This window comes from Myiozetetes cayanensis, unplaced genomic scaffold (assembly GCF_022539395.1).
Source record: "Myiozetetes cayanensis isolate MyiCay16 unplaced genomic scaffold, myiCay2020 scf3, whole genome shotgun sequence".
NCBI classification, from domain to species: domain Eukaryota; kingdom Metazoa; phylum Chordata; class Aves; order Passeriformes; family Tyrannidae; genus Myiozetetes; species Myiozetetes cayanensis.
The window spans coordinates 17,633,944-17,778,122 of NW_026087521.1; positions in this window are offsets into that span (position 1 = coordinate 17,633,944).

Consider the following 144,179-nt stretch of genomic DNA (forward strand, 5'->3'; position numbering starts at 1 on the left):
GGAAACCTGGACCAAATACTACTCCAGGGTGATGTCACTCGTCCTTTCTACAGAGGATGTATAAGAGTATATGACATGACATATAACTGTAGGCAAATACAGGAAGGAGAATTTTTTACAGTGCTGACACCGCTAAGGAATCTTTCGCAAATAAACTAAAGAAATTTATCAAATACAGCTTTATAATGAAAAGAAATAAGTGATTGAAGAACACAGACAATGCTCTTCTAAACTAGGTGGCTGAGCTCTAAATTCTTTTATGGACCTTCCTAGGTATCTTTTTTCCTCCACTAACAATAGAGGAGTCTAACTCAGTCTAACTCACTCTTTCCTTTAACTATTAAGGATCTCTATCAGCCCTGCTACCAAGAGGGCTTCCCTATATTTTAGTCTTACAAACAAGTCATTAATCAGCAGATAAATATTTATTTTACTTGTCTAAGGAATGAGTACTTTCTTCTTCCTTATTAATGCCAAGCTCCACAAAAACTCCACAGTTTGTTAGCTGTCACAGGAGATCATTCTCCTCTTTGCTATTATTTTTAATTAGTAAGATTATATATATATATCACTTATCTCCCAGTATGCATTATTTTTGAAACCTTCTTGTTATTGCTATTATTATCATTAACGTCATATATGAAGAAAGTAAATAGCTCTACCAAACAACAACAGAAATAAGAAATGAGACTTTAGTATCACACAAGGAAAACAAACCAACTAAAAGCAGAATTCCTTTGTCTGTATTGCCATTAGGTTCCTGTTTGGATAGTTGCAAACTCCTATTTTGGAATTTACTTTATTACAGTCATCAAGGCGCAATAAGCGGAACATAAATAGAGAGGTTGCCAGTGTCGACACAGAATAGAGAGAATGCCTTTGATTTAGCAGTAGTTCAATAACTGAAACCAAATCCATACATTTTTTAATAGTTGGATCCCCAGAAGACTTTCTAAACAGACAGTAAAGAGACAGAGATATATATTCCTATATAACAGTATATTTTGTTTCTCACGTTGAACTGCGATGCTGTTTACATGTATTGTGCAAAGACCAAAGAAAACAAAATGGTACAGAAAAAAACAAAGACAGAAAAGATCTCACACAAAAAAATTCCTCTTGGTGCAGTAACCAATAAACATTATAGATATGCATTTTTTCCTGATAATGAGCCCACTGCAAATATGAAAACAGTACATGAGCATGAGAAAACTTTTTTTAGCAAAGGAACAAAGAAAACTTTTGAAATTCACATCTCATCTTGTTTAGAAGTTCAAATATTAATATTTTTACTAGAACCTTTTCCTATCTTCCTACTGAAAGACAGTTTATTTCCCTTCCCCCCCACCCAGGCCCCAAGGGTCTGGGTTTTTTTGAGCTTAAATAAAGATCTACAAGAAGTCAAAATAATCACATCCAGGAAAATATGTTGTTATTATGCTAACTTATGGGTTTTTTATGTTCTTCATGTTCCCTTTTTGCAGTATCTTTAATTTCTGTTTGCCTACTGTTTAAGACCTTAGATCTCTTCAGACTTGCATAACTGTACGTAGCATTTACTCTATGCATAAAAAAAACCAGTCACTGCATCTTCTGTGTAGAACAAGAAAAAAAAAAAAAGTAATGTCTTTAAAAAAGGTCATCATAAGCTCAGAAAGTTCTCCAGACAGGTGAGGTGAGTCACCTGCTGGACATATAGCTCCTCATTTATTATGAACTGACATCAGGCTTACTAGCTCACTGATGTAAGTACAAGTAACTTATATTTAAGACTAACTTTCAACCAACATTCATTGATATCAAGACCTCTCTTCCAATTTACCATGTAGGTAAATGAGCAGGAAAGCCTACCACTAGGTGAGAAATACCGTAGCCTATGAAATAAAAAAGGGATGAGCATAGTCATAGGAAACCAAGGAAAAGTATTTGCAAACAATTTGTTCTACCTACCACTTTCAGAAATGGCAAATACAAATAAACTGAAAAAAAAACAGAGCAAGATGGTGTTCTTGGAAAAGGAGTATTTTAATTACATAATAACTATATAATTATTCTTCAGGTAATCATCATGTCAACACTGAAGAATACTATGGAATGGAAGAGATCTACATGATAAAAAGAAAAAGAAAAGGGGGAAAAATCATCCAGAATGCATGCAGCTTTGAAATCTACACAACTTCATAAAAGTTCCCTTATCACCCGTAATATATCATAAACAGCCAGTGAAATTGACTCATGCAGGACATTGCACAGATGTCCAATATAGTAGAAACCCATTAATTTTCTAGGATTTCTCTGAAGATGTGTTCTAATGTCCATGGTGCTATCCACTCTTGTTAGATCTTTACTGTACTTGTGGTACTTTGCAGTCAGGTGTACTGAGAACTGTTGATTGATGTAACAGAATAGACATCTGTGTTTATACTGTTCATCTATAAACTAATTAGGTAGATTAGAATTTCTGCCTTCACTACTACTCTGCCTTGCTGCTCTCAAACATCTCAGGTTGCACCTCCTACTGACAAACCAGTAGATATGACTCCCAGTACGTTTAGAATGCTATTCAGGATTTTTTTTTTTTTTTTTTTTCCACTTCTGCAATATGTTTGTATTCACCATTGAAAGCAACTATTGGAAAAAGTTAATCACCTTTACATGCTTTCACCATATAGATCAAACCAAAAATTCCTTATTACTCTAGCAAACCATCCTGCTTTTTATTGGTGCTGAAAAATTTCTGGTTTTGCTATTTCCTCAATAGTACTGTAAGCACATTTAAAACAACTGGAACTGAAGACTGGATACTCTGTCCCAGAGAGCTTGTGAAATTATCATGAGATACATGAAAACTTGTGCTTATTTCTCTTTTTGTCTCTTTCTTTTCTTTCTTTTTTTTTTTTTTTTTTTTTTTCATTACGCACCTGATCCCTAATGACAAATTTTTGATTTTCTGTCTTGGGATTCCTCTGAGCGGATGCTTGGCCTTTGTTAGGAGGCATCTATGTGGACTGAAATATTTCCATTTTAAAGTTGTGACATTTTTATCATCAGAAATAATTCTCCACAGTTCATCAAGCTAATTAAAATACTTTTTCAGGGTCCAAAGAAGGAATTGGAAATATGTCCATCCAAGAAACATCCATATTATTGTTGCAATATTTCTCTTATATCATTTTAATAGCCGTGCTACCCACATAGAGGAACAAGCTATTCAGTTAAATATTTTCTGAATTTGTCTACTGGATATAAAACTTGATGTTATGTGCTGTATAAACATATATATACGTGCATATATATATATATAATTATGAGATGGAATTAAAAACTCTGTGCTTCATTTCTGAAGACACAGACATGAACCCTCATGAGTTCATAAATTTGTCGAGTGCATAATGATCAAGGGCCCCATTACCTGGCCTCTTGTGCAAACAGTTCACTGGAGTTTCTCTGGGTTTAAAGCAAAGCTCTTCTAAGCCCATGAATCCCTGTTGAAACCATCTGATTGCAGAAGACACGAACAGACACTTCTCAGGCTGGAGTTTATATTTTCTTATATTTCTTACACTTATTACTTAGAAATAATATCAAAATATGCTTTGATAAAAACGTGAGTTTTGTCCTTGCTTTCTTTTAGGTTGCTGCTTTTATTCCAGTACATAATTTTATCTATTGAGAATTCCTGCAGTGTTTACAATAATTGTCACACAGATCCAGAGGATGTTTCACCCTGTCTCTCCTTGAACATAGTTCTCATTTTGGGCTCTAATATGCTATCATAAAAATTGGGGAAAAACTATTTCTGTTCACTGACTTTGAAGGTAATTAGAATTCTATTCTACTCTGTTCTATTCTATTCTAATCAACTCTTTTAACTTAGAACAGCCTCAAGAAAAATCTGTTTGGTCCAATATATCTGTCTGATCTGAAAATCATCTATACAATATGAAGCCAATTTGTCTTCAACTCACTAAAGAGGTACAGACTGTGCCTTCTGCAATCTTTATCCTTTCTTCTCTCAGAAAAAAATAACAATAACAAAAATCATAATAACAAAATTAAAATAAAAATTGAGGTCTCCATTTCAAATTTTGAACAATATTTAATTCTCTAGTCAACACAGAAGTCCCACTTGACATTTTCATCTGTTATTTGTGAAACGGACATTACTTTATCCTTTACAGAGTGAGAACATAATGTTTCATAAAAGAAAGGGACATTTAACCAAATTTACACTTCTCTACAAAATCAACACACTTTCCACCAACTTGAGTTTAAATAAATGCATTTTGTTTTTAAAACTTTTTGTAAACTTTTTTAAAATCCAAATCACAATTGATTGCCATATAAGGTTTGTTTATTAATTATTTTTTTCTCTCAACTTTTAATTAGCAAATTAGTTACTCTAGATATTGAGAAAAGACAAGATGGTTCATCATATTAATTTTCCTATGCTGGTAAATTTATGAATTCCATCTAACAGCCCATGAATTGCTATGAATTAGTCTAAGGGACCAAGCCAACAGAAGAGGAAGCTTTTCACTTACAAAAACAGAGTAAAGTACAAGAAACTATACTGAAAAGATTTAAGTTGTTATTAATTCATTAACTTCATCAGAATTGTTCATTTTTTAAATGATAGGAGCTTAAGAGGATTTTCACTGCTTTGACACTGAAAAATGTTGATCTTTGAAGGCTTTTGAGTAAGATTTTTCTTCTTAATGAAATTTCGTTTTAGGATCCAAGCAGAAGAAACTAAACTCTAATAATTCTTCAACAGTTAGCTAGAAGCTGTCTGGATTTTGTCCTTGGACAACCTGCTATGGGTGACACTGCTAGAGCAGGGGGATTGAAACAGATAATTTCTAAAGGTCTCTTCCAACCTCAGTCATTCTGTGATTCTGTGAAATTTTGTGTGGTGATGTATGCACATGCATACACACACACACAAAGAATATATTAGAAAACTGCATAATTAAAAAAAATTATTAGATGACTAATAAATGAAAAAGTAGAGAAGTAAGTTGAAGAGGATGGGGAAATAGTGGAAGCTCAGACCATCTGTATGTGCAAAGTTAAAATATTATTAGATCAGAAAGAAATTGCTATAAAACTAACAACTTTATTTTGAAAACAGCCTTGTATAAAAATATTTACAATGTCAGGTTAATGTTTCAATAGAAAACAAAGATAAAATTTATGTTTACACCTTAAAATTCAGAAAGCATCTCTTGTATTATGTATAAGAGTTTAATCACAAATGCACAGTACACACCCAAGTTTCCTGGGATCTATATAATGGCATTGGAGCTTGGGTTTTTGTTTGGAGATATTAAGCTAGTGAGAAAAAGAAGAGGATAACTAGAAAAACTGTGTAAGATTAACCTCAATCCACCATCACTGTCATGAGGAAAGGGAGGAGAACTGAAGGTAGAAGTGAAAAATGTAAGACTATCAATACTAGAAAATTTTCTATCTCCTGTTCTCCAAAGGCCATTTATAAAGAAAAAGTTTCATTAATAGTTGGTGTAATTTCCTGGCTATTTCATGCTTTCTAATAGTTTCTCTATAGGCAATAGCTTTATCATTTATATTGTTGAGAAACAATCTAGAAAAGCTGCACTGGAAAGAAGTAAAATGCACTGGGGTATTCTAATGCTGGCTCTCAGTAGAGCATTAACAGCCGTAATAAGAAAAATATTAAACAATGCAGGTGCTTGGAGTTTTTTCTATCTTTTGTTAAAGTGATTTTTAAAGATCATAATTTTTTGGGAAAGAAGTCTGAGAAGCTATCAGAATAATTTCATAATATACACTTTATGAGATTGAACACAGGTTAATCTAGTATAGAAAAATTCTCTCCCACATGTTCATAAACCTGTCATTTTCGTATGTTCACCATTGATTGTGTTGGTATTGCTTTGTACTTCTTCAGTACCTATCACTGTTGGATTTCAAAACACTTTGTGAGCATTAATGAAAGAATAAAAGGATGATACGTAAGTCGTTTCAAATTATATTTTCTTTCATGTTACCATCTGTACCTGCTCAGAGAAAGTACATCCCCCACTTTGTTGCTTTCCAAAACAGATTTTTGGTAATAGTACTTCTAGTATCATGTTAATTATTGTTTTAATTTTGCTTAATGCTTCTATGATTCCATTGAACAATTTAGAAGACTTAAATGGTGCTTTTCTCAGGAAAGTGGTGTGCCTAATTTGGAACTTTAAAGAAGTAATATCTTCTTGTTTTGGGCTTATATAAATCTCAGATTCCTTCTGGTTTCAACAGTGTGATATAATCTTCTATCAGAGAGAAGACAAAGACACACACACACAGATAACCATATGAAGAGAAAGTTATTGCAGAACCATTTACAGCCACCCATTTTCAGCAGAAGTCTCACTGGATATAAAAGAGGATATAAAGAATTAATAGTTCTGGATCTGATGAGGTTTTGATTCATGTCTTCCATGATACAATAAAAGGACATAAACAACTTTTTCTATAAAATTATCCTTAGGATTTGCTCTTTGCCTATTTTATTCAGACACATCTCTATTAAAACATTCATTTGAGCAGTGACAAGGGACTTCCCACATCCAAGGTGCTATGATGGCTAATGTATTAGACTGAATATTAAAGGAAATAAAAAGCACTGTATTCATGCCTACAGGGAAAAAAGTCGTGATTTCTATTACACTTGTGTCTGAAAATATTTTGGTTCATGTTTAGAAAGTACAGGCCAAAGTTTCAGCGTATTCACTGAAAATGATGCAAATGTGCTGAGCTCAGTGGGGTGGCACAGCCTTACTGTGAGCAAAATTAGGTTTTGTGGCTACTGTGTCTCATAAAAGACAAAATATACAATTCATAACAAAGCGCTATTGCACTTGGTTGACAATGTCTAAGTTACAAGAATTAAGATTAGGATCTTTAAAACCCCAAAGGCAATGAACTTTCAGTGTAATTTGTTTGTTTCCATTTGGTTTGGTGGTACCTTCTTTGCTTGCATATTTGATTATCTAATTCAAAATAAAAGAGAAGCAGACACACCTATCTGACTTCTGACTCCTATTTATATGTTTAGGATGATAGCATTTGAAAATGTAGTTAACAGCCTATCAGTAAACACCAAGATTACTTTGACAGCTTCTGCTCAACAATAAACATTGCAATATTGAAAAATCAGTTCTGAACACAATATTAAGATGGTAAAAGAAGAGTGATACTGGTATGTGAGGGGTATTTTGTTATTACCCCTCACCCAAACAACCAAATTTGTACATAATCATAGAATCATACAATATCCGGGGTTGGAAGGGACCCACAGAGATCATTGAGTCCAGCTCCTGGCCCTGCACAGGCCCAAAAATCACACCATGTGCCTGAAAGCATTGTTCAATTGCTTGTTGAACTCCAGCAGCCTTCGTGCTGTGACCACTTTCTTAATATTCAAGATAAACCTCCCTGATACAGCTTCATAATGCAATATAAAACCCAACAAACCCAATGTTACACAAGTTGTAAAAATTGGTAGTGGCAGCTTGGAGTTACTTTGGCTGCAAAAAGTTAATTTACAAATATTCATCAAGTGAATTAGATAGTTGACTTGCTTTAATAATTAATAAGTTCTGTTTTCCACTCTCTGTAATGCATTTGATTTCTTTAAATGCCCTTGTAAAAATTTTAACTTAGAAACTCTTTCACCTTATTATATCTCCTGTTAAAATCATTATTTCCTTCTTTTCCCTCTGCCCTTTTGTTTCTTATTGACTTTATGTTACATTTAAAACAAATATTTTGCATTCAATCTCTAAAACAAACTGAGTTGGGACATTTGCATTGTGTCTCCACTTGAAAACAACACAGGTTTGAAAAAGACAACTTGTACTCAGGAAATTTTGAACTAAATGCCTAGGTACAGGAATTAAATGTGTGCTCATTAAATTAAGTAAAGCTAACTTCACAGAATTACAGAATGATTGAGGCTGGAAGGGACCAAGGATGATAATCTAGTATCAAACTGTGGAAAGTATTGCTCAGAAAGGTTGTAGAATCTCCACTGTTTGAGGTATTTGAAACCCAACTGGACAAAGTCCAGAGGAACCTCACCTATACTGGTCCTGCCTTGACCAGCCAGTTTAACCAGGTGACCTGGCCATCTGGAAGTTACTCCCAGCTTATATTATTTCAAGACTCTATGTTCAACCAGCAGCTATTTCAGCATCCATGGACTTTTCAGTCCCTAAATTTAAATATAATTCTTTCAATTCAGTTTGACTATTACACTTTAAAATTTTTTCCTAAGATGGACCAGTTTTAAAGAGTGTGTATGCTTTAGAATGGCTAAATAATTGCAGTGTGAAAATTATTACAGCATTTTTGGTGCTTCCCCTAATTATCACTTCTGGACTATATTCGTAAAAAATGACTCTCATATATTATTAATATAACTCCTCTAATTGCATTCATACATAAGTAATTATAAATGTTAACTTTATTCATTAAATTGAAAAGGTTGAGAGAATTGCTGACATTCAAAGAAGTTTCACAATACTATTTCAGCCTCAGTTTAGGTAAAGACTGTAAATAAAAATCTACAAAAATTACTGGTGTTTAATTGCAATGTTTATTTCTTGAGATACCTTCAGCATAAAATATGTATAAAGCTTTCTGGTTTTATTAGGAAATCTTCTCTTAGAAAACTCCTTACTGCATTTCTGGAATGTTGATAGGTATTCCTTTTATGGGCTGACAATTTTTATATTTTATGGCAACATTTTTTTCTACTGATTAATTACATACAGTCTTAGAAATCAGAGTCACAAAATCAGAGGCTTAAATTGAAGAAGAAAAAAAAAATTATAGTCAAGGACAAAGATAAAGGCAGCATAGGACCATTACAGTTCTCTAGACTCATCCATAAAGACAAGGAAAATAATCTCAGCTAGAGCTGTGACTCAGAAACTGTTTAATACAGAATTAATTTACTTGGGTTTTGTTCAAAGGTGCAAACAAAGAAGAAATCTACTTAGTCCAGTAGACTTCTTCTTTTTTCAATGGCAGAGGAGATGGTTATATAAACCATTCTTTGTTGTCCTTTCATCTCTGACGACATCAGCAAGAGCTGTCAAGAATCCATCATTTTTGACTGGTTCTGTCCATTCCCTTTAAACTGGTGTATGCCATAAAACTTCTGTTTCCCTCTTCCAGGAGAAGGAAGGAGGATTTATTTAAAAAACAAAAACAAAAACAAAAAAAAGGATGTGGGTATTGGTGTGAAAACTGGGTTACAGAATAGAGCCCTGCAAGACAAGTTTAGAGCAAACAAGAACAAGACCCACTCCCATGCAAAGTTTGACTTTAGCTTCCTAGAATATACACTGGCCTACTGTTTAAATCCTATTTCTAGCATAGCCTTCCCTTTCCTAACATGCTCAGTGAATGCTCTAATGCTCTAATGTTTTCAACTTGATGTTTTCCACAGACTGTGGAACTTGCTCTGCTGGTGCCATCAAACAAAATTTTACTCCCTCTGTTGGGAAGAAAGGGTTAAAAGCAGAAGAATGGCAAGGAGGATGGTAAATTCGCTCAAGTGACCTTGTATCTGGGATTGCCAAGTCCTGGAGAATAGCAGAGTGGGAAATCCCATACATTATGCCTACTGCTGCTTATCTTCTGTCTGTTTTGAGAAGTAGCATCTCTGTGTAGAGATAACAACCTAGGTGTTTGTAGAGACTTGGAGGCACTCTCGCAGACGTGCTTGAGGTCCCCGTTTTGGACAGAGAGAATCAAAGCCCAGAGATCATAAAAAGCACAGGGGAGGTCACAGCATGGTGGTAAATTATGTGTGAGCAGGGCCTTGATAAACTGGTGCAGAGAGCAGGTCCACAGCTCTGTCAGGGTGGACTGAGCCTAAGGGTATCTGTGTTCCCACCTGTGTGTCTCTGCCCAGGTGTTGCTTTGGGAACCTCTGGTTACCAAAGTAATGAAATAAATCTGACATCATCTTTGCATCTCAGCCACAGTTTTGTGGTTGGCCTGCCTGCCTGTGTGGACTCACATCCCCTCCAAATATTCTGATTCTTACTTCTACTATTCACAGACCTAATTCAGCAAAGGACCTCCATTTTATTGTACACTTTAGGACATATTTAAATTTAAGAATACTAAATACTTATAGCCTAAAATGGTACTTTAACTAAATACCTGCTAACCTCTTTTGCTGAGCATCTGTCTGAGACTGAAGTTTTGTCAGGGAAAATCTTCCCTGAACTTCAGAAGAGTTTCACTGTGTTTAAAATGAAATTAGTATTTGACTTTGATGAAAGACTGCAAAGATGTTGGAGAAATAAATGAAATGTCTGACTCCAAAAAAGTCAGAGAAATAAATATATAATGGATGAAATTCTGGCTTCATTGAAGTCAAAGACAAAATTGCTGTAGAATGCAATAGAGTAAGGATTTCATGTCACATCTTTAGACTCACTGTCCTGGACGGAACATAAGGCATCTGACTCCTCTCTTCTCCCTTGTGTTGAATGCTACTTTATAAATAGACCAGATGAAGTCAATAGCACCATTTGAAGAATGGCATCAGTCAGCATGAATAAAGGTAATCGAAATGCAGCTATTTTTACTAATGACCATGTTTTTAACTGCCAGATACAGAGACAGGAAAATTACAGCAAATAGAGGATATTTTTGCAAGTGGAAATACTCCTTTTTTAAAATCCATTTTTGATGAAACTAACTAAAAATAGACAAATTAATATTTTTTCACCTTGCAAAACTATAAAAAAAAGATATAATATTTTTCTCCACTTCACAAAGAAACTATTATAAAAAACTCAATTATATAAAACTATTATAATTATTACATAAATCATATACATCACAGAATATCTGTAGTTTGAATGGACTCATAAGGTATATCAATTCCAACTCCCAGCCCTGTACAGGACCCTCCCCAAGAGTCATACCATGTGCCTATCACCCAAACGCTTCTTGAACCCTGTCAGGCTTGGTGCTGTGACCACTTCCCTGGAGAGCCTGTTCCAGTGCCCAACCACCCTCTGGGAGAAGAATCTTTTTCTAATATCCAACCTAAACCTCCCCTGACACAACTTCAGGCACAACTTGGGTCCTGTCACTGGTCACCACAGAGAAGAGATCAGTGACTGTCCCTCCTCTTCCCCTCTTGAGGAAGTTGTGATGAGTTTTGATGAAAACTGTGATGAGGAATCCCTTCAGTCTCCTCTTCTTCAGGTTGAACAGACCAAGTGACCTCAGCAACTCATCATATGGCTTCCCCTCAAAGCCCTTCGTAATTTTGTTGCCCTGCTTATACATATGAAATATGACATATTTTATATATACATATATGTGATATGAAACTATTATATAAACTATTAAGAAACAAAATTGAAACAACCCTATTATATAAAAAACAAGGGACGTGTAGGGTCCTGCACCTGTGGAGCATTAACCCCAAGTATCAGTACAGGTTGGGGGCTGACCTACTAGAGAGCAGTTCTGTGGAGAAGAACCTGTGAGTTGTGGTGTATGACAAGTTGGCCATGAGATGGTTGTGTGCCCCTGAAGCACATTTCAGCAATGTTAGATACACTTAGAAAATATACTTGTGTATGCAATATCTCATAAAAAAGAAATGTACTGTGAGTACAAGAGTCCATTTTGACAACACTGAATCTACTCAGCTGTTAGTAGGTTCCATGGCCTCCAACATTTTGTGCAATGTTTTATACAATCCATTCTAATTGAATTTAAGCTATATCCATAATATTGTTGTTGACTTGAAATGGGCATCTGTCATCATTATCTGAATGATGGGGCAGAGTTCCCTCAATGAGTGTACTGGTGATGCAAAACTGGGACTGGCTGATATGCCAAAGGGTCACGCTGCTACCCAGAGACACCTCAACAAGTTGGAGAAATGAGTGACAGGAACCTCACAAAATTCAACAAGTGCAAAGTTCTGCAACTGGGAAGGAACATGCCATGAATCAGTACAAAAGTACAAACTGGGGGTCATCTGGCTGGAAAGAAGTTTTGCAGAGAAGGTCCAGTAGTGTTCAAAAACTATCAGACGCTGTGCCAGATAGCTTGCTGTAGATGCCGTAGCTTGAGCAGGGACATTTGAGCAGATTACCTCCTGAGGCCCCTTCCAAACACAATCATTCTGGGATTCTATGATTCTGTGATACCTCTTCTGAAAACATACAAAAATAGTATTTATATCCCTTACATATTACATTACATATTATATAGCACATACTATAATACCTTGAACATTCCATAAGATTTATTATGCCTATTATTTTATTTATATACTATTACAATTATCATATATTATTATCTTGTTGCAGGAATTAAAATCTTTATCAGTTCTTTGTTGGTTTTGTTCCTGTTCTGCAAAGTCTGTACCACATTTTCTTCGACAAAAAAATGCATACATGCCAAAGCTAATTTTTTCCCCTAAATTCACACAGCAACAAAGAAACAAACTGGTGATTTTGATCTGAGGGTTAAAAAAAAGAGGAAAAGCTTTAAAAGAACCACAGATAGGAGTCAAAGAGAGTAATGAAGATAACAGAAACAAAGAAAATGCTTTGCTATCTTCTTTAAGAGTTCTAAAATTGAAAGTGAGTTGCAAAGAGTAGGAACAATATTCCCGTCATAGTACTCCATTAAAGTCTTATGAGTTATTTTCTGTTAATACTCAAGCATTTTAGTCAGCATTGTGAAAAATAAAAGAGACATTTCCTTAATGAGAAACCTGTGTACTGTTATGTAAGGAAGAATATTAACAGAATGTGAAAATATCAAGTGAAAAATAAAAATAAAACTCTCTATAATTTTATTTTCAGTAGAAAATAAAATAAAGTGAACTGTCAAAATTGCATAGCACTAATAATCTACTTTAACTGCATGAGTGTATACAGGTATAACACAGATATGCAACATCTTACTAGAAGCCTCAGCACAAAACCGGTTAGGGTTTAACTCATCTCACTGCAATTGTCAACAGTATAGAAATCCCAGGTTTAGGATACTATTTGACTCACCTATTTATTTATTTATTTAAAATTATTAATTAAAATATCCCTATTTTTAAGGTTATTCATTGGACCTATATTTTGAACATTTACCTTACAAGATGAATCACCATCATTTATAAGGTACTTTCTGGAGCTACCAGAAAAAAAAAGCCAGTGCTGCTTGTATTAAGTGTTTGGCAGAGAGTGTAACAAAAGAAAAAAAAAGAAATGGAATAGGCTTTCCTGTCCAACTTCACTTCTGTTTTCTGCCTCAACTTTTATCACATTTGTAGTCCATGGCTTTTGCCTCCCAGCTTCTTGGACTGTGGTGGAGTTGCACTTTCCATAGCCTGAATATGTTTCTGAGGAAGACATAATGAGTTAAAACAGTTGATATTATTTTTAAGAACTGATAGGTATTCAGTAGCTTGTTTGGAAAACAAAGCAATGTTCCACATCTATTTCCGATGTTAGAAATGATAGTGGTATCAGCCTGAAATAGGAATAACTCTGAGAGAACATAATGAAGCAAGATGCTAGTTATTTGTTGCTTGTTTCTTTGTTTTTCATTAAGAAACTTTGTATTCACATCTTTTTTCACTTCTAGAAAAGTTCTGTGTTCTGCCTCCAAGGGTATGCTTTGAAATAGTAAAACGTGGTAAAAAAAATATCCCTCTGCCTGTCCTTCAAGTGATACGGTCCACAGATCTGTTACAATGAATACTTCAGCTTGCTTGCAGACTTTGGGCAGAACTAGAACTGCCAATCACCTGTCACAAAATATTTTCTAAAGCACAGAATAATTCATATCTACTTTCCTAAATTACAGAGGTTGTTTTAGTATATGCTGTGAAAAACTGCTTCTACTGTAAAGCATGGTAACTTCCACCTAAATATGTTCATAAATATAAATATTTCAATAATATTTTCTAACTTTATCTTGAATTAACTATTTATATGGAGAATATAGTGTATCTATAGTTATTCTTACTTAAAAAGAAAAAAACCTTAAAAATTAAAAAAGAACACACCTATATTACCCTGTACTTTCTTATAAAATTCACAGACACACTGCAGTGGAATTTTTATGACAATGATGTCATACCTTTACGTGGACTACTAATGTTTAAATATAGGCATCTAAATGCCTTAGGTAACATAAATCTCTTTTCTACTTTCTCATGAGCACTAATGCTCATGGAAGAATTCTGTTAAAAGGACAATAAACAGAATAGGTTAAGATCAGAAGATCAATATACACATACTGCTGAATTAATAGATATTTGCTAGCTCTCAAAAGAGGGCACATAATTACTCTTCTTTAAAGAATGACTTTAAAGTTCAATTGAAGGAGAAACTAAATGTGCTTATGTAATCAATGCTTTAATACTTGCTGAGGACTGCTTGCCTAAATTAAAAGTACAATATCAGATCTCACTAAAAAAGATTTCCAAGTCTCAATTTAAATAAACAGACAAAAGTTTCATCTATACTGGCGCACAGAGTGAATAAGATGCCATTCTGCATTCCTAAAACCATCTGGCACAGTATGACTCATGCTCCTGCAGCCAAATTCTCTTACCTCACTGAGACATGCCTGTATAGCACATTCAACCTACCTAGTAGGAATGATCTTTGATCTGCACTAAATTCCAAACTTCTCCTGTGGGATTTTTTGGGACATAACTGGTTGGTCAAGGTCAAACTAATAGCAGAGACCAAGCTAAGAATTAAACAGTGTGAACAATCCATACCAGCACTTCTTGTTTAGCTTAAAGTTAAAGGTATAAATGTTCACATACAAGTCTATTAGGATGCCTGTCATAGATAAGTACACAAATATATTTTGTAGAGATTTCATAAGGTGACTGCCCAAGGACATACTCCTTAAGCTTAGAGGTTTGAAAAGTACATGTTCCAAAAATACATATGTTTGTGAAGATTGTGCATAACTTCTTTCCTTTACTAGGCTGCACACTTTATCTCAAAGAGACAAGATTTTTGCTTTGACACTTCTGTGTTATCATAATGATGTCCTTCTGGAGAAACTTGAGTTCATTTCTTTACTAATTTAACAAGGTTATGCTTCAGCCAGTGGAATATGTCCTTATTGACTTAGCTTTTGGGATCATCAAAGGCAAGAAGTACCTCATACACTCATAAAGGAATAGTATAACCCTTTTGAGCTGCTTGGACATATAAAGCTGTAATGTTGCATGAATAAAGCTTGAAAAAAGTAGCATTTAGTGTTAGAAAGACAGGCAGTAAGAGTCTGACTTTCTATTCCAATCTTTTATATTGTCCAGCTGCTCTGGTACAGTCTGATGTTTCCCTGAAGGATAAACAAATCTTTTATAGACAGTGTTGTGTCTTAATGAAATTGGGAGGTAAAATATTGTACCTCCACAGTCTGGTTCTAGGTTCATGTTTCCTGAACCTGTGCTGGACCTCACTGGGAAGCGTATGCAGAGGAGATAACATCTGTAAGTATCTCTAACCATTGGAATCTCAGAGTAGCAAACTGAGACTTTTTAAAATACACACTAAACATATCTGAAAGGGAACAGAGAATTCTAACAGACAAATTCTGTAAAAGCAAAGAATGTGGTCCAAAAAGGAAAGGAATCGTGATAAAGAAGAAATCTACAAAGTACTTTACTCTATCACCATTGTTCTTTACTCTTTTTGCTCCAAAATCACATAATTCTCAAATATGACTTCTATATATTCAATCCCAACCTAATATCATCACATAACAAAAAAAAACCACAAAAGTTCTGGAATCTATATGTACATTTAGTTGACATCACCAACACACCTACAGGAATGAGGGTCTGCAGGAACTGTCTATCTGAGACTGTTTTCATTAACCACGCCCCCTAGGCAAACTGCCTGTATTGGCTGACAAAGTACAGACCTTCCTCTCCAGTACTCTTTGGAGATGCAATCATGGATCATGGAACAGCCACTCTCCAACTTCTCTAAATAATTTTCCCACAGCCACTAACCATGGTAGTTGGAAGATCAAAAGAATATGATATTTTTAAGTGGTTCTATTTAGGAGTTACAGACACTTACAGAATTCAGGGAAGATGTTTTTTTCCCTCAAAATGTATTATTTATTTTACCAGGAAGTGCACAGTAGTCAAAAACTTCTTTAAAATAACAGGGAACAGATCTAGGAGACATCAGCAGGGATACAAGGTACACCATTTTCTACAGTTGGTTTACAGTAAGATTGCTACATTCACTGCACTGACTAGTTTAGATGTCCTTCTGGGTTCCTCACTTCATGTGTAGCCAAGAAGACATATATCACACCTGTGAATGAATGTGAAGGAAAACCTGATTTAGCTTTATTCTTAAAGTACTGCAACTTGCTTTTTAGAGCTTGCATCATCCTACAGTGACTGATCATAGTCTTCTCTGCCTCTCTTTACTACTGAACTTTCTACATACACACATTCCACAGATTCCTTCTTAGTAGTTCTTGCCAATACAACTGTTTACAGGAGTAGCTGTTGTGATTTTTACTTATCATGTTTGTGTCTGGGTGCTGTAGGAATCTCTTTTGAGCTCCAGACTTACCCTTCCTGCCATATTTCTGTATCTGTTTTTGATCCGATAGTCCACATTTCAGCACAACAATATCAGAATAATATTAAGGGAGATTACTTAAAAAAATAATACTGCCAGTATATTTTCAGTTGTTTATTTGAATCCAAAGTATTCTCTGAAGTTTTACTTTCTTACAGTTTAGGACTTAGAACTATCTAATTCTTTGCCTTTGCAAAATTATTTTGTTTTCAGTTCTTATCAGAAAGTCAATGACCTTTTAAAAGAAAATAACATTTTACAGAATTATGGGAGTGCTGAAAGACCCGTAACAACAGCATTGTAACTGTGAACTGTAATTATTGGTAATTTCTACTGCTATGTGTAAACTTGTCTGCTCATATGATACAGCAAAACCTAGAGAAATAGCCTTAATATGCATGGATTCATTGAATAACTTCTACTTTTCTTTGGATCAGTAAGAAAAGGGTTTCTTGGTTTGTTGTGGGTTTTTTTGTTTTAAAAAACCCAACAAAAACAAACAAACAAAACCCCCCAAAACAAACAAAAACAACAACATTAAAACAAACCAAAACAAACAAAAACAAAACAGTCAAGTAAAATTTAACACTAAGAAGTGGCACTTTCTTACAAGATGCCAGAGTATCTTGTGCAACAGTGTTTCTTTTAAAAAGAGGCTTTTATATCAAGATTATCTTTAAAATGTGTCAGAAAGTATGTATCCATTAAAGTTATGTAGATATTTCACCTTCTTTCCACAGTGTTTCCTGATGGCTTGGCTCTAACTGCTACTTCTCCAGCCTGGCAAGGTTAGTCAGGTCTGAAGTTGGTATAAATGAAATAAGGAGCTTCATTCCACTGCTGAGAAAAACACTGATCTGATTGAAAACCTGTTCCACCATCCCTTCTTGTAAGGAAGATAAGAAAAGTAAAGCTAATGTAAAGAGTTGGCTAATATAATCTGGTAAAGAATATTATTATTTCTAGAAGAGAGAAGAACAAGGAAAGAAGAACTCCTTGAAGCTCTTCCCTTCCCCCTCCCATTTTTCTATATCTTTCTCTTGATCTTCATCCTTTTTTCTTCTTTTAAACCAGACTAGGACTGTATTTCCCTCTCCTCTGTTGCCACCTAGAGGAGAGCAGAGTGAAGAACCAGTGCCGAAACATGCATGAAAATATACCAGGACAGGGTTCGAAAGGGCTGGAACTGACAGGAGTTGGGTGGACCCAGCTGACTGGAAGCCGGCTAATATTTTCCCGATTTTCAAGAATAGCAAGAAGGAGGACCCTGGAAAACACAGGCCTGTCAGTCTCACTTCCATTCCTAGTGAAGTTATGGAAAAGATTATTCTGGGAAATATTGAAAAACAGCTGAAAGACAACGCAATCATTCATCACAGCCAGCACAGCTTCATGGGAGGTGCTTATCAAACCCAATTTCTTTTTATGACAAGGTAACCCACCTAAGCTGATCAAGGGAAGCCAGTTGATGTAATCTTTCTGGGTTTCAGTAAAGCTTTCAATGCTGTCTCTCATAGTATCCTTCTAGACAAAATGTCCAGTACACAGTTGGATAAACATATCATGTGGTGTGTGAGTAATTTGGTCAAGCACAGAGGGTAATAGTGAATGGGGTAACATCAGACTGGGGATCTGTGACTAGTGCTCCATTCTGTGCCCTATGATTTTCAACATCTTCATAAATGACTTGAACACATGACAAGGAGGGATACTAAGCAAGTTTGCAGACAACACAAAACTATGAGGAGCTGTTGACTGCCTGGAAGGCAGGGAGGCCCTGCAGAGAAACCTAGACAAATTAGAGGACTGGGCAATGACCAACCGTATGAAGTTCAACAAGAGAAAGTGCCAGATTCTGCACCTGGGATGGGGCATCCTTGGAGGTAGGTACAGACTGAGGAAAGAGATGCTGGAATGCAGTGCCATGGAAGGCGACCTGGGGTTGCTGGTAGATGGCAAGTTGAATATGACTCAGGAGTGTCCTGGCAGCCAGAAGGGCAAAACATGTCCCAGGGGGAGAATCAGGTAAAGCATCACCAGCTGGTCGAGGGAGGGGATTGTCCTGTTGTGCTCTGCACTGGAGTGGCCTCACCTTGAATACTGTGCGCAGTTTTGGGCACTGCAATATAAGAAAGATATTAAGCTCTTAGAGAGTATCCAAAGGAGAGCAATGAGGGTGGTGAAGGGCTTTGAGTGAAAGCCATATGAGGAGCAGCTGAGGTCGCTTGGTCTGTTCAGCCTGGAGAAGTGGAGACTGAGGGGAGATGTCAACACAGTTTTCATCAAAACTCATCACAACTTCCCCATGAGAAGAAGAGGAGGGACAGTCACTGATCTCTTCTCTACAGTGACCAGTGACAGGACCCAAGTTGTGCCTGAAGTTGTGTCAGGGGAGGTTTAGGTTGAATATTAGAAAAAGATTCTTCCCCCAGAGGGTGACTGAGCACTGCAACAGGCTCCCCAGGGAAGTGATCACAACACCAAGCCTGACAGGGTTCAAGAAGTATTTGGATAATACTCTCATGCAGATGGCATGACTTTTGGGGAGAGTCCTGTGCAGGGCTAGGAGTTGGACTTGATGAACCTTGTGGGTTCATTCAAACTCTGCATATTCTGTGATTCTGTGAAGGACTGTGGGAGTACATGCAGTGGTGGACACACAAATGGGAAATAGCCCATGTAGTAGAAGCTCTGCCTGTAGAAATTCTACTAAAAGTCCAGGCAAGAAGAGGTCAAATACTAATTCTTCACCTGTTCATTAATAATGATATTGTTCCTGAGAAAAGTGTAAAGAGAAAAGTGTAAAGAGAGAAGTCCTAGAAAACTAGTGATCTGTGTTACAGTTTAATACTACTGAATGAGGAAGTTAATTTATAATGAAAAAGAGTCAAGACAACGAAGTCAGGAATCATATCAGAAACAACCATATCCAGTTTATATAGCAGTTGAAAAAGAAATCTTCCTTATTAATCAGTTTCCTACCACAAGACAATTTAAAATACCTTACAAATTGGAAGTATAAGAAAGCCTTCAACTTCTGTCCAGATTTCAAAGGCAGAAAAATCAATGAATGTAGATAGCAACAAGAGTTGGTAAGACGCTTTTACAATACCAAAAATGTTAGAAACAACAACAACAAAAAGAATATTGAACAACTGTGGAAATGTTGCTTTCTGCCCAATGTATACTAGAAATATCTCATGCTGTCAATGTGTGAAGCTGAAGTACGTGCTCATATATAAATTCAAAAAAACACAATGTGTTGCAATCACTGATTTGAATATTGAAAAATAAACTTCTGTTTGATTTCACATCTCAACACTTTCCAGTTTTGTAATGGTAGAGAAAGTTTTGATGTATCTACTCTTATTGTTGCTGATGATGTAATTTCAATTTTTGTGATTTACTGGAATATGATTGTAAACTGTAAGTTTTAAAATTCAAATATTCTTTACTTCCACAAATATTTTTAAAATGGATTTGCTACTTTCAAGTCCAATTTATACTCATAATTTAATCTTTCATTTAAAACAAAGTAAGTTTAAGTAAATTTAATATTCTTTAAAGATTTTGGATATGCCTTTCAGATTAAAAAAGAACATTAATTACTGTAGAAACAAACTTTTCTGTTTCTTATAGGAAATATAATATTGATTTCTTGGAGACAAAAAAGTAGCTTGAAAAGTCCAGAAAACAAAAGTGTAGAAGTCAGTCAGATATGTGTCCTTTCTGCACCATGTCTTCCCTTATCTATATATTCATAGAGAATCACAGAATCAAATAAGTTGGAAAAGACCTCTGAGATCATCAAATCCAACCCATGACCCAACAGCACCCTGTAAACTAGACCACAGTGCGAAGTGCCACATCCAGCCTCTTCCTAAATACCTCCAGGGACTGTGACTCCACCACCTCCCTGGGCAGCCCATTCCAATGTCCGATTACTCTCTGTGTAAAGAATTTCTTCCTGATGTCTAACCTAAACCTCCTTTGGCACAGCTTAAGACTTTGCCCTCTTGTTCTACTGCTGGCTGCCTGGGAGAAGAAACTGACTCCCGCCTCACTCCAACCTCCTTTCAGGTAGTTGTAGACAGTGATGAGGTCTCTCTCCCCTGAGCCTCCTCTTCTCCAGGCTAAACAGCCCTAGCTCCCTCAGCCTTTCCTCATAAGGCTTGTGCTCAAGTCCTTTCACCATCCTGGTTGCCTTCTTTGGGCACTCTCCAGCACCTCAATATCCTTCCTGAACCAAGGGGCCCAGAACTGGACACAGTACTCCAGGTGTGGCCTCACCAGCGCTGAGTACAGGGGGAAAAAAATCACTTCCCTGCTCCTGCTGGCCACACTATTTCTGATACCAGCCAGAATGCCACTGGTCCTCTTGGCCACCTGGGCACACTGCTGGCTCATGTTCAGCTTCCAGTCAATCAGAACTCCCAGGCCCCTTTCCGCCTGGCTGCTCTCCAGTCACTCTGTGCCCAGCCTGTAGCACTGCAGGGGTTGTTGTGGCCAAAGTGCCAGAGCCGGCACTTAGTGTTGTTAAACATCATACCACTGGATTCAGCCCATTTATGCAACCTGTCCAGGTTCCTCTGCAGTGCTCTCCTACCCTCCAGCAGACTGACATACCTCTCCAACTTTGTTGTCATCTACAAACTTGCTGATGGGGAACTCAATCCCCCTTGTCCAGATCAACAATAAAGATATTAAACAGGTCTGGGCCCAACACTGATCCCTGGGGGACATCACTGGTGACCAGCTGCCAGCTGGATGCAGCCTCATTCACCAGCACTCTCTGGGCCCGGTCCTCCAGCCAGTTCCAAACCCCGTACAGAGTGCCCCTGTCCAAGCCGTGGGCTGCCAGCTTTTCCAGGAGACAGTGTCAAAGGCTTTGCTGAAGTCCAGATAGACACATCCACAGCCTTCCCCTCATCCACCAGGCAGGTCACCTGATCATAAAAGGAGATCAGGTTGGTCAGACAGGACCTGCCCTTCCTAAACCCATGCTGACTGGGTCTGATCCCTTGTTCATCCTGTAGGTGTTGTGTGATTAGGGTGATCTGCTCCATAACCTTGCCAGGCACTGAGGTCAGGCTGACAGGCCTGTTAGTTTCCTGAGTCTTCCTTCTGGCCCTTCTTGTGAATGGGCATCACATCAGCTTGCTTCCAATCATCCAGGACTTCTCCGGTGAGTCAGGACTAGTGATAAATGATAGAGAGCAGCTTGGTAAGCTCTTCTACCAGTTCCCTCATCACCCTAGGATGAAACCCATCTGGTCCCATAGACTTGTGAGGACCCAAGTGGGTCAGCAGGTCCCTAACTTTTTCCTCCTGGATAACAGGGGGCATATTTGTCTTCCCATTGCTGTCTATCAGCCTGGGAAGCCAGTTGTCCTGAGGACAACCTGTCTTACTACTGAAAACTGAGGCAAAGAAGGTGTTGAGTATCTCAGCCTTACCTACGTCTTTGGTTACTATGGTTCCCTCTGTGTTGAACAAAGAATGGGGGTTTTCCTTGCCCCTCCTTTTGCAATTGATGTATTTATATATGTATTTTGCTAGTGATGTATTTATAAAAACACTTTCTGTTGTCCTTAACCGAAGTGGTCAGATTAAGTTCAAAACACGCTTTTGCCTCTACTTTTCTTTCTACATGACCTAACTGCATTCCTAAACATTTAATGAGTTGCCTCCCCTTTTTTCCAAAGGTGATAAACTTTCTTTTTTTCCCAAATTTCCTGCAAAATCTCCCTGTTCAGCTAGGCTGGCTGTCTTCCCCACTGACTCGCCTTTCGGCACACTGGGAGAGCCTGCTCCCCCGCCTTCAAGATTTCTTTCTTGAAGTATGTCCATCCTTCCTGGACCCCTTTGTTTTTAAGGGCTGTTTCCCAAGGTATTCTCTGAACCAGCCTCCCTAATAGGCCAAAATCTGCCCTCTGAAGTCCAGGGTCGTGCTTTTGTTGACACCCTTCCTTACTTCACTGAGTATTAAAAACTCTTATCATTTCATGGTCACTGTGCCCCAGATGGCCTCCGACCACCACATCTATCTCCCACTAGCCTCTATCTCTTTGTAAACTGCAGGTCTAATGGGGCCCCACCCCTGGTAGGTTCATTTATCAGCTACAACAGGAAATTATCCTCCATATCTTCTAGGAATCTCCTAGACTGCCTCTTCTCTGCTGTGTTGAGTTCCCAATGGATATCTGCCAGGTTAAAGTCACCCACAAGAGAAGAAGGGAATCACTGACTACAACTACCCTTCGTTTCTTTGTTAATAGCTGCAGCTGTGATCCATCTGATCGATGGGGTGAAACCGGGAGACCGCCCAGATAAATCTTTTTCTTGAGTGTCATCTGCCTGACTCTCTGGGTCCAGGGCCTCATAGATATTCTTTAAGGACACCTGAGGAGGTAATGGGGATCCAGAGGGGATCCTTTTACCTCTTCAATCAGGGACCTGTTTCCATTCCCCCCATCTACTTGGTCTGTTCCATCTGCCTGATGGCAACAGGGGCAGGGCTTCTCTGACTCTTGCTGCACTTGTTTTGAGGTTGAGAGGGTATGACTCCACCAGTTTATTTCCTTTTCACTTTCTGTAACACTCCTTAGCCTCTCCACTTTTTCCTTAAGCTCTGCCACTAAACAGGGCAAATCATTCACCTGATCGCACCATATGCAGGTGTCTCTGGCACTGTCCTCTGATACTAACACCAGGCTCCAACGCTTCCTATAGCCTGGACAGCTGCATCCTTCCTGGGGGCTTCTGTTTGGGTTAGAACACTCCTGCTGGCAGCAGCAGCAATGGCTTTCGATCATTTGAAAACCATTACTGGATCTAGTTGAGTTGGAGAGAAAAAAAAAATTAAAACCAAAACCAAAACACGCCCAGCAAACAAAACCACGCACACCTCCCAAACAACGCACCAGGAAGAGCACAGCAGAGTGGCTGTGCCCTTCCTGCTTGCCCTGCCTGTTCGAACTACCCTGCCGTGCCCTCACCGACATGCCCCACCCCTGTTTGCCCACTCCTGCTCTGCTCCCTAGAGATTCTTTAAATCACCTGCAAATGGGTCTGGCAACATCCTTGCTCACCTGGTTGGCCCCCAAGAGTAGCCAAGCAATCCCAAGAGCCTAATTCAAAACTTACTGCAGTCAGTAGAAAACCTTCACTGCCCTTGAAAATATCCTCAAATAACAGAATTTGGATACCTAAACAAGGATTTCTAAGCTTTTGTGTATGGAATTAACTACCTATCAGGAAAAAAATAAAATTAAAAAAAAAAAAAAAAAAAGGAGGAAAAACCTTTTGCAAAGTAATCTATATTTAATAAAAGTGTGTTGTGCCTTTTGGAGGTGTCAAGCACTTAAAATTCAAATGTCTGACAGGAGTGTTAATGGGTTGAATGCCATCAGATTTGCAGTTTATGGCAGAGAAGCAAGTTTGACTTCTTTTTTTAAACAAATTGATATTTAACCTTTACAGCTATTCAAGGCCTCCTATTGCTGACAGTTGCACTTGTTCCACGTTTCCTGAATTTTAAGCAAGTCAGTAATACTTCAGGTTTTATCGCAGCTATTTACTAGAGTGCAAACAGTGACCTCCACATGACAGCAGCAGAAAGATGCCTTTTTGAGCCATTGATGCTATATTGCACACACTGTGCACAGCTCCTTAAAAGTACTTTAGCAGTTCAATATCTCACATTTTCTATGCTTTTTCTTCAGTGGAATTATCAGACTCAGATCAGAAGCTCAAGCTCCCTATGAGATTCAGATGTTTAATACAAGATTTGTAAATGACTGATAGTTTATGTATATTATCAAGGAAAAATAAAAATAATAATAATAATAAAAAAGGTTCAGTTTATGGAACAACCAAGATGATTGGTGCTTAAACTTAAGTAGGGTTGCCTTTGTTCCAATAACTCAGATAACTCTAAGCAAGCTACAACTTTTGCACAACATAATGTAATACATGCCACCTTGTTCCTGCATTTGTGAAGAAATGGTTTTAGGCTTGTTAGACCTTCCTCAGATGAAGCTTCTTTCTGAAATAACCTTCTGAAAGGTCAAGTTATGTTTTAGAATGGAAGCTACTAAGTTGATGAAAGGAACCTTATGTAGTTGTGTCTGATAATGAGAAGGGATAGTATTCAATGGTCTAATATCTATCTTATTTAGTCCAAATTAAGACTTTTGGTTTTGGGAGGTTCTGTGGAAATATTTTAAATAAGCCTGAAAATTCCTTAGAATTAGGACCTGCTAGCATGATAGAAGAATAAGAATCCTCTTCCTGTTTGAGCTTTCTATTTGAACAGAAGTTCTGGTGTGTGCTTTGCCTAAATACACCACTTGAAACTTACCTTCTGACTGGATTGTAGCAACTAAACAGTAGTATGAATATATAACTTGTGATAGATTATTTCATAAGAGTACTTGATAAACTGATTCTGCAAATGAACAAATGACCAATTTCTGTATCTACTAAAAGAGACAGTTCTCTGAAGAGTTACTTGTGGCTTCTACATGCTGAACAAGGGATTATCCATGGCTAATAGTACATACATGGTGAAAAAGTATATTTCCAGCTATGCTTAAGGCTTAGAAGTCTTTATTATTTTTTTCAGTTGTGAATAACTTTGCAAGCTGATGGAAAGGACAGCTATCCTAAATAAATGAACTTGCCTCAGACATTTTTATAAGTGATACCTAGCCAAGTACGATCTGAAGTCCTTTCCCAAAAGTAAGGACTTAACTAAACTTAGTCCATCCGTCACTACTGCAGAGCTACTCCTGTTTTGAACAGTTGAATAGTTGAAACACTTGCCCAGGAAACAGGAGATGTGTTCAGTTTCCTTTTCAGCTTCATCTCCTACTTCACAAGGTCATGTTCACTCTGGTGGATTATAGAACAAAACAGACTGAAAAAGGAAAAGAGAAAATGGAATGCTCCCCTTATGTTAGCTCACTGTGCAGGCAGAAATGCAGGATTTATAAGGATAAGAGAAGATCAAATAGATGGAAGACTCAACATTTGGGGGTTATAGTTTTGAAACCTGTCAGGGTGAACATTGGTATCTCTTATTAAATGAGGGCTTTAATAACCAGGCTGATATATAAAATCTATGCGTGACCCTTGTCGAACATTATTCATTGCTACTAATATGAGAAGACTTCTACAACCTGGGATATAACTAGAATTAAACCTAAGTGGCTCTATGGAGTTTTAGTTCATGATGGAAATCACAAATCACTTCTACTATATGCAAGTGAGCCTAAGCATTAGATTAACCATATTGAAAAGATCCTTTTTTTTTTTTTTTTTTCCAAACAGCTGGGTAAATTAACTGGCCTATTACTAAAGCACCATCTCCACATCAAAGGTGGCCACCAGTTCTTAAGGAAAGATAGGTGGTTGCTAAAATGCACACACTTTGTAGTTTTGTCTATTGCTTTCAATTCTGTATTCAAAGGGCAGCAGCATTTTGAATGCCAATGCAGATTGATGTCATCACTAACAGGATAAGCATTTTGAGTGGCACTCAGTGAATGATTGACATTGGGTACACAGCAAGTTCTTATTCTGTCAGAATCTGGCATGTTTCTAGGTGTCAAAGTTAATCCACTGCCAGCTATTTGACAGGATTGTACTTAGTGCCGGATGCCAATCTCCAAAATGTTCATGATTAAGGCTGCATACAAATGCTACTTATTCAATTGAATAAACAACAGTTCCACTAATACAAGAAAAGGTGGACTCTCCATACAAATATGTCATTTCCACACAGGGTAGTAAATTATGGGATAGCATGGGATACCAAGGTGTTTGTGCTGAGTATGTTAATTGGCAATCGCCTTTTCAGGGTTGACAGTGGTCAACCTACCTACCAGGGGTGTAATGTCACCAAAAAAGCTCTTCAAACATTGCATCAGTAACTGCCCTGGCAGTACAAAAGGCTATACAATGTTGAATTCTCAACATTTTAGTCAGGAGACAGAAGGTTAGGACCCTAGAAATTCTCTCTGGGATTTGTAGTGCTCCCAGGAGTTCTACAGCTGAAATCTGATCTTCCAACTAGCTCTTGGGCACATGCAGTGTAAGAAGCCTTCTGAAGAGATGCAGGGAAAGATAAAGATGGCATCCTGCCTTCCCTTCTGGGGGTTCAGGTTGCCTGGATCTATGCATTGTCCTGCACAAATATTTCTTTCATACTTCCATAGTATGCCTACAGCTGGCATGAATAAAACAAGCCAGTGTAAGCAGAGCAGAGCTGCAAGTTAAAAAAAGTATGAAATACTTATAACCTGGTTTCTATATAAGCACACAGTGCTTATTTATGGTAACTGAAGTAGAAATTTTTGTCAATTATTTCCAAGATAGGAAAAAAGAGAAGTCAAACTACAACCGACATAAGGAGACCAGCTGAAAAAATGGGAACATAAAAGGACAAGAAAGAAAGCATTGGGGCATAAAACAATCATCAGAGAGGAGGAAGTGAAAAGGATGAGGGGATGAAAGAAAAGACAGTGATGATACAAATGGAAACTTCTAACAGTGCAGATGGCACTTTGTAGCCAGACAATTTTTTACCTTACAAACAGATATTTTATATATTCCTTTTACCTCAATCCATGGAAAAATAAATATTTCGTTACTCTTTGGCTTATTTCCTCGTAAAGTAGTGCAATCACATTTGTCACAGTTTATTGGTTGTAGTACTTCCTAACCTTAGTACCAGAAGTGAGGTAAAATCGCAGGGGTAAAGGTGTAGATCTGTTTATTGATGGTCTCCAGTGGCAGCTATAATTTTACCCTTTAGAAAGCTACACTTGATCTTCTTAGTCACTAGACACAGTCATTTTTTATCTATTCTGGTCAGAAATAGCATAGCAAAGTGTTGAAAAATCACATCCAGAACATATCCATTGATTACCACTGTTTGCTTTTTTTTCTTTCTTTTGTTTGTTCCTTCTCTGGGTGATTTTTCACTTGTAAAATACATCTTAAAAATGTAGTATAATTTCCTGGAGGAAAAGTGTGAGTTTTAAGGTCAGGTTAGTCAAATATTTTATATACATATCAACAGCCCAAGTACTGTGCTGAACAGAAGTCTTTTTGATATATGTATATTTAATATACTAACCAGTGCAAAAGGGAATAGACTATATATATATATATATATATACGCAGCCAAAAATGTATTGTTGATGTTTCAACAGCATAACAGTGAAAATTAACTTAGAAAATTCTCACTAAAATACAGCCAAAATCATTATACATAAACTTCCTGGTACCTCTGCATTTTAATTAGTGTTGTTTCTACTTTCCTAATGTCCCTCCAGATTGATAGTCTCCATCTTCCTGAAGAACAAGAAGCGATGGTTACCATAAGCCATCAACATGCTGAACACTTCAGTGTAAGGAGTTTTATGTTTGGAGTGGGAGCTAGTTCCTCCTAGTCTGGAGTTGTTTGTGTTTATTTTTATAATTTCTCTACTAGTTGATCCCCTCTGGTTGCTTGCAGCTAAGTGCAAGCTGATCCCACAGCCAGGCTCAGAGACCCCATGGGCTCTTTCTTCTTAGCAGCAACTGAGAAACTGTGTTCCAAGCCTCTCCCGCAGAATCACTGGAAGAGCTCAAGGTCAGGCAGGGGAGGCCTGAGGTAGGAACTGAGTCCAGCTCAGCTCAGCTCAGCTCAGCTCAGCTCAGCTTAGCTCCAGCCAAGTGATCCCTCAGCACAGGGCTTTCTTCGGTTTTTCTAGAGAGACGATTTGTTGTGTTTCATGACACTGATGGATTTGTCCTTTCCCCTGCCTGACAGGTGTGATTGCAGCAGGTCAGCATGAGGCTGTACACTGACTGGCAATAGGTGTGTGCATACCCACACACACGTGCTTAATGCACAAGGCATACACACATTGGCCACACAGCTCAATACAGAGCATTGTCTTTTCAAGCACTCACATAATGACGCACACATGAAGTACTCACACACATGAAGAAATCTTTATACATAGGAGAAAGTCTTCCATTTCCATCCAATATAATTCCTAACTTCCTTTAGGAAATTACTCGGTTCATTTCACAATGCATTCTGCAGAGAGTTCCTTTAGTTGATCCACCTTGGTGTGAAACCTTAAAAGTAGTCATTTTAGGTGCGTTTCCTTTTCACTTATCAGTGATAACCAGGGTTTGGCCAACTGTTGTACTACCTTTAATTCTTACTGCTTGTTGTATTTACTGCAACTATATTTTAATCAGATAATCTAACACTTGCAATGGCAAAATCATATTTATTGAGCTACTGCAGAAACTAGAATCACAAACTGAAGTATGGGATATTTAATTTAGATGTAAGAAGAAAAATTAAAAAAATAGTGTGAGAATGTTCAAACCCAGTTGACCAGAGAGGTTGTGGAGTCTCTCACCTTGGAAATATGAAAAATCTGATTGGGCACTATACTGAGGAACCTGCTGTAGAGAACACCACTTGGAACACAGAGATTGGACCGGATGAGCACTGATGGCCCCCTCTGACAGCAACCACTGTGTAAGAATGGAGAAATGCCATAAGGAATTGAAAATTTAAAATCTGTGCCCACCTTTTCACCTGAAGGAAGACATTGATATCACCATTGAATCTTCTGCTACTAGGAAATTAGTCTTGAAATTTAAATTAATAATGCCTTGTTTCTTTGATCATTCTTTCTGCAAGACTGTATTCCTTTGTATTTTCTACAGATCTGATTCTCCTTCAGATTTTGATGAGCATGTGGCTCCTTTATGACATCACGTTTGTATTTTTAATTTTCTTTACTTTCTTACACAGTCAGAGGATCCATTTATCATCTGTTGCTTTAGAAAAAAAGTATGTGGATCTCAGAGATTTGACTCATTCCATCTCGAAGAAACATCCTCTGTATTTAAAGCAAAGAACCGCTGTATTCAGCACATTCATTAAATACAACAAAGAAACAATCCCTCTTCTGAGAGCTTACTGCTTAGCTGGACAGCTGAGTGATATTGACAAGAAGCATAACTAACAGATGTGCCAGAAAAGGTTACATAACGTTGCACACTCTGTGTTTTTTACTAAACATACCCAAACTTACCTGAGGACAGTTGTAATGATGGGGAGGATTTTTTCTGCTAGGAAAGATGCTTTATAGGCCATGTGAGGTCTTTAATTTAGAAGTCATCAAGAGGTCAGGCTGAGGCAATTTGACTTGTCCCACTTCTTAGAAGACTTTCTTTCTAAATAAAGGTTTGTTGAAGTATGTCTTGTTTGAAAGGGTGACCAGAGCATGACAATTTCTGTGCATGTCAGAGTGACCATAGCTGAGAAGGTTCATTATAGAAATATTTTAGATACTACTGAAGAAAAAGGTTCTGTTACTTGCATTAAATTAATGGACAAACCTCCCTGAAAGGAAATTCTGGTAAATCTTAGATTTTAAGGGAAATTAAATCACTTAAGAAGACACTAAAACTTCTATATTATTCAAGTGTTTACTCAGCTGAGTATATCTTTCTCATTTATAAATTAATTGTCTTTGGGCCAAGCAATAAGATTACCATAGCTAAGTGACTGGAGAGATGGAGGAACTGCTTCTTTTTTTTTTTTTTTTTGTATGCAAAGATGAATTGGTAACAAACCTGAACCTTTAAAGAGGTTCAGATCAAAGTTTTGATCTAAGGGATCTAGATAATGTAGCTAGAACTAAATATATCCTTAAAGGCTGCCAGCTTACTTAGGTTACTTAGTTGTTGAATCCACTTGTACTCAAGTCACTATCACTCCCTGAGGTCCAAACAGTTTTATGTTGGAAGACTTGGATATCTACCACATATAAAACTACTCTTAAAAGAAATTGTATTCAATGGTGACTATGTGTGGAACTTCTTATGCCTTTTTCTGATGAAAATTAAAATTAAAAAGCTATTTATTTTGTCTAATTTTTTTTGCTGTAAGCTTCTTCTTCTTCAGCCCTTGCTACTGTCCCAAATCTAAGAAAATTATAAATGGTACAGGTAATGCTTGATATTATTAGTTGTTTTGTTTTCTTTTCTTTTTTTTTTTTTAATTCTCCTGCTCTGTTTTCCAAGTGTTTTCCCACTTTTCACTCCTACATATACTCCTTCAAGAACAACGAATTTCTGACAAACAAACATTTTCTGAGGTACCTAGCTTTTATTATACAATCCAAGAATCGAAGCACTAATCTATCTTGTATGAATCAGACATACTATGAAATAAAGTCTTAAGGAAATTCTTCCTCATTTTATTTTGGTGTCCTGAAGTCATCCAGTGTTGGAATGAAATGCACAGACTTTATGATGTGAATCTATTCACTGGTAAACTTGCCTTACTCCCACACTGTGGTAAGAACAGGAGGAAAGGGAAATGAAATAAAGAGGGAGTACACTGTAGTTTGGTTATTCTTGGTAGTGTCTTATCAGAAACAGTAATATCGATTTTTGCTGTTAAAGCTTTGTTCAGAAGCAAGATAAGCTCCCAAAGAATATGGAAATAGGCGAGGTACACTAATAAGGTGAAGTAAGATGTGAATATTTCATGAAACCAAGAGTGAAAAGTGGAATTGCTGAGTGTTGCTTTCTTTCCCGCACTAAAGCTTCAAGGACTCTGCATAAGAAAAGAGACTTGCTCTCCTCATGAATCCTTTTCGTAGACAATTCAACCTTGCCAGAAGCAAAAGCAAGAAGACTTGTGTTAAAGGCTTCACTTCAAAGAACTCTGACATCTCCTCTCTGAAGTTATGCATTTCCTGAACTTAATGCAGACTTCTTAATCCCATCTTCTAACTCTGCCCCCATCTTCCAAAAGGATTAAGTCTTTCTTTGCACCTTTTTTTTTTGAGGAAAGAAACAGGAAAAAACAAAACAAACAAAAAAACCCAACAAAAACAAACAAACAAACAAGTAAAAAAACCTACTATGTAGGATGGGACAAGAGGCAGAGAAATAAAGTTCATTGTCAGCACTAACATATCCTCACTGCTGGACAAAAGAAAGCATGAAATAGATGGCAATAGCACAGTAAAGTGTAGAAGACTATTATCATCAACACTGCATAGGAAAGAAAAGAAAATTAGTTACAGAATCATAGAACAAGTTAGGTTGGAAGACACCTCTGGAGGTCACCTGATCTAACTCCCCACTTAGAGCAGGACTAGCCTGAAAAAAAAAAACAAAAAAACACACACACAAAAAACAACTTCAAAATAATTTTTTTCAGGGCCTTGTTCATTTAAATTTTGACTTTCTTTGTTACTTGAGATTTTTTAGCCCCTTTTGGAAATTTCTCTACGGTGTTTGATGACCTCACAGAAAATTTTGTCTTCCTACTGTCTAATTCAAATTTCCTGTCCAGAAACTGGTGTCTATTACCTTTAACCTTTTCACTGTTCATCTCCAGGAAGACTCTGGTTTCATATTCTTTATAATTTTCAATTAGGAAATCGAAGGAGTGATGAAAAGCATATAGCTTTACCTTCTCCAGACTGAGCAAACTTTCCAAACTTCCTTTTATGTGTGCTCCAACCCCCTAAACATCTCAGTGACCTTTTGCTGGACTTGCTTCAATATGCAAACTCCCTTCATGTACTGCAGAGCCTAAAATTATGTACATTCTCCAGACGCAATCTCAGAAGTGCCAAATTGAAATAAATACTTTGAGAGAAATCCTTCAAAGTCTTGGCTACGATCTTAGCAATGCAACCCTGTATGTGTTTTCTTCTCATCTCTCCAAAGACAAACCATTGACTCAACCTCATGTAACATTTTTTTTAATTACTTGCAAATGTGTTTCAACCAGTAACAAAACATAATAAAACTATGAAATTTAAAATCTGTGATATTCCTCTTTTCTTCCCATTCCAAAAAAGATTTGCAAAATAAATGTCTGTGAATTTTTAGAAACCTCAAACATAATACAGTATAGGGGAAATAAAACACATCTGTGGGGTTTTTTTTAAATTTGTTTACAAAGTGACAAATATGTTAGGAAAGGCTTGTCTTCTCCTTTTCAGATTTGTTCAAATTCAAGAAAAAAAATCTTTTATGCAAAAAACCCTCCAGTCTTCATATCGAATACACTTTCTGAGGTATTCTTCCGAGTGTTAGCTAAAGTATATAACATTAAAACACTTAGATGAAGATTAATACACTTTAACCTTTAAACAGCATTATGGGATTTTGATCAAGTTACCTCTCTAACAGCTAACATCCATTTTTTAATTTGTTGTTTGAAATTAAACTTTCAGTTTAAATTCACTAGGAAAAAAAAGAATTAATAGAATCAAAACCTTTTAGCATCACTTTTTACTTATCTTTAGCATTATATTAATAGGTATGTAAATTTCTAACTAGCAATTCTTTAATGCTGGCAAGTGACAGAAATGATTTGGCCTTGTTCTGTTTGGGATTTTTATGCTGTTTGTTTGAAAGTTTGAAAAGGTGCCGATGAAAACTGTAGGCCAAGTTATTTGCATGGCTAATAAGTTTAAATTTGAAGCTTGAACATTGACATATGATCATTTTGAAATATCTATCATGTATGTAATGGTAAATGTCAAGCAGTACTTATTAAGAAAGGATAGTTCTCCTGAGAATTGTTATGAATTTGAGAAGGAAAAACCAAAATAAAATATAGCAGATGTGTCAGCAATGAAAAATAGCCTGTTTCTGAAGATACATGTGAAAAAAGGCCACATTTTCCATTTTTTTACTACGTTCTCTAGGAGAGACATTTAAATTTCTTCCAGTTGCTATGTGAATTTATTGACAGTCACATTTTATGTATAAAATGAAACTTCACATAGTTTATAAATAATTAATACATGAATAAAACATTGATAATAAACATTTATTCGGTCCATATTTTTAATAGTCTGACAAGAAAATAGGTGCTCATTATATGTTTATAATAATGCAACTTTGACATTATAAATAAACCTATGCTACTTCTGTGTGTAACACTTTTTTGCTTCTATTAATAAATAGAATGCACAACAAAATAATGTCTAATTATATGTACTATAGATGAATTTCAGTGTTTTCAAGATTAATATTCCACTGTGTGAGGTATTGCACAAACCCAAGCAGACATCCATTCTCCACCTAGGCTGTTGTTATTTTTTCTCACCATTTTTAATATCTATTTATTGTTCCTGAGAAGTCGCCTAATGAAATCCAATGTTTATTAAATCCATTAAACTTCAGAAGCACTATAAAGCTTTACATAAACCTTTGCAAGAAAGGTGTATAAAATGAGACTGAACAGAAGCACAAGCTAAGTGTTGATATGATTGGAAGTGTGTGACCTTAGAGCAGATACTAGAATTCCCCAACTGTTGTGTTATGCTCAGTACCACTCAGATTCTGGTATAATGATGGTATTTAGATTCCTGTATTGTGTTTTCATGGCGAGGTTTTGACAGTGGGTCAGCTATAGGAGTGGTTTCTGTGAGAAGCTACTAGAAGCTTCCCACATGTCCGATGGAGCCAATGCCAGCCAGCTCAAAGATGGACCCATTGCTGGCCAAGGCTGAAACAATCAGCAGTGGTGGTAGTGCCTCTGGGATAATGTAGTTAAGGTAGGGAGGGCATAACAACTTCATCCAGGGAGAGAAGTGAGAATATGGCAGAGAAACAGCCCTGCTGGCATCCATGTCAGTGAAGAAGTAGGGGAAGGAGGTGCTTCAGGCACTAGAGCAGAGATTTCCCTGCAGCCCATGACAAAGACCGTGGTGAGGCAACTGTGGCCCTGCAGCCCATGGAGGTCCACAGCAGAGCAGAGATCCACCTGATAAAGCATTTCTGGTAGGCACCTGGCACCCAGACAAGGTCAACCCAGTGCCTATTAGCTAAGTCAGATAGGTTTTGAATCCTACAGAATTATTTGTACCAATAAGCCCACTTATGAGATATTCAAAGTTACTGTAGTGGGTGCAAACTTTATATAAAAAGATCTTAATATCACTTTAAGTCCAAAGACATGGTGAAGAGAATGAGAGAACTCACATTTGAGTTGATAGTAGTTGATCACACTAACTTCAGAGGAATAAAATTGATGAATAAAAGGTATAACTCCTTTTAAGAAAGGTGAAAAATCCCTCCAAAACATAGGTAATTTCCAACTGATTATTCAGGATCTTACAATTAAGCAACAGTGGATGTTAATCATTGCTGTAATTGTGGTGTTAAATGAGATTGTTATTGTAATTGGATGGGTACCACCATCCCTGGACAGCGCCTGGGATAGACAAGGGATGAGTCCTAATCTAGTGCATTTTACTTTGAAAGAAATGGAGAAAATTCTTGAAAGTTATTTTGTAAACACAAATTACTGATTTTGTCTTGTGGCAATTAGAAAGAAAAAGGATGAACATTAAAAATTTACAACATGTTGAAAAGACATGTCAAGGATCACCCTTTACCTGATGTATTGCCTGCATCTCAAGACAGTCTTAGGAACCACATGGTATTTATTTATCATGAGGTATAAGTTCCTCCCAGATTGAAACTCCCCTGTTTCCTTAATCCAGACATTCCCTCATGATGATAACTGGACTATGAGAAGGACCCAAAGAGATAGCTAAGCACCTTGAATCTTTCAGTCAGACAAGGTTTTAGTAAACAGCAGGCAAGAAGGGTAGCTTGTAAAATAGTTTGACCTTAGTTTATATTGGCTCGGAGAGAAGGTGGTTGGAAACAAAATATCAGAGCAATTATACATTCTTTGAAACAGAAATTGAGATGCATAAAATTGCCGTAATTATCTTCACTGACTCAACTTATTTTCATTTCATTACTTTTTACTGTTTATTGTACAAGTTCAAATGTGTCATGGCATTATCACTAACTGAATATTGTTGAGGTTAGATGACAGTAATTTATTCTTTTTTTTAATCTTACTTTTTATGGTCAGTTATTAAAGGTACCTCTCTCTCAAAGAATGTATAAATGATTTGCAATCAAAGAACTTATTATAAAAGAAGAAACAAAATTAAAAAAATTAAAATAGAATTATCTCCATCAATTTCTGATTTCAAAGCAGCAATAGACATAAACATACAGTACACATACACACTTGCTTACTATTCAGAGTCCAGTTCTATTCTTACTGTAAAATCTCTTATGCTTCCCTTGCAAAAAAAAAAAAAATCACCAAAATAATGCAAACAGAAATCAGATCATTATGCTTTAAAATACAAAGGACTTGTTATATCTCATAACCCATATAAAAGATTCACTTTATTCTTCAAAATGTATTATTCTTCCTTTACTTGCTGCATATTATCTCATAAATGATTTTTTTATGAAAGAGACAGGTAGAAGGGTGATCATGAAAGGTGAGGAAGGGGGGAATTGGTCATATGAAAGCAAAATGTTAACTCTTTTCTTACATAACAGAAGGGACAAAAAACCCTAATAAAAATACAACAAAACCCCCAACATATCCCAAAACCCAAGCAAACAAACCCTATCAGACACCAAAGAGATAATCTCAGCGGTTACCCTTAGGGTTATTATTTACTGTCTTTTTGTAGTATTCACTTTACTGAAGTGCACTTTTTAAATTACTTTTTAAATTTGTAATGAAAACCTTTGAAATGCTACTTTGGGGGACATTAGCTGCCATTTTGTATCTGGGAAATGCATGACTTAGTCTTTTTTATTTGTGTAAATAAGGTATTCTCATACCATTGGCTTCCAAGTGGTGAATATGTTCTTACCAGTTTTGAGGTTGCATATGCCTTTGTTACTGTGATCTGACAGTAATGAGAAGTTGTTATTTATAAAGGCAATTAGAAATGAACAAGAGACCTATTCAGCTGCAATGTTGCGTTGAGTAAATTACTCAACATCAGTTGGCCTAACAGGAACACAAATCTGTAAGACATTTGCACATAATGTTTTTATTTCTTGACCCCATAAATACAATTTGAATGCTGTTTTATCAGCCTTACAGGTCTAATGATTAGAAGACATTTAGTTGTAGAAATGTGGACTATTGCTATGGAGGGATTCACGTAAACAAATAGGATATATGTATAAAACCATCCTAAACTTGTATTATGGTTGAAGAACACAGTCCCTCCTAAATCGTGATTTATTTAATGGATAAAAGTAGACAATCAAAATTTACCAGATGAACTAAATACTCAAGTGTTTGCATTTTCCTACTGACTACAAATTGAATCTAGATGCCTTAACTCAGACACAGATGTTGGTGACATCTCAAGTAGCTTAGCAGGATCTGTACTTACTTTTCTAAGATAAATTCCTCTTTCTATTACTGAAAATTAGGGATCTGCATCTATCCCTAGAGAATCCTGTTGTAAATTAATTGTTTTAAAGATTCTTGTCTGTAGAGTAACTGTGATTAGCCACATTCCCTTGTTGTACTGATTTCAGTACTTTGCCACATTTGTGGACAAATAATTCTTGCCTGTGGCCAAAAGAAGCCAGACCCATATTCCCTACGGCAGCACTTTGGATGAATAACAACTCAGTGCAAATGCACTGTCTAACCTGGGGCATCTAACATCATCACTCTGAACGGCTCCCTGCAACATCCTATCCCTCTTCCTGGAGCAAACATGGAGTTGGGACTCCTGAACACAGGCACTCTTAAGACCGATGTGAGAAGTTTAAAGTGAATCTGAAGTAGAAGTGAGTCTCACCCGATGTGAAGAGTAATTAATTACCTCTTTGGCAATTCATGGAATATACATCCTTAGGAATCAAGTTCAATTAATTAAATACAAAAAAGCTATATCTTAAAGCAGTTTCAGATAGGTCTGTACAATCTAGTTAAGCATTTTAATTTTTTATGTAAGTATTCCAGACATTCAGTCGTTAATATACAGTTTCAGACATTTGATACCTGTTTTAGAGATGGTGAGGGAGAGTGGTGTATAGATAATATATTTGGACTTACTTGTATGTTATAAAAAAAAAAAAATATCACAAAAGGGGCAAATCCAGCACATTCATTTTTAGGAAAAGGCCATTAACCAACACATAGCCTTGAAGTCTGATAACAGGGACCTGAGAATCAGCAAGTGCCAGTTGAGTAACCTTGGATATACTTCAGTCCTTTGTCAAGCACAACAATTTTTGCCCTGCAATACTCTGGTAACCTCATTACTTATTAAAGTTTTGTACCTAACATTTATCCTGACTCAGTTTGGGGAAGGGGAAGAGGAAGGGGAAGAGGAAAAGGAAGGGAAAGAGGAAGGGGAAAGGGAAGAGGAAGGGGAAGGGCAAAGGGAAAAGAAGAGAAAAGAGAGAAGAGGAGGGGAGGGGAAAGGAGGGGAGGGACATTATCATGAAATACAAAAATTTAATTATTGTAGAAACAAGGAAGAGGAGAATCAGATCAAATCAGTAAATTCATATGTAAAAGGAAGTTTACTTTAGAAATTAAGTATATTTAAGTAAAATACAATTTTTAATTATCAAAAAACTTGTTATACATATTGTTAAACAGACATTTTGTCATTTGTTTAGTACAGAGTGGGATATCATTTGTACAACATAAACAGAAACATGCACTGACATTTCACCAAACTGAACTATGTCGTGTGCTATATGGCATAGCTTTCTCCAAATGTCATCTATTTTTCTCTTCCAATACACTCCCTTAAACATACTATAAAAATACATTTGACTGTACTTTCTAATTTTTGTTTTTAGGACAGTATAGATAACAGCTTAATGAAATACATTTTTAAGAGTAATTAGGAATTTCTATTCTAACTGCTTAGATGTTTTTGCTTTTTACTAAACTAATTTAGAGCTATGGAGAAAAAATAAATCAAGAGTTTCAAAAGATAGGAGTAAGTTAAGGCAATCATGAACTTCTCTGATAAAGAAAGAAAATATGATTTTATGATAAAAAGCAAGGAAAATTAATCAAAACCTGGAAATGTTTTCCATCATATTTTCCAGCATAGGTTAAAGATTAATCTCTGTATAATACAATCCTGTACAATACAACAGTGGATTATGCACACTATACACTAACGACTGCCTTCAAAAAATATATATAAGTGGGAAAAAATGAATTTTACGACTGTCATGTCTGCAGGTGACTTCAATTCTGAAAACAGAATGAAAACTGTTACATTAGTAGATTATTCTATGACAAGATGAGGCATTTCATAGTCCTTTCTTAAAAATTTAGTGCTCAAAAAAAGAATTATTTCCAGAAATAACTATGTAACTAAATTGTCGTTGAATTAATTCATTAATTAGCCAAATGCGATTGTCTTGGTTAGTTGCCATGTAGGGATACCTTCCCATCAAACTCTTCCCACTCTCTGAAAGCAAGAAAAGGAATAATGGTTCAAAAAAAAAAAAAAAAAAGGAAATTATATTACACTGGGATTTTATCTGGTGAGTCCTAAAGCTGACTTCATTTCTGATACTACTACCACTACCAGACGTAGTAGTAGTAGTAGTAGTAGTAGTGGTGGTGGTGGTGGTGGTGATATTTTCACTCATGATTAAAAAAATGGAAAACTGTAGAATAGTAATACAAATACAACTAGTTCTAATGGAAATCACATTAAATTTTATAGAAGTATGAAATAATTCACTTGATGACACAGTGCCCTCAGTCTTCTGCTCCGACAATAAACACAGTTTTGAAAATTTTTCTCTCTGTGCAGCAGTACTTTATTTCTACTTTCTCTGCATTCTTTGTGAGAATAATCCATAATGTGTAACCCTTAAGTGATCTTCTGTAGGAGAACATTTGCTAAAAATTTTTTATTCTCCGTAACATGTTTGAAATGGAAAACCAACTTTAAACATAGTCTTTCTGAGTAACTACAACTTTCGGTCTCACAAACAACAGTGCTAAAATGCTATTTACTATTAAAAAGAAATGTCACATTGCTGGATAACTACTAATATTGTAATAAGAAGGGGGTGGGGAAAAAAAAGGAGGTACCATTGGCATGGGAAAATGTTGTATCTTTAGGTATGATTTTCCATCTAGTTTGGCCTTCACACACAGCCAACCATTTTATATAAAATTTGCATGTACTGCATGGCAATATAAAACGAAAGATCAAAGAATGACCAACTAATGCATTTTAAACGAGGTTTGTGCAAGAAATGTTGTGGAACAGCACCATCTACAGGTGTGTTACCATAAATCTAGTGTTCTTAGGTGTAGTGACAGTGCATTAATGTTGTCTGTCCTTTTTGAGCAAACATTTAGTTTGAAAGAACTCTTTTGTCCTGTGGGAGTCTTTTTGTTTTTAAGAACTGAACACACCTCTCTGTTTAATTACATGTCTTATATAATTATGTCATATGCCATTACCCACTCTAAACCTTTTCTCTCATTTTTATTTTTGTAAAGTGTCATACGAGGTTCTGAGACAAATCAGAAAACAAAAAGGAAAAGTCAATATGATGCTGTGTAACGTGCTCAGGAATTTCATTAAACTGCTTTATAATGTATCAATCAAAAGTATCACTGCTGCTTAAAAGAAAATAAGGTCATGATACTTCCATCAGAAAGCTGGATATTCCTTAAGACCATATTTTTGCTTCACTTTCTTCAACTTTCACATCCTCCAACTCATTCTAGGTGTCTGGAGTTGAAAAACTATGCACTTTTAAAAAATTACCAAAATGTGGAAAATTTTGGAGATAAAGGGATTGGAAAGTGTGCTATCCATTTGTGTGAAAATTTATTTTTATTTACATTTTTGAGAAACTCTGAAAACTAATTTGGTCCAAGATAATACATTTAGCAGTAATAAACCCTGAATACTCACAGAGATATTCGAAGGATGGGAATAATCATTTCTTTAATTCTTATAGTGCAGAGTATCCCATGACAATCCAAAGCCATTCAGAAAAAAATACAGTGATATCCCCAGATCCTTGATTTGTGTACTTATACATAGATTCAAAGCTGTAACTACTTAATTTATATATTTATGTCACAGAATATTTTTCTGACTATTCTTTATTAAATTTCTGTTTAAAAAAAAAAAAAAAAAAAAAAAGGAAAGAAAAAAAAAAAGAAAGGGAAAACTTCCTACCTAGTTACTCTAGATTATGTGTCACAGTGTTTAGAAACAGAACTCTTTTCCAACATGTTTGTCTAAGACTTCTAGGAAGAAAAAAGCTATTCCATGAACCGGTGTAAGGAAACATACTGCTGGGGCATTTTTCAGGGGAGTTGGTTTTCTTTCTGGAAAATATTAACCCATTAAAATGAAAACCATGGCTATAAATACATTGGGTGGGAGATGGTTCAACTGGGGAAGCTCATTACTGATGTCATCTCTAATACGTATTGCTGTAGTTCTGAAGCATAAAATGTCTCTTTCTTCCTCTGTCAGCGTTCTATTTCTCCAGCTGTCTCCTCTCCATTTCTGCCTCTTAATCACTTTGTTGGTAGGATTTCCTATGATCTACTATTCTACCCACCACCTCTTGTAATATTTAAAATAAAACCCTCACACCAAAACCCCAAAATGTCTCATTTCAAAAACAGAAGCAGGTAGGTAGACAGACAAAAAGGGAAAGAGAATAATAACCTGGTCGTTTGGGCATTCTGTAATTATTCAAAAAGAAATGGTTCCAAAAAGTGAAGGAAAGAGGAAATTCAGGTTCTCTCAATTCAATAAATTCAAGTCTCTTCCATGACTAATTCAGCAAAGGAATGTGAAAATTTTGCTCAATATCCTGTGTGTATGTAGAGCTGATCAGTTCTAAGGTGTCCATGTGCAACGTGCAACACTTGAAATCAGGAAGAAGATTCATGGGAAGGGCAAAACCTCTTCCCTCTCAGCTCTGCTGAGAAAACATTCAATTTTTATTTTATTAGGGTTTTTTGTTAAGACTACAAAAACATGGTCAATATGATCAGTTTAGTTTCAGGGTTTTGAAATTCAAGTAACTATAAAACTTGAAAGTAGTTTGCAATTTTTTCGAGCTATTACATTATTGTAGATCGTGTCCCCACCCACCATTTTTTTCCCTGATTGTTCACCTTTTCTCCTACATGAAGCTATTTGTCTGAAAATATAAATCCAAAGTTTGTCTGAAAATATAAATCCAGGTGCTTTCAGCGGCCCCTGGTAGAGACTTTAAAAATACTTCTCAGTTGTTTGTTAAGATGAGAAGTAATTTGAATAAAACAGGTAATTTCAGAAATATTCTTTTGCATAATACACTTTAATTCTTACTTTCAAAATGAGAATGCAATCTTGAGGTGTATTTTATTAAAAAACAATGTGAGGTACTACAAATAACCCAGACTTGTAGAGAGAAAATAGACAAAAATTATTTCAGGAATAACCTGAAATCACAGCTTAGGGATTTATTTTAAATCATCTTTTTTTTCTGATTTAAAGAATATTAGCAAATTTCAATACTTTTCAATTTTTAATTTAATTCATTTTTTAATTCAATGTTTATATTTTTAATTTTAAAACCATCCTTTAGTAACAGGCATTATTTGTTTAGCATTTGTTTGGTTGCTTATAACTTCTTTTTAATAATCACTCTGGTTTCAAAGCAGGAAAAACATTTACAATAGAATGCATCACTTAATAGCAGAACATTTACTGTATGCAAGATTGCTTGTATATCTGGCAGACTTGATAGACTGCTTAATAGTCTGGATGCACTGAATTTTCTATGTGTCTTGAAGTCAGAGGCAGAATAGAGGTAACCAGTTGGGCCTGGAATGTCTGTGCTGTACCAGACTTACTTAAGACCCACTGTCACATGAGTATTTCTTTCCACAAATTTAAATTAGAAATGTGGGACCTGAAACTATACATTTTCCACTGCATATAATGCAGTCACAATCCCTTGCCTTCACAGGTTTTCTGTTGGTTGGGGAGGGAGGGTAATGCATTTGTGTCCCTCACCACTAGTTGTCAGAAGCCAGGATAAATCCTTATGTACAAGTGTTCCACCACTCCCTTGACCTGTTTTCTGTCTCACTGAACCCACAGAAAGCAGAAGATAGAAGGACAAAGCACAGAGTTTAAGTCATGAGAGTTAGTGGCTGTCAAAGTGCATGTAAATCATTATTCTCAGTGTGGAAGGAGTATTTGATTTATATGTTTAGTTTTGATTATTATATTGAAACAGAGTGGAGGAGATTAGGATGGTAAAAGAGATAAGGTAATGGTACCAACAAAGAAATTAAAACAGGAATGGAGGAGACACTGAGGGAAGCAGAAGGATGATGGAGAAAAAGAGGACATGTTATGGTTCATAACTACAGCAGTGTATCAGAGATTGTATCAGTGATGAGTTTGCAACACCTTGCTGAAGCAACTAAATTGTCGGTTAAAATATAAATTAGAAATTATTCTTGCAGACATGTTTATCACATCATGAATCTCCAGGAAACAACTTTATGAGGTCTTCCCCTCCACTGACATCTAATGAAATTATTTGTATCAATCCTCATGCAGCATTGCACCAGTATCTTCACAAATTTGCGTGTTCACTGCTTGACTAGTTTGACACTTTAACATGACTCTCTGGTTTAGATGACAGAGCTTCGATAATTTTATAGCCATAATTAAATCAAAACAATTTTGCTCTAAGCCTGACAAGAGAAAATGTCAACAGTTTAGTTAAAATTATTGGAATAAGGGCTAGAGAAAAGTATTTAATTGTTTGAAGATTAAAAATGAAAAAGTATATTGAGGAAGGATGGAAAGACCGTGAAGAAAGATAAGAATATCATACACATATCTGTGTGTATAGATAAAAACCAGAAAATGTCCTCTGCAAAAATTCACGTGTATAGACATGCTAACACACATGTATTTTCGTATACATATCAGTGGTTTCTTTCATACCTTACCCCCTTGGCAAAATTCCTGTTATAAAAACATTCTTCTAGATAAGAATATGGGTGTAGACACTGAATGGATCAAATACACCAGGCTGTCTGGAAGAGCATCTGCCCCAAAATTGGTTGCATTAAAGACAAAGTTGACCATCAATTCGATTAAGCAGTTATCAGCAGATGTTCAAGAGACTCTGTGACAAAAAAATGGTCACCTGGGAAAGAAGTATAGGAGAAGCATAAAGATCTGTCACAGGGAGAGAAACAGGGTAGGCAAGGCATGGGGGTGCTCCCATCTCTGTGCAGGCTGGGCAGTGTTGTCCTTCCCTGGGATTCCCTGGAGTGCTGTCCTTGCCCGCAGGAATGAGGTGGTGGGCGTGGGTACCCCAGAGCTGTAGTCCCCTGCATCTCCCACATGGGAAGCAAAGGGGCACCCACATGGCTTGGAGGGGATGGGGAGACTGCAGCCTATGCGGCCAGAAAGAGCAAGGAGGGGAGGAGGTGTGTGATTAGAGATACCAGAAGTTAGTTAAATAAGGATATTTTTAAAAAATTAAAATTTTTAACATTTTTAACTGTCTAGTGTTGTAGTTCATCCATTGATATATATTGTGATTGTATAGGTCAGTGATTGGCCATTACAGAGATATCACTTTGATCCTGACTTAGTTTAAACTACATGGAATGGACAAGGCAAAACTACTGGATTGGCAAGCCTTCAAAAAAAACCCCAAATCAAAAAAAGAATCCAGTACTCAACTGTAAATTTCATCTCTGTGGCACTCTTTAGGAAAGATATTAAACCTAGAAAATTATTATATACAATAGAAAAGTCAAGGTGACTGTAGCATTATCACTGTCAGAAAGCTACTTGTTTGTGATGGAAAGTCAGGTTTTAAATCTGAATCGTAGGTTGCTTCCTTTTTTACTACAACTAGTCCTACAGGTAATCCTGCATGCAACCTGTACAGACTGTGCACCTGGATGTGCTACGAAGAGGAATGTGCTTCCAGTGATAATGGTAGAATGATACTCGTTAATGAACATCAAGGACAAGATTATAAACAGTCTCAGTTTAATGAGTACTCTTGAAACTCACAGTCTCTGACACTTGTCTTTTACATAAAAAATCAGTTTTAAAGTTGTGTGTGCTAAACACTGAAAAATATGCTATACCCAGAATTTCTTTCTTTGGGAGAATGCACTTGAGGCAACATCTCTCAATACAGTTATGTATAGGGAAAATTTACAACTTTCACAAATAAGTAAACTCTGCATAAAATATGGTTAGAACCACTTTGACATTGGCACTAAGCCATTTTAATTTTCTATAGAGAACTTTATTCATTTGCAGAATCAAATTTATAATTAAACATTATTTTCAATAAATTACTAGTACAGTTTAATATTTTTATTACCTTTCAACTGGGAAACTAATGTTGTAATATATCTGACTATAAGCAAAACTAGAACAGATGATAATCTTATGTTTTCATAAGATTCCAAATCCATTTCCAGAGCTTTCAACTAATCAGATTTGGAAACAGGCCGATGAAGAAAAATCTAAAAAGCAGATTTGGTGCACTTTTTATATGTGAGAAAAATTCTTGCCCTGTCTGGTCTAGACAACTGAAGTGCTATAATCCACTGGAAATTCAGTGGATGAACAATCCAGATGAACATTCATAAACCAGAATGTAATTTAGTCATTTCACTGTGCCTAATTGCTAGGGAATGCTTCCCTTGACATCAGAGAATTTTCATTAAGCCTGTAAAATCTGTTTTAAAGTTTTTAGTTCTTCCTGGTTTCTTTGCAAATAGACCTGGATTTCTGAGGGTTCTCTGGCATTAAGAACCATTCTATGTCTTCCACTCTATATTTTTATGCAATTTTCAGGATAGCTGAAGAGGCTGTTACAATCTTTGTTTTCTATTTAAATATGCATGTCTGTGTGTGAATCTATGTATAGGTTTATGTATTTTTGTTTTATAAAATAACTCTTACAATTGTGACAATTATATCTGGTATTATCAGAAGATAATTACTGAATTCAGTTGCAGCTAATTATTTTTAATATAATATTTCCTACTCAATTATCTAACCATTATATTTCCTTGAGTATTTAATGCTTACCTAAGCTATTATATTTTTTTCTCCTGCTTTGTTTTGATTCACTGTAAGGTTTTTGTTTCCCTTTTATAGACGAACCTAGGTTTTGGCCTTACAATACTAAAGGCAATGTGAGTATTGACACTAACTTAAGTGTATGACTGATGCCCAGAATCACAGAATCACAGAATGGTTTGGATTGGAAGAGACCTTAAAGATCACCTAATTCCAAACTCCTGACATGGGCAGGGACACCAGACCAGGTTGCTCAAAGCCCCGTCGAACCTGGCCTTGAACACTTCCAGGGATGGGGCAGATGCAACTTCTATGGGGCAACCTGTTCTAGTACCTCACTACCCTCACAGCAAATTTCTGTCTCATATCTAACCTAATCTAATCTAATCTAATCTAATCTAATCTAATCTAATCTAATCATCCAGTTTGAAGACATTCCCTCTTGTCCTGGCACTACATGCCCTCTTCATCCTTCTTGTACTTACTCTTCTAACTTATTCTGGAAGGCTGCTCTAAAGTCTCCCCTGAGCCTTCTCTGCTCCAGGTTGAGCAATCCAAATTCCCTCAGCTTTTCCTCACAGGAGAGGGCTCCAGTCTCTGATCGTCTTCCTGGCCCTCCTCTGGACTGTCTCTGTTTTACTGACTTGGAACAAAAAAGATGTTAAATATTATTGTGCTTTAATAGCAGTAAATACATTTTAAGAATAACCACATTAAAAGCGTACTTTTCTATTCACAGTGGAAAACAGAAGCCTGTTGGAAAACATGACTACCTCATGTAGTAATAAGACAGTTACTGGGTTGTGGTTTTTTGTTTGGGTTTGGTTTTTTGGTTGGTTGTTTGGGTTCTGTTTGGGGTTTTTTTTGGGGGGGTTATTTGTTTGGTTGGTTTTAGTGGTTTTTTTTGGTTGGTTGACTGGCTGGGTTTTTTTGTTTGTTTTTGGTTTTGGTTTGTTTTGGGTTTTTTGTGTGTTGTTTTGCTGGTTTGCTGGTTTGTTTGATTGTTTTAATGTCTTGCAGTGGTGAATGTGAACCAGGAAAGCATCCTTTATCAAATGAGTTTCTTCTGACTACTTTGATCTGGACTCAAAAGCTTACTTCCTTTCAAAGGTGCCTCTCTCCTATGTTTCATCAGTTGATTCTGCTATAAGACAGCTCTTAAAAATCTCTATCCAGTGGTCTTTGCATTTAGGTCTCTGCCTTTTTGTTTTTGTCAGATCAGCATTGTTGTTTCATAGAAGGATTTAATTTTCTCCTAACATGTCCCTTCTTTTCTTGCTCAGGTTTTCTCTTTTTCCTGAGGTTCTTTTAGCATGCATCACATATAAAAAGGAAATATTTAGTAGTAAATTTCTGTATATTAATTAAAATGCTTTTAATAGATTGGTTTTTTTCTCAGTAGAGGCCTTGTTTCTCTCATTAATAGGCTATGAGTAGCTGACATGTGGCTGGCTGGGGAAAAACAGCTCATCAGAGAGCTATGTACAGCTACTTTAAATTTGGAAAGCAAGATGTGTTTTCACCTGGCCCGATAGGATGCTATGGAAGGTTGTTTTGTAGTAGCCTGTATAAGACAGACCACACTGTGAAGTTCTAAGCAAGTACTGGTACTCTTCTGCACTGGTCCTCAGAAGGGAGTGACAAACTTAAGGCTGATATTCTTGCAAAGGTGGCAAACGAGAAACAACTCTGTTTTTCAACAATTATTTTCACGTGACCATAGAGATGGTACATCTCTAGTACTGAAAACTGTAAATGGAGAACCATTGAAAGATGGAAGTGAAAGAGCCTCATTGCTGGGAAACCCACAGTCATGTCATTGGAGTACTAGAGGGACCAAAGAGTGACAAAGTAGTGGCTGCTTATAGTGTACCAGATTTTAGTCACTGAAGCACTTTACTTTGGATTCACAGGAAAATGAGAGAACACAGCAAGGAGAGAGTGTCAAGGAAGCAGAAAGCCTTAACTACTGCCTTATTTCCTATCCTGTGCTACTACAGCCTTCTCCAATGCACACAATTAGCATATGGGTTATTTTATGGAAGCTTATATACACAGCTGTGCATAACTCACACAAAAGTGTGGCAGATTGTATTTGCTATCAAACCAGCCAGCAATCAAATTTCAGAGGGATTGCCTAAAAATGTTCAGGCAGAGAGAGTGAATATGTTAGCACATCACATCCACTGGGAGTATATTTTTAATATGCCTTGCCTTGAGGCTTATAGGTACATTTTCCAAGAAAGACTTTTTTATTTCTCTCAATTATTTTGAAATTGTATTATAAATAAGTGGGTTTGTTTGTATTATAAATAAGTGGGTTTTTTAGGCAAAAAGTGCCATCAGCAGTAGTGACAGTGTGTTTTTAAGTGTATGTTAAAAGAAAACCAAAATAGAATAAAAACATAAAGTGCTGTTACAGTTAAAAACACCCCATTATTCAGTTTAAGGCAACACGAAAAGTGTTCTAGACTTCTACACACATCTTATTAAGGAGACACGTCTTTAGCAGTATATCTCTTCATAGCAAAATGTTCCCACAATTTGGCTTAATTGGAAAGGCCTATTGATTTACTCCAAGCTGAACTGAGACTAGTAGTTTGATTTAAGTTAGGTACTAATAAATTTCTTCCTTTTTTTTCTGTTTTGTTTTTAATCAAAGTCAGAGATAACTGTAACCCATTATTCAACATGTACTATACACTCAGGTATGGTCAAAATATGCTTAAGGCTTAAAATTTCCTGTAAGTGGAGCAAAACACAAGAACAATGTATCCCATGTTTAAGATGAAGTAGTGAGTTTTTGCTTAAAACTATAGGCAAAGAGCCAATGTTGATTCAGTCAGATTTATCAGCCCTTCGTGCAGACAGGTCTGCTGGATCAGTCATACAGAGCAGCAGGGAATTATACTTTGTGAGTTACCTAACTTGGACTTCATGGTTTAATGAGCTCATATTGATGCAAACAGCAATTTTTATTTACACAATGCTTACAAAGATTCAACTGTATTTTTAGAGAATTTCACTGCAACATGCAGTGTATTGAGCATCTCCAAGGGTATTTATCTAACTTGTCATCTTTGAGGCCAAGTTGCAACAGAAAGCAGGTCTTGGGGAAGCATATCAATGACACTGCCTTATTTATTGTTTCCATAAGAACTTTTGTACAGTTCTTTAAAAGATGTAAAGCCTCTTGAATGAGATGCTTAAGATTTCCATCTCTGTTTCAATTACTTTAGGCCAAGGAACTTTTAGGCCAATTTATATCTGAGAGGTGATGTATGAGTAGTTGGTTATCAGAGTGTAGTGAACAGAAAATAGTAAGATATGACCAAAATTATCCTCCTGGAAGACTCTGTCATGTATTTGTGACTTACAGCATGAACTGGAAAGTCTGATTAAGAATCAAGTTTCAGGCTGAAAGTCAAGAAACACAAGGCAGTACATACCAAGTAAATCTTTTACTGGTGCTACCCAAGCTGAGTACTGGCAGGCAGCTAAACCCTTGGTTTGGGATAAGTCTTGTGGTCTTCACCTGTGCTTTTATTTGCACAGCTTCTAATCCAGTACTATCACAAAATATATTTCAGAGATGTTTAGGGCTTTAATAACTCCTATACCTAGTGTCGGGGTTTTGACTCTGTCCGGATTTTAAACACTGAAAACATTTTCCCCCCTCCTCCCCCCTCTGCCCTTCTAAGAGTTGTGGGGAAAAAACCAGTCAGAGAATTCCTGAATAGAGATAAGAACTTAGAGATTCACTTATTAATTAATTCTCACAGGCAAACAGACTCAAAGTGAATAGAACTTAAATTTATTGCTAACAAACTTAAACTAAAAACTAAATTATTGCTAATAGAATAAGAACTAAAAAGAGTAAAAGAATAAAACTGTTTTAAAATGCAGCACCTTCCTTCCACTTCCCCCCTTCCCTCAGACGCTCAGGGAGGTGAGAAAAGGCGGAAAGTCACAGCCAGCAGCTGCTTCTTAAAGCAGCCAGTTAAAATCCATCTCTTAGATAGGAACTCTTTCCAATTCACTGTCCTGGGGGGTCACTTTTCCATCAGGTGCAGAGGTCTCTCTCGCTGCACTGTGATGGTCTTCTCTATGGGCTGCAAGGGGACATCTTGCTTTAACACAGTCTTCACCATGGTTACGGGGGTTAATAGCTTTGAGTCCTTCTCCTGTTTCCTGTGGGGCCCCTTCCCACAGGAGATAGTCCTTGATAGACCTCTCCAGTGGGAGTCCATCTCTCAGACAGAAGTTCTTTCATAATCTGCTATCCCTTGGGTCTGCTGTCCCTTGGCTCACAAATGAGTTACACTAGTGTGGATTCCTCCACAGGGCAGCAAGTCCTACCTGGGACAACTTACTCCAGCATAGGTTTCTCTCTCCATGCGCTACGGGTCTCCAACAAGACTCTGTTTCATCTTAGACCTCCCATGGGGTCACATCTTCTTCATGCACTCCTCTGCTCTGGCGTGGGCTCCTTCATGAGCTGCAGAGGGGGTTCTCTGCACCCCAACAGTCTTCCACAGGCAGCAGGGGTCTCAGCTTTCAGTCTTCCCCCTGCTGGAGGGGGAGAGGGAGGTCTCTGGGCCTCTTCCTCCCCCCTCCTGCTACACTGACCTTGGAGTTTACATTGCTGTCTCATGTTCTCCTCTGCTCTCCTCCGAGCTGGAATTTCTTCTATGACACATATCAGCCAGGCAGTTTCTTTCTAGAGTTTTTTTTCTCCACTCTGTTACATGTCTCGGCCAGCGGGACTTCAGTGCCACATCTGCCCCCGGCCCAGGGCTGGGGGGAGGAGGGAGGCCTGGCCCACACCTGGGGCCTGCTGCCTCCCCCTACATTAGTTCCTAATTTCTTCTGCACCACAAACCTTCTCTTCCTCTGTTCTTAAACATGTTATCACAGAAGCAAATATCATTGGCTAGTAGTAGGAAGTCCATCCTGGAGCTGTCTGTCATTGGCTTTTTCATAGAATAGCAAAAGCTTCTAGTAGCTTCTAATTGAAATCATCTCTATGGCCCCCTATTACCAAAAGTTCAGCCATGTGAACCCATGACACCTAATAAGGACAAATATGTCTCTCCATGCCACACTCTCAGTCATTAAAATTAAGAATATTTTTTCTCTACTTCAGAAAACTTGAAAATAATTTGTGACAGGCTGAGATTCACTGATTCAGCCAAGTTGAGAGTCCAGGATTCTAACTGTATTTTGCTTAATGATGCATTATCTACAGGCTTTAGTTTCCTCTTGTGATTAGTTTTACTGTAGCCGTATTTATACTTTGGCATACAGACTGCCTTAGAGGATTCTTGCCATCTGTTGGTTTATTCACATGTGGAACTCTGCTTTGAATTGTATTTCATAATATTATAATACCCAAATGTGTATATTCTAAGCATATCATAGAAGTTGGATACATATATGAAAAAAATTGGTTTCATTTTATATATATATGCATTCACATTTCATTTATATATATGTGTGCATATAATATACATTTATATATATATAACAATATATGTATATATACATATATATACATATATATGTATATATATACATATATATAACAATATATGTATATATATATAACAGTATATGTATAAATGAAGTTGATTTTACATATAAAAGTTTTCTATTTACTCTGAGTCCAATTGATTTATTACCTACTAAAAATTACTTAATCCTGGGAGTAGTTGACACTTAGAGGAAGAGATAAGACTCTTTGATCCTAAATATCTTCTGTTTTGAGTCTCCATTTATGCTATTGTGGTCTATGAATATAATTTATATAAGATAATATAGTCATCACTACATTAAAAATGGTATGGTTAATGTAGGTACAAATACATTCCTTAGGTGTGAAATTACTGTGTTTCCCAATAAAAAGAAATCTTACTATGTGAGCTTCTGGCTTTATTTACTCAACTCTGGGCTCACTACTGCACCTGTTTCCAAGGTGCAGTATGTCTGTAAGCATTTGAAAAAGTTTGTCACTGACATCAGGTTTTTCCACTGTTAATGGACAAATGTTTTTGTGAAGCTCTTGCCTGACTATTATGCTCAAAGCATCCTTCAGATCTCTGGACTTTGGTCTGGGACTGAATATGAGCATATTTTTCCTAATTTCCTCAATTGCAGCTTTCCAGTAGGTTGTTCACTTGATGGGACCTGCCTTTCTTTATGCATATCCTTCCTCCAACAAAACAAAATCCAGACCATAGATTTTATCTACTTTTTAAAACTCATCCCACATCTCATTCAGGTAAATATCTAAATTTAAAATCATATTTATGTATGCAACTTTGTACTAAAAAGAAAAATTTTCTCCAAAGTGTGCAGACAGGGCAATAGAAACAAAAAGAATCTTCAGAAACAGAAAAATTAGATATTCTTACTGTCCTGGTTCAAACATCCTGTTCATTCTAAAAAGAAACCTTACACTCAGATTCAGATCTTCAGTGCTATTTAGGTATTTAAATTGCATTAATTTTCATGTAGTTGGAAACTACACCAAAAAGAAGTTTGAGTATTGTAACTGTTTTTAGACATTCTGGACTCTTTTAGGACATTATGAAAATTTAGTCATGCAGGCTTTTTGAGATCTGTGCAATATTTACAGACGTTTGTGTTCTGTGCCTAACCCTAAACACTGGAATTCTACGTAACATGTAACAATGACTCTACTGGTCTGAACAATCCAGCTTATGTCCAGAAGACAGAGCTGCTGGTGCCAGACTCAAATTCATAAGACATTCTCACAGAATTTCACTCCCTTGAATAAATTGACTTACTTTAGCTCTTTTAACTCAGGGATATCTGCACAGGACTTTGTCCTTCAGTGTAGACACTCCATCATTATTAATGTTAGGCATCTAGGCATTATTGGTTTGAACCTCGTCCACTGTCTCCCACATGGCATACCTTCTAACATAGGCTTTACTAGATACTTCCCAAGAAAAAACTCAGAGCAGCTCAGGAGTTTCAGGAGACATGTCTGCATGCTCCAAATCCTGCCTCCTGTCCCTAGCCTAGTCCCATGGCAGTGCTTGAGCAAATGTTGTGATTCTGCAGTCTGTTATTTTATTATTCCTCATCAGACAATACCCTCTTACAATTTGTCAGATGCCCTTTACACCACAATTTGAAAGCCCAGATGTGGTAATTATCTCATTATCTTGCTTGTATTATGAAGAGATATAGATTCTTAAAGAACTTTAGCAAAAGGTGAAAAAGCCTAAGCTGGAAAGACTTGATCACAATGAGGACCAGGAAAGACTGACACAGTAGTTGTGTACCATGTATGATGTAGATAACCAGGTAGGAAACCAGAGAAAAAGGAGAAGCTCCTAATCACAAGAATGTTCCTGTATATTTACAGGCAGACATGAGGTTGGCTTGGCATTGAGTTCATGTGCTATGCTTGCAGGACTGAAGAGGCTTATGCAGAAATAATCCCAGAAAAATAGAAACACACTGATGAGCAAAATTGTTTGGTATGGGAAACAAAGAAGGTTTTCCAAGCTAATTTCTTGAGGGTTGATAATTTGAGGAGAGGTTGAGAATCTGTTACATTATGTCAGTTATAATTTACAAAGGAAACTGTGTTGCTAGGGAGGACTTTTTAAGTCATTCCTCTTTCAATTTAGAGAAACTATGAGGAGAAAACTACTGTCTGCTGCAGAAATAATCCCTAAAATTAAAACGGTCTCTAGCCCAAATAAAAAACAATCCCTGAGAATAAGATTTAAAAAACATATTTGAAACAGAAATCAAACTATATTTACAAAATTCAAAGGGGAGAGGAGAGCAGAAAGACACCTTTGTTCTGTGTCAAGCAAATACTTCTACAGGTACAACAACTGAGCTGAAAGTACACCATAGTGAAATTATTGTTCATTACAGAGAACTTCAAGTGATTTAATTATACACAGACAATTAAAAAGTTTAAAAAACTTCATAGTGGTCATGAATTTCCCCTTGCAAATAGCTATTAATCAGGATATGAACAAATTTAATACTTCTAACTAAAGTCTTGTATAGCCAAGAACAAAGGAAGGATTAATGATATCGTTACTCTCAAGTGTGTGTAATTCGATGTAGGTGATATCTAAGCACTGAAAGAGTTTTGGGGTAAAGAATAGCTGTGCAACTCACCCTACTGGTCTCTTTTCATTCACTGTTCTCCTTTTTTCACAGTTCTCTCTAGTGATTTGATTCACTTAAATAGTTTAAAGTAATTTCTGTAATGAAATTGAATAAGAGAAATGGTAATATGGGAGCAAGTATTGTACTATAGGCACCAAACAATGCTTGTTAAAGTAATTTTTACTTTTTTTGTGTGTATTCTTGAGCATCAGCTACATTCTCTTGTTGAATATAATACTTCAGGTTTTCTTCTATAAATGAAGGGGTGGGTGGAAGGCACCATAATTTAAGGTCTTCTTTTTTATTATCTAAATTTTACGAAGTCTTGCATGCTCTATTCAGTACTTTTTGCAAGTATTGAAGTTTGTTCTGCAGTGCTGCTAAATGTCTGTAAGACAGTCAAATTCGGACAGAGAAGTGGTGGTGTTAACCCAGTGTCTTCTCTCCCACAAGTAGAAATTGAAGATACAGACAGAACATTATAAGAAGTAGGTAAGAAAAAAACCTATATTTCCCCAGCATGCTATCCCAACCTCTGAAAATTAATAGCTTTGAGATTTCCAGATTAACAAATGACATTTTATTTGACATCTCTCATGACGAATGATGTAGCACCAGTATTCATCCCTAGACCCTAGACATTACAACTGCTCACTCCCATAGAGTCCTTATAGACAAAACTGCACCTCTGTTAAACTGCATCTCTCCTTCCTAATATATATTGTTACTGTCCAAGTGCATGCTGTGCCCTCACACAGTCATTTTTTTTTCATGCCACATCCTCAGTATATACACTCAACATTGCTTTATGGTTTCTGATGCTTGAACCATGAGGAGTGGGAGAGGATAGAAAAAAAATTTGTCTAAAGATTAATAGTTACCTTCAAGCCTATTGAGTACTGTGTCCTTGCAGAGAGCTGGGCCCAAGCATATTCTGTATAGGTTTATCAGTCCACTTAAGTGATGTCTAGTCCTGAACTGTGTGAATGTGCATTACTCTGCATTACTTATTTGGAGGGCCACAGGTCATTTCCTGGACAGAGTTCCTTTACCCCTATAGATACAGGTTTAATAGTCCCTGAAGGCTTTTCTTCCACAAATTAGCCCAGTACGTCTGCTAAATGCCAGCTGGAGACATAAGAAAAAGATACTAAAAGAATCAAAGTTTATTGAAAGTATGTGGTAGGATACACTAAGAGTGTATCAGTTAACAAGTGAAGAGCAAAGTGCTGAGTTGAGAACTAGATAGAAGTCTATATAAGCAATGTGTTACCTTTTGTTAACATCAAAAACTTTGAAACTACTGTCTAAAAGTTTTATACTTATCAAGTTTTTATGAGTCTTCTAGGATTTCTGTTTCAGACTTATTATCATATTTTTGGTTTTCTTCTGATTTCTCTTTGAGTTGAAAAAGTAGAATTCAGTAACACAACCTGTCCTCAAACCCCCCTGCTCTTAATTTCAGGTTGTGAAACTACATGGTTAGACTGAACGATTTAAATTCTCACTTTGATTTAAAAACGATCCCAGACATAGTTTTAACTATAATTATTTTTAGTCTTCACTGTAATTTAGAACAGATCACCTTTGTATATATGTAAGTTGATTCTTTAACCCAGGATGCAGCAACATATTTGGCATAAACTATAAAGAAATTAATTCTGCACCATGTTGCAAATCTTTTACAACTTAATGGGCAGCTGCAAAATTGTGTATTTTGAGGGCCTGGTTCACCAATACTGACTTTTTATAAAACTTCATCTTTTCAATCTGAAGCATTTTACATAATGTGTATGTGGGTTTTACAGTAGCTGAGAGATGAGCAGGATTGCCATCACTTTGCTCTTTATTTTAGTTGCTCAACGTAGACAGTAAATAACTGATATCTCTGCTTCACTGACCTGCAAATTTCAGCACTGAAATTTCTATCACTAGGGAGTGCACCAAGACAGGTCATTTAGTAGTCATTTAGTCATAGTAGAACAACAGATTTAAAAGATTAAGAAGAATAGCTAATCTAGGTATTCAGATTGGAAAATTTGTATATTCTATGGAAAATAGGAGATAGCAATATACATAATCTTCCATGATATTTATAAAAAATCCCAGAATATAATGCTAGCTTTCAAACATATTACATGTGTTTGTACATTTTCTTTATTTTCTTTACATTTGTACATTTTCTTTGTCTTTAAACAAAATTCAATATGTTCTCTATGTTCTACCCTTTCACACTTCATTTTGCCATGATGAGAACCAACTTTACATTTCAAGTAGATGAGAATACAGATTTTCCCTCTAAGGGCAAAAATAAATGGTTTGTTATCACCACATTGCCTGTGAGAACTTTTAGCATTCCATGAGAAATGAGTGGCAGTAGAAACTTTGCCTTTTAAGATTATTCAGTCAGCAAAATGTAAGGCTGTTGCCCCCCTCTAATGAAGAACTATTACGAACTTATGTCAAACAGAAATTACAATATGGTGTACATTTTTTTCTTTATTTAGCATTGGATATAGGAATATAAGAATTGGATATATTGGAAATAGGGAGAAAAATATTCTTTCAGAGGAGAATTTAAGAGTCAACAGAATCATTCACAGTCAGTCTGTTCATATTGTTATTGCTAGAGGCAAGTAGACATGCTTTGTTCTGATTTCTGTAATAGTTGTTGAGCAGTTTGACAGAAATTATCTGGTTTAGTACATATTGTAGGCAAGTACATCTACTAGTGTGGAGGAAGACTAGTAATAATTATAGTTTCCATTGTGATTATGTATTTTTGATTAAATTTTCCATAGAGTATGTGTGACTTTCTGAAAAGAAAGCACAAGAAAAGTTTTGTGGTTTAGGATTGTTAAATTTTTCTTCCATCATTTAGACTTTATAGATGTCATAATGCTTTTGCACACCTTGTACCTTTTTCTAAACCTCTGGTCGGGAGTTTGGCATCAAGGGGTGAACAAAAACAATATTTTAGAAGGTTTCTGATGTCTCTGAAGCTGTGGCTAGTAGTAGTCCATATGAGGATGTGGTGTTTCCAGCTGGTTTTTTTCTTTGTTTATTTTCTTTATTTTTTTCCCATATACTAATCTTCTCATTGCTTGACAGTTACTCTCACACTAAAATTACCATAAAGTTTTCTGTCCCCTGGCCTGCTAGCCCAAAACATACAGTGCAAGACAAAATGTAGTGTCTAATTGAAGGGAAATGGTGTTTACTATGAAATCAGTGAAAAGTTTCCTTTCTGGAACGGCTGAGCTTTTTAGCTCATAGCTTTCAGCTGGGGAACCAGAAGCCCACTGACTGGATCTTTTTTAATAACTTTGGATAACTGAAGAGTGTGGGCATGCATATACACAAAAATATATATGAAAACCACAATTTGAATGGAATACTAAGCATCTTTTGTGCTTCAAATTCAGTTAGCATTACAACATCTTCATAAAGATACATGTGACTGTTAAATTTTAATGAGTATTTATTTTTATTAAGGTGAACACACGGGAGGTCTGTGTGGGCATGTGAATCAAAACATAGAGATTGTCAGTTGCACTCTATTAATTTTATATTATAAAGTAGTGATCTTATTATTTCCCTCTATTGAGTATCATCACTTTTCTATTTGTGAGGTGATCATTTGACAGCATTACTGATTTATGATAATTTTTTTCAGGTTTTGAATAGGCATGTAGAACCAAGGAGGAGTAAACAATCCCAAATATTTTAAACTACATTTAAGATTTATTCCCTAAGGTTGCATTGGCTTAAATGCCCTTTGAGCCAATATTAGAACAGTAGGTTAAAAGCTAAAATAAAAGTGAGCTAGAATTCACTATTTGAGGTATGTTCATGCTTATTACCTTAGTCAACTTTTTACCATAAGTGGAGAAATACTTTTATAATGGCTTCATAAATAAAACTTACACTAAGGTTTTTAATGTATCTATTTCCCTAGAGAGGGCACTTTTTTGTTCTGCATAAAATTTTATTTAAGTGCTGCATCAGTTTGAGTTCTCCTTAAGTGTCAGTTTACTCACATTGTCTTTATGAAAATGAACGATAATGTCTAAAAAGAAAAAAAACTATAAATGCTTCACCCAAAGGCTTTTTCCTCTCTCATTACCAGTCACCTCTGATGAAGTATAGCTGCTTTCTCTAAGTGATGTAAATTACAATATACTTTATGAAAATTGTTTTGCCATTTGTAAGAAAACACTGCAAACAGTCTCACACTAGTATTTTTCTGGTATAAACAGTATATGTGCAACCAGTATAACCTTAAAAAAGCAGGTTTCAAATTCTATTCCCTCCCTACCCAGGGACTTCATTTAGAACAAAAAATGTATGGGGTAGTTTAGTTATCATGACAATAACTACAACTTGAACAATAAAAATGGAGAATAATTTTGCTTGTATGAACCCTTCTGAATGCTTTTCAGAAGCAGATTTACAAAACATCTCACATTAAAATAATTGGTATTAATACAGATGATAAAATTAATCTTGGGCAAGTAAGTCTGTCATCTCCACAAAATAATGAAAATGTAAGACCAAACCCGTAACAAGTATAAATAAATGGAGAGACTTAAGTATGGTTTAAACAGCTAATGAAAACTCAGATTTTTTTCAAGAAACCCACCAAAGCTATGATCTCTGAAGTCAGCAGATAATATTGAAACAATGTCACAGGGGAATTTGAGGTGGGTTATTCATATAGACAGGTCCCTATTTAAGCCACATTGTCTGACATGGTACCTTTTAATGTATAACTGAGTCTGTACTGACTTGTATGGCAAGAAGACAAGAAAATGCAAATAGCATCTGACCTACTTGTATGCAGTGTTATTTACTTTGAGGACTAGCTTAATATATCTTTTTTTTTTTTTTTTTGGTAGCAATAGTTACAGGAACATGAGTATACAAATGCTTGTGTTCCTTATTCTTCATGATTAATGCAGAATCACCTCTGGAAGCAGACATACTGCTGACTGCCACAGATGAGAACACATACATATCCCTAATTACTACAAACCCATTGTATTCCAAAGAAATTATGAGTGTACTGCTCGCTGCTCTTTCCATTAGTCATACAGCTATAGTTGTTCAGCAGGGTAAACTGATGTACAGGTATTATGCACGTTTCTGAAAACAAAACCAAGAACCACAAAAAGGACAAAATCTGTCCCACTGTGCTACCAGACAGTGATATGGCGTCAGAAACATTATTCACTATTCCTTCTCCTCTCCCTATGCTATTCAGGTGAGTTTTCTCCCTCAAATTTTCAGCTTCCTAAACATCAGATATAGGTTTTACTTGTGTATTCTCTTCTTTCCTAATTTAAAAACTAAGCAGTTCCAGATTTTTAATTCATTTAGTTCACTGTATGTAAACGGACCATAAGAGTTTGCAACTTAATATAATTAATTTCCCCTTAGAGAACATAGAAATAAAAACATAAGCACACTAAAAGTGTTTAATAGACAACTAAAAATAAATACTTCTCAGATTTTTATTTCACAATTAACCATTTTGCAAAAGGAGAAAGCAGACAAAATATTATCCTCTTAAATGAAACTGTAGTGTAGACATTTGAGTTTTACATCGTAATTTTCTTTCCCTCTTGATTTTAACCCTGACCTCTGCACAGCACATTTATGTTACCTGTCTATAAGTCTAATGGGACAATACAAATCAGGCAAATGAAGATCTCTCTGTAGAATATTTCATAGCTGAATTTGGCACAAAACTTTAAAAATGTCATTTGAAGAGAAACTGGATTGACCCATTTTGGCCTATGCAAAGAAATATGTCACAATCTCATCTAAATTGTTAAAATCCTAATTAAAAGCGGTGCTTTTCATTTTAGCACATATTACTTAATGCTCTCTATCTACAATAGAAATATATCTATTTTTCTTAGAGACCATCTAAAGAAACATCAGAAGATCAGGTATAGAAATGAAATCACTAAGGGAAAAAAACTGTGCAAGATTTTGATTTTCTACTCTAATAATTTCCTTTTATAAAGAATTAGCACAGGAGGTGTCTTTTTATGTGGGTCATACCTGGTTTAGTGTAAAAATCCATAAAATTGGACTTTGTATGGTAGTAAGAACAAATATGATAAAAGCAGGGGGGACTTAGGACCTCTAAACCATCCCTTGTCTCTGCTCAGAGCATTGGATCATACGTAGCAATTGCAAGATTTCATTAGGCTTTGGCCAAAAGCTTTTGTTATATCATGACCTTTTAATTTTAAGACACCTTTTTACTTTTTTTATTTTTCATCTGTCCAATATCTGTTCATCCCATATTGCTTGTACATGGTGCTATGTAACATCCCAAAGAGAAGCTGATTTTGACCTCTTCCCAATTCCTCCTATTCCTCCATCAGATTCACTGAATAAAACAGGAAAAAAAGGGAGGGAGAGAAAGACCAATCCTCTTAGCATTGCAAAAAAAAAATCAAAATAATTAGATAGACTGAGGTCTTTAAAACAGATAGCTTTAAAATTTTGTGTGATATCTGTCTTGAAGACCTAGATCAATAATAAAAAATTAAAAGTTCTTTTGTTCTTGTTGATCAAGATGATGAAATTACATCAAATTGACAAAAGCGGTCAGTATGTCCATTAGCCTGAATAAAACTGGATATAAGACTGCTAACTGAGAAGGAACTTCTGTGTTATTTTCTATTCAATAAAATTAAAAATCAATTTGTGAATAATTTGTAATCAGAACTTAAAAATATATGTTCTTAAATTTTTGTGCCAGACTTAAAAAAAAGTATTCCAGTATTTTGGTCCACAACACTACATTAATCCGCTCACTACCCATCAGAAACTCTTAAAAGCATTTTCAAAATCAATTTTCTGGTGAAAGTATTCTTCACAGAGTAATTATAGATTAACTCATCTGTATCTTAATAAAATATTTTTGCCATTCCTAGTTATGAGCCCTTGGACTCTGCCCTCAGCTGCAAGCACTTGTCTCGGGGCTGGCCTGGGCTCACCTTGGCAGAGCTGGACTGGGCTGGTTTCACATCCTGCTTTGGGGCCAAGTGCCTGTTCATCCCCTACCTGAGCCTGAGCTCTGACAGTGCTGTGTGTGGGGTGTGCAAGAGCACTGTACACCTTCCAGGATTTAATTTAGCACACTAATGACTTCTGATAAACTGCCTTTCTCTGTGCATCTTCTTGATGAGGCTTCCACTGCCCACAGAGGACTCACAGAGACATTGGAAAGGAGAGTACAACAATAAAGAGCTAGATATTACTAAATTTTCTTGTGTAACTACTTTAACTGTGTTCTTAAAGAGACTCTACTGTACTATTATGGGCTACAAGATGATGTAACTATTGTAACTGAACCAATAATACTTATTCATTCTGATTTAATTGCTATTTTTTTTATTTAGACTAACAATAAATTCTTGGCTTTAGGTATATAGTGTGTTCCCTTTCTCCCATAACACTTGTGATGGCTTTTACTGGGTAGAGTTAATTTTACTTACAGTGGGTAAACGTGGGCCTGGGTTTTGGATTTGATGACTCCAGGACAGGTGACTTGAAAATGTTTCTTGGTACGAAAATTTTGTCTTTCTTTTTATTTAGTACTATTCTAGTCCTTGAGTCATTACAAACTGCATCAGTCACAGTTCTTGTGAGTCTAGTTCATCATTAAAATGTTAAGCAAAACAAAATGTTGTATGCATTTCCTGTTTGATGAATTCATTGAGACATATTAATTTGTTAGTTTTTAGTTAATTTATACTATGCCTTGCCGATTTTGTATTGTTTTAACTTCTTAATGTAAAACACTCTCCCAATTCTAACAATGTCATTTCTCATACATTTATCTTTCAAATTTGCAGTGCAATTTCACAAACCTATTTTAGCTTGAATTTCACTGTTTTTGCATGCAGAAAATGTACATGAATAATGATTACTCAGACCTGAGATATCATTATTGTTTTCTTCTGTGACTAATTTAAAAGAAGATCAAATATCAAATTCCCTCCTCATATTGAATACAACTAGTTGTGAGCTAATAAATTGCCATTTAAGATTGTGAGCATGACAAGGAACATACAGAAGGAGCTTTCAGTTTTACACAACCATTCAGACATCAAAAATACCACACCTTTTCTTTCTCTTATACATACACAGGACGTCTTAAATACCCTATGCAACAGCAGCTCTAAATTCCTAAGAGTTTTCTTTCTCAAAGGCATTACTACTGATCTGCCTTCTGTTTATCTTCAGAACATTCAGCCCTAAATACTCAGAAGTCGTTCCTTGGAAATAGGTGTTGCCATTATTATGATAAGTCCCTCCCGTGTTTCCTCACACGTGGTGATAACTTTTCTGACACACCAATGACTCCAGAGGATACCAGTAAGATGTACTTCTAAATTGATAATTTCAACTCCTCTTATTTATCACAAAGGCCACTAGTTTTTGCTATGAGCATTTTGGAGCACATGTATTCTCTGCCTTTGGCTGATGGACATGGCAACTGCTTTCCTGTATCCACACAGCTGCTCATTTACTCTTAGGAGAAAGTAAGATGACAAAAAATGATTCAAATTAAAGACAAGGAAATTGCAATTGAAACTCTTCATAGACATCTTTTTACAGGTATTACCTATTTTTATGAATTATATGATGCATTTTTGGAACTGTTAAATTTCCTGTTCTGACCATTGTGAGGACTTACAGTGATCTTACTTTACAGCGACTTGGAGTTATGCTTTTTTTTTTTTTTAGTTACTCAGAGTCTATTTTGCTTTGCCTGTCTCCAGTTGGGTAGTACATAATATAGTAGTTTTAATTTTGATTTCTTACAAAATTTTCACTTACTACTTTTATTGTTTGGTCTTGGCATGTGGTTCCTTTCTTTGTGGAATCAGAACTATCCGCCATTTACTGAAGCCTATTTATCCAGGTCTTGTTTTCATCTAAAATGTTCTACAACGTCTAAATCCGTTCCTTCTACCTGAAAAATCTTTCCTATGACTAAAAGCATGTATAGCCTTCATAAGAAAATGTATGTTAGAGCTTCAAGCATGGAAAAATTAATTTTATAGCAACTAAAATTGGAAGAAACCTGTTTGACAGTGTGGTTCAAATTCCTGCTCAAAATAAGGCTGATTTGTCCAAGGATGGAGATTTCACAACCTCTGTGGGCAAGCCTAAACCTGTAATGTTTCCCTCTGTATCTAGATTGCTGAAAACAGGGCTCTCCCTTAGCCCTCTCTTAAACCTGAATTAATCCAGTTCTCATATTCTGTCAATACAACAGTGCTTCAGACCCCTTATCTTCCTGGGAAACCTCTCTTGACCTTGCTTTTGTTTTGCAACAATTTTCCTGTACAAGAGAGACCAAAACTGACTGAATAACATACCTTTAAAAAGCTATAAATATTGTTCTAATGATAATCATCGCAAAACTTCATATAGAGTTGTACCAAAGAAGCAGGCATCTCATTTTCCCTCTTTTGAATTTTTTTCAGAATTCCCATCTCTACCATTGCTGTTCATCTTCTCAAACTGCTAAGTTAAATACAGTGTCTCTTTGCTCATGTTTACCACCCACTTCTTAATAAGGAAAAATTAACCACTGTGCTTTAGAACAATTTACTCAGTGCTTCATGACCTTTGCATCCATAACACCAACATACTTGTCTCACCTGCTTGAGAAGAGACCATTACAGCAATAAAATCTCCATTGGAAACCAAATAATTGGACAATAAATAAGAATAAAAATATCATGGCCTTCTTTTCTAGGGTAAAAATCCTTACTTCTGCCCTGAAAATGTCTCATATTTTGTTTATATGTTCACTGACAATATTTTTAATTTCACTTTGTATGTGTATGACTGTTCATTTATTTCAGATCTTCTCTTGCTGATCCTCTGAATACTCATGCTGAAAGTAATTGCAATTACGTGGCTTTTCCATAGACTCTTTTTCAGCAGAGATCCAGAGAGATTTCTTTTGTTTATTTGTTTGTTTGAAATGAAAGCTATGAGTGATAGAACATAAAGTGGTGACCACAGAAACAAAGAACTCGAGTTTAATAAGCTACCACAGGACATTTGTGTGGGTCAATCAATATCTGCAAACTAAAATTATTGCAAATATATTTAGATTTCAATTGCCTTTTTTTTTTTTTTTTAATGGTAGAAACACAAAATACTGTAAAAGTTTGAAGGATGTATCTACGATTAACGACAAGTTCAGTCTCAGCCAGTATTGTAACTGACTGAGTCTTAGTATTACACAGAAGGTGTAAACTTCTTGTTAACTACTAAGAAGGCTGATAGAAAAAATAAAATGTAGTGATTCCTACCTCTTATAGCCTGATACACAAATTACAGAATCACAGAATATGATGAGTTGGAAGGAACCCACAAGGATCATCAAGTCCAACTCAGCCCTGCACAGGATGTTAATTTGTTGCTGAATAGACCATGAATGTGAGCACAATAGATAATCCATAATTTTCAAGAAAAATGTTGATCTAACTTTGAAAACATGGTAATGTCCTTAATTATTATTTTATTTTGAGTCATTTGGCTGAGGAGAAAATAAAACTTTGTTTAGAGTATCTCTGTAAGTCTCAAGAAATATTAATAATCCATGAATAGTGAACTAGGTGAGAGGTTTTTCAATCAGCCTCAAGACAGTTGTTATTTTTCCCTTAGAAACAGATTATGTCACACACATAGCTCAGAATATGAGTTTTATTCAAAATGCCTTTATTCAAAAGACATTACTTAAACACAGGGTTTTCACAATGTGTGCACATAATCTTTCGAAAATGATCCTCTGCTTCCGACAGCAGTAGGAACTGTGGTAAATCTCATAGTCATATTTGTCTCATTGTCTTCATGTAGGAATTACTAAATTAAACTCTATGACCTGCTGTTCCAGTTTAAATGAGACAAGGGTCTTTTGCTGAGGATGGATTAGGAGGAAAAGACCCAAACTTCTCTTTCCAAGCAATTATAAATCCAAAATTAAGAGGTTTCGATTGAAGGAAAACAAATTATGGAAAAGGGAAAATAACAGCCCTTTATTAAAGGTATGTGTGTATTAACAGGAACACGAAAAAACCAAGTAAAATAACTAAGCAATACTCCTATACACACCAATAATCCCCTTTAAGAACAAAACCGATAAACCGGCAAGAAGAAAATCAAACAGTTCAATTTTTTGCACCCTTTGATGCAGTTCCAACCACAGTCAGCAGGGGGCGCCGTCGGGTCACTGGAGATGCAAAATTTGTAATGTCCTGTATCATTCACCAGGTGGCGCTGTTGGGTCACTGAAGGTGCAAAAACTTGTAGTGTCCTATTGTAGTCACCAGGTGGCGCTGTTGGATCACTGGAGGAAGCAGAACTTGTAATGTCCAGTGCCCATCACCAGGCGGCGCTATGGAATCCCTAGTCACTGCCCCGTGAGATGGGGAAAAAAAACCAAAACAGTACTCTCCAGATACAAACCAAAAACCAAACCAAAAAACCAAACAAAACAAAACAAAACTCGGTTCCCCTTCCCTTCCCACACTGGGGAAGGAGAGAGAGAGAGGGACTGGGGGTGGGAAGGGGGAAGGAAAAGAAAAAAAAAACAGCAATAAAACAGAAAATTCTCCCAATGGAAGAAAACTCACGAACTTCAGCTGATTAGGATTAGTGTTAAGCAGGGCCTGCAGCCAGCAACAGCTGAGAAGAGAACAGCAACAAACTCCACTCCGACAGGAAGAAAAGAAGCAAACTAGGCAGTTCTGCAGCTTACCGCAGGTCCTCGCCTCACTGGCCCACACACACCAGCCACACCTCCCTTCCCCACCTCCTTCCAGCCCCACACACCAGCTCCTCCTCAACTCTTCCCCCTTCGTTGTCAAGGAGACTAATCTCTCGGCTATTACTGGGCCAGGCCGATTCTTTTGTTCACCTAATGGGCAGTATACAGAGCACACACACACACACACACACACACACACACACACACACACGGCAGGAGAAAGGGGAAGAAAAAATTCTTTGCTAAAATCAGAACTATGACACCTGCCTAAAAAGGCAATCTACCTAGGTGATTTTATAGCTATAGTTTCCAGATAAAATGGTCAACATACCAAGTGAATTATCTTTAATTTTTTTCTTCCTTTGCCAACTAAGGTTCTCTGCACATATTTTCCTACAGTTGGTTATTACTCCAGGATCGTCCAACAAAGATAAACTGATTTCTTAGAACCTCTTTCTTGGCAGAGACCTCCTAAATGAAATGTGTATAAATCAGGTCATATAAACTAAAATGTTTTAGGAGTGGAGGTAGGAGGACTGATTATCTCAACCAGGAGATCAGGAGCAGGTGAAGACAAAATGGTAGTAGTAATGTGTTCCTCTACCTATGGAAAAGGGAGCCCCTGGTGGTCTAGTGGTTAAGGGCGCGGCACTGTCACTGCCGAGGCCCGGGTTCGACTCCCAGTCAGGGACACTCCCCGGGCAGATGGAGCTCATTAGCTGTGTAAGGTAATCCATCTACGTCCTGAGGACCTCGCTGCCACCGTCCAAGCTCACTTGGCCCAGGCAGATGAACCTTAGGATTAAAGGGTGGGCTCAGTTCCGCGCACACTGTGTCTCACCTAAAAAATCCAATGCGCAGGCTGGAAGGTGTAAAGACCTTCCCCGGATCTTCGCTCGCGAAGACTGGCCATTATATTTACCTATGGAAAAGAACTTGTGAAAATGGAATAACATAAGTATACATATTCAGCTACAAATACAATTTACTTAGGGTAAACTGCATAAAAAGAGATACTGAGGTACAATTTCAAAATTGTTCTCTACCATTTTAAACTTTAAATTCAGGTTTGAGTCATATAGAGTTATGAAGTTTCCTGAGGGTGTCCTGAGCTGGCTTACTTGCAGCTGTGTGACAAGACTGTGACATAATCCATCTTTCTGCAGCGGAAGATCTGATGTACAAGATTCTTTACATGTTTCATTCGTAATAGACATGTTATTGTTTGAAGCAAGAGTTAGGGTCAATATAATCTTGCTTCACTTGCATACCAGCGAACAAGTTAGCTTAAAGGTTATTGTTATATGCATGCTGCTTTTAACAATGAACTGAATTATACAATACAGATGGGGACAGAAGGGAAAAGTAATTTCCTCTTAAACTCCTGTTCATTTCCTGTACAAGTAACAACAAAAAATTAAAACCTGACAGTGTACACTGTGGAAATAAAGGAGGACATCTGCAGATTTGAGGCTCTGATTGATCATATTAGAATCTGATTAGCTATTCATAGGGTAAGCTAGGTATGTTGTTTTCAGTTTTAACACAACAGTAATTGCGCCATCATTATATTCAATGAAAGTATGAAAGATGAAAGTTGCAACAGCAGAACTTTACCCAGTTTATTATTTTACACAATTGTTACTAAATATAACTTTCAGTTGTTCATTTTTGAGCTCTGGATCATGAAGTTTTAAATGAAAAGGATAAGGACTGTAATCAGAAACCGGTAGAGGCAAATAAATAAAAAACTTGAATGTTTCCTCCCACTAAAGACACGCTTGGGAATATTATAGAGACAGATGGAAAATTTATCTGTCTCTGATGTACTGATGATAAAAGCAATAATATACAATACAAAGTCAATTACTTGCTTATACAATTATGAATGTGCCAAAACCATCATCAGAATCACAATTAGCTACTTAGCACCTTCCCTCACATCCCATATTATTGTATTTGTGTTTGAGTGATCACTGAACAAACAAATGCACCTTTTTTGCATCTGTTCCTAATTTAACTGTTCTGATCTGAAAATCCTAGCTCAAAAGGGAAACTATGTCTAAGCCAATGGTTGTATTTATCGCAGTTGCATGTGAACTAGAATTTTAGATGCCTAACCGAAAATTCAGTTCTGCTAACTTCAGTGTATTGCTTCTTAATTGTGTAAGTGTCAAATAGAATGGATTCCACAGGCACTACAAATTTTTAAGCATAATATTCAAGTTCTTATCATTTCTTCTTTGATTCATCAGAAGTTGTTTATTGCAGAAGATATTTGCCTACGTTATAATTTAACACAGTGAGAATCCAGGAGATCACATTACCATATGCTTCAGTTCCTCTATGGATTAAGTCCAGTTAAGCCAGTACTGCTGGACTCCTGCCAGGGTTTGAGCTCTGCCAGTGCCTCCATGAGAAATATCTGGCAAACTCAGGGGGTCCCTGTCAAACAAACAAGACTCCCTAGGGATTCTCAGCCTGAGGAGGCTTCAGGGACATGCTTACACTCAGCTGGGAGCAGCCAGAAGGCTGTGCCCCAGGGTGAGGAAACATTTAGAAATAAACCAAAGCAATCTGGCAAGAAGTTAAACAAACTTCACATTATTTCAGTTGATTTGAACAGAAAAGCTACACAAGACAGAGACAAGTCAGCTTATGACCACAGGACTGTCACACAGGTTAGGAGGAAATGTGGTTCAAATTCTGTATCAGGTGGGTGTGACCAGTCCATACCAGCAACTTCTAACATGATCACACCTAGCTTGGCTGTCAGGCTCTGTTTCTACCCTAGGATGTTTTTATACACAAGCTCTGCAGAATGCTGTACAGGTGGTCTTGGTCCTCAAAAAGAGATGAAGTTAACTTCTGAGTTTAGGTGTAAGCCACGTGTTCTTCGGAACAAGAGCAATAGCTCTTAGGAGTTGGACTTTAATGATCTTTGTGGATCCCTTCCAAATCAGAACACTGTATGAACTTCAGGGGAACAGGGGAACATATGGAAAGGACCCTCATTAGTTTTTCTTGAAACTGAACTCTTGCAATACAAGTTTTTAATTATTTTTCTCTTAAAATATTACTAAAAATAATTTGTAGTGGATCAAAATCCACATATTTTCCCATTTCTACAAAATTTCACATGCAAAATCAACACATCATCCATTCAATTTATAAGGCAAAATGGGTCATGGAGTTTAGTGAAAATATATCTCTGCACTACAAGATTTAGAGTGGCACTCTATGTTGGCTTTTAATATTATGTTTTCAGGTGCTAAATGGAAAATAAAATAAAAAATATAAATAAATTTATTTAACCTATCCTTTTGACAATTAGGAACAAATAGAATGTTTGGAAGCTGATAAGAGTTGTATTAAAAAAAAGGAATAAAATGTTTAAAGATTAATATGCTAATTATTCTTCTATGTATTAGAAGTCAAAAATACAAATAAGAACAGCAGCAAGAATAAATGCAGTAACTGTTTTTACAGCACAGAGAGGAGCATGAACTCCAGTGAAGGGGACTAGAAATTTTATATAAATAGCATGTATTGTGGGTGTAATTTGTATTGCCTGCTTTAGCATGTCAAAGCCTAGAGATAGGCAACTCCAGACAGGAATCTATTGTGTAGAAACTTAGGATGAACCTTAATTACTTATCTAGGCTATCCCTTGAGACTAGGCATTCAACTCCTTAATGCTAAAGGTTAAGTGAAAGAATGTCAATCCTATGTCTGCTCCTTTAAGGTATAACAAAATGGGCACCACGGATACTTCTACTAATAAGGAAGTGTAGTTTTTTGCCAGCCTTTGTGTGTAAAGGACACTTGAACTTGCTTTCATTCATGCAAGATACTAGCAGTGGATTTCTCCTACATCTTTACAAGATGCCAATATTTTGTCCAAAAGAGTTTTATTTTGTTTAAATGTCATATTGGATATTCACTGTCAGTGTACTTTTTAAAGAACTCACAGTTGCAGATGTCCAATGAAATACTGAAAATTCTCTTTTAGGGGACTGTTGGAAGTTGAAATAATTTTAAAAAAGGAGTAATTGTAAGAAAGCTATAAAATATTACACATCATCTTTTTAGTGATAATATCCAGTGCATTTGATAATGGACCCCACTTATCCCCATGTATTATTAATTTCAACATAGCACAATAATATTTTTACAGAATATTTTGACAGAATAACTAGAATGTTTTAAACCCCTTTTGTCCTGGAGATAGAAAAGTAGAGATGAATAAAAGCATTTATTATAAAAACTTGAAAAAATATGTATTTTGATATACAGACTAATTTTCCTTAAATATTTATTTTTAAATTACAAACTAGTAGAATTACAACTAAAATTCCTGTGAAAGAAAATTCAATGTGTTCCATTGTAAACAATATATGGTTTTAAAATTCTAACCAAAGCATCTTTCATTTAAGAACAGTCTCAGTTTGAGGTAACGTATTGTGGAAGGAGTGAGTCTTAAAATATCAGATATGAAGAGATTGCTTCTGGTGGCAGACATCAAAGACAAAATTCATTAATTTTGTGGACAAAAATGAAAATAAATCTATTTTTATCTCCTCCTCCTACCCCAAGGCAGTGGTGATGCAGGAAAACGTTCTTATTTTTGATTGCCACAGAAGTTTAGTGAGGTCCATATGAGGAAAATACTGATGCACTTCAAGCTTTTTGCTACTCCCAATTCATAACTGAAGTCAATTGGAAAAAAAATTACCGTAATGTATTAAATCAAAACCTTCCGTAATGTTTCCACAGAAACACCCAAGGCAAACTCTTCCCTTGGTATTAACCTTTCTACTATATCCAGTGTCCATCTCCTGAGACATGTGTTTTAGGCATATCATGTCACAGAAAGCATAAGGTTGGAAGGGTCTACAATGGGTCATCTGGTCCAACCTCTCTGCTCAAACAGGGTCATCCTAGAGCACATTGCACAGGATTGCATCCAGATGGTTCTTGAATTTCTCCAGTGAGGGAAACTCCTCAGTTTCTCTGGACAACATGTGACGGTGCTCAGCCACCTGCACAATAAAGGTCTTCCTCATGTTCAGGTGGAACTTCCTGTGCATCAGTTTCTGACCGTTCCCTTTTGTGCTGTTGCTTGGCACCACCAAGAGCCTGGCTCCATCCTCTTGACACCCTCCCTTCAGACATTTATATAGATATATAGATATATATATATATAGATGAGGTCCTCTCTCAGTCATCTCTTCTCAAGGTTGAACAAGCACAGCTCCCTCAGCCTTTCCTTATAAGTGAGGTGCTCCGCTCCCTTAATCACCTTCATTGCCCTCCACTGGACCTGCTCCAGGAACTCCTTATCCTTCATTTTCTCAAACAGATTTTACAGTAAAGAAGAAGAAAAAATGACATTAGTTTTCTATTACTGTAGAGTTATGTAGAGCCTATTTGCTTCTGTTAAGTAACTTTGACAGTGTATACAGTGTATACAAAGTTTTTAATTGTTCATTTTGGTTAAAACCCCATAACTTTAGAAGATGTGGGAAGTCTCTGATCTCTGTAAAGAATGAATCATTAAAAAAGTGCCAGTGGCAAGTCTGGAGATAATGGTTTAAATTACAATTTCTGAGGAGAGGTCTCAGTGGAGAAAATTACTCCAGATCTTTCTAGGGCATGTTATTTGAATTGGAATCCACAGAAGTAACAATTTGAACTTACAAATCTATCTGAATTTAGAGTAAACAGTAAGGTTTATTGTTGAATTTTAAAGACAAAGCCAAAGATTATGAAATTGAGTCTATATCATTTTACTGGTAAACAGTGAAAAGTACTGGAGGTTGTTTTCATCATTCAAAACTAGATGAAAATCTGATGTTATTCAAATGGAAGGCATTATAAAAGTCAAAATCAAAGTTTGAAACATGGAATAAAAACCTGAAATACAAAACAAGCGAGACACACACTGACTTGTGGAAATCCATCAGTAATTTTTTTTTTTCCTCCTAGAGTATATACAGAATTACGGAATGTTATATAGGTCTGAAGAATATGAAGGGTAATTATGTTAGCTGTGTAGCTTAAGTAATTTGGACTTTGTGATTTACAGGCAGCTAGATAACAGTTGAACAGAAAATCCATACTGCATCAAATGGAATAGTTGAGGTAAACATCCTAGAGCTCTGGTATTGTGCAATAACAACATATAAAATGTAATATTACATCTATAAATACATTTTTATTTATAAATATTATACTCTTTCATACAAATATAAGAGATAAATAGCATAAACTGAACATATAGGATGTATAACAGTGTGGAAAGACACTTTGAGATCTTAGAAGATGTAATTAACCACTTAAAACCTGTACATTTGTATAGAAATGGTAAGAAGCAATATATGTTCTGAAATTGCTTAAACTGTTAGCTGCTGTAAAGCAGCATATATTCTGCCATGGCTTGAACAGTAGAGGGCAAGTTGCTTCGCTGTTACAGAAATTTGCGATCGGGAGACCGTTGGTATAACAGGATGTTCATCAACATCCTACAGACTCTGTGCATTTACCTTTTGCCTGAATAAGGTAGTGTTGTATGCCTTAACTTGTAGGTCTTAGGGGTAGCACATGACCACTGCATAGACACCTGTGCTTATATGAATTGACCAAAATGACTATGGGGCAAACGTGCCATTGTCATAGTTCCCAGGCTTGGGCAAGATTGCTGAAATGCTGTTGCAAAGCACTCCACTTAGCCAATATTTAAAAGGCTCACTTGGTAAGCCCATACAGAGCTCTCCCCACTGAACCACAGAAGATGAGTGGACCTTCAGAACACTGGGAGATCCACACAGTGGTGACTATTTACTTTTTGTAATCATCCTTCCATTTTTTCCTACTTTCCTATTTTTCCTCCTTTTTCTCTTTTCCTTAATAGAGAACAAGAGAGGATTATCATTTTGATGCCAATATCTGATCTCGACTGTGGTCTTATCTTGCTCCAGATAGACTCAAATCTTTTCCCCTCTCTGCTTTTGCAGACCGAGGTATAAAACTGGAATTTCCTGCAATTAATGGATCGCAACAACATTAACAAATGAAATTCGATATAGAAGAAAGTTGGTAAATGTGTACAGAGAGATGTGGTAGAGTATACTCTTTGGGATCAGCTGTGTACTGCTTGGTCATCAGTGCTGTTTGTTTACATCTTTTTGGACAAAGTTATCTCCACCAACAGTGTGATCCTTCATCTCCACAGCAAATGCCAAAGAAAAGTTTTATACCTGTAGTGCTCTGCTGTTGCCTACCTGAGATATGTGGGTTGAGGTTACTTGTGAGTTTTCCAGGGTTCAATAGTTGTTTGAATGATCTTGAAGAATTGTATGGGATTGAAATATTAAAAATAGTGTGGTTTAAACTATTTTGACTATAGGGAAATCTTTTGGATGGAATTATTCCCAGAATTATAAAAAATTTTTGTCACGGAAAGAAAAACCTCAGAAAATTAACATACAAAATATGTGGGTGACCAGGAACTGGGACCAGGACTAAGGTGAGTTCTAGTGACATAAAAACATGAGAGGAGCTAAGGTATTTGACAGTGTGCCATTACCCCACTGCAATGACTGACACCTCGAGTGCACCTATAAAGTAACTCCTAAATAAAACCTGTAATGACTTCTGTTTCGAAAGTTCACAGAGTAAATGAAACTGGTCATAGAGAAGATAATTTTTTCGAAATCTTTTTTTGTGGTCTGACATTCTACCAGTTGTCTCATTAATACAGTACATAATACAACCAAAATAGAGGTAAAATTATTCTGGAACATCTTCTCAACAAGGATAGGGAAGAAAACAAATCCTTGGGAAAAGAAAACTCCTTAATCTAAAGCTTTATAACTCTGAAAATATTTATCAATGATTCATTGTTTTAGAAAAATGTTCAAGATTGGAAAATAAAACACTAGAATGATTTAAATATCTTTAGACAGAAATGTTGAGATGATTTAGTGATAATTTTCTCATTTCATACGTGAACCATTTAGAGTGAGAGTGCTTTAAGACCTCTGATTTTATTTCATTGTAAGGAACTACACTGATCTAATCTATTCGGGGATGCAAAATAACTTTAGAATATAATAAAATTGGCATATTATTATTTGAATAACAGCTACTGACCAATTCAGTATATGAATTAATTTGTCCATAATTTCAGTGAGTTTTTGAAGTTTTCTTTATGTATGGAAATACTAACGATAGAGAAAGTTCCGTTAAGTTATACTTCATTAACACTTCATTCCAGCCTTTCACTTTTGCAGTTCTGTTATACTAGACATCCAAAGTCTGAAGATGGTTTATTTGTTATGATTGGAGTTTTTTTCAGATTGTAAAATTTCAGTTTCAAGACTCCACTAACTTACGAAGCTACTACTAAATTTTGAAGATGCAGAAACAGACTATCAACTGTCTGGATATATTTTTTTCCTGATGTTTCCCTCTTATGGTTTATAATTTTATTTTATTATTTTATATTATATATTACGTATGACTTTCACAAAACTCTTGTCTGGAAAATCTTTGGTTTTATTAAAGTGAAAATCTTTGGGTTTATTAAAGTATTTGAAATCTGTATCTTCCTTTTTATATTTATTTAGTGGAAAAGCAGAATATTTTCCACAATAAGTTGACTGTAGACTTACTAAATCAACATATACTTTAAAAATGTTGAAATGCAGTGTTCAAGTCCTAGATAATAGACCTGTAATTTATCTTTTAACCAGCTTCACAGTTAGCTTTCTAGTTTCTGTACATAGGTTTAAGAAGGCAGTTGAGCAAACAGAAAAAAAAAAAAAAGAAAAAAAGGAAAGAAAAAAAAGAAGAAAATGAGACTGAAGAAAGACTCCATGCACTAAGCAGAAGTGGTTTTTTTTGTTAGTCTATGATAAGCACATAGGTTTATGGCTATTACTGTGCAGAGGACATCAATGAACCTCCTGGAGCAGCAACCAACATCAACCAATGACATGGCATGCTATACTTCAAGTTTTTCACTGAATGTTTTGACTTACTGGATGAATCACAAACATTTAATCACCTAGACAAGTGGTTTATATGTGAATCCTAATAATAACCTTTTTAAATCACAAAAAATGCTGTCTGGTTATCAATTCTGAATTTCTGTGTGACATGGACACACACCACAGGACCACAAAATTCACAAGAGAAACTGAAATTACAGAATTTTCTAATCTGACCACACTGATCTGTTTCTCTGTGGGACCAATCTATAGTTTATCAGGTTAGAAAGAAATGAATTTTGAAGATTTACTTATGTAAGGAACATTTAATTCAATACATCTTTCTTATAATGGGATCTCCAACATCAACTCAATCACTCATAAAGCACTTATATTTAAATTAAACTTATGTTTAATTAAAGTTTAATTCTGTTAATCAGAATTTGTTATTTTTATTCAACCAAGAAGAACTTCAGAATTGTTGCCGTTGATACGATGATATAAAAATTGGAGTGGTTGGGAGTGAAAAGATAAACTGATCAGCTCAAGTTTACTCTGAGCTCAAATAGAACTGCTTCCTGCAGCATTTTTTTTTCTGTTTTGATCAATCAAGACTCTTTTCCTTCCAACATCAGAGCTCCTCAAGAATCTAAAAAGCCATTAGAGATCCAGTCTATCTGCCAGGAAGATCTTCTTTTTAAACACTTTTTTAATTACTTGTTTCAAAGATGGAATAATGTCTTGTCTTGTGTGGGAGCAGATACGGAACAGTTTATCCTTTGGTTTGTCTGCCACATCAGATTTCTTCTGGGCTTTAGAACACCAACATCATGACCAAGCAAATGATTTCTTCTAGGCAGCCATAAACTAATACATACTAAAAATTTCTTCACTGTCTCTGACCTCCAACACTTTATCCACAGTCTCCTACTGTTCCTCATTTAATAAAGGTTCACAATTGCTTTGATTTCTCCTTAATTTAAAGATTCATCTCTTGCTCTTCACTGCTACAGCTGAGATAGGAGTACAACAGCTATTCTGGTTGGAGAATGGTTTTACACTGTCTGGCTCAACTAATTTGGAGACCAGCATGACATGAAGTCAGGCATGCTTTCCTATTTCCTTCAGCATTCTATATTTAACAGACTGTCTCACATTTCAAGGTCAGTGAACAGTTGGATCTGTTATGGTAGTGAAATGTCAATACTCCATGTGACAATGCAGACAGAAGCTTCCTTTAGCTCATCTGCCTTGTGCAGAGAGAAGGCATGACTGCTTTCTTTACATTCATGCTGAAATGTCTGTAATGTCACCAAATAAATTTATGAGTGTGTCAGTGATCTCATGTTTGTTTTCTTTCAATATTTTGTTCATAACTTCAGCATTATAAGGTGTTAGTTGTTCAGGTTTTTTTTTTTTTCGAAAATCAATAGTTTTTAATTTTAGTTCTTTAAAAAGAAAATTTTTTGTTTCCTGAAATAGGCAGTACTATAGGAGATTTATTGCCTCATTCTGTAACTAGAAAACAATTCAGTAATTCCATAAGGGTTTATTTTTTATACCTTTCTGTGTGTTTTCTATCTTGAAATTTTCTAATAAGTCTCATTCTCAGTGACTGTTAAAATTGTTCACCGGTGCTAAATTAGACCCTAGTCTCCCCTTCCTTTCTCTTCTCTACTGCTAAGCTCTTTCCACTCCAAATACAAGGGTTAATCCTGCAACAAGCCATGAACAGCTGAATCTCTAAAATTAGATGGAAAACACATTACAGATATATGAGTTTTCAGAGAGGCAGAAAAGCCAGCATCTATGCAGCTCATTGTAGGTCATGGTTATAAATCTCAACTGTTGGCTGCTGTTTTCCCATTATCAACATGATCCTTCTTTCCCCATATACCCTCTGATAGCTCTTTCATGCAATGTGATAGATGACTGTCTTTCAATTCTCTGTTTTTTAAATGCTGTAGGAAGCATTGAAAAGAAAATAATATCCACCTTCTTCATATATCTCATGTATCCATCTCCTATATATTTGCTGCTGCTGCCGCCTTTGTGGATTTTTTTCCCACAACTGGCGATGCTTCAATTCTGTGTTTGGCAAGAAATTAAAATGTGCAGTATATAGACTTAGTGAAGTATAGAAGGTGCCTTTCATTGCAAAGCAACAGTATCAATAAAATATACTTCTCTTATGGTAGTGAAAAGTCATAATGAAAAGCATTACAAAGAGAAAGTTGTTGTATAATTTGGGAGAAAAATAAAGTACTGACAGAATTTAGGATTTTTTGTCCTGACTGAGTAATATCTAGAAGAAAACTGGTAGACAGCTGTGCTGGTTTTGGCTGGGGTAGAGTTAATTTTATTCACAGTGGCTAGTCTGGGGCTATGTTTTGAATTTGTGCTGAACACTGATTTGATAATATAGAGATGTTTTTGTTATTGCTGAGCAGTGCTTACACAAAGACAAGGCCTTTTCTGCTTTTCATGCTGCTGCACTGGTGAGCAAGCTGGGGTGCATGGGAGGTTGTGAGGAGACACAGCCAGGACAGAAGACTCAAACAGACCCAAGGGATATTCCACACCATATGGAATCATGATCTGTATATAAAGCTGGGGGAAGAAGGAGAAAAGTGTGAGACATTCTGAGAGATGGTGTCTGTCTTCCATAGTCACTGTTACACATGATGGGGCCCTGCTCTCCTGGTGATGTCTGAACACCTGCCCGTCCATGGGAAGCAGTGAATTAATTCCTTGTTTTACTTTACTTGTGTTCACGGCTTTTTCCTTCCCTATTAAACTGTGTTTATCTCAACCCATGAGTTTTCCACCTTTTACCCTTCCAATTCTCTTTCCAATCCCACTGGTGGTAGAGTGAAAGAGTGGCTATGTGGGGTTTGGTTGATGGCTGGGTTAAACCACGACAATAACATAAAATATGTAAGAGAGCAGGAGAGAAAAAGATGACAAATGCCTATAATAATAATATCTGGTTAAGTAACTAATAAAGAATCCAACAAAATCCATATAGGATTCTCTGTAGTAGTCAAGAAAAGTTTAGTTTCATTGAGAATCTGTATAATTAAAAGAAATAGTTAAAAGGGAAAGGGGAAGAGAAAGGAGAAGGGAGAAAATAGAAATTAGGAACAAACAGGTGGATCCCTAGGCTAATGTTTTTGCCTCCTCTCAACAGAAGGCTGTCTAAAGAAAAGCAAATCTGTGCTTAGCTTTTCTTCACCCAAATTTTAATACTACTTTTGAATGCATTATTAGTTTTCACTTTTTGTCTCAACCATTCTTATAGAGTAGTAAATTTTTGACATTTACATTTAATTGGAGACTTTAAAAATATTGTGAATTGTAATAAATAATTTTCTGTGGATTTTCTTCAATGACATTTTAATTATAAATGAACTAGAAAAGTGATGCATGCAACATGGAGTTTTTGCAGAAGTTTGTGTCACAGATAGCACCCACACCAGAAAGGTCTGAAGAGATTTTCAATATCAAAGGGAAATACAGATATAAACTGAATGACCAGAATAAATATTTTCTTTTTTTGCTACATGGAGTAAATAATTATTCCAACATATTTCACTGGATTTGGTAAAAACTGTTAGCTTGCTGCTGACTTGCTGATAATATTTCAGTTTCTTTTAAGAATTTTTCTTTAGTGATTACAGTGAAAGCAGATGGTATATTATCCAAGCTAGTTTATATCCAAGTAGTGTTAGGTGACCATTTGTTGGCATGACAAACAAACCCAACCATGTAATTCTGAATTTCAATGTATATGAAGAGAGGTGCAGCAAAATCAAATAAAATTGCTACAATAGTGACAATTTATATAATAATTCACTGAAAAAAATACTTTATCTTAGGAAATAAAACATTCTAGAGAAAAAGATAAAAGAATATCCAGGTTTCACATTAATTCTGAAATTAAAAAAAAAAAACAACAAACATGCAGGAAGTTGGTTTTGGTCACTGAATGTTTTTGTTGCTGAAATTAGAAATGAAAACAGAAGAAATAGCAACAAAACTTTCCTGGACTCAGATCCTTTATTTATGCAAAATAAGAAAATATCTATATTACTTCAAACTTGAACATAGACAAATAAATCACACACTGTATGATCTGTGGAACTCTGACATTCACGATAGTTTTCTACATGCATTTTTTTTTATCAAAACCTGATAACTGATGTTAATCCTTGCATCACACTTGGTCATGAGAAGACAAGTTTAAATGCAAAATACGATGCCACTACTGATCTCAAAAGGAGACGAATCACTGAAGGTTGAATTAGGCTAGGGAATAATTTGAGTTTTCATGAAAAGCAAGTTAGAAAAAACAGTCAGCGTTGTTGAAACAAATGAACATGCTTGTTCCATCTGATTGTAGAAGTATGACCTTTTAACGGAAAGGTTGTGAAGAAAGACTCAGGCTGAAATGCTGCATTCCCTGACACATTACTGTCCTTACTGATACCCATTTCCAATTATACTGTCAAGATGTCTGATAAGGGGATGGTGGCAGTCAGACTGTGGAGAGCAGAAGCTGGATATTGATGGACAGAGAATAAGGCAATGTTCATATTCCCTTAAAATGAAGGAACTTTCTATGTCTTACATAATTACACAGCTTGCAGAAGGAGTGAGGTTTCAGGAAGGGTTGTTAACATAATCATATTTCATCCAAAAAACTTACCAACATCTTACATTTCAATGATCTGAAAAAATACTAAAAATATTAAAACCATAGTAATTAGGAAGCCAGTTATCATTACAATTTCTACAAACAAATTAATGAATAACTTACCTAAAGAATGGAGGATTTGTAATAAATGTAACTAGAAAATAATGAAAAAGTATATTAAATTAAACTAAATGGAAGAACACATTACCCAGTGACTGGTGGCATTATGCATTTTAGCAGTTTTCATTGAAGATTTGCTTTGGTATGATACTTTGGCTTTCTTTGTCAAGAGTGATCTAAGGGTGCATTATTAGTTATTCTGGTATTAACCAAGCTTTCTTCTAGTCCATTCGTTTTTTAAAAATTATATCAATTAATTTTAATTGAGTTTTGATTTTGAGTCTTCAATGCAACTGATTTATTATTTGATCATGCTGCCACCTGAGCTGTTTAAATCTATGGTAAGACCATATAAAATATCCTCACATAGTTTCAGGGTTTTAGAGCTTGAAATTTGAGAAGAGTCACTACTTGTGGAAGGAATTTAATTGTGCCAAGGGAAAAGAATATAAATATGAAATTTTGGAATAGTGCACAAACTTTATTAAAGACTGCTTCATAGAGATGTAGTAGAACCAAGAAAAATTAAATAGAAGGATATTGCATAAAATTAAATTGAAGATAGACACTTTTTTTTCTTAAACCTGCTTTCACTGAAAATTGTGAGTAAAGCCAGTGATCAAAAATTGCTGTCAAAGTCTTTACTTGTTTTCAGACAGAATAAACTGGTTTACATTTCAGTTGCAAGAAGGAATGGATAGCAAAATCCTCACAAATATTCAAGCTTCTTTTCATTTATGGAACAGGTAAAGAGAGACAAACTATTACTATATGGGAAAAAATAATTTCATAAATTTAATATAATAATTTCTGACAAAGGTTCTCAAAGGTATGGGTTTGGGTTTTTGGTTTTGTGTTTTTTCCTTGTTGGTTTTTTTTTTCCACCAGATGTCCACTTCCACCAATTGTTTGGATGCAAGTTAAAACACTATCAGCCTGGCTACTCTGCACACACAGAGATGCCAAACAGGTAGTTGGTAAAAGATCTAGGTCTTGGATGAGCCTAAAGTAAGAGAAGAGACATCCATCTCAGGCAAGCTAAATCTCTTCTGTGTACTCAGTGTTTATGATATAATTAACGGGAAGACAGTTGGAAACTGACTGTAACAGAAAGAAATGAACAGAAGAGAAGATTTAAAAGAGAGGTTATAATATCTTTAACAAGTGTTTGACCAGGAAAGCATTACGTTTTCTTCATTCCAACTCAGTTAATCCATTGCTTAGGCACCTGTGGTGAAACTTCAGTGTATACCGAGAGGAGAACCCCAACTACCAAAGCATTATATCAGCTAGGAAAACTAGACTTTCTGACACTGATACATGAACAAGACTCATACCTCAGGCCTTTAATGGTTCTCTGTCCTTTACAGGATACAGGTGAACAGGTTGTGTTACTGACTAGCACTGCCCCAGCACCTGCAGCCAGGAGGCAAAAAATATAGTGTAGTATCTTACCTCATGCACCAATTGTTGCCTGTCAGATTCAACAAAGCCTGAGTATTTCCTTAGTTTTGACACACTAGGGGAAAGTTTTATCTTACAGTTACCACCCAAGCTTTTGTGACAAATGCCAATAAATTCCTTTATCCTTGCACTACCCTGCAGTACCACTTGATTCCCTTAAGAAAAACAAAAACAAAACCGAAAACAAAAACAAAACCTTTTTTCTTTTTTGGCTCTAAAAATGAGGCTGCTATTTTGATCTGTCTATTTGGAACTTCTGGAGAAAAGGCATCCAGAAAATACAAGCCTGTAACAGATTCCAATTCTTAACAAAGCAGTACAAAGTAGGACAGCCATTGCTATGCTGCCCACATTCCTTTATAACTGTTGCTGTTCTTGCCCACTTATTGAAGAACTGCAGACTTTTATGAATACATATGGCAAAGAAGCATTGGAATTTGTTTTTTCTTATTTTATGTTCTCCAGATTCTAACACACATCTGTGTTTTGATGTACACAATTTGATCTGAGAAAAACTTCTATTTTTTGCTTGTTTTGTTTTTTTCTAATCCAAGACAAGTAAATTTAAATTGTTTTCAATTGAATACTTGTCAGTGTATCAGGTTTCAATGATGCATTTCAATGAGATATTTCTTTTAAATTCCAATTATATTTTAGCAAAATACGTTAATTTCTTAATCTTTCTTATAATACTCCATGCTTGGACAAGCTGGCATTTCTGTTCCCTCAAGCTTTGTATCAATTTTTTTAAATATCTAGGGAAGGAGTTTTTTCTGTGTATGATACTTTTCCATCTATCACTTTATTACATTAAGAAGATTTAATAATTATAATTCTCCCTAGACAGATCTCCTATTGCTGTTCTCACCTTCATAGTAGATCTAGAAAGGGACAAATACTAAATACTATTTTCAAAGGTATCACAGTTATGTAGAGATCTATAATTCCATTTTCAGACACTAAAAAGGAGCCTGAAATATGTTTCTTTACAAAATATTGAGTGCTTCAATGAGCACAAAAAATATCTAGACTCAGTAATTGAACATACAGGAAAATAAGATACTGATGTCACTCTAAAAAAAGGAATAAAGGAAAGTTGGTAAATGGATGGTAAAACCAAAGATAAAGAACATTAAAAAAAATTTGGCAGCTATCTGAGAACAAGTAGTATCTGACCTTTTATGACACTAATATACATTCGAAACTTTAGCAAGCTTATGCTTATAACTAACACCACCCAGTTTATTTCTTTTACAAAGCTTTGTCTTCAGGAAAAAATGATAATTGATAATAATGGAAAGGCTGATAAGGAGATGGGTTGATTCAAGTTAATTTACAAATTGATGTGTTTTTCACAACAGAGTTTTGTGCTTCATGTTCTTATATTAAGTGAAGGATAAGCAAAATATAAATATACAAATGGAAACTTATAACACCAAACATGGATTAAAGAGAATTAATTTTAACCCTAGGTATTTTTAAAATGGAATTTTTATCCTCTAATTAAGTATATTTATTCTTATGAGCAATTCTGAAATCGAAAATGGAGTTCTTCCACTGACTTCAATAAAACTAGTATTTATTGTAAAATATCAAACTTGGGGTTTACTTACAGCTTTCTGATAAGCTCTGAAGTTGTTTAAGTTGGTTTTCTTTTTTTCTTTTTTTTTGGAGCAAGTTGAAGAAATCAACTGCATTATTCATTAAATAAGATATTCAACATTAAAAGAATAGTAAATAATCTGAGAGCTTTGTTTTTACCCTTGATCTAGTTCATTGCTTAAATATATACACATGCACACATGCGCACACACACACTATTAACAATAAGACTTTATTTCATCTCATAGTGTCTGCACAGCAAGCCATCACACATTATTTTGCATTTCATTCAATAAAATAGGATATCGGATTATGTTTACATTAGAGAATTTGCTGAATTTGAAAATATATACAGGGCTCTGGAAATACAGGGAGGGAGATATGGTTAGAAACTGAAAATTTAAGGATATGACATCCCCCTCCTCAAGCCATGGCAATTACACAAATGACACATACTGATGCTGGTTGTGTGCTGTTGAATACTTTTATTCCATTGTGGCACAGAAACATGGGGGAATGTAAGAGAATGAAGAGGAATCAAACCATGAAAATTCCATTATCACTGATCTTAAGAACAGAATTCCAAACACATTTCATAATGCAAAAGGTAATCAACCATTGCATCATACTTGAGGGGTATGAAATGTGTTGGACAACCATGTTAACGAGGTTGTACACTTAGATCATTTCTAATACTTAAGAACATGTGTGATAACTGACTTATAAATGCCATTACCTACACCTGTATAAATACATAGCAGAGTGAGTGAATATGCACAGGGAAACAGATTGTATGGAGGACATTTAATCCCCACTGTTTGTTTTCTTTCAATTTTTTATTTCAAATTATCTCTTTTCTAGTTCTGTGATGGCACAAAAAAAACGTATAATAAAATCAAAACAAAAAGAACCAAAACAACCAACCAAATAAACAAAGCCCACAGTTATTGGCTGGAGAACACCAAGTGCTTTTCCCAAAGTTATCTGTTGATTTAGTTTCATCTGAAAGGAACCAGCTTGCATGCTCCAAGACTTGTCTGTGATGCAAACAATTTCAGTCAGTAGGGTCATTCAATTTAATGGTGCAGTCTGTGAAAAGAAATGCTAAACAATCTTGCTTTTCCTATGCTGAGGAAACAGTCACTGGCTCTCTAGCTTTTATATTCCATTGAAAAGTCATAATTTAGCACAGAGTTATAATTATATCAACACCATGTAACATAATAAGTGGTGTATCCAAAGATCAGATTCCTTCACTTTAAATAAAAATTATTATTATCAAGCAGTTCATATTGTAGTTTGGTTCAGGCAGATACTCAAGTACTAACTAGAACCTGAATCCGTAAAGTCCTTCCAGTAGTTCTAAATGCAGACAAACCCCAGAATGTCTAAATTGAAACTAACACCCATTTGGGGCGGATGGTATGTGTGTGTTTGGTTTGTTGTTGTTGTTTTTTAATAAAAAACCGAAACAATTGCAAAATCAAACAAAAATTCAAAGTGTCAAGAGGACTATACAGTGTTTCCCGATGTTCTTTTTTCTTTTTTTTTTAATCCAGTCTGTATGTGTGTAATTTTTAACATAAAGGATAAAAGTTGAGTGTTCTATTTTCTGCCACAGTTTTAGCCATTTGTTTGCACCAGGTTCTTAGTAAATAAAGCTAGCCAGAAACAACAATCTCTTTCTAATTCTTTAAATGGTTTTCTTAATTTGCCATTATAAAGGGATGTCTTCTACAGTTTACAAATATGCTTTCCAGAATATAGACAAGACTCAGATAATTTGGTGATTTATTTCTTGTTCCTAGAAGTCTAGGAGTAGATAAGGTTTTTAATTAGAGATGCTATACTACTAATCATAGAATAATAGAATCATAGAATTAACTGGGTTGGAAGACCAAGTCCAACCTTGATCCAACCCCACTGTGATTACTATACCATGGCACTCAGTGCCACATCCAGCCTCACCTTAAAAACCTCCAGGGATGGTGAATCCACCACCTCTCTGGGCAGGCCATTCCAATGTTTGATCACTCTCTCTGTAAAGAACTTCTTTCTAATATCCAACCTAAACCTCCCCTGGCAGAGCTTAAGACCGTGCCCTCTTGTCCTGCTGCTGATTGCCTGGGAGAAGAGACCGACCCCCATCTGGTTACAGTCTCCTTTCAGGTAGTTGTAGAGAGGGATGAGGTCACCCCTGAGCCTCCTCTTCTCCAGACTAAACAACCCCAGCTCCCTCAGCCTCTCCTCACAGGACTTGGGCTCAAGTCCCTTCACCAGCCTGGTTGCTCTTCTCTGGACCTGCTCCAGCACCTCAATATCCTTCCTGAACTGAGGGGCCCAGAACCGAACACAATACTCCAGGTGTGGCCTCACCAGCACTGAGTACAGGGGAAGAATCACTTCCCTGGTCCTGCTGGCCACACTGTTCCTGATGCAGGCCAGGATACCATTGGCCTTCCAGCAGGTCAACACTCCCTCCCAATTTGGTGTCATCTGCAAATTTGCTAATGATGGACTCAATCCCCTCATCTAAATCATCGATAAAGATGTTAAAAAGTACTGGGCCCAGCACTGATTCCTGGGGGACACCACTGGTGACCAGCCATGAGCTGGATGCAGCCCTGTTCAGCAGCACTCTCTGGACCCAGCCCTGCAGCCAGCTCTTAACCCAGTAGAGAGTGCCCCTGTCAAAGCCATGGGCTGCCAGCTTTTCCAGGAGTATATTATGGGAGACAGTGTCAAAGGCTTTGCTGAAGTCCAGGCAGATCACATCCACCAGGTGGGTCACTTGATCATAAAAGGAGATCAGTTTGGTCAGGCAGGACCTACCCTTCCTAAACCCTTGCTGGTTGGGTCTGATCCCTTCTTAAACCTTCTTAATTTATAGCATAGTAAGAACTATGGTAATATAGCTATTAAAAAGCTAAGTAAGAAGAAAAACATCTGTTCCTTCAATAGAAGTTGCCAACAATAAAGAAATCTGAAATTTTCTCAATGTAATACTTCTATTGTCTATTCAGTGATGTATTTGTATACAAAAAAAGCTTCAAAAGAAACACAGAATCACAACTGATTGAAATTATAATATATCCGATACATTTCCTCTATCCTATTCAATAATTGAACTGACATTTTCAGAACTGGGCATCCTGTTTGATGCGGAAACTGAGGATAACCTTACCAACCATGCTGAGCCTTATAGACACTTTTATTTCTTGTGACACTAAGATTTGGTACTTACACTTCACGTATTTTCCTTTCCTCTTGGGTTCTAATAAGGTTTACTTAACAGTAATTGTTATTGTTTCAAATCAATGTAATTATTTTGACTGAAGGAAGTTTTCATTGCACTAGTTTTTGAAGCACTATATACCCTTGTTCCAGTGTCCTGGTATAATTCACAGAAGCTATCTTCAGAAAGATAGATGGGTTTCTTTTTAGTTACTAGACATTTTCTTACACTTTCCATAACAAGATTAGTAATGAATGGCAGGAAGGCTTTTATAAAAAATTATATATGTATATAAACACTTCAGTATAACAGGAATTTAAAAAAAAGCCTAAAAACCAATTCATTCACTGGTGTCAAGTCAAACGAGCAAACATATTTTAAAGTTCACTGCTAGCAATGGCAGGGAGATTGATTCAAACTGTAATTAGTACCGACTTGAAAAGAAACACTATTGCTTTGTACAGTTAAGCAAATATGGTGATACGATGCATATCTATGCTACAAAGAGTGCAAACATTCTTTCCCTGTCTTTATATATATTTTCCCCTGATATCAAACTGACATAAGCTAATTCCCAGCAAAAAATGACAGCAGCAATACCTCAGTTAGCTGTTATGTTTATTTGCTACTCATTTACTTTATTATGTGTAGTCACTTAAGGATCATGTACTGTGATTCCTAGGGGCAGGTTTGTTTCACCAAGCTCCAGAACATTAGAAATAGTAATTATTAGCAGATACCACTTAATCTCAATCCTAGTGCTTTCAGGATTTGTGTCTAGTGTTTATTTACAACTGAATAGAATCATAGAAGTGTTTATGTTGGAAAAGACCTTTAAGACCATCAAGTTGAACAATTAACCTAACACTGTCAAGTTCATCACCAACATGTCCCTAAGTCCACATCTACATATCTGTTAAAAACTTCCAGGGATGATTCCATCACTCTCCTGGACAGCTTCTTTCAATGCTTGTCAACCCTTTCCCTGAAGAAATTTTTTCTAATATCCAATCTAAACCTCCCCTGGTGCAACTTGTGACCACTTAACTCTTGTCCTGTTGCTTATTATTTGGAGGAAAAGACCGTTAAACAGCAGCAGATGCTACAAAAAAACCCCAAAAACAACAGTTTCTTGACACTTTTGTACTAGAATTTACAAGAATGACTGTATAAATATCACTTATCTAGTTGTTACACTCCATGTATTTAATTCTCTGTATTAGTAGAATATTTCTACTGTGATTCTGTGTAAAAATTCATAATGAAAATAAGCATTCACCTATGAATAATGGACAATCATATGTTGATAATTTATGTGAAGTCTAAAGAACTTTTGTAAAGCCCTGAAAGCGGTTCATAACTTCTGTATTTCTAAAGCTAGTGAAATAATGTGTGAAGTATAATCATTTGTCTACTTATCATTGTCAAGTATTATGTAATTTGTTGCAAAGACAGAAAGGAAGGTGAGAGAGGCATGCTTTGGCAGATAGTATTAAAGTTCAGAATTACAATCCATTACATTCCATTAACAGTGAACAACCTTATTCATAATAGAGTGTTAAGTGCCAATTATTATAAGCTCTCTGCTTATTAATTGACATGTGTTAGCAAGCCTTTTTAAAAAAGATGGAGATTAATTTGGACTGGCATACTGATTCTTTCTGATGACTGCATATGTGCTATTAAAACCTACTACCATTAAACAAATTTATTTTCCAGAGATATTTATTAAAACTCACACTAAATTGCTGTAGTAAATACGTGCTAACATTTGCCATGGGGATAAAAACATGGAAAAATGGATAAAGGAATATCTTTCAAAGTGCTCACTTCCAGATGGGTCTCTTCCTCCATGTTGCTGCCCAGGATAAAATTACTAGAATTTTTTTCTTATCTTTCAGTCATGAGTTCCTCACTTCAGGGAGACAGATTCTATCTCAAAAAACTTCCCATCCAAGGTCAAGTTACTCCTACAGCTTTATCTATATGTTTTAGTTCTCTTTTGAAATAGAAACCTCCTTCACGCTATTCCATTCTGTTTGCCTCTGAAACCTTGAGAATTTTTCTTTTTTTGAGTTTAAATCTTTTGCTTGAAATATTTGAAGAAACATTCTCAAGGTTTTTTCTGCCTGAAGTGTACTGTTTAAATTAGAGATTCACCACAAAATAATCCACTAATCAAACAAATACCTACCTGGGCTTGGCCGCTCCTCAGGAACCGACTCAGGTGAGAGAGGGGCAGGATAGATTTGTTAGCAGGTGCTAGAAAGGGCTATATAAATGTCTCCAGGGAGCACTCCCAGGATGATTGGGGAACTAGACCATCTCTTTTATGAGGAAAAGCTGAGGGAGGAGGAACTGTTTAACTTGGAGAAGAGAGGATGGAGGGGGCATCTTATAAATCCACACAAATAGAGTGGACATAAAGGGATGGGACCAGACTCTTTTCAGTAGTTCCCAGCAACAGAGCAAGGGGCAACAGGTACAAATTTAAAATGAGGAATTTCCACCAGAATATAAGGAAAAACTAATTTCCTTTGAGGGTGACAAAATCATCATCATCATCATCATAGCTAGGCTTCGCGAATAAAGATTTGAGAAGGGCTCTACCCACGTTTGCTACAAGCGTGCTGATGGTTAAAAAGGCCAATGCGAGATAGACAAGTCCGGTTGCAGAAGGCACAGTAGAAAGACTCCCCTGCGTTGTCTTTTCTCCTCGAGAGTGATCCTGCGTGTGTTCTCAAAAGCAGCAGCAGCGTTATAGATGGTGTGTCTCCAGGCCTCCCGATTGGAGGCCAGAGTAGACCAATGGTGATGATCGATATGGCCAAGGCTGAGGGATTGTTTCAGGCAGTCCTTGTATCTCCTCTTCGGGGCTCCTCTCTTGCGGCAGCCGGTGCAAAGTTCCCCATAGAGCACGATCTTAGGGAGGCGGTAGTCCTGCATCCTGGAGACGTGCTCTGCCCAGCGCAGCTGTGTTCTCAGCAACATGGCCTCAATGCTCATGACTGCTGCCTGTTCAAGGACAGACGTGTTGGTCACGTAGTCAGTCCAGTGGATGTTTAGGATTGTACGGAGGCAGCATTGATGAAAGCGTTCTAAGAGATGCAAGTGGTGCCGGTAAATGACCCATGATTCGGATCCATATAAAAGAGTAGACAGTACAACAGCTCTGTAAACGCTGATCTTTGTACTTTTCTTCAGGTGTTTGTTTTGCCACACTCTTTTATGGAGTTTACCGAAAGCTCTGTATGCCTTTGCTAACCTGTTGTCTATTTCTGCGTCAATCTTACCGTCTGAGGAGATGATGCTTCCCAGGTAATTGAACTGCTGGACTGATTTGAGCTCTGTTTCACCAATGGTGATATGGGGATGATGGGAGACTTCCTGAGGTGCAGGTTGATATAAAACTTCTGCCTTCTTCAAGCTGACTTCCAGTCCAAAAAGCTCAGCAGCCTCTGCAAAGCAGGATGTTAAACGCTGCAGAGCTACTTCTGTGTGGGCGATGAGGGCAGCATCATCAGTGTAAAGCAGCTCATGGATAAAATAATTTAAGGTCTTAGTGTGAGCCTTCAGTCGCCTTAGGTTGAATAGGCTCCCATCAGTACGATATTGAATGTAGACAAAATACTGGAACAGGGTACCCACAGAGTCTGGGGAGTCTCCTTCCCTGGAGATATTAAAAACTGCCTGGATAAAGATCCTGTGCAATCTGCTCCAGGTGAATCTCTTTTAGCAGGGCAGGTTGGAATAAATGATCTCAAGAGGTCCCTTCCAACATGAACCATTGTCTGATTCTGTGATTCATTCCATGGAGAGAATGTACCAGATATAAAGCTGATCTGCTTCCATGCAAAACATTAAGATCTCGATATTTCTACAAAAAATTTATTATATTAAAGTGAAACTAATTTCTCCAGAAAATTCTGTGAAATTTTCACCTTTGTGAAAATTATTGTTGTTCATCCTAATTGTTAGTAATGATGTTATTAATACAGATGTCAGCACATGTAATTTGGAAGATGAGCCTATACTAAAATTTACTCAAATGTATCTATTTAACAGTAGAAATTACATGCTTGTTTATACTGAAAAGGAAGGTCAATTAGTAGCAGAGTTAACAGTCATGGTTTACATGAGTGAATTTCGTTAGTTTTCTGATGCTTCTTTACTTCAAATAAACAGTAGCATGCATAAAAAAAATTTTTTTTAAGCTCTCACGTACTCATCTGGTGTTCCAGGTGGGTTTGTCATTTTGTATTCACTATCTTCTTTTCTTCTGCTTATAAATTACTCAAAAAAAAAAAAGTCAAACTCTTTTTGTAAGGAGCTTGACAATGTGTGTTAAGCAGCAAAAAGACAGAAAAAAAATAGGTATGGGACATTAGAAATTATTGTTATTACTAACAATGTTTTAAGTATAGGGCATACTTACTACCACTATTCACTTTGACACAAAATGTTTCTTTTAATGGAAAAGTGCAGATGAAAAGTTCTAGAGGGAGATCCCTCACATGTCTCTTGACATTTCATGGAGTCAGGGGCAAGTTTTGACACATAACAGTTATCTAGACAGTGGGACAATTTCAGTTTTGTGTAAGAACATTGTGACCTCCCTCAAGTATATTCTTCATCTGTGTGCAAGTTGCAAAGACTGTAGTTATGATTAATTTACTCTGTGGATACTGATTCAATGACACAGCTTTGAACTATTTATAACAGTTTGCCTAGCCAGTGGCCATGGTAAATTGTTAAGTCACAAAAATGTAATTAGCTTCTCTATGCTGCATAGCATAAAAATGCAGTCAGTGATGCTGTTATTTTATTCTAAACTCAAGTTCATTTTATTCCAGAGCAATCATGGACACAGCTGCACAAAACACAGAGACGAAGACTTCAAGAATATCCCCTGAAGCAATAACATTTAGTCCCTGAGATTATTAGAAACTCTTTAAATGGACGTAAAACAAAGGTAAAAAACTCATCAGATGAGATTAGCTTTTTCTTGTTAACTAACGGCTATTATGAGTGGTACTCTGAGATTCATTCTCCAGTGTGTTACTGTACATAAAGGCAGATTGAGTGACTGACAGATAACAAAGCTAAGCTCAAGTAGACCAAATTTTTTCCTGGAGAAGTTTGAAATTGTTTAATGCTTTATTTTAATGTCAAGAAATTCTAAAATAGGAAAAATGGGAATTTTTTGTAAGGAAAGGAAAAAAAAAGGAATCAAAATCTTAATTAATGAAATATTAAAACCTTTAATGGAAAAATATTACAATTAAAAAAATGTTCCAAACAATCAGTTCTAAACAAACAAAGCCAGGGAGTGAGCTATTTCAGTTATATCAGAAATGGATGGAGGGCTGCAAGACAAAGAATTGAGTCCTATAGCATAAACCTTACAGACTTAGGTAATTTCTAAAAAATAAATGTGTAGGAATTTTGGAGGAGAATTTAAACTAAAGCCATAAAATTAACTCAGAGCAACTAAGAAAAACAATTGACTTTTCTGTGAGAAATCATTCATGTCTTGCTAATTTCAACATTTTATACATGAGCAGGAAAGCATAAAATCTTTCTTCCTGCTCATAAGTGTAAATCATGACAAGTAGCTAATTTTTTGGATATTTTGAATATATTTTACTTTATATTGTAAAATTCAACTCTTTTTTTTTTTTCCTGTGCAAAACTGCAAGGTATTTGAAATGGAATTGGGCACATGATAGCATAAGAAGTTGAGGTACTATTGTAAAGATTGAAGCAGAAGAAAAATCCAATATAATTTAAATACAGAGGAATTAAAATATCAAGAAAAGAAAATGTTCAGGAGTCAAAAAAAGCTAGAGAGATATGAAAACAGATGCATATCAAATCTGATGAGAAATACGGTACCTGATAAGTAAATACTCATCATTACTTCTGATAAGTGCATTTTAAGTTCTTCAAGGGTGGAATAATGGTTATTCTGGTGATAGTCTATTAATCTTCTGTTGATACCAGGTTCATCAATGTTTGAATATTACTTCTCTGCTCAATGTTTATTCCTGTGATTTACTAGAAATATATAATTTTGAATCAAAGTGCTAAATACAATGATTTGGTTTGAAGGTGGAGGTACAAGTTATTCCTTTGTGTTTTGTGTGTGTATCTACAGTTTTCTGTCCAAAACCTGAGATTTAACTATTAAGCTGTAATAATTTTGAACATCTATTCTGAAAAGTCCAGTTGGATTGTTCACATTGTTTTCTCTGAAAGACCTACTGAAGACAAGAGCCCAGATGAAAATTTGCATATTATCATGCATAATATATCACTATACTTTTTTCCTTTTTCCAGAATGAGACACCAGTCTCAGAGACCACAAGGGAATTTTTAAGATAGAGTCATACAATCATTTAGGTTGGAAAAGACCTCCAAGATCATTGAGTCCAACTGTTAAATGCAAAAGTACTACCTTTACTATGTCATAGCCATAATCATCTAAGAACATTAATAATCAAGTCAAATTTTCTTTTTAGACTTGATGGTTCTAATAAGGCACTACACATGTAACTAAGGAAAATATATTAATTCTCCCTAAAGTCTTATTTGTTTTGCTAAATTCACATAAACATAACTGTTCACAAATGTCCTCCTTTGCTGCAGTCAGTCCTTCAGACAGAATGGCAACAGGCACCTTGAGGTATGGCACAAGCCAAGAGACCAGAGATGATGGATGAGTCTGAGGAGGTGAGGTGGCAGGACACATTAACATTTCTCAGTTGCGACTATGAGTCAGCAGAAAACCTTAAACTGCCATACGGACATTTAAAAAACATCATCACAGTTAGTGTTGGTAAACCTGAAGGCTCACAACATCAGATGAACGCCCGAGGCATAAAAAAATTAGGACAAGAACACTTTTTAAAGTAAATAAATAACAATCTAACTTTAAGAGTTCTGACGTCTCTCATTATTTGGTATGAATGATATAATAGTATATTGTAAATTTTAAATTTAATTTTTCTGAAAATATTCTATTGAAAATTACAGCTGGAACTTTAGGGGTTTTTTTAGACCCTGACTGACAGGATAATTAATTCAAAAACTCTGAACACAAGCTTATTATGCCAAAAGCCATCACTGAAACTACTGCTCTTTCATTATATTTCTTATTATTTAAATGTATGTATGGTAGTAAATGCAAGAGCATAAATTACAACTCCATCCCTAGACAATACCATCTGCTGCCTTCCTGTGGTTCTTTCTGTGTCTGACACTTCTGTGAACATCATCAATGAGCCACACAACACAGCCAGTAGTCACTCTTGCCTGTGAACAGCTGAGGTGGGAAAGGGATATTTTTTAGATAGAGGAGAAATCTCTTCAGGGACAGGATGATAAATTTTACTCCTGATCCCATTATCAACTCAGTTTGGTTTGGGACACATCTATCCCTTAGTTTCTTTCTTGGAAAAACTAAAGATGTTAGAATATTTTTCTGGGAAATGAGATATGTTTGTTATGGAAAAGCTTTTAAACGTAATAATGTTTCTTTTTCTAAGAACAGAATCTTGAATCAGAGCTCAATTCCATATGGTTAAGGAAAGAAATTAAACTTAAAACTGTTTTATCCAATGACATTAAAAAGAAGAAAAAGTAAAATCAAGTTACAATATGTAGTTTAGCTCCATATTTTCTTGCACAGTGCTAGTTACTTGCCAGTGAGATTCAACAGATTTTCAGGAATTATTTTCATTATACATAGACTTTTTTTAGATGTTTTGTATCAACATTTTAGTCCTTGTGTCTACTCAGTACAGGTTTTTGTGTTCCCAGTGGCAAATTCTTGATTAGTAGAAAATGTAGAAATCAGAAAAATGCCAGTTCTGGTTCATTAATTGTAGTACAGATGGATAGCTGCTTTCATGAAAAGCTACAATAATATCTTTCCTTTACATAATCTGAAAGCTCATATTATCCTAGAGAAATATGTGCATTTGTGCAATCTGAAAAAACAAGAGAATGAATAAGTTTCAGTCAGTCGATAAAGTGTAAATAGAAATACATTTGTGGAATAGAAAACTTCAAATATGACTCATAACCTTGAAGAAAACATCATTTCTATGTTTTTTACTATATTTTGTAGAGAAATAGTCTCAAATATCTTGCAAAAGTCTTCTCTTTTTCTCTTCCTCGTTGACCATAAAATCTAATTGTATACAAATTAATACATGTAAACTCATATAAACCTATTTATATCTCAGTGCACAAAGAACTTGTTGCAATACCATGTCTTCCACACTGAATGATCCAGCGAACCTTTGCAAAATCACTGGTTCTTCTATAAGAAAAATACCAAACATGCAAAATACATTTAGATAAAATGCCAAATAACAATTTATAAGCAAAGTAAAATTACCCAAAATCCCATAATCACAGAATACGCTGAGTTGGACCCACAAGGACCATCAACTTCAACCTTTAACCTTGCACACAACCATCCCCAAGAGTCACACCATGGGCCCAAGAGTATTATCCAAATGCTTTTTGAACTCTGTCAGGCTTGATGTTGTGGTCACTTCCCTGGGGAGCTTTTTCCCGTGACCAACCACCCTCAAGGTAAAGAACCTTTTTCTAATATCCAACCTAAATCTTCCCTGACACAGCTTCAGGCCATTCAGGTCCAGTCACTGGTCACCACAGAGAAGATATCAGTGCCTGCCCCTCCTTTTCTCCTAATGAGGAAGTCATAGACTGCAAGGACATCTCTCCTGTCTCCTCCATGCTGAACAGACCAAGTGACCTCAGCCGCTTCTAGTACGGCTTCCCCTCAAGGCCCTTCACCATCTTTCTTGCCCTTCTTTGGACACTCTCTAATAGCTTAGTATATATATAAAAATCTTATTGAATTTGCAAGGAAAGGACCAGATTCACTGCTATAGTACTGCAGGTGTTTCCTAAAGGCTAATTTAGGAAGCTTCAAATGTTCAGTCTGCTAATACTGAGTCATTTATGTGTCCCTATATTGTATAAGGAAAAACATGTATAAGGAAAAATTTATAGTTACTAAGGTGTGGTTTTGTAAATGTTCATCACATCAACAATGTATGACGTAATGAAATCTAATTCCAACTTTTTCATTGGTCGTTAAAAATGGATTTACACTTCTATAGCACAATTCCTCTTATTTTTAGCATGCATTAGGATGAGACAAAATGCATCCTGTAAATGATTGATTTACTCCAGTGCCCATAAAGGACACTGTTTAGGTCATATAGATGTCTTTTCTGTAAATATCTGGTTAGGAAAGATGAATAAGAGCATAACTGATGGGGCAATGAAATCAACAGTGCCTAAGTACTTTTCTTGATCCAGACCGTTGTCTCTGACAGCACTGTCCAGCAGTTTGACACAAAAATTCTTTTGCTTGAAGTACCTCTTTGCATTTTCTCAATATGGTTCCATTAGTTTGATAATTCTGGACATTTCTGGTTTTGGGTAAAACAAGCATTTAAGTAAAAAGGAAACAACTGAAAGCTAAAAGGGATTAATTTATTATTTCTGTAAATGCTGCATCATTTGTCTGTCTTTTCACATCCTTTTACTGAAATTAAAAGGAGACAAGCATCTATGTGCAGCTAATGACAGGTTATTTCTAGCTTCTACCCTTTATTGGAATGCAGTGGTTTAGCACTGCGGAATTTGGGACATAAAAAAGTATATTGAAAGTGTAGAAAACTAGTACAATAATAAAGGATGCTGGCTATTTCCCAGCTCAGATCCTTGCACATTTTAAGAGGGTATGGATAATAGCTTAGACACTGAAGCTTATTTATTGATTTCCAGAGTTTTCTCCTAAGGTGGGTGTGATAAATATGGACAATTTTTTTTCTCCCCCTAACCAGAACAACTGTTTGAGTTTTAGTTTTGTTGGACATGATGACAATCCATTCATTCTGTGTCATACAAGGCATTGTCACTGTAATGTCTTCCATACTGAATGATCCAGCGAACCTTTGCAAAATCACTGGTTCTTCTATGAGAAAAATACCACAGGAGGTTTTTAAGATGAGACTGGATGTGGCACTGAGTGCCATGATCTGGTAATCACAGTGGGGTTGGATCAACTCTTCCAACCCAGTTAATTCTATGATTCTATGGTTCTATTCTATGTCCAATAAGAAAACAACAAAACATGGTCGAGTTCCTTACTGGTTTATGGTCTGGCAAGGTTCCTGTGGCATTTAGGGTTGATTGAGTATACATGTAATATTTAAATGTACACTATTTCATTGCTATAAATAAATTAAAAGATTGAGGGTTTTTTCATGGATATTAATTCTTGATTGATATTGGAAACTGAATTATCTGAAAATGGAATACATGGGAGAACAATGGAAAACAATTCATAACACAGAGATGGCATGCAAAAGTTATTGTTTGTCTCCTCATATGCTCTTATTAAAGAATACACAGAGAGACTGTATTACCCATTATGTGCTATGGTAGCCACTCTTGCTAAATTGTTGGATTGGGTTTTGGTTGTTTTTTGGAGGGGGTGTGATGTGTCATTATAACATACAACACATTTTGTGTGGAGGTCAAAAAATAATACTTCAGTTATAGAGACTTTATATATATTAATGAAGAACATGTTTTTCCTTTGAAAGTAAAAAAAAAAAAAAAAGTACTGAAATCCTCATTTCCTGAAAAGCTGGAGGGCACATGGAATGTCTTTGAGGAAGATAATGGCCAGTCTTTGCGAGCGAAGATCCGGGGAAGGTCTTTCCACCTTCCAGCCTGCGCATTGGATTTTTTAGGTGAGACACAGTGTGCGCGGAACTGAGCCCACCCTTTAATCCTAAGGTTCATCTGCCGGGGCCAAGCGAGCTTGGACGGTGGCAGCGAGGTCCTTAGGACATAGATGGGTTGCCTTTAAGGGCTAACGAGCCCCACCTGCCCGGGAGTGGCCCTGACCGGGAATCGAACCCGGGTCTCGGCGGTGATAGCGCCACGCCCTTAACCACTAGACCACCAGGAGCCCCTGGTGGTGGTTGAGGAAGATATGCCTTAGTTAAATGCACATAATTTTGCCTGGAGTGCACAGTGGGTCACATTAGATGATTCAGTATCCTTTTCTGGCATAAATGTCTATGAAAATACAAATTAATATATTTATAAAATACTGGGTAAAACCACAGAGTACATGAAGATTAAGTCACTAGTATAATGCTCACAAAATTCTAAAAGAAAGGAAGGTTACTCACAGTCTAGTCTACTATTACTGAAAAAGTCTCCTTAATTACTCATCAAATGCACTGACAAAGGTTAACAAGTATGATTTGTTTGGAGAAACATACAAAACAAATCTTATAGTTAGTGGACTTTTCTTCTCCTCAATAAACTTCCAGGTGAGATTTTTCTTTTAAAATATTATCTGATTTCCTTATTCTAATCAGTAAATCTGTAGTCATAAAATCCACCCAGAAGTTCTTAACGTAAAGCAAGAAGGACAATATTATAACTTCTACGTTTGGAATGCTAACTTGGAATGAGATACTTTCCCAATCCTTCTTACAGGTCTTGTGGGGATGGACAAACAGTAACTTCATCACAGATTTTTCAATATTTTTAAAATTCTAGTTCTCACCAAATTTGCAAAAATTTTTGAGCAAAAATCTCTGAGGAATACCACCAAGTTACCTTCTTGGTACAAGACAGTAAACAGCTATAAAAAGTCTTGCAGAAAATCAAGAAACCCTATTACAAATGTCTTAGAAAAAGTGAGAGAAAAGGGAGGAGCAGAAAAAGAAATGAGAAAATGAGGAAATTATGTTCCCTGTATATGATAATATGTATTATAACCAAACAGTCTATCACCTAAGAATTTGAATCCTAAAGATTTCATAGATTTTCACTGCCATGCATGTTTTACATCTTCTGTTTCTCCCTTCCCCATCCCTACACCCCCACCATGCCCACCCTTAATTTATTTTTTTTTTTCCAGGAGACTAAGGAGATAGGGGTTTTCTGTTGAAGTGTATGTGCAAAAAAAAATTCACAGCACAAGAGGACAAGACCATCTGTTCATTTTCAGTAGGGACGTGGTACGAGCATTTTGATTTAGTTCCACCACTGGACTCTAAAATCAAAGACCAGAATATTCTCTTGATGCATGCAGTCATTTCTTGTAAACATGTTTCTAAGTGTTCCAATTATTACTGTCTGGTTTTCCTTGGTGGGATATTCTGGACCCTAGGGTATAAGATGCTCTGCATCCCATTTGAATTTAGAATTCAGTTTTCACATATGTTGAGGGGCTTCTTTTTCCCTGAGGCAGAGAATAGGTTCTTATTGAGTCAGATTATATTGATCATTGAACCCCCAAATGCCTCTTGTTCTACACTCTTTACTCCAACATGTGGGACATTATTAATTGCTTCATAGCTGTTTACAGTTTTCTAGAGCCAGTATGAAGTCTAGTCAGAAGAAGTAAAAATGATGATTTCTGATAAGCATTAGAAGTTCTGGACTCAGTATATAAAACAAGATATATCATTGATTAATAAGTACATGAGAAAAATAGGACAGCATATAAATACAGTATGATAAAGCATAAGTGTGGGAATTACCACTTAAAGTAAATTTTACAGTAATGGAAAATGCACAGTGTTATGACTGAGTGTTTAGTTTCCAGCTGGACTTAAACCATGACACTGAGAAAATGCAAACAAACAAGAAAACAAAACCCAGAAGGAGATGCTGGAAACTGCAAAACTGTCAAAGGATTATGGGGAAGTATTTGGCTTGGCCAAATACTCATGATTTTTATTTTTTTTTCCATTTTTATTTTGAAAGGTTCATCAGCTGTTTCTGAAAAAAAGCTAGCCAAAATTCAAGAGTTTAATAAAATTTATTTATAAGTAATATTTTAATAACATTTTATTTGCAGGTAATAGTTCAAAAAATAGTTTTAATAATTTTGTTAGAAACTCTATCAATCCTAAATGTTGTCAGCTCACAGACTCCTGTCATATGAGCAACTAGATTTTTTTACAGTTGCAGGAAATTTTCATCCTTTTTGTTAAATGTAATTCAATTGTCGCCCTAAGACTAATTCCACACAGTGATCATGAATTCCACGAGGTGGGCTAGGAGATTTTCTCCTAAAAACCCCATGTTCTAGGGAACCCTGCTCAAACAAGAAGGTTGGACTAAAACACCTCCAGTGGTCCCTTCCAACCTTACCCTGTGATTCTCCTAAACTAGTCAGTCCATGCTTTATTCTTTTGGACTCCACACTAATATTTCCCTAGTTCCTACTGTTCTGAGTTCCTTACTGCATGTGTAAGAAGAAATTTAACAATGCCAAAAAGGCTTGGAATCTGTGTGGTGGAAGAGAGTTGCTCATCCTGGATAGTACAATAACCTCAGTGTGTACTGCCATTGAGGAAAAGAGAACTGCTAACTGAGATGCACCTTAGCATGTGGCTAGCCACCATAGCAAGGGAAAGGCGACCACTGAAGTCATTTGCTAATGGAGATGTATTTTGTATTACATAGCTATGGATTAATTGAAATGTTGGTAAAATTTAAGTTATAGATAATGGAATATCTATGAACTACAACAATTGAACTATTACACTGCTGAGCTAACATGGTAAGTAGAACATATTAAAAACAGTGGGATAATTATGTGGTTATACCAGATGCAGAAGGAAGAAAATGTCATTTCTGATTAGTTCTGAGAACCTGACTCACGAGAGGATCATTCTCAGGAAGAGGACATGATGACCAAGGACACAGCAATCAATTATCTCCAGACTGAGAAAGAAACTCAGCAAAGTAACAATCAGGCTCCAAAACTGGGGTAATAAAGAACAGATCAGTCTTTTGAGGGGATGAAATGCAGCCTTAAGGACTGATGTGAAACTTTTGCTGTCAGGAGGACCAGCACTGCAAATATCAGTGGCTGATAGGCAACTGCTGTGGAGGATGTCAGTTTAGCAGATGTAGCTGGTTCACCTGTACCATGGATGTGAACTCTAAGGACCAAGATAGGAGACTTGTTAACTTAAGCTTGTTGAGAGAACTCAGGGATTTGAGACTGAGGGTGCCTGCCATGCCCATAACATTATTCTGTCATTATTTTAATGACAACATAATGCTGAGTTTGTATCATTCATAGAATAGCATTGGTATAATATAATTATTTATTTTATAAGATTAATATGATTATATTTTCTAATGCCATTCATTAATTATCTTACTGCCATGATTACCAGTTATTATGTACTGCTTTGACCCCAAGTTGAATGCTATTGAACTGTTGTACTTATTATTGCTATGATTGTGCCAGAATTCACATAAGCTTCCAGTAAACAAAAGCTATTAAATATCATACATACTTCTTCACACAATTAATCTCTTTCCTTAATGGGTGAAAACTCTGCATACTGCTGAAGACCGTCCTGCTAACAGCTTGCCCATTAAATTCTACTTCCTCTTCTCACAGTTCTTCATTAAGACTGCCTTGCTTTTTGCCTTCTGACCTTCACTTGTGTCTTTCCATTAGTGCTCAAATGCTTTCTAATAAAAGCTTCTTTTCTGGCTCTACATCTAATCTTGCTTCTTCTTTTACAACATATTAATCCTTTTGTTTTGCAGAAAAGTCTGTGACAATACTATGGTTTCTTCCCAGATTATATCCATGCACATTTTTGTCTGGCCTTTACACAAATCTCTCTTTTCCCTTCACTTCTAATCACAGATTTCTGAACAGCTCTCCTGAAATTAGATACCAGAATTCTGCCTTTTTTTTTAATAAGTCTCAATTTGCACCATGTTTTATGTTTTCCTTGAAACTGAATCTCCTATGCCCCTTCTAATCTCTGTCTAGTCATCTAGCTGTGAAAATGTCTTTCATCATGATTGAATTCAAAAAGGATGGTTTGCAACCTCGTCTCCTTTACCCAGTTTCTCTTGCTGCCTGGACACAAATACAGACTTTTCAACTGATTGTTCAAGAGGAACAATCCTTTTGCTGTTGCTTATAATTCTGAGACATAGAGATACCTTGTCTCATGAATATCTGCTGAGACCTGACCAGAACATGCTCAGTTCAGATGGAGTGCTTGGGGAATGGAACTGTGAAATTCTGCTTTTCAGTGGTATATGTATGCATTGCAAACTTTTTAAAAGAATGTGTAATTTGATTAAAGTGTGGGTTTTTTTGCAAACATGGCAAAAATCCCTGCTTCCTGACAAATATCATCTCTACAATTGAAAGCACAGGGGAAAAAAAAAATCTTTAATTTCTATATTTCTTTAACATAGATAAAAACTCAGATATCCTCCTTCTGCCTGTTTTGGAGAAACATCTACCCTATTTATGCTTGAATTTTTTATATTCTTTTTCTGTGTGGGAGTTTTGTTGTTTTTTTTTTTTTTTTTTAATTATTTTATTAACAGGCATACATACTTAGAAACTGAGTATTCTGGTAATTACAGCCTAGGTAATTATTTTGACTAAGTCATTACACAGGTAGAAAAAGGGTGTTATCCTTGGAAACATTAGGAAACCCTATAGTAAGTAATGTTATCACGTATAGTAATGTTATCACCTCTAATTGCTGTAATTAGTACAGTATTTAATTACTTTAACTGTTAAAATAGTTATGTGGTTTAAAAAAATCACATTTAAATGAGGTGCACGACATTTTTCATGCCTCTTTCAACATTTTATTATGTAGTATTCTTGTCTTAATCTGAATTTCTAAATGATGCAACAGTATTTCCATATAATATAGTTTGGCCATAAGAGCTGGTAAAGATAGGATTTTTAATCAGTATGAGTTTCTCTGTAAAAAGCTATTCTATTTGGTTCAAATCAGAAAGATTTGTCTGCATATTGCAAACACAATGATTTGCTTTCCCAGAAAGCAGTAGTATCATGTTTTACCAAGTTGACAACTGTGTTTGACAGATAGAAATTACTTTAGAAATTGGTATCAGTGCCCTGGTACCTAATGTTCATTAGGAGATCCCAAGACATTTTTATAAGGATGAGAATAAACCCATTTTGCTGGTAAAAATCTAGTCTGGGTAAGTTGATTCTGTGTGAAACACCCTTATACTTCTCTCTGGAGAGTTTATCAATCACTTATCTTCCTAAAAGCCTTTTTTTCTTGGGGAGTGATTGTTGTTTGGTGGGGTTTTTTTCAGAAGTGTTGTTATAGAGGATAACTACTATGCTACATCCCAGTTCCACTTCACACAGCAAAAAGATCTATTGAAAGAATAAAAAATTAAAAGCAAAGAATTTAATGTAAATGGAAGTTACTTGCATGAAAACTAATGAAATAAAGAACTGTACAGATGCAGTAAACCTCTGTCATGTATACCTACAGAAAGGCAAGAAAATTTACTAGAACAAGAACAATAGGTCATTTGTGCAATGACATTTTAAGGTAGCTTCTTGTTACTCCTCAGGCAGTTTCCAAAAGTCTTTTGCAGATATGATTGAACTGATGCTGGCTAATGTTAAGGACAATTACTAATGCATCACCCTTACACAAAGGAAGTTTGGAAATAAATATTTTTTGTATTAATTTTAGGAAAAAAACACTTTGAGAACAAACCAAAACACAATGACCTTTGATGAACATAAATATATCACCCAAACCAGGCTGTGAACATTGGTGCTAGGATAAATATTTGCCCATTACTTTATTATCAGACCCTAAATTATCGATTTCTAAAACTTAAATAGGGGACTGTAGGAAAGAGAAATCATCAGGATCTATTTATGACTATATATGTATTTGCATGAGTACAAAAATCAAAGAAATATGTTAAGACAGGTGCACAAATACTTTTCATATGCAAAAATCCCCTCCATTCATACACATTTGTACAGCAAAAATTAGCACAGACTCATTTACACTTGACCCAATTTGGAAGAGTCTTATACTCTGATAAAGTGGCAAAAAAATTTAACTGGAATAGCATACATTTGAATTATCTGACTTTGCTACCTGTTTTAAAACTTTTAATATCTTTTATGCAAAAATCTCTTAAAAGTTATTGTATTTTAAAATAATTTACATGCCTTGTGTGGGCTGATTATTTTTATGGTTATTATCTGAATTATTGGCTGATACTTTGATGTGCCTGTTGCTGTGTGCATTCTCACTAATGGAAATCGGTATTTCATCTCTTGAAGGCTATCAAGAATATAAACTTTAATATTGTTTCCAAGCAATTAGCTCAGAGTCCCATAGTAGATAACATCTATAAAATATAATCATGACACAGAGAAGTAACCCCTGAAAATTAATAATTTCTAAGATTATTGCTAAGCAGAACCACAGCTGGTTTAATGTGAAACAAGTACATTGAAAATTTATCAAGTCCGAGGCAAGCATCTGAGTTGCAAATGTAAACAGAAGTAGAAGCTGAGAACAGCTAACAGCAGAATAGATGTACTTGCAATTCAAGAACACACTTCACCAGAAGTGGAAATTTAACTTAAAAGTATCTTAACTGTGGTGAAGGGGAAGGAGTAGTGGAGAATAATTTTGCTGAGAATTTAGATACTTTGCTCATTTTCTGCATTTTCTCACATATGTTATCTTGCTTTTTGAGTTAGCACACTACAGCTTCCAACTGATGTGCACACTTAATGAGTGGAGAGTTTCCATTAACTTTCTGACATCCTGTTAATATTTTTAGGGACTTTGGGCTGTCTGAACACTTGCCAAAAAATGATTAAAACGAAGAAATGTTTTCCCGTGCTGCCACATGGAAAGTGTTCTTGTCAGTTCTTCCCTGTTTGACATTTGGTTCTATCTCATTCATGACAGGAACAACTATTTCTAGGTTTATACTACCTACTGTATATCTCTTTATGTGCATTTTCTAAAGAAACTTTACTATTAACAGAGAAGCAGCAGTCACTGCCAAACAATCTTACAGTTACAGACAATAATTATGTGGAATATCATACAATGGCTATTGATGTCCATTTTATTTTTATGACAAATCAATAAGTATCTGTGATGGAAGAAGGCTCAGAGAACAGGGGCATGGATTAAGCTTTGTTGGCTACCAGGTGCCTACCAAGCCACTCTATCACTCCCCTTCCGCAACATGACAGGAGGAGAAGATGTGAAGGAAATACTCATGGATTGAGATAAAGACAAGGAGATCACCCAGCAGTTATCATCATGAGCAAAGAAGACCAAAATTGAAGAAAGAGAACCTATTGTTTTTCCACCAAAAACAGAGCAAAACGGTGAGGAAAAAAAACAAAACCAAAACTAAAACCACCCACCTAAAAATATCTTCCCTCCATCTCTCTCTCTTCCAGGATTCAATTTCACTCCTTTGTTCCTGATTCTTCAACCTCATCCCTCTGAGTGGCATAGAGAGGTGGGGAATGGGGATTGCAGTGAGTTTGTAACTCTTTTCCTCTGCCACTCCACCGTCCTTGCATTTCCCTCCTTGGTCCATTGTGGGGTCCCTCATGAGGGTTACAGTCTTTCATGAACTGTTCCTTCCCATGGGCAGCTGTTCTTCAATAACTTCTCCAGTGCTGGTTTCTCTCCAGGGAGTACAGTCCACCAGAAACATACTGCTACAACTTAGATCCCCCGTGGGCTGCAAGTCCTGTCAGCAATCTGCTTCTGCATTGGGTCTCCACAATCTGTCACTTCCCTCCGCCTGCTGTGACGTGGGGTCCTCCACAGGCTGCAGGGTGGATCTCTACTCCCCTGTGGACCTCCATTTTTTTCACTCCTCACTAGTTTATCTGCTGTACAGCACTTTTCACCCTTTCTTTAACATCTTATCACAGGGGCACTACCAGATTGTTTGATGGGCTCAGCTGTGTCATGTGGTGGGTTTATTGGGGAAATGTGTCTCATGGGGCAGCCTTGGTTTCTCCTCACAGCCTCCCAACCAAAACTTGGACACATAAAACCAATACTATAGGATAATGTGTTCATGAGCTTCAAAAAAGAATAAAGTGAGCACAGCTATTGCAAAGCAAGCACAACATAAAGGGGACCAGAGAGAAGCCTTTACTTCAGGTAAATGACTGTATCAGTTGACTGGGTCAAGCAGTTATGTAAATGACCTTCCCTAAAATAACTCATAGAAAATATTTTCTTCCCCAGCCAGTTAGAATATGTGAACATGCAGCTCTTGTAAAAATTGAAAAAACAGCAAAATTATGTCTGAAGGGAACAATGGGCTTGAGCTGGCTTTAACCCATGTGTTCATTCCTGGAGACTGAGGACACCTGGTATCATCATGGTGAGCTTACAGAGACCAGTAGTTGCAATCGTGTATGTGCAGTGATCCAACTGTACATTGTAATTGTTAGATTGTGTTTGTATTGTGATTTCATTATATGGTTGTATTTTTCTGCAAAGTCCCATGTAACATTAAATATTCAGAAATAAGTAAATTTGATCTGAAACATTAAAACCTCTTTGTTTGGAATATCTAAAAGAACCTGGACAGCCCAGTAGTGGATTCTGATAATTAGTGATATTTTATAAATATAAAATGAGAGTCAATCTTGGAAAAAAAATTCTAGAACTAAAACACTAACAGTGGCAACAGAAAAAAAAAAAGAAAAAGATAAAAAAAATAAAACCAATTATTATATTTGGAATGATTGGAAAATGGGAATAGGGAGAAAAATAGACTAGTTATAACTACTCTGGCTTGTCCATTATAATAAAAGCATTACATTACTCCTTATACTTTGAATTTTAACCTGATATAAGGAGAGTAAATAATTCCATTTATGTCCAGATACAATTTGACTAGCCTACGGGGTGTTAATTGTTATGGAGATTCATATCTTCAAGTTGTTGGACTACATTATGCATGTGCCTGGATATGGGACCTGTAATTTTTCAGGAAATTAGTAAGAAAACATTTACTTGCTATTAATATCTTGCAGTTTATTTCTTATAGCTAACAATGGTACATTTGATGAAATATTCCAATTCTTTGTAAATACTTGTGTTTCTATGAAAATGTTTAGATTACTGTTAATAATATTGAACATTTTGGTTTCCACTGTGTTTTCTGTGAGGAAAACTTGCAGGCTGGACTTGCGATCCCTTATTTGAAAAAGAAAGATGGTAATGCCTGAAACCTTTATTTTGAAAGAACATCCTGTTCATCATTTAATGTTTAGCTTTGTTAAGCTGTGTCATATCAGATTAAAAGCAAGTATCAAAAAATGAATACTGAAAGCTCTGCTCTGCCAAACAACCGATATACAATGCCAGTCACAATCAAAACAACCTGTGATTCTTGGACACATCTCTCCTAATCTCCTAACAATTTGGTCTGGGGTCTTATGAGAATGAGTGTGTCCTTCACCAGGTAAAGTATCAAATCCATAGATACTTTATGGGCTATAAACAGCTGAAGAATTTAGTCCCTTGCGTTTGAAAAATCCTAGAGAAAGACTCCCTTGCTTCTAGTGGAGCTTTCACAGATAAGCCCTCTGCTTTTTAGTAATTTAAGGGAAAGTCTTTGCCTCATTGTACCATTGCAGTAAGACACACTGTGTTGAGGGGAAGTCTAATTAGATTTGACAATTTAATTGAGGAATTATAAATGCCCTTCACCAAATTTTGTAGAAACTGTTCACAGGTGACTGCTTACATGATGGATTTTGTCCACAGCAGCCTCATATGCTTCTATGCTTTGAAACTCTTTCTGGCTACAACTTAGAGAACGTGAAATATTTTCTTCATTTTACCACTTCTCACTCCATTGTGAATCTTATATACTCTTTGGCATTATCTTCATTATTGATCAGACAGTTATTTGTAATGCCAAAGTTATTTATTGGTATGTCTGTAAAAGTTTATAAAGTTCAGACTGGAAAAAAAAATCCAAATACTGTGTAAGAGTTAATAGGAATATGAGAGAAGACATAATGGGAAAAAATAGTTATTTATTTTTAACTGAAGGAAAATTTCTACTGCACATTCCTACCACAATTGTGTTATAAATACCTCTGTTCCTGTTTTGCCAAAAAGAATGGAGGCAAAGCACTGATCAAAATGCCTCTCAGTGCCTAAGACCTGTGTTCTCTGTGTACTCTGCAAATAGTGGCAAAATTTCCACAGGCTAGCAGATCGGTTCCCGAGTGGCTTTGCTATATATTCTCCTGCATGTAACAAATAGCATTTTCCAACCACAGATGTAATTAGCATATTTTGAGTGGGCTGGAACCAGTAAGTATCTTAGAGTTGCCTCAGTCTTCCACTTTTTAAATGTATCTCGTGTTGAAAATGACAGTTCAAAAGTTATTGAGTAAGACTAATGGATTAGTGGGTTAAAATAATTAATTACTAGAGTGTCTGTGCTATTAACCTAAGGAACAGATAAGTATATCTATATAGACCTAGTCATGGACAATTGGGGATATCTTTAGTTTCTGATTTAATTCAGCTTGCATTAGGATCTCATTTTGAATCTATTACAAAATTTATCACAGAGTAAATATATATATATATTATTTGTTAAACATTCAAAACACAACTACATTGTAAAAGAATTCTATACTCAAAAAAAAAATTTTCCAGTTCTGTTAAATGCTGAAATAGTTCACTACCTGACCAAAAAAAACTTTTTTGGCTGGGACTGACAATGGCAATTAACCTGTTTATCAGCAAAGTAAGGTGTGAGACACATATTTGGAGGATAAGAAGAGCTTTGCATGAGCAATCACATGCATACCAATAGCTTTCTGAAATGTAGAATATTTGGGCACAGCAAAAATTGACAGATAAAATGTTTGAGGTAAATAATTTTACTTCAACTGACATCCTGCTTAAATTACATATAAATTATGGCACTGATAAAACTAGCTGACAAAGCCAGAAATAAACAAAATGCTCCTCAAGTGAAGTTATATCTTTAATAGTTATATCAAATGTGACTTAAAATTATAGTGAAAATGTTTACTCATCACTTTTTCTATATATTTTCTTCTTTCATCTTTGCTAATGGAAATACAGTAGCAGAAGCCATTAAATATAGCAAACTAAAAACTGCTTCCTTAGCAGCCCAGAATAGAAATGACATAAAAAAATAATCCTTAGATTTAGGGTCACAAAAGTCCTGATGAATAAAAAAATTCAACATAAAAGACATGTGAACATCAAAGCCCAGGAATACAAGGGATGAAAACCTACTATTTAGTCAAGTAAAAGTCTGGCTATGACTGGCCTTCCCCAGTAAAGCTTGTGGATCACTGTATATGGTTTCAGGCTTTAAGTCCTGCCAAAGGTAACTGCCTGCATTCCTCTAGCTGTTCTGTGGAAATTCCAACACATCTGTCTGCTTTTGCATTTCTGTGCAAACCCAAGCCAATCCACGCTTAAACTACATCAAACCCACACTCAGTAGCAGCATATCTGCCATAACTTTTCTCTCAAGAAAAGACACTGTGATAGAAAGTGTTACCTTAATACTATACAACAGCCTACTCCTGGGATATTCTCAATAAGGGAGAGACCACATTTTTAAGCTTCTTTCACCTATGAAGAATCAGAATTTTTCAACTTACTTTGTCTTGTAAAACCCTTTCATAAAGCAATATTTTCAAGAGATACAGAAGTCTTTAGAGTTCTTGTATATCAAAGAATAATGATAGAATCATAGAATGGTTGTGTAGAAAGAGACCTTAAAGATCATCTCGTTCCAACCTCCCCTGCCAAGGGCAGGGATACCTTCTAATAGACCTGCTCAAAGCCCCATTCAACCCGGTCTTGAACACTTCCAGAGATGGGGAATCCACAACTTCCCTGGGCAACGTGTTCCGGTGCCCCACCACCATCACAGTAAAAAATTTCTTCCTAATATCTAATCTAAAACTACCTTCTTGTAAATTAAAGCCATTCCCACATTGTCTTTTCAGAAGTCCCTCTCCAGCTTTCTTGTAAAACCCCATTTAGGTACTGAAAGGTGTTGTAAGGTTTCCCTAGAGCCTTCTCCTCTCCAGGCTGAACAACCCTAACTCTCTCAGTCTGTCTTCTAAGAGATGCTCCATTCCTCTGACCATCTACACTGCCCTCCTCTGGACTCCCTCCAACAGGCCCACATCCCTATATTGGGGGTCACAGAAGTATATGTAGTACTGTAGATGGGGTCTCATGAGAGACGAGTAAGGGGGCAGAATCACCTTCCTCAACCTGTTGGCCATGCTGCTTTTTATGCAGCCTAGGATATGATGGACTTTCAGGGCTGCAAATACACGTTGCCAGCTCATGCCCAGTTTTTCATTCAGCAGTACACTGAAGTTCTTCTTTACAGGACTGCTCTCAATCCATTCTTTTCCCAGTCTGCACTGATATTGAGGATGACCCAACCCAGACACAGGACCTTGAACTCAACCTTTTTTAACTTCATGGGATTTGCACAGCCTGCTCCTCAAGCCTGTCAAGGTCATTCTAGATGGCATCTCTTTCCCCCAAGAGAATGAACTGGAACTCTCAGCTTGGTGTTATTGGATGCACCAACGAATACCTGGGGAGCTGGTTGGCTCTACATGACCATGGGGATTTTACGAGACGAAATGCAAAGTTACCTCTCAGCCATTCCATGATTTTCAGATTCAGAACCAACTAAATAAGGGCTGAAAAGAGATTAAAAAACTCTTGGAAAACCTTAAACCGCCATTTCCACTATACAGGTTTTAAAGGGACAGAAAATTGTCCAAGATAGACTAAAAGGAGCAGAGATTAAAAAAACCCCTGAAAACAGAAATGAAAATTATCCAAAATCAGAATAGCTGAAGACAGTAAAACTGAAGAGCAGAAATAAACCCTTCTAACATTGTTGTACAAATTCTAAGACAAAGCTTAAATGTTAAAAAAAATGTTTAAAAAACCCTGATTTTCCCATTGCTGTCAACAGTAAGCATTATCACACAGACACAGGAAATTCAGCATCTAGACCTGAAGATAAATTTATTTACTTTTCCTTTAAACAATTTTCAAGGAAGATATAGAGAGATAAATTTGACTTTGAGCTAGAAGGCTGGATCCTTTCATTAAGACTTTACAATTTATTCACATCAGAGCTTCACAGGTGACATACGTTATTTTCGAAGGCAGTATGTTCAGAGATTTTATTTTGCATATCTCCAAGCCTCTTGGGTTTTTCATATTACAGTAAATTATCTGTAGAACAATAACAACAGTAGTAATATTAATAATAACAATAACAATAATGACAGTAATAATGTGTGTGAGAATTCATCTGAAACAAGCCAATGTACTCTTTATATTTTGTTCATTGCTAAAAAAAAGGAAAAAACTAACCATAAAATTTGGTATGTTTTCCAAGTCTCTCACAGCCATCTCTTAGTAGCTTTGTTAATTTTTACATTATCCCACTGTTCCTGTTATTATCTAATCCCAGACCTATCTACCTAAAAGTGGTTTGAAAACATCTGTTTTCTTCAGTGAATACAAAACATAATGATTATAAAGATCCTTAGGCTCTGCATCAGATTGAAGCCTTATGGCAATATAAATCTATGAAAAAAAAGTAGAAGTTTGCATTTGGGCACCTCTCATATAAGATTGTATAATTTTAAACCACGCTGCTTTTCTGCCTCTTTTTTCTTTTTATTTTTCATCCCTCATTTTTGATGATCATTGATAGCTCTAGTGATAGATAGATCTAGTGAATTCTGAGATTTTAATGTACTTTGGCTTGGTAGAATATTGTACGAGTGACTTACAAGCATAATGAGTTAAACTTTTTGAAGGACATTTCAGATCTGACCAATCATCTGTAAAGCCCTGCTGGATATGTTGCAGAACTATATCTTAAAGCAAGATTTAAATAATTGCTTGTGAGGCAGCAGCACTCATAAATGTAAGTTTTGAGACTATAGTAATAGAAACAGAATTTTATCCTTTGCTTGGATTTCATGTGATGCACATAGTCAGAATCACACAGTAATTACTTAAACACATCTCTATACTTTTCATGAGAAACTCACCTTTCTAAAATTTAATGGACATCCTGCATGGGGTATGACAAATGTGTAGTGGAATAGAAATAAAACTTTGAAGTGTCCAGCACTCCAACTGAACCTAGAAATATGTTTTCTAAAACATCTAACTCTTTGTTTAAAGTTAATAGGGTCAGAATTTTTATGTTTTGCTTTGGAAATTTTTCCCCTTAAAACATACCCTATCTAATAATTTTTAGCCAAATTTTCAATATCAAGACTTCCATTCTCTGTCTGATGTTGATACTGAATTGACTGTTTTCGCAGCAGTGAAGCTGCTCTTCCTGTTTCTACTTTTAGTGTTAAAAAAATTTCTTCATTTTGCAGAAGTTTTCCCAGCACAATCTCTCGCTGCTAAGTTTGTGGACTGTCATATAATACCATCTAGGAAACAAAACAACTGAAGCAATTACATTTCCATTTTTTGAGAAAAATTTCCATTAATCTAATTTTTGTGTTTTCTGAATGTTTTCAAGTGCTTAGATTCCTTAATATATATATCATCAAGGTTTTTAAGTGCTGCAGTTAATTTTGTATGTCATAAATTCAATGTGGAGCCCCTGGTGGTCTAGTGGTAAGGGTGCGGCGCTGTCACCGCCGAGACCCGGGTTCGATTCCCAGTCAGGGCCACTCCCGGGCAGGTGGAGCTCGTTAGCCCTTAAAGGCAACCCATCTACGTCCTAAGGACCTCGCTGCCACCGTCCAAGCTCGCTTGGCCCCAGCAGATGAACCTTAGGATTAAAGGGTGGGCTCAGTTCCGCGCACACTGTGTCTCACCTAAAAAATCCAATGCGCAGGCTGGAAGGTGTAAAGACCTTCCCCGGATCTTCGCTCACGAAGACTGGCCATTATTATTATTTATTATAAATTCAATGTCTTTTGATATCCTTGAAAGCCTATTTTTACCATCAATTAATGAAAATAACAATTGTAAATTTCACATATGATTATCTTGTAAGCAAATTTGATCATAAGGATAATACTCAGAATTCATATTCAATCATTGTAACACAAAACTATTCCCAGTTGAATGATATATTATTATTATCCAATAACAATTCATAAGAAAATTGCCTAATTACCTAATTAAATATTTGAGATAGAAAAAAATTAATTCCAACTGAACAATACTCATGAAAGAAGAAAATTCCATTGTGAAAGCATTTTGTTTTGCTCTTCAAAAGCTTAATAAAGAGATGTATATATGTGATTATAAATTGTTTGCTAGCTTTTATTGTATTATTTAATTACTCCAGTGCTGTCCACTTGGTCTTAGTAGCTCCAAATACTTGGTAAAAATTTTCATAATAATTTTTATTTCAAAATAATGGAAATTTATTATTTTGACTGATAGCTACCATGGCAGTGTTTGAAAGGTTAATGCTTGAATAATGAAGCATGCCAATGTAAGAAAATATTTTCAATCACTTATATTACTGAATTTACCATAAATAACATCAGGGCTTCTTGTCTGTAGACATCAAAGGTTTGAGTTAAGCTACCTGGTAGAAAAAATAATGTTGAACAATTATAATATTTTCTTCTTTTTTTATTGTTTCTTGATGTGGGTTTTTTTTGAAAGATCTAATTCTACTATTTGACTCAAACGTCATAACATTGAGTTTGCAAAACTGATACACAGAGTGCAATAAACTTTATTTTATGAAAATAATGCCTGAAAAATTATACTACCAGAATATGATATTTCTGAATTCTACAATATATTTATGAACTACTAGAATGCAAAATATACTTGAAAATTAGACAAAAGTGGTTATTAAGATATTTAAAACTTCAGAGATGAACTCTAGCCACATTCTTCTCTCCTTTGTGCTGATGAAACTGCCTTATAAAATAGACATATGTACTTGAAACTTCTTTAGACTTAATGAAATAAGCCTAATTCAACACAATAAGGCATGTATTTTCTTTGTCATTTTTAAAGTGAAGTAATAAAACTGTATTTTTATTTTTTGTTCATATTGTAATCCAGAATATAAACCACTTAGGTCTAGATTGTTCCCTTCTGTGGAAAAATGTAGTTGTGAAGTAGTAAAGTACCTTGATAAATTTCTCCAGACTTCTCTCAGTGCGTTTTCAGTCACTGACGTGGAGGATGTTTTCTCTATCATCATCCTTGTTCTGCATGGGACATTCCAAAAACTTGTAAATATCAACAGAATCCAAGGGAATTGATGTTGGATGTTTCAGGTGCTTGAAAGTCTTGTGCATCTGCTCTGCCTCAGGTTTCTAAGGCCCTCCAACCTGAAAAGCAGACCAATAAACTTCAAGAGATTGCCATAATCTGAGTTCTAGAAAAAATAATCCACTATATCTGTTCAAGGGATTATTCTGCCATAAACTCCTGGAAAGAGAGAGAGAAACTAAATGGAAAGGGAAGTAGAGACATACCTTTTGTGTTCATCAAGTAATATAAACTTATATGTTAGACATTTTTCTTCCAGCATGACTTCAAGGAATATAAGAATTTGGTAAGTCGTATGTATCATTTGTCTTTACATCCTGTCTTCTTCAGCAGCATCCTTTCTTATGTTCTACAATACTTAGAAAATTAGAATTAGAAAAACATTCCTGGAGTTTTGAGAAAATAAATAAACAACCTTCTAAATGTATGTATTGGATCATTTGAGATGCCTGTGAATATCAGAAATACCTGTACAGGTTGACAAGATATGACCCAAGGCAGACAGCTATAATCTCAAACTCAGTTTTAGGTCTAGGATGACTATACTAATTTTGATTTTAGATTAATAATAGAAGATATATAAATCAGAATGTATGCTACTAAAATGGTAGATATAAACTTGTACGAGAAATGTTTAACAGAAATTTTTTAACTGGATTGGCTTCAACAATTCAACAATTAGCCTGATAGGATAGAAATCCTACAATTCATTGCTGAACTAATACTTCAATCATTTCTATAATTACAATTTCTTATCAAGATCATTCTTGTCCTCTGTGGAACACAATTTATCAGAATGATGTTTAGATTGTGGTAATTAATGCTTTCAGCCACAAATATAATTGCATATAAAATATAGAATAAATTTCAACTTTCTTCTCTACAACATCATTACATCCATGTTGTAGCAAATTCAGTGCTTTGAATCCATTAACTTTTCATTGTGTGGTGTTATCATCCACTGCTAAAGATTAGCTACTGACACATTTATCAAAGGATGATAAATGAGCTGTCCTTTCAGATGTCTGATTATCTGACCTTTATTCAGTTAAAAGCACAAGGGGCTGGCAGTGTTAAGTGCTTTCTAGTTTAGAATGATATTGAACCCAGGAAATGAATCTTTGATATTGTCTTCAATGATATAAATTTATTCCATCAATTTAATTTTAAATTAAAGAAAATAAAATTTACTCTAAAGCTCTGTATAAACCCCCTATTTCTACACAAATTTATTTAACATATTTGTTGTTTCATTTGTGCTTAATTATAAAAGTTGCCTTTGGGAGAGAACTGTTTTATCATTATCCACTGGACTGTAGATAGTCAGCAAAAAGCACATAGGATTGCAGAATGCTTGCAAGTGTCTAGCAAAAATGTGTAAAGTTTTATCTATTTCTATGACATCCAGACAGCTTCTGTCATCTGGATAACCACAATTCTAGAAATCCTTATCTAAAAGTTCAACTATAAAGTAAATCCACCAACATAATGTAAATAATTTTAAATGTTCAATAAAATATTTTTGCTCTTACAAAGACAGAAAGCGATGAATCTTTGCTTATGTAGAGCTTAGATGCAACTTTTAGAATGCATCAAGCAAGTACAGCACAACAATCAGTGTTAAATAAACAGTCAAAAATTGGTTTTGACTTTCAAAATGAAATAAACTTTGATAGAAATTAAAGCTCTAAGCTTCCATCTTAATGTGATTTTGCATATATCCTTTGGAAACAAATAATAATAATGGCCAGTCTTCGCGAGCGAAGATCCGGGGAAGGTCTTTACACCTTCCAGCCTGCGCATTGGATTTTTTAGGTGAGACACAGTGTGTGTGGAACTGAGCCCACCCTTTAATCCTAAGGTTCATCTGCCGGGGCCAAGCAAGCTTGGACGGTGGCAGCGAGGTCCTCAGGACATAGATGGGTTGCCTTTAAGGGCTAACGAGCTCCATCTGCCCGGGAGTGGCCCTGACCGGGAATCGAACCCGGGTCTCGGCGGTGACAGCGCCGCGCCCTTACCACTAGACCACCAGGGGCTCCGGAAACAAATATTGCCCAGTTAAATTCTGTGTTAAATACAGTCATTGGTGTGAGCCTGAAGTAAATTAGTGGGCTGGAAATGTCAGTACAGCTGACAAGTCAGTACAGTTTCTTGCAAAAAGATTTTAACCATTTGCCTTGTCTCTGAAGGAAAAGAATGGCTAGACTAAGTGGTTAAAATCTCCAAACTATGAGATTATTGTAGATGCATGCTTGGTATAAAAAGCTTCAAATTAAAAAGCAATATGTAGTGAGTTATCAGGTTCCTTTACTACGCTTAGAATCATAGTTGGGTTTTCTTTTCTAGATAAGTCTTGATAATTGTATCCTCCTTCCAAGCTGGCTAGACGTGAACTGTCCTTAAACTATTAATCAAGATGTTGAGATGTTAACATAAGAGTCAGCCAATGTTCTCGTCATCAAAACTTGCTACTATGAAGAAATCACATCAGGATTAGGGCAAGTTCAACCACTTTCACTGTTGGGAGTGCACTCAAAGAAAAAGAATATCTCTTTAGAAATACGCAGGTGTGTTGATATATTTGCAAGGTATTTATGAAGTGTTGCTTGTAACAAATTCTTTTCCTGAGGACAGATCAGTCCTAGGAATCATATCCTTGAATTTTTAATGTATGGATCACTGTTAGTAAGCTGATATACATTATCCAAACCTTTCTGCTAAGATTACCTCTTTTAGCCAAAATATATTTCTATTCCAGTCCTTGGCAGCATGACAGTGAAGATCGAATTAAATTCTCTCCCTTTCCTTTCTTTGTTCCAGGTTAGCTATTCTTGTCTGGTTTTGTACTAGAGTCTTATAGAGTGACGTCATGGCACTAGCCAGATACACTAGTCAGTGTATTTAAGGTTTTTTCACCTGAGCTTTTGTTTTTCTGCATATATCTTGGCAGAATGTTTTCTTCTTCTCTGATAGGTAGTGTTTCTCACGACATGCCTACCTTCTAAGTTAAATTTAATTACAGATTAGAGGTCAGATTGAGTGCAGGATTAAATCTTCCAACTGTAGCTGTCTACACATGTCCAGATTTTATGCAACATTGTAAATACTATGCTGTTTCATTTATAAATGAGAAAATGAAATGCTGAGCTCATTTACATTTCGTAAAACCTAGCTATTGGTAGGTTAGCTAGTCAACATAATTTTATTACTAGTTTCTAGTCTCCATAGTTTCAGGGATAATCAACAACAGGAAATCTTTAGAAATCTGATTGTATCTGAACAGTGTTGAAATATTCAGAACTTTCAGATATATCTCATGATTTGATTAAAAGATTTCTCTGCCTCTCATTCTATCATGTGATTTACGTGACCGAGTCATACTTTCAAAAATGCTGTGTCTTTATAGGTGTCTTTATAGGATTGCAAGGTCAGAATGAATACTATCTTTCCACTTCTTTCAACCGTCTGGCTGATAGTGGTGTCATAAGTAATACCTCCTAGTGACAATCAAGTATATTAGTCTGTTTCCATTCCAGTAGACTAGCTGACAATCCATCATAATCTAGTAGGCTCCTGGAAAATACACAGGGATTGTCTGTCCAATTCTTGATAATGTTTAAACACATAATTACAGTACTTAAATATATTTATTGATTTGAATATGTTTTATTCAACTCTTTCTGAATTATCAAGACGGTTTTGAATCCTTTCCCCACCCTTTGTGGTTTTCAGTCTCACAAGGGAGGTAAAAGTCATCTACCAAATAAGAGGGCTACTTATTCCATTTCCTAGATTAGTAATGAAAAAAATTAGTAACTCTTGTACAGGATAGACAAGCAGAAAATGTCACCTTACTCATCCTCAGGAGGCAAAGAACCCTTTGATAATAGTATGGTATGTTTTTCACCCTAGTCTTGCACCCATTTACTATTTTCTCTTAGTTTTCTAACAGATATCAAGTACGGCTGTGTCAAAAACTTTTGCAGGGTCACAGCAGGCAATATTTTCTAATTCTCTCTCAACTCCCAACCTTACCAGTCTGCCACAGAACAAAATTAAATTGTATTGACATGATTTTTTTCTGATTAGTCCATACTAGCTGGTACTGAATTTATTTCCTGTCTATGGGCACATTTTTTTCCAGATATTTCTGAGGATAAAAGAAAAAAAAAATTAGTCAGTCTCCTTCCATTTTAGCAACAAGTACAACTTTCTAGAATCTCACCCATTTTTCATAATTTCTTCAAAAATAATTGTTTACCTCTCTACTACAACCAATTTTTAGAGTATTTCAATTAATTTTGGTACATATAGTTTGTTTGAAGCCATTCAATATACGACATTATTTTATAATCTGTTCTTCTATACTTGCCACTCTGTGACTGCTGTCAATGGCACTAGATGCCTGCATGTCACAAGAATTATTTTAATTCTATTTTTTCAGTAGGCTCTAGTATTTTTTTCCTAGCTTAAACTTTATTCAGCTAATATTTTTTCTTCTTTTGAGACACATTCTTATTAGTGACACAAATCATCCAGATATGAAGTACTTGCAATGAAAATAATTCTCAATAGAAAATAAAAAATAATATTGGATAAAAACGGATAATACAGAATCATAGAAAGACCAGACAAAAAATAGATGCTCCAATGACACTAATGTCAAAGCAAGATTGAGAAAATATTTACTCCAGAGAATGATACTATCAGAATGATTGTTACAGAATGCTGTTCAGGGGTTTAAATATGAGGAACTGACTCCATTTAAATAATTAAGGAAATAGCCTTCAGAGACTTAAATGAACATAATAAAAGAAAATTTATATTAGGAAGACAGTACACAAAATTGGAATTTTTTTTTCACCATCTGGCACATTAGTGGGATAGAAATCAGGCAAATACAGTTTTAACTGTGAAAAAAAAAAAAAGATAAATGAAAGCAATATGTGAAGGACTGTAACTGACTAAGAGCTAGGAATCCTGATATGATTAAAGTTATCGATACCTGTATAAGATAATGCTATACCTAAATTCTAATGCATGGACTGTTCAATACAGAGGGGAAACTAGAATTCATTGGTGAAACTGAAAAGAAGGTACAGGAACTGACACATGGAAGAGTAATTGTTAAACACAAGGAAAGAAGACAGATCTCAGGAAAATGTGGAAATTAAAAAAAAAAAGTGGAAGATTACACAGTGGTGAGGTGAGTGATTTTAGTAAATTGAAGCAGTAATGACTGAAAATTCCTTCTGGAATAACATGACTTAAGAGAGATTTGTCGAGGTAAAAGGATTGGCAGGGATAAGCTGTAGTTATTATAGGTGTCTATGCTCCTATACCGCAAATTTTGTTATGGGAAAAAGCGACATATCTTTTGTGTGGAACTAAGAATTTATTGTTGATTAAACTTTCAACAGTCAAACAGTCCAAATTACCTACTACAGAACAGTCTCATTAATTATGGAATCATAAGATAGCTCAAATTGGAAGGGAGACTCAAGCATCATGGACTCCAACTGCCTACCCCTGCTCTCTTAACACATGGTTCTTAAAAAATGGCCAGGATTCACAAACAAAAATACTTAGAAAAGCCCATTCCTAGAAGGCCTTACTCACTAGCTCCTTTAGCTCTCCAAAGTCTCATCTACCCTTTTCTATGGTCAAAGTTTTCTGGCTATTTTTCTCCTATTGCCAATTATAAATTACTACACAAACTTTCCTGGTATATACCCTTTTTTTTTATTTTCTAGTGCTGTGCTCACCCCTTTAGTGTCCCTTCAAGTCCAGAAAAGGACCAGGATTGATTAAGGAACTGGAGCTTAGGCCCAAGCTCAAACCTTGCCCCTCTCCAGTCAGGTTTTGAATTTATTTAAGGATGAAGACTTCATTAACTCCTCTGGTAAACATATTCCCATCTTCAGCCATCTTCATTGAGTCTTTTGGTTTTGCTGTAATTGAGCAAAGATAAATAAAATCCAAATACACCCAATGTTGGAAAACTGAATGATTTCTAATGCAAACATATAATAATGTATTTTTCTTAATATAATTGGAATTTATATATGCTGATATATAGATGATGTTGCTTAATTTTTCCAGATGTTTTTCACTCTGGAGTAAGAAATGAGAAGTGGGTTGTAATTCAAAGTATCATAGACTTTTTTCTGTTTCAGAAATACCATGAGGAGGCAATAAGCTTTACTTTGCAAAACAAACAGCCATCCATCTTCTGCAATGAAACCTCTTGTGGAAGACATATCAATAGGATGGCATGCTCTACCCTTTGCTAGTAAGTAAGGGAGTATCTGTTTTCCCGTGACCAGAGTTAGAATACAGGCAAGTGTAGGACTAAGAAATATTCACTCTCTGTGCTTGCAGGCAAAGGTTGTATATATCTGACTGCAAAGGACATGAAATAAATGTATTATCCTAACACTTATGCTACTCTGAGACACCCAGCACCAATTTACTGTTTGTTCCACCCACGTGGTGTGTACACAGATGTCTTTCAGGATGGTTATACTGAGTGCTTAAGCCCAGAGGATGCTGTGCACCTCTGGATCTCCACTTAGCAAGGCTGCCTTCACAAGCTTTCTGTATGGAGCAAGGACCATTCTGACCCTGAGGGCTCCTCTGTATTGGCTGACTCATGAACAGCATCTTAGCATAGAGATTGAAGGATTGAAAATAATTATGTGTTATTCAGATAAAATTAGATTTTGGTCAATGTTCTTCAGGACCTTTGAGAATATTTTGTGCTTCTAGGCAGTCTAATCATCTGAGTTTATTCAAGATTTTAATATTAACTAAGATATAGCACTATGTTACAGAAGGTTCCTTTATCATTAAAGTTACCACTGGATAAAATAAAATGTTTGTCTAGTAACACAGTAACTATACAGGTGGGAAATAGAGTAGAATTTAATATGCAGCTAAAATTATAGGTGGAACTTAAGCAGTTCAGGCATAATTCCCTGGGATGGAGTTTTTCCAAAATAAAGAATTTTGCTCTCAGTGAAATGTCCTTTGGATCTCTTAAGATCACTTTTCCTCATGCATTTTGGTTTAAACCTTACTGGACAGATGGTATTACCAATACAGCAAAATCCATGTAATCAGTTTAATAGCTGGCCAACAGGGAGGGCTGTGCTTATGAAATTCTGTGGTGCATTTACCATGGCTGACTGCTTGGTGCCCACCAAGATGCTCTCTCACTCCCTTTCCTCAGAGGGATGGGGTAGAAAATAAGATGAAAAAACTCCTGGAATGAGATAAAAACAATTTAATAGAGAAAAGCAGAGACCATGTGTGGAAGCAGAGAAAATCAAAAATGTGTATTTTCTACTTCCCATCAACAAGTGAAGCCACTTCCTCAGATGCAGCTTCGGTATGTAGAATGGTTGTTTCAGAAGACAAATACCTTAATGAATGTTTCACTCTCCCTTTCTCTAAGATTTTATTACTGAGCGAGATGTCATATGGTATGAAATACCCCTTTCTTCAGTTTGAGTCAATTGTCCTGGCTATCTTATATCCCAGCTTCCTTCCAAAACCAAACCTGGCCTTTGAAGGAAGATGGAGGTTGGAGAGACAACCTGGATGCTGTGTGTACAATGCTCATCAGTATCCAAACTGCTGTTGTTTTAACAAAAATATTCTATCCAAAACCAAAAATATTCTAGCCACAAAAAAGCCCAACACTCGGAGGGCTGATATAAGGAAAGTAAACTCCATACCATCCAAGCCCAATGCAAAAGCTCGGGACTAACTTCATTTGAACATAGGACTCTCCAAATTTGAAATATAGGGGGTTTTAAATATAACTTGCATAATAATTTCATCCTTGAAATCCTATAATTTATGTTCTAGTGTTAGTATTCATTTACACACTTCTACTCCCTGCCCAACAGGTATGGTTAGATAAAAGAGTTCTGTGCAGTTCTTCCATTAAGTTCAATTTAAATGCTATTGTGGAAACTGATAGAGACTGGTCTTACTAATCCCAGAGCTTAGTTAAAGTAGAATGTCTTTGTATTAAGATATTGGTTTTATTTGAGACCTAGGAAAAACAATCACTTCTAATTAACAAAGATGACAAATTACCCCGAACTTTTCTCCTTTGCATTTGTGTGGGACCTTGCAATACAACTTAGCTCATTAGACTGTGGAAGGCTGCTGATGCAAGTGGTCTGCTGGAGGTAATTAATGGAGATTAGTTCAATAAAGTGTGACCTCAAACTTTGTACTTTAAGATTTTAGACACCTCTGGGAACACAGAAGACAAGCCTGTAAACAAGAATGCATATATACAAACAATGCATAGCAGTTGCAATGTGGTGCCAGAAGATAGTAAGCATATCTGATGGCCTGAAATATGATCAATTCTGGCTCAGGCAGGTAGGCAGATAAGATACTTACATTTAAAATGGTGGAAGTAAAGAAAATTGCCCAGAATAAACTTTGCCTTATCTCTTTACTGTTTTCAAAACATAGTCTTGTTAATTACCTAAGATTTAATCCTGTATTTAAAAAAAAAAAAAAAGTAATTTGATAAATATTGGGAAAAATACAGAAAATAAAATTCTACAGCCATAGAAAACCCTAAAGAAATCAATAGTATTCATGGAGAAATTATAAGGAGTCTGAAGACATATATAAGCCATTAAAGATAGTAAATATTATATGGAAACTACCTTAACAGATAGGTATTGAACAACAGAGAAAATAAATACAGTTCAGCATTTGTTTTATTACTATAGTGACTGATGTAACAGAGAGCAACAATAAAGTACTGCTTCCCAGGGATAATTCTAGAACTACTCAATATTATTTCCATTTCTAATACTGCCATAAGAGAGCTATTAAGCCTATTAGATAACAATTCATTTAATAAAGCAGAAATTAAACAAGTGAGAATATTTTATCTAGTGAATATGATGAGAAAGCAGTACCAAGTCTGGCACTAGTTGGTAAGCTCTCCTATATAATAATAATAAAGCTGTCACTGGAGTAGAATGGAGTAAGTTCTGTCTTGTACAATTGCTGCATGAGTACAGTATTTGAAAATGTTTAGAATTTTCTCAGGTTTGATGTCTTGGGTCCTCTAAAGTTCACCAAGCTGGCAAGTTTAACTGTTATTGGGACATGGTCAACATTACAATTGATGACATCAGTTATCCAATTTAAACAGATAAAAGAGCATTGTAGACTCACATTGACAGATGTTAGGATTCAATAGACGTTAAATGGAACTCAGATATTAAGTCTAAAGCATAGAGCATTAAACGTACCAGATGACTATGAGATTCAGGACTTCTTCAGAAGTTTTAACATGGATGTGTTCTGCAGTGTTACCTCAGTTTTGCAATGAGATGAGAAACAGGGGATCCTCTTAGTATATACAGACACAAATCTAAATTAATGTAAAAAAACCCTAATATTGACATTCAAAATCTTGGAGTAATTAGCAATTTAATAAAGAATTAAAAAATTTAGTAAAGAATTACGCATGCTTATCCAGGTGAGATGTTCAAAGAAAGACTGATTTAAACTGGCTTTAGGAAACAACAGATGATGACATTTTGAAAAATGGAGATCAATATACCTGCTGATAAGTTACCTGAGATAAGTTACCTGAAACATATCCAGTTGGTAGAATTGTGTAAATCCTGAAAAGTAGTGAAGGAATAGGGAACATAAAAGAGCAGGGATACATTGATCTGCCTATACCATAGGGCTAAGACTAACAGTCTCTGAGCTTCAGATACATCTATCCTTGAACTACTTTACTCCTTTTAAGAAGCTTATTATTGGACTTAGATAGATAAATAAGAAAAATAATTTTCAAAGAGCTGAAGCAAATATCAGCACATGTACTATTTGAAATATTATAATTGATTTTACATGAAATATACAAGCTTTACTGTATATCCTGTCTTCATTTGGAATTCAACAATTGTTTGTCATGGACCAAGGAAGCAAAAATCCCTTAATCAATGCATGGAAAAACTTAACTGAAATTTGTACTGGTTAAATCTGCCTGTGGATGAAATTAGAGCATCCTAGCCCTTAAAATCCGCATTTGAACTTGTCTGTGCTTGAGGTTGCAACCATAAAACTACATGATTGTTGCTAAGTATTTAACTCTAGTGAGGTCTTGTGACATGATGCGAGAGAAACAAAATGTTTACTAAGTCTTTTCAAGTCAAATCATAGTTTCACAGACTTTTTGCGCTTATGGCTAGAGGAAAATGAAAATTGTTTGACTGATGTAGTTTCCTAAGGCCATCTATTCTTATCAGTTTATAGATGTACTGAACCTGATATTTAAGTGTTTAACATTAAAAAATCAATGCAATTTGGCTGAAGGAGGTTATATTATAAAAAACAACCATAGTTCTCTATAGTAATCCAGTCATGGAAAATCACTATAGAGGATATTGGATGACTGTTCCAATATTTATGTTCACATTAAAATTCTGTCCCTAATTTTGATTTTGAAGTTTTGTGGTGGAAGATTCAAACCAACTGACTGACAGATACAGTTTACCTTCTAGAAAGAACATGAGATAGTTGCTGCAATGACACAATAATAACTTACCAAAGTGAGTTTTAAGCAATTTTGTTGTAATACTTACACAAACACTATAAAAATAAATTCAAAATAATGTAATAAACATATAAATAAGTGCATGGGTATGCATTGTAATATTATCAAACAAAAAAAGGAATCCCACTATGGAAAATGTGTAAGTTCTTAATTTTTAAAAGAAATTCTGTGAGATAGCCATGATAACTTGAAATCTTGCACAATTTTCAGTTAAATTCTTCTATTGCATCTACAAATAGGAATTTCAAAATTAATGAGATTCTTCTGTGAAAGGGAAGACATCTTAAATAATTTTGGGGGATTTTAATATAATTTAATTAATCTCTGACAAATCTGTAAAAATACAAATATGTAAGGAACCTTTTTTCATGTATATGAGACCAAACTTTAGTCTCACCCTTTTATTTTGTGATTTCTTGAATTATCTTGATTTTCTGTGCTGTCACAAGGTTACTTAAAGAGTATCAGAGTGTTCCAAAAACTTTTCAATTTTTATCACTTCCATCATATTGCTGCCATCGGAAATGACTCCTGGTTTTTGACCTACTTCATATTCTCTTGCATTTGTTGTTCTATGACTTATAAAAGTTCCATAAAAGTATATTATTTTAATTACAATCTTCTTTATCTGTTTTTTTCCTTATTTAGGACTAGTATCTTCTGTCACTTTACAACTCCTTACAGAGTGAGGCAATGCAGCTACTACATTGCAGCACAGTAAAAATGATTTTGCTGATTTTTGCACTCCTTTTTGATATGTACTCCTGACCTGAGAGTGTAGTCCAAGGGATGGCTTGGGCTCACTTTGGCTGAAGTTAGGCTGAGCCGGTTTCAGGGTTGGCCTCATGGCCAAGTGTCTGTAGTCTGCCTAAGCTTGAGTTGTGCCACTGCCACCATTGTTATGGTAACCACTACTGCTATTGTCAATATAAGTTTATTGTTGAGCAATAACCCTTATAAATATGTTTTGCATTCTCCAGGGTTATATTGAATTCACCTGTTTGGTGTATATGCAATGGCATTCTGTTAACAGGTAACCTAGATCTATTAAGAAAAAGAATATTTTGGCCTGATTAGAAATTTTCACCAAACTGTGACTGCTTTTATACCCTCACCTATTCACTCAGAGCTAGTTGTTATATCCCTCCACTTCACTGTGTTGTATCATACAGACATGTTGCAATTGTCTTGCTAAGTACAACTCATGATTTTGGTGTGACTGGATACAATTTTTCAAAACATAAGTTTTGATCTATTTTCCCTTTTCTGTAACAAAGATCAGTAAAACATGACTAAATTTTTGTTAAGTGGTTATATATGGATCTTTATATTTCATAGTTACTACTAAGGTGCTCTAGAAATACAAATCAAATTAAGTTCTTATAATTACAATGGGTTTCAATGTTGGCTTTTTTGAAACAAAACAAAACCTGAAAAAACCTCAGCTGACCTTTGTCTATCTTTTTGCTACTTTTATTTGAACAGATTATGATTGCTTGTCCAGAGCTGAATTATTCTCTCACTTGTTTATAAGGCAGTTACTTTGACCATGAAATTTAAAAAAAAAAAAATCACAAATTATTTGCTTCTATTAAAACAAATTTACATTGTTTTAGAGCAGATGGTTATATTAACACTTAGTGAGAAAAATTGTCTTTAGAATTCATTTTGAATTCTGTCAGTAATCCTGAAGTGTAACATTCACAGCCATTGCTGCTTTTGCAGCACATTAAGCTTTTATGAAAGTAAAAGTTAATTACATATGATGACTAAACTCCAGGGATCATAATTAGCTGATCTGAATGGCTGCACATCAGTAATTAAATGTCATTCCACTTCATTGTACTGAGTCTTAAACCCAAACCTTAAAATGTCGTAGGTATTGAAGTCTGTTGTATCCATAGGACCATTACTTCAGAAAATCCAGATGGAACACTATACAAAATATACTGGTGAAAACCATAATTATGTGTCAGTTTCAGCATTTATGCATTAAGCAGGTTAACCTTTTTCAGAGTTTGTCTATCGAGAGGAAATTTTATCTTGGTCAGATCCTCTTCCCATGGCTTTATCGTAGGGGTGGGGAGGGGAATATTTAGATCTTGCTTTTCTTAGTCCAGTACTTTTTTTTTTTTTTTTTTTTTTTTTCTTTTCCTGCCTGGTAAGGTGTGAAACTTCTCTGCACATTACTTAGATTGTAGAATATACAAAAATAAATGGCCACATCATTTCTGGATAGGGTTTGTTTTGAGTGATGACATATCAGAGTGAAGATTTTATACAAAGGAAAACCATTTACAGAACATGTCAGCTTTACATGGAAGGTAAAACTGGTTTTATGCAATTTCACTACACTACTTCTTCATTTCAGTTGTTTGAAAAGGCTGTTTCCTTATCCTCTTCCTGAAAAGATGGGTAGCCAAAAAGTGTAGATTTAAAAACAACTGTATAGATTTAAAAATATCAACTTATCTTTTTGTGAGAAGATAATATTTAACATTCATTTTCCAGTTTTCTACTTTAAAGAGTGTGCAGAGTGTTTTAAAGCACATAATGAAGGGACCTGTACACTAATTTGGGTGTTCTAAATGTCCTTTTTGAGGTACCTCTGCTGACTAACAAGGGAAACTTTTTATGCTCTTTATTAGACCTAAATTCAACACCTAAACTGATGGCATAAGCACTTTTCTTACTCCCCTAACTCAGAATACAGGCTGCAAAATTATTTGTTATCTTCTTTTAGCCGAAAGACGTTTAACTAATTTTTACTAAGTCCTTAAAAAATGTAAGTCACTAAAATCTTTAAAATGCTGCTCGGTATGCTCAGTGCATAAAAGATAAACTGTAATTGCTTCTGTGTAGTACATTTTGGTTTTACTTGGCTGAATTAAGCATCCCACTACCATATGTCACCATTTCTTCTCTTCCATTCACCACCTGAGACAATACTGGCCATTGCCAGCATCAGAGGAATCCAGGTCCAGCACAAACAGATGGTCAAATTGTAGGAAAGCCAAATCTGGAGGACTTGTCCAAAGTGGATTCTTTTGGGTTTTTTTAGTTCATAGAAATACTTTGACATTCAAAGGTCTCATATAATTCCATAGAAATCTCAAAGAGTTGAAAATACTGACACGTGTATCTTACGCAAAATCAAAATAGATGTTTGTATTCTCCATGTTTCTGTCTAAACTGACTTGAAAAATTTCACACTATGCTTGTGCTTCTAATGATCTCCTTCCTTTCTGAGATGGCAAATTTTAATTATGCTATCTAAATATGACTCACATACTTGTAAAATTATTTTTGTTTAATAGGCCACCACTTATCAGTTGTAATACCTGTCTGTATTTCTTGGTGTGCTGTATATATAAAGTAAGAAACACCACTAAATATCAAATAACAAAAGGTTTACTGATAAACAAAGTCAAATTATTTTCCATTGCTGCAGGCTGAAAAATATACATTAGCTGATAACTTATAATTGAATAACTTTTTAAGTCACAGTAATACATCTGATGAGGTTTTTTTCTGTTCTGTATTTCTGTTGTGAATGCAATATATTGCTGTATATTTTAAGCAGATAAATGCTTATAGCAATGTAGATAGATAATTATACACTTTCTAGGTATGGAAAATAAAATTTAAATAGAATAACAGCTTTGACCAGGTTCCATTTTTCTGGTTTTCTTTGTTCCATTGTCAAAGACAATGAACTCTGCCTAAAAGGCTGCTGAAGATATTCCTTAAGGGAATGATATGAAGACATGCCCTAAGGGTGTGACATTGATTGAGTTATGACAATTACAACTGAGTCTCAGAAGAGGGGTACTGATACCAGGACAAGAAATAGACCTATATTTGCCTTCCATAATAACAAAGGAATAGCTTAGTATCAGTATAAGATATCAGATGGATCAGATTTGCATACACTGTTCTGCAGAAAAGAGGCATATTTGCATTTAGTTTTGGGGCACTTTTTGTTGTCTTGTAAGCAATCTAAAGATTATTCTACCTATGCTGCCAATAACAGGTATCTGCAACAAATTGTGCCACAATTCTATACATGTTTAAATTATGCCCTAAAATACCCAGCTATCAAAGTTGCATTATTTAGTAACTGCATATTTTCAATTTATGTTTATACCTCTGTAATCATCCTGTGCTTTTTCTTTCAAAGTATCTACTTGTAATTTTGCTATCTCTGTTTTTCTTCCAAGATGTTGGAGTTGTGTCTTCATGATTATGGTGACATAACTACTGTTTCATCATTACAACCTAATTACACTTCTGTCCTTCTTCATGTTGCAAAAATAGGAAATTAGAAGAAATTGATCACAAGAAAAGACTGAAAGACATGACAGGAGGAATATCTGTTTTAATAACTGATTATGTTTATTATTATTTATTCCTTGAATTAGTATTATTTATATCAAAAACATTTCATAAGAAATTAATTAGTGGCCCTTAACTCTTAATGTTTGGGTTTAATGAGACAAAATTACACCATCCTGTTGGCAGACCTAAATTCTACTCCTGACTTCTTAGGCCTTGGATAAGTGCATAATTCTTGGTTTGGGGAAATTGAAAGATTTTTGAATGCATGAATTCAAGTCCTGTGGTCAATTAAAATTAAGATGATCTAAGGAGTCTTACCATTCTTAATACAAAATTTCAATATTGCCTTTGTATGTCCCTTGTGCTTCTGAGAACAACAGTAAACACCATAAGAAAAATGAAAGATGTGTGTGCCAGTTACTACAAAGACATGTGTAGGCAGAATTTAGGCATGAGTAACTGGGGTAGTAATTCTAGATTAACTCCTCTACCTTATCTAAAGTATATGTGTAAAAGAGCCTTTACTAAGCTGACCTCCATGAAATCAACCTTTAGTTCAACATTTCTGCAATGTTTACCATGTAAAGTAAAGATTAACCCACTTCAATTTTAATGTATTCAATTCAAAATATACCAGTGTGTTACAATTCAAAACCTAATATTATTTGGTTTGAGTTAAATATTATTCTTAAAGATCTCTCTTCCGCTCCCCTTTTCTCTATCCCATATTCTCCTGTCTCTCTGCCTTTGAGAGTTTTAAGCAATACTCAGTAGAGCTTTAACTACAAAGTGGAGTTTTGCAGATGTTTCAAATGGGTAGGATGTGTCCTGAGATGCTGGTGCTGAAACACAATGTAATGATTCGCTACAACAGTAATAGTTAAGGAATGAGGTCATTGTTTGAAAGCACTGTGACTAAAATTAGCTATCTTATCCCAGAGATTTTCATACACACTAACCACAATTTTGTTGTTTTACTAGAACATCAAGATGTCAAAGTCTCCATTCAGATATAGGCAGAAACCTAAACTACAATGCCCCACTCAAACGGTCTCACCCTCTCAGATGCCAGAAGGTTTTTATTCTGACACTTGGAAAGATTTTTGTTATCTTGAGAATGGGAAAACAAAAATGTATCTGAATGAAACTAATATTTCAAAAATTCAATACCTTATATTTACATGTGGTGGAAGAATGCTTACCCTAGCTTTCCATATATTCTATATATTGGTAGAGGGGCAGGATCACCTCTCTTGACCTGCTGCCCACACTCTTTCTGTTGCACCCCAGGATAACACTGGCCTTCTCAGCCGCAAGAGCACATCGCTGGTTCATGGACAACTGAAGCAAAGAAGACATTTACTAACTCTGCCTTCTCTGTATCCTCCGTCACCAGGGCACCTACATCATTCAGCAGTGGGCCCACATTCTCCCTAGTTTTCCTTTTGCTGATGATGTACTTGAAGAAGCCCTTCTACTGTCCTTTGTTAAATTTACTTCCAAATGGACTTTGGCTGTCCTCGACACATCCCTGCATCCCTGCATAATCTGACAACATTCTTACATTCCTCCGAAGTGGCCAAGAACTTCCCTCTTCTGTTTGAGTTTTGCCAGAAGCTCCTCACTCATGCATGCAGGTCTTCTGCCCGCATTATTTTATTTCTTTCTCATGAGGATGTACCAATCTTGACCTTGGAGGAAGTGATGTTTGAGTATTAACATTAATATTAATTAATATCTCTTGAGCTCCCTTATTTTCTAAAGCCCTAAACCATAGGGTTCCTCCAAGTACATCTCTGAAGAGACAAAGACATCTCTCCTGAAGTGCAGAGTTGTAACGCTACTTATCACCCTCATTCTCTCCATGTAGAATCCTGTACTTTACCATCTCATGTTCATCATGTTCACTGCAGTCAAGCCTAACCCAACCTTCCCATCCCTAAGTGCTTTCCTTCATACATTTTTTTTTTTAATCAAAAATGGAAAATAACAAGACATTCCAAATAGTAAAGTTTTTATTTTGGAGTGGCACTGATAGTTCAATTCTTACAGAACAGTCACTCAAGCTTAGCTTCCCACTCTTCTTTCCCTATGCCTTGTTTGTGTACCCTCATTAGATCATGCAAGAGGAAAAATCCTTCCCTTCAGGCAGTAGACTAATGATATTACCATAAAGTTTACTAAAGTTTAGCTAATAGTCTGAATTTTATCATCAAAAGAATAAAAAATTGGACTTTTATAAATAGTTCTCTGTTTTCAAACATTTCAACTCTCTCCATGTAAATTTCTATTGCCAGTATACAGCAACCTTTGGATTTTTCTTGTTAACTGGTCAACCTGTATCCTGATATGCAGTTTAGCAGTTGTCAGAGATAAATCAGGCACATTTGACAGATGCCATATCTAATTAGACTGTAAAACAGTTAAACATATTCCTCTGTGATTGTCCATTAGAAACATGGTTGTGAAGAAATTACTGATTCGTAAAGAACTATCTGTAGGAAGCTACATATTTTTATATCACTTGTCTTTTTCAACTGAGAAATATTGTCTGGTTTCTTTTAATGAATGGTTATCCAGTTTACAAGTAGTACTATAGACTATAAAATAAAACCTTTACTAAACCACTTTATCTTGTATATTATACTGACTCATTCTTCTAAGGGAAGTATTAAAAACAGTTTCCAACATAAAAAAATGAAAGCCTCTTTAAAGCACCTTTAGATTTATTGTTCTAACATTAGAAGAAAAACCAAACACAAAAAACATGAACATGTGCCCTAAGAAGTAAGACATGATGAGAATAAACTTGCCTTTTTGAAAGATGTTTCTTCACCAAAACCTATTAAAATTTTACCTACATTGTTTCCAAAACTGTCCACGAATGAACTTTAAATATTTCTCAGTAAAGTCCAGAAGTGAACATGTATTTATTTTGAAAGAAGTAAGTTCATTGCCAAGCACAAGATCTGTCATTCTAGATTGACTAAATACTTTGAGCTTGAAAGTGGCACTTGTGTTTTCCTTTCATTCACTATTTCAAAAGTTTGAAACTGTTTACTTTTCTGTGAAATAGGAGTTGTAGAAATGAACCCAGCAACTTTAATGTGGGTTATAAGCACTAATATCTAACTAAAAGGCATCAATATTGCTTTGGGGGTACTGTGGAAACCATTAATAAAAAAAGGACTAATTTTCCTGATTAACCTCATGCTTTTTTAAGTTTGGAAAAAAAGAGTTTCTATCTGGACTACTTTTTATTTCCCCCTCTCCCCCCTAATTTTATTATGTAAAAGAACTAATATGCCTAATTCAGAAGGTGTTTAATGGCTTTTACTTCAGCTTAGACTTGGAAGCTTGTGCTGAAACTTGTTACTAAAAAGACTTTCAGTCATTTTGATACTGAAACTCAAAATTTTGTAGTACATACATTTATAACATTGCATCACATAACAGGAGACATACGTAGAAATACTTAGAAAATGTATACATTTCTAAAGTATTCAATATCAGATTCTTTGACTGCAACTGAATATTATAATACTCATTTGCTATCTAAGTAAATGAAACAGAATTTAATGTGCAAAGATATATTTGTATGAAAGATTGGCTAGAAAGATTGTACAGAGGTTCTGATCAGGACCTAGACTTTATATGTTGGATTTTTATCTCTTGTGAAGATATCACTTGACATGTAAAAGAAAAACTTACCTTTCTACAGAGGTAATACTCTGAGAAGGTTGGACGCGCCTTGAGTAACCCGATCTATTGGAAGGTGTCCCAGCACATGGTTGAAACAAGAAGACCTTTAAGGTTTCTTCCAACCCAAACCATTCTATCACTCTATGATTCTAAAATTAGTTTGTTTAAATTTGTTTTTATCCCTGTGGTAGTAAATTTTCTTTTGAAACTATCTATAATGTATATATGTGAAAAAAATATATTTTTTAAAAAGCGTTTGTATGTCTTCCTAAAAAATATTATTTGGAGATATTTCTTTTAGTTCCATAATATTCTGTTCCATAATAAAAATGAGGGAGAGAACCAAAACTTAAAAAATTGAGTACTAATGAAAATAATTTTTTTATGGCGCTCTTCAAGATTGTTGAAAATTTGATATTTAGTCATCACTCCTTCATGTAACCTCAGTCCTTAAAATTGTTAGAGAAAACAAATATTAAATCATTGTTAGTTAATGTTCTGATATTCTTAAATGACTGTTCATAGAATATAATGTGGTTTTACAGTAATAGTTTTTCAGTACTTACGGAGATGTTTTTTCACCTGTATTCCTTCTTTACTAAAAAAACAAAAAAGACAGTAATTTGTCTTGTTATTTCTCTTTTTGTGAATACATTGTTAGCACTCATTTTAAGAAGGTTGCATTTGTTTGTCAAAACATTTGTTTTTGAATTATGAAGTACTGTGTAATCTTATTTTCAAAAAAAAATTCATAACATATTAAAATATGCCTTGGCTAAGCTTTTCAGAATCAGTTATCTTTATAGTTCAAGAGATGCACTTTAAAGATATTTTCTTTCATATTTCAATGTTCAGGTGATGAGAGCAGGTGCTTTAAACCAGGAATTTCCTATTGAGTTTTTGCATATTTAAACAAACTTGAAACTTTATGAAGTCTACAGCTTTGAATAAGGGTGAAGGATCAAGTTGTGACCTGTCAATTCTTGTTATATCAGTTACTTATCATTAGTTGGAAAGTATATTGGATTTTCTTATTTAATGAAAATTCTCCTAGGGAGAGGAAAGCATTCTGTTCATAAATTATGGTATCTTGGACAACTAGCAAGATTCTTTCAAAACACCTGTGCTTAATTGTCTGTGATAATTTATTGAGACTCCACATAGTGGTGTTCAAAATACACCAGTTATTTGAGCATGCACTACTCTTGTACTGAATTACTATTTTCTCCATAGTGATATTAAAATGTCATAGTTAAAGAATGGAGCCCCACTAAGTTGGGTGTTATTTTCCTCTCTGTTGTCAATTTTATATGTAAAATGGACCCGATCTTTAGTTATCTCTTACTTGCTCCTGTAAGCTCCATATCCCAGAACTAGAAAAAGACCTATCTGATATGTGCAAAAATATTTTTTATGTGTGTGTGTGTTTGTGTGTGTGTATGTGATAGCATAAAGCTAAAAATTGTACTAATGTTCAACGCTTTACATTATTTCTGTCACATTTCATATCTTAGAAATAGACACCTTGTATTTATATATCTATCAGGGTGCAAAAAAAGCCATTTAAATGAACATGAACAAGTTTATCTTTGTTTCCGACACTCTAGGAGCAGTACTTCAAGTTTTTCCCTTGGAATTTGATGCAGATTATTTGTTTCCAGGACAATATTGTAAAGAATGAACTGGCACTTCTTTAGCCTTCCATTTTTACATTTCCAGATTTGTACTTGTGGTACTTATAAAAAGTATCTCTTATTTTGTTACAAAAGTTAACCATTTCAGCCATTGTCTTTTGTCACACTCTTGGTCCAGATAGAATCTTTTGGAATCCTAAAACTGGTGATTTCAATCTGGTAGTGATGGTTATAGGGGCGATTATGGTGTGCTGTTAACATCTAGTCTTTCACCAAAAGGAATATGATGTTCATGTTGATGTTTTTGCATTTCTCCTTCAGAGAACCACTCCAGATAGTTTTCACATGTTTTCTATCACTCCTTTAAACCTCTGCTTTTCTTCTTCGGTATCAAACTCCATTTGCATTCAAACCTACTATATAGGGCACTTTTTATGTGTGCTAGATACGATTTTGTTCCTGTAGTAAACATTTTATTCAAGCTACTGCAATTATGAAAGTCCTTAGAAAACTGTAAAGAAGAATGAAAAACCTTTTTCATATACATTTTTAATCAAATCTTTTACTTCATGCTCTTATACATAGCTCATGCAGCTATGGAGCCAAATAAGGCTTATTAAATCTTATACACATTAAGTCTGGTAGCCCAGAAATACCCAACTTTGTAGAGGCCTAACTCCACTGGACACAATCCCACTGAGATGGGTGCTTTCTGGCTGGGTAGCTATAATCACTCAGAAGTATTCAGTGGCACAGCAACATTCTTATCCTGTTAAGAACTGCTTTGCCATCCATATAGCAAATCCTTGAAGGAAACCAGAAGAGCTAATAAAGTCCTTAAAGCATTCCGTGAGGAAGTCATGAAGAATGAGTAGCTCCTCTATAGAAACCAGACCATTACACAGTCAAAAATAAAAGAAAGTATTCTCTCTGCCTATATGACCTAATGCTTTGACTGCTTTCACAGGGTATTAATCCCTCTCTCCAAGCAGATTCCCTTAGAATGCAGAGTCCCAGTTGAGTGGTATCTGTCCATAAGGCTATTTTGGGAAAGATGAAGGAACTGAAATAATTATCTTTTTTGAGGAGCAATGTTCTCCAAGATTGATTACAGAAGTGAAATGAGAGTCTGAGATGCCCAATAACTATAGTTTCTTTGTACACCATTCTGGCTGCTCGTAGAACCAGCACACTCAAATCTCCTTGGCAGTACATACGTGACTTTAAATGATCTGAAAAGGAATTAAAAAGTCACCTGTTCTTAGAGTGGAGTCTGAAGTCCAGTGAAGCATGACAACCTTTGCCCAACAATTTTAGATGTATACTGGAAGAAAACGAATTAGAATGTTGATATTTAAGTTTCATTTTGGTCTAGGTGCCATCCATTCAGGAAAAAAAGAAGAATATCATATAATCCATATGGTAAATAAATAAAAATAACTGCATATTCCAGTGTTGAGCACTTACAAAAAAGCTGCCTGTGGATGAAGCACAGAATAAGAATCATTTGTGGAAATTATTCAGAAAATAAATTCGAATAAGGGATGCATTTGAGAACGTAATAATATTCTCACTGACAACTGGCAAACAGAAACAGAGGCAAAAATTGTCAGATGAATGACACATTATGAATTATTCACTCAGTTTTATAACATGTTGTTTATACTCTGTAATCAAATACTGTGCAGCTCATTTAATCAGTGGGACTGAGATCTGGAAAAGAAACATGGTTTCACAGCTCACTATCAAGACAGGGATGAGGATAGTTTGTAAAACATCTGGCTCCACAGCTTTAACCCTTCTGAACATTTGTTTACATAATCTGGCTCATTTTTCAAGTCCCAATGACCATCATAAAGACTACTTTTTTTTATTTCAGCTGGACTGTTTTTCTCTTTGTTAAGTACTGTACATTAACATTTATTTGAGTTTAACATGACATCCTTTAACAGGAACACTTTATCAGGGAACTTCTGTTCTCACTTAACTTACATGAAAAAAAATTCCATACATTTCTGGAGACTGATATATTTGATGTTAACAGTGATATATCATAAGATAACTGTACATTTATTCTTCAAATACTAATTGTGAATGTTGGCATCATCATTCAGTCCACAGGAAGAAAGTAAGCACAGCTGAAGAGTATAGAGAAACTACATACAGTGAGGGAAAAGCAAGAAATAGACATAGGACAGAGAAGACACAAAACAAAGCTCCATAAATGTATCCGGCAAATGTGACAGATGGGACACACATACCCTTGTAAAATGACTTGAGCTTCACCTCTGTCCCTGAATGACAATCAGAGTCACTCCAGGGCTAAAGCAGGAATACAAATAGACCATCAAATTGCTATGAGCTGCACAGTGTGACAAATAGCAAGATAAAGTAGGTTTTGCAAGGAGGTTGTAGTGCTCTTCAAATATAGATCAAAATTTTAAAAGTCTGGAAAGAGGTTTTCTGCAAATGTGACATCAGTTCACTCCACATAGCAGGAGTAAGAGAATTCCCGATTCAAAGTGTCCCGTAGTGTGTTGTGTTGGATTAAGAAAAAAATTAACAATCAAATGAGGGAGTCTTACCCACTTTCTCTGACTTATACTAAAACTGAGACCATGATTATCCTGTACTTAACCACTCAGAGATATCACAAGACGCAAAACACAACTCTTCCTATACAGACTTTTAAGTTTGATCTCACACTACATATCCTGAAGTTGTCACTGTCAAAATCCTTCATGCCATTCACAGATATTCTCATGCTGGGAGAAACTAGATTTTTTAGAAGTGAAACATCTGGTTTTTTCTAAATAGTCAGCGGTATTTTTAACTATCTAATTCAGCCATGTGTTCTGAGTCTTGAAAGTGTGGCAAAATGGACAAAGGTTTGGCTCTTAAATTAAGAGCATAGGTTTGTGCTCTAGGGACTGACACCAGTTTATGTGTATTGTTCTCATGCAACAGAAACAATATTAGTTGTCATAATTTTAATAGAATCTCAAACTAAACAAGCAGCTTATTGTTTCCAGTTTCCACTGTGGGCATCAGGAACTGAGATGTCCAGAACATTTAGTATAGAAAGGGTTTTTGATCAATAAAGAACAAAAAATAATATGGCTTATTTTCAGTGCATTTTGTTGAAATACTTCCTGAAATTATATTACGGCTTTGGCTGAATAAAGATTTTTCTGCTGAGGGAGTTGACCTTTGGAAGCTGTCCACTCTGATAAGATTAAATAATTCACTTCCACAAAAAAATATGTTAAAAGTATATCTTTATGTGTCTTTGCTCTATTTCATGGCATCCACTACAGAGGAAAGTTATAGGTTCTCTTCTATCTTACAAAATGTCCAATGAACTTTCAGGCTAAAGAGAGGTACCAAATAAATTCAAGTTCCCAGGAACTGAAGAAATCTTGAAACCTAAACTGACCATATTGCTATTTCTTTGAGTTCTTATGTCCCACTTCACGTAATGGTAAGACAAATTGTATCCAATTCCAAAATCTGATGGTGAGTTTGTGATCAACCTAATATCATAAGAAATCTAAAGCAAAGAAAAGATGTCTTGAGGATATTCATTAATACTGTTGATAGAGTCCATAACAAGTAAAACACAGTTCTACTGTTCTGTTACAAGGAGAAAATCCTTACTTTCTACCTATGAATTTACTTTTTCAGGAAATATTATGAAAGACAGGACTTGTATTGGGTTTGTGTGGCCAGGTTTTTGCAGGAGTGAAGGTTACAAGGGTACCTTCTATGTCTGATAGAGCCAACGCCAGCCAGCTCTAAGAGGGACCCACTGTTGGCCAAGGCTGAGAGCCCATCAACAGTGGTAGCACCTCTGGAATAATAGATTTAAAAAGGGATAAAAACTGCAGCACAACAGCAACTGGAAAGAAGAGTGTGAATATGAGAGAAACAGTACTGTAAACACCCAGCTCAAGAAGGAGGGGCAGGAGGTGCTTCAATAAACTGCTTCAATCATGTTTTGGTTTAAAACATGTGAACAGAGCAGTTTTTGGTTGAGACAATCCACATCATTTTAGACAAGTGAAACATTCACTATGTGGTATAACATTCTAGATCTTAGGGAGAAGATGAAGGCATCTGTAATATACTGTATTTCCAACTGATAAGGAAAATGATTGAAGAGAATGTAAGAAATGCAAATTTTCTGTGGAAGCTAAGCATTCCCAAAATGTGTAAAGAACTTGGCAGAGAGCTCAGTGTATCAAGGACATGTTGTTTCTCATCTATTCATTCTATATCTTAATAGTTTTAGTTTAGAAATAGTTATAAAATTTCAATAATGAAAGGTTGTAGGACTTTTTTTAACAACATTTTTTATTTCTATCATAGATATTTTACCTTTCAAATGATTTTCTGTGTAATATTTATTTTTCTCTAAGAAAAATATATGATACTGTAGGGATCAGAGACCAGAGCTCAAATATCAGAGATGTTGCAATTACGATGATAATTATTTTTCCAGCTGAAATCACTAGAGTAAATTTTCCACTGGGAGTAGCTGTTGGATATTTGTTTCATAATAATTTAGGCTTACATAGGAGTCCATATTCAATGAAAATTTCTTTACTAGATTCAGTTAAATAATAACTATTTTATACAAGAAATCAGAATATAAGTATTCCCATGGAACTTTCAACATTCTGCTCTTTTAAATATCTCATTTAACACTGAAGATAGTTCTGACACTGTTTAGCTTAAAGAAAAAGGTATTGGTACTCATTTCTTTACTTCTTGTAATCAGATTATGGTACATTTATTTCTTTTAAATCAGGATTTGTTCCATTAAAATTCTTAATTTATCTAAATATTGGAGTTTTACACAATTTACAGAATTAATACAAATTAAGTCATAATTTCATTTTACTGTTTAATAAAATTAATTTAGAAGCTAGTATTACTAGGGGTAACTTTAGAAAATATATTCTTATTTAGGAGGAGATATATAAATGGGAGCAGATCTTTTAAATCTGATTTTGTTATGTTGTTCATAAGCTATTCAACCAAATACTTGAATATTTCTGTGTCTTAATTTGACCCTACTTGGTAAAGTTCAAAGTAATGCAGACAAGCTGTTCTTAATAGCATTTTTAAACTTTAACCAGGTGTTACTTTTTTCTACTTTTAAGTAACAACAAACTGTAAATATTTACTACTTTAGACCTCTGAGGATGCAGAGATCCTGAAAACTAATACCCAGATGACTTAAATGGACAGTCCTAGCGCCTCTTCATGTTTCTTTGATGATAATTTAGATGTTGGTCAAAACCACCAACAGCAGAAAATATCTAGTCACTCTGGGCATTTGCATTGCAAAATTCTGGTCTGCTTGAACTCTTTTAGGCTATAACAAAAATTGTTCATATTAGTAAAATAAGTGTATTTATTTCCAGGTCTTCATTTTAAAACATTAACAAATTCTTTCCAAATTATTAAAAATAGTTTCAAAACTTGAAAGGCAGTTTGTTCACTAAGTATTAGTGGATGAAATAAATCCTTCTTCCCCAAAACTTTTAAGTTACCCCAGGGGCATTTTTCTTTGAAATATTAATGTTTAGTAGTGGTTGGTTTAGCTTTCATAGCATGGAATCATGAAGCAAAAATAAAATCAGACATTCCCTAAATTTATATGTTAAAACTTGCTTTTCAACAAGTTTAAAAAATATAGTGATTTTCTACATCAATGACATTCCATTAATTCTGGAATTAAGGCAGGTCAAACTGGGGAAGAAAACTGTCATGTTCTGGAGCAAGCCATGTTGAAAACATGTCAGGCAATAGAAGACCAAAAACTATACAGCTTCATTTTAAAATTTCCAGAAAGAGTCCTTCAGGGAAAGGTGATATAAGAGTCTATTTTAACAATACTACAAGTAAGTTGGTAAGCAACCAATGGGGTTAAATGTTTAATTTTTAGATGGTGTAAATTAAGGCTGGGTTTGGTTTAGCTGTCTTATCTGGACACAGAAAATGTCTCTAAAACTGTTCTAAACAATGTTGCATTGACATTGTAGCACTGACAATTTGACAGACTCGCCCACCAGGCCTGTAGCATACCTTACCACACTCAGTTTATGATAAGTACAGTACTATGCCTACAGCTGTCGATGGCTGTAGGTGCAATAAATGGTCTGGTACCTAATAACATAAAATAGTAACAGCCAACACTATATAGCATAGGGCAATCCAGTGAATATTCACTGTTTATTTTTTACTTCAGATAAAATTTATGTTGGCTCTTAAATGGATTTAAGCTTTCAGTAAAGCAATATTAATCTCTATCTGGCTGCTTATTTTCACAAAACTTATAAATTTTATTTCTTTCAGACATCTCTGCTGAATTTGGTAGAAATGTTAAAATAGAAATTAATAAAAAAAAAAAAAGAAAATGGGGGAGTAGTGTGTGTTCCATTTTAAAAGAATAAATATATTTTGCAAATTTTACTCATCTAGAAACCCACACATTTAATTATACATAGGATGTTCCAACTATAAAAAAATATCATTCTTACAGTATTTCTAATAAGAGTCACCTGTTGAATGAAAGGAATAAATTCACAACACAGCTGACAGAGAAAATACGATATACCCATGCACAAATCTACAAATAGCTAGAACATGATATTCTTTACTTAATACTGAATAACAATGAAAATAAATGCCTTTTCATATGCATTCCAAACTGTGGCAGAAATTTTTTCTTCCTCAAATTCTAAGTTTTAATTTAATTCCTTTCCATGCCACAACATATTCTGTATCCAATGTAGGCCAAATACTTCTCCACAATATTTCATGTCTGTCAATAGACTACAGCTACAAACTACCTAATGTATTCCAGCAAGTCTGGAGAATTGCTGCTTTTTGACAGGTGGTGTGTTTTCTTTGCAGTTATGACACTCAATACAGCCATTTATACATGAGATGAAGACTTCATAAATTTGTGACTGCCATATGTGGGCAAACCTTCAAAGTCTTGGAAGGAAGGAGATAAATGGTTCCAAATAAAAACTCAAAACTGTAGACGTTCTTCTGATATATTTGAACTTTCCAACTCAGGAAAATTGGACAGTTACATTACAGGAGAACAGGTTTCTGAAAGATTGGTACTGCTAGCTTTTAATTTTATTAGAAATATTATAAAGCTATCCTTTTCACCTGTAGTTCTGAAATTTCTACTGCTAGACAAAGCTGAAACTTAAACTTCATATTAAACTGAAAATGTAATTTTTAATGAAAATATATACATATTCAAAACTGAAAAATTTTATGGCAACCTTTGTTATTTAGAATTCTAAAGAATTTCAGAAGGGTCTTGTCTGATGTTATAATCTGATTTTTTGCCTGCATTAATTTATTTGACATTTTCAAGTGTCAGGAGCATTTTCTGAGTCAATTCTTGATTTATTTTAGAAATCAGAAAGAAAATATTTGAAGCTGTCTTTATCTATATTTGTTTCTAGCATAAAAAGATCAGCAATGGTAATATATGTCAAGATTCCAGCTAGAGACACAAATTAATGCCACGGATAACTTTGAAAAAATATAGTAATTTAAAACTGAAATACACAGTAATAATTAAAACTGAAATTTTTATGTTCATTTAAGCTTTGTAGATTGGCATATCTCAACACCATTGGCAGCTCCTGCTGCATCAGTCAAGACTACAGGTGCAAAATCTGTATGTGGGGAGAGGGATATATTGGGAGAGCCATGTGAACACCTGGCACAATAAAAGCCTGTCCAGTATCTTACTCTTAGCAGTGGTGTTACTCCTTCATTTACCCAAATATTAAACTTGTGTGAAGCAGATATTATTTAAGTGAGAAATGCAAATCACCAGGGATAAGAACATGTAAGCAATTCTGTTTCAACTGGAAAATATATTTAAAGCAATACTGAGAGTGAGTTTCAAGTGCAATCACTACTTTAGGCATCCCAAGGTTGTGGAAAATATTTGCATCTAAAAGCATGGTACTGTAAGGGGTTTTGGGTTTTGTGGATTTTTCTTTTTACTTTAGTTATATTTATTTGTATTTTATTAGGATTTGTGATAATGTTCACACTAGAAAGATTTCTGTGCATGATACTGACACTTCAAAACCAGTCATGGATTTCCTGAGAACTGAAAAAGAACATGCCTTGTTTTGTGTGGTGTAGTACAAGTTTTGTGCCATGTGAGCAGTCCTCTACTCTTCTCCATCATCTCTATATCCACTCTTGTCAGCAATAGCACTCATATAGATACATAAAGTCAGAAACTTTCAATACATACAGGAATTTCTGCTCATTTTCCTTAAATTAAAATGCAGAATAAAATCTGAGCTAGTATATATTTGCAGTCGCTTACAACATTTTTAAACCTAAAATATCCGAGATTCAATTTTCTACGCTGGGAGTCTGTTTCTGGTTGATTTGTTTCTTTACCTTTCTTTTGTGGAAAAATGAATTTCTTGTTTTTGATGTCATGGTTAAGGAAAATATTACTTGCATTGTTAAATAATTGCAGTTTGAACTTTCAGTCTCCAAGCTACTAAGTATGTGAGAAAGCGTGATGCTGAAGTGCAGATTGCATATAAAATTTCTCTTTCAGTATGTGCATTGTGATACCTTTTTGGTTTGTTTCTGATTAATTACCATCACAAATATATTAAAATATTTTTTCTAACTATTTTTAGGATTTGTGTTCTGTACAGGTCACAGTACAGTTTACAGGATTTATTACAAAAACTCATCCTTTATTAATTCTGTAAGATATGTAGCAAGGAATATGATTGCTTCACTTCATTAAAATTTTGGTTTAAATCACATACTTTTCAGAAATAAATTTTCCACCAGCCTCAGTAATCATACTTTTGATTTGCATCATAAAGCTATTTCAGAGCATACAGACTGTATGCCTTTAAAATAATCAGGTATAATCAGTGGTTTTTCCAACTTTGATCTATTTATGGATTAGTTCAGAAATTTTTCCTTAGGAAATGTTGCAATGAGTGTTCAATTTTACTCTTTTACTTGAAAAGTGGTATCAGAGCTTATAATAAATCCTCTGGGTAAGCTATTGTGAGAAATGAACCTTCATAAATAATTTCTTTTGGTATGCTATCTTCAGTATAAAACCTCAGTATAAATAACAATAGAAACAAGGGAACTCCAAGTGTTCTTCCCTGTTAATCTTCCTGAATATTTTCTTTTCCTGGAGGCATATAATTGCTAAATTATTCTAAGGAAAGCTGACACAGTCCCATTAAAACCAAAGCACCAATTAGTGCCATGTCTTGATTTCTTATTGATCCCTTGCTTTTTGCCCATTTACCCATTAAATTTCTAAAGGCAGAGCTAATATCTTTTATAGCTCACATTGCAGTTGCCACAGGATAGTATTTACCAGGCAATCATAAAAAAAAAAGGAAAAACCACTAATGACCTCCCCCCAGAAGCATATTGTAATAGCTGCCAGAGAAAAATATTAACTGAACAAAACCATTTCTGTAGGAAGTTTCTTTCCTTTTTGTTTACCAATGTGACCTACAGAAGCTGTTAATTATAAAGTTAACAGTATTTTTACTGAAGCTATTCTGTGATCATTGTCTTCAATGTTGATTTAGACTGTACCTGTATGTAAAGTTATTATTTGCAAGTGCTTCAGGTGCTGAATTTGTCATCTTTTCCAGCATACTATCACTGAGAATTTAAATTTTTTTCCATCTTTGTGTCTTGAGCAGGTAAGTATGTAATACTTCCTTTGCTGTAAATCAATAGGTGTTTCTTGTCACTTTTTAAATGTTTAATGTTTTGAGAGGGAAAGAGATAATCCCACCCTTTCATGCTTTTACTTTCCAGTGCCTTCATACTGAATAAATGTCTTACACTGTGATAATTCCTGCTTGCTGTCAACAACCTACACCTGATCTTTTAAAGGATCATTAACTTCACTCAAAATATTAATTGCAGAAAACATACTATACTCATATAGTTCAGCCCTATGAACAGAACACTAATAATATTTTTAAAAAATCTCTTATATTCATTCCATTTCATATTCTGAAGTTGGAAACAAGGATAATAGTATGCAATGAGAAATATTTTGTCACTTAGGGAATATTCTTCCACTCACTAAATCCTATAATTTCAGACTGTAAAAAATTATTTTATCAAGGTAGACTGTTTTCAGAAGTTTCTGGAACTTTGAAAAAAAAATCACCTTGGAAAGAGAAAGGTCTTCGCCAAGTGATAAGCTTATAAAAAGAAAATATGGCTATCACTAGAGAAGACATTGTCAAATTGTAGTAGCCATTCTTATCTACATACTCATCCATTTAAGGTGGATGAATCAGGAGAACATATTATAGGACTCTTGCTTTGGGTAGAAAAGGCTCTTCACATTTGACAAAACCCGATGACCCTGCTCATGTTGATTTTACAAGTCTATGCTTCGTATACCTGTAACACCTGTAACACCTGTCCTTTCCATCCTCCCTGAAGTGATAAGAGCAGGTAATTCACTATGGTTATGCTAACATTTAAATTTTCTAATTTTTCATGCAGCTATTTACTATCCTGTTCCAACTGACAAGTTGTACAAGTCTTGTAGTTGATTTTAATGACATCAGAATTGTGTATATATGTATGTAGGTAACACTGTATCTCTCTAGAACTGTTAAGAAAAAATAAGTAGCTGGTTGCTTCACAGACACCTATCTCCATATAAGCATTTCTCAGAGAAGCATTCTCCTTACATGCCTTCCATCCTCATGCCAAGACTTTCAAAGGAATGTCTTCCTTTTCTTATTGCTTCATAGATTCCGTAAGAATACAATTGTAGGGATCTTAATAACATTTTAAAGTTATAAACTAAGATAA